This window comes from Mixophyes fleayi, chromosome 7, assembly GCF_038048845.1.
Source record: "Mixophyes fleayi isolate aMixFle1 chromosome 7, aMixFle1.hap1, whole genome shotgun sequence".
NCBI lineage: Eukaryota > Metazoa > Chordata > Amphibia > Anura > Limnodynastidae > Mixophyes > Mixophyes fleayi.
In genome coordinates this window covers 132,878,535-133,022,713 of record NC_134408.1, presented here as the reverse complement: position 1 = coordinate 133,022,713, position 144,179 = coordinate 132,878,535, and the positions used below count along the sequence as shown (strand labels likewise).

The window sequence follows — 144,179 nt, the reverse complement described above, 5'->3', positions numbered from 1 at the left end:
GTTGGCTTCGCCATCTGTGGCATGAGGACACAGTTCAGAAATTATGTCCTCTGTCCATGTATTGATGCCTATGGAGGTGGCCATTTTCATGGAGACCAAGATTTAATCAAAGACTGACAGGTAAGACAACATGATTTCAGTAATGGAGACAGAAATGTAAGAGACACTTCAGTCTCTAGAGATTCATTAGCTGCTTTTCTTTAACGCATAGTTGCCTACTCTCCCGGAATGTCCGGGAGACTCCCGCATTTGAGAGAGACCTCCCGGGAGAGCAGGGCAACCTTCCGGTTCTCGCCCCCGCAAAAGACGGGGGACGGCGCTTAATGACGCAAATATTGCATCATCTTAGCCCCACCCCCTGCTGTAATTGTCCGAAATTGTGACAATTGTTTAGGGGGCGGGGCCAAATGATGTGATTCATCAAGCCCCGCCCCGCACACCCACCTCCCCCGGGATCTCCCTGAAGCCAACGAGGAAAAGTTGGCAAGTATGCAATAGCACTCTACAAACAGAGGTGGTACTAGCGAGCTGTGGGCTCCAGAGCAGGGAGGCGGGAACCTGGGCCCCGACCCTCTGCATCTGCCATGCAGCGGTCTCCAATATCTCTATGGGCCCCTGTGCATGGCACCAGCCACACCAATGGTAGTTCTGCCACTGTCTACAAACATCACAGCATTCAATTCTTGGCATTTCAACTGGGCAATGGTCGCTGAATGATGGTGTACAAACTGCATACTTACATACTCTTCAGGAATGTCTGGGGGACTCCCGAATGTCAGAAGAGTAGATCACCTTCCCTGCAATCTTTTTTGCGAAGTAGGCGGGGTGGGCCGTGATTATGCGTTACGCTGTGAAAAGGGACACAACAACGACATCAGAACGCCCCAATTATACAAATACTATTTAGCGATATTTCAATAGGCACATCAAACTAGCTTCCCAGAATGAGCAACTGTTAGAAACAATTTGTCGTACGTTGTGTACTTGCTTTGGTTTCAAAGCACAAATCATTTCTAAACACTGCAAAGAAGTATCTAGGTGGGAAAGAAATATATTCAATAAAAAGAAGGCGGGGGAATATTTCTCTCCGTAAAGTTTATACTCTCGCAGTGGTGCCTCAACTTTAGAAAAACAAGTGAGGTCTTATGAATAATAAACATCTTTCCAAGCTAAAGAAAGTTTCTTCAGGCAAAAGATATTTTCCATTTTAGCTCACAGCTGGGTAACATTAGCATGCTTTTGCATTTCCCTGTCTTTTCAACAAACATCTTCCAGTGTGCCAAAATGTGCTATTGGGATCTGAACTTTCACTGCTATGCACGGTAGGCGAGGAGGACGGAGCACAGCGGTGTGATCACAATCACTGAGGTTCCCTTTCAGAGTATGTGCCAGGTTTTCAATGATGAACTCTGAGCCATACTTGCCAACTTTGTATCTCTCCCCTTCAGGTGATGCCTTGATAGGAGGTTTAGTGGCAAATGTGGGGGAGCAATGCAGCGATCGCGTCATGACGCCGCAGGGGTCGGGGCCAAAATGAAGGGATTTATGGCGAATCGAGTCATCGAGGACACTGACCTGCCCTCTTCACTAGTGGACGAGATCCGGGAGAAAAAGCTGAAATTTGGCAGTCTAACGGACATTCTGGGAGGGTAGGCAAATATCATCATCGCCACTTATTTATATAGCGCCACTAATTCCACAGCGCTGTACAGAGAACTCATTTACATCAGTCCCTGCCCCATTGGAACTTACACTCTAAATTCCCTAACACACACAGACTAGGGTCAAATTGTTAGCAGCCAATTAACCTACCAGTATGTTTTTGGCGTGTGGGAGGAAACCGGAGCACCCGGAAGAAACCCACGCAAACACGGGGAGAACATACAAACTCCTCACAGATAAGGCCATGGTCGGGAATTGAACTCATGACCCCAGTGCTGTAAGGCAGAAGTGCCAATCACTTAGCCACTGTGCTGCCCCCAAATATGCTATTAGCTGAAGATTTAATAGAAGGTCTGATCCCCACAAATAGCATGGAACAGTGGAAGAGAACGATAAGGCCTAACTCATACTTATCTACTTTTTGTAGGTCGGGTGACAACTGAGGTGTGTGTGTTGGGGGGGGGAGGGGCGATGATTTGCATAGTTTGTCTCCGCCACCTGTGGAACAAAGCTGCAATTGCATTTCCACATAACGGGGACGGGGCAAAATTGACTTGATTCGCCGATAATCACTTTATTGAAGCCCCGCGTTCCGCCCTCTTCACTAGGACATGGCGGGACATGGGAGGGTGGCCTGGTCTCCCCGGGAGTGCGGGAGAACTATCCAAAATTCAGGAGTAGGCAACTATGACCTAACTACAGGACTCCGAACACAAAAAAGCCCAAAGCAGTCACAGACCTGCTGGGGGTACAGGTGAAGTATTATTGAACGACCGGTCATAAGTAGACGTTTAAAGTGTGTCTGTCAATCAGTATATTTTTTGCAGTGTTTTTCTAAAAAAGCTAAATGATCTGCTCAAGAGATGAATTATATCTGGAAAATTACTACAAACAAAACAGGCAATTTCAAATATTTTAAACTCTGTAGTTAGTGTGTTAACAGTTAAACATAGGTTTGTTAGTTTTACAAAATACTCCCCTATGTTCATAAAAAAGAAGGTTACCCCCTACACCTGGTTGCTTCAATTCTTCCATTACAGTCAATGTGTATATGGTTTGTTTTTTTTACATATTTTTTTCCACCAGATAAAACAGCCTCACATGAAGCTTTCCAGAATTAGCTCCATGCTTTGTAAGCATCAAACTGGTAAGTGCCAGGAGGTCTGTAATAGATTTAAAATACACTGTTTGTGTTGAGCTTTCATAAATGTGAAACACGACGATGCCATCATCTGTATGTCCTCTTGCCAAGAAAAATCTTGTTATATTACAAAGATAACATATTAAGACTCTGGTCAGTTTGCTACATTAAGAAGCATTTTTGAGATCACGGTGTTCCGAATAGAGTTGTTTAAGAATAGAACATAAAACTGTGTATATAAGCTGTTCCTAAAATCTTTATGTCAGGAAGAGGACAGGTCACTGTGAAACAGGTCTTCTTTTGAAAAGTAAAGTTTATTTAAAGCCTAAAAGGTCTTTTAAAAAACAGAACAAAAACTACCCCCCCCCCCCCACTCACACCTATGCTAAATCGGGCAACCTTAAATGCAAATCTAGCCAACTAGCATTTCTAATTGCACAGTAGGCAGCGCTCTGCCGCTCCACAGACGGGCTGTAGACCAGTAAGGAGTGTTGACCTGGAAGAGTGTCAGCGGGGGAGGAATAGTGTAAAATTTACATACAAGGAAGCCTCTTACCCATCCCTGTCTCACAGGGAGATTTTCTCTATCTTAGGCTTTGAACAGTCTTTATTTAATAAATGAGCACCAGTCTAAGCACTGACGAGTCCTTTAGAACTCTTTTCATCCCAAAGATGTTCGATGGAGTTGACATCAGGACTCTGTGCAAGACAGTCTAGTTCTTCCACACCAGAAACCATTTTTTGTAAACCTTCACTTTCATTACAAAAGACCGTTTTCTGTGACAAACATTCCCTTAATCAGGCGGAATATGACATTCCCTTATTTGACATACAAAGGATCTTGATATTACACTCGTTCCATTATAGTTTGGGAAAACTGGACACCCATACAGTAGAGGTTACCCGGTTATTTAAAGCCTTGTTTGCTTCATTTGTTTGTGCCAAACACATTAAAACAACCATAGTAATATATTTCCAATAATGCTACTAGTCTAAGATCTTCAGGAGTTTTATTTCTCGGAAAATAGGCATTCAAGGGCAATACAGTTCAAGAGGTAGAAGGGGCGTAACCCCCCCTCCCCCCACCACCACCCCTCTCGTATTGTTTGTAGCGCTCCAAATTATTTGTGATGGCACCAAAATGTTGTTCTGTTATCCTTGGCTATCACAATAGCTGGAAAGGGAGTCCGGGAGGGAGTGCCATTCAGACAGCCATTCCAAGTGTTTGCCCTACCAACCAAATTACTTGCCTTTACCTCCCTATAAAGGTTGTTTGCAACGGTGTCTGCTTTGTGAGCTGGGCACAAGGTCCACTCACTGTCAGTTAGAGAAATGTTTGTTTTATGTATTGTTTTAATTATCCCATGTGAGAGAATATATGTACATATATCCTGCTACCATCTATTAATAAAACAGCTGCCAGCTAGTTAAACATACCCACTGAAGGAACTACTATTGCCCAGTCTACACCAAGAGATGGGGATCCTGTTGGACTTCTCCCTCCAAATCTCACTGGAATAAAATTGGACACATTGTCCAGGAAAATAGGATAGGAGATTCCTAGTCATGCTGGTCTATAGTTCTCAACTGAGCCCCCACAACCTATAGATCGCCAAGATCATTATACGTAAAGTCCATTGTTCTGCTAAACAGGTCGGGATATATTTTGAACAGATGAATAACCTAAACTTCTGAGCATGGAACACGAACACACAGGATTGCCAGTGAGAAGCCATACATCCAGTGCTTCTATTTTACCATGGGGTCGCTTGTAATTTCACAAGAGACTCGTACCTCTCAAAGCATGAAAGAAAAGTAAATCACTACTGGGAATGTTTGCTGACTTTAGCAACTTCATAATCAACGGTTTACCACAAAAACAAGAATTAATGTCTGCCTACCTGCCACGGCATAAACCAGTGTAATGAGCGCAGTTAATGGCCTGTGGTGTTTATCACTGATGAAAATCTTTCCAACAAATATTAATGCTGTTGGCATTTCGTTAGTGCTGAAAAGAATATTGCACATTGTAACAATGTATTACCAGTATATTATGGAGTTTTTTTTTCTCCACAGAAAAAAAAATTATCAGATAGTGTGGCATTCAAATAGGTTTGTTCCAGACTAATAAACATGTAAAAGAACTAATATTAATACTAATAATAATAATAATAATAATAATAATAACACCTCAATTCACAAAATATTAATAACAGTAATAAAATCAACAGAGGGACACAGTATCAGTATTAAAAGCATCACAAAGTGTATTCTAGAGGAAGCCACAAGACAGCAGTTCTTTGTGACTTATGACAAGGTTAATTACCAGGTAGGTGCACTTTGGTTCTCGAGCTGTTATAGAGAACCTGTCACCATTGGGACATGTGCTATATAATTCACTATATAGTAACAGAAACCAATGAAGGGTTCACCCAGGAAAAGCCCAGCCCAGTTTGATAATCACGCACTGGGCGGGGCTTTGTCTAAACACTGCTGGCCAATCTCTTAATACATTTAGAAAGGAAAAAAGGTTGAACCTAACAGCACTCCGGTCCTTTATTAAAAAGAGTAGAGATAAAATTATTCTTTATTAATAACTTCTTAAAAGGCACTCATAAGTGTATTGTAGATAGGTGAATTATCTTAAAAACAGTGTAAGTGAAAAAGAAAAAAAAAATGAATTGTGTAAGTAAAAATCTAGACCCAGGGGAGGGACTGTTCTTCTTTGGTCAAATTCTACTGGTATATGGGAGAGACAACTAATCCATACCATTAAGGCTTTGGAATACTTAGTTGGTACAAAAGTTATTATTAGGACTCCTAGGGGGGTATTCAATTAGGTTTCCGGTCCGCGGTTGAACCTGCGTAGTATTGCTGGTAATACGTTACTGCAATAACGCAGAATTTTCCTACGCAACCCTGTGGGGTGCGTACGAAAATCCACGTTATTGTGGTACCGTGAATTGACTTTGCGGCCCGTTCCGGCGGACTGGAAACCTAATTGAATATTAGTATCTCAATATGAGAGCCGTTCTTCTAATTGGAATTTTTTATATAAGGTCATGGACTTCTTGGGGTAAATGTATCAATATGCGGGTCCTTCAACACCCGCGTGTTCAGCCTCTTCCGCGATTAAATTTCAAGCGGCGCTGCATTGTAAAGGGTTAACTTCCCTTTACAATGCAGCGCCGCTAGAAATTTAATCGCGGAAGAGGCTGAACACGCGGGTGTTGAAGAACCCGCATATTGATACATTTACCCCCTAATCTTAATATTGGATATAATTTTGCCTCATTCCAATTACCTATAGTGGTATTGTGTGTGTGTGATGGGCATTAAGTGTGCAACACATGTAAAAGACACTTATAATTTTCATGCATGTGAAATAGTTTGGATAATATTTGTTTGGATTATAATAAATTATCCATCAATTTGTCCTATATTAATAGGGTATATCCACGTTATTCCATAATACTTTCAAGTGTACGTATATTAATAATGTGCTTAGTTTGCCCACTATCAATAATGTCAAAATTATTATCCCTCTCCCTCTCTCTGTGTGTTAAAGTAAATATCCAGGGATACCATACGTCCTCTGTATAAATCAGATTACTGGATTTAGTTGTTACATATTACATTCATGTAGAAATAGTCCCAGACCAATATTACGTGCTCCTAATCCTTATATTAGAAATGCTGGGTTTGAGGTCTATTGTCTCTATCTGGGATACAAACTTATGTAAGATCACTTATCCAACAACAGAGCGTACACACATACACACATTAATAAGTCGGAGGCTATCTTAATTTACTTTGTTTGTTTCCCATTTTGAGCGGCGATACACCGCAAACAGCCCCCCCCTCACACATATCTGTTGAATGAAGCACCCCCTCATAATTAGTACACGTTATTTTAGTAATGCGACCAGTGAGGATGGTCAATGGCCTGGTGCGGCACCACTTTTCACTGGTCTAGAGGGCTGCAGTGGAGACACAAAGCACCGCCCAGCAGATATATTATCATGCAAGCCAAAGTTCATTAGCATGACAAACACTCTCCCACATGGTTGGTTTCTGTTGCTACTGGCTTAATTCAATAAATCTTCTGGATCAACATTGTTTTTAGAAAACTTTGAACCACAATAATGTGCATGGCTTCATTCCGCACCCATGAGACACCAGGAGAAATGGGCCTATGTTTGTGGGGAGGTAGAAAAATCTGAAATGGTCTAAAGGTCACATATAAAAACCAAATTCTTACCACCTTTCATTAAATGGATAAGACCTGACCTCCCACAGTTCTGAGTTGGTGCAAAATGTAAGACCTTCTGTGGATTGGAAAATTAAACCTTGGCACACAGCTGCTCATACTGAATATTTAGCAAGGCAAACCATCATTAGCAGCAGCTATTTATATAGCACCACCAATTCCGTAGTGCTGTACAGAGAACTCACATCAGTCCCTGCCCCATTGGAGCTTACAGTCTATATTCCCTAACATACACACACACACAGAGAAAGAGACTAGGATCAATTTGATAGCAGCCAATTAACCTACTAGTATGTTTTTTGGAGTGTGGGAGGAAACCTGAGCACTCGGAGGAAACCCACGCAAACCCCGGGAGAACATACAAACTCCACACAGATAAGGCCCTGGTTGGGAATCGAACTCATGACCCCAGCGCTGTGAGGCAGAAGTGCTAACCACTGAGCCACCGTGTTGCCCATCACTTGCAAATTAAGGGACGGAATAAGCCCCATTACGCCACAGTCAGCAGTTTCACAGACAGAACACTGCATTCACCCAGCCTCCCAAAGGTGGCAGTGTTACAGTAAATTGCTAGATACACTATTAGTGACTGTATCTAGCCATTACACATAAGATAAGGGCTATATCTGCAAAACATGTTTTTTAAGACTGTTTTGCACTTTCCCTCACCCTTCTCCCCCCAAACAATAAAACAAGCAAAGTCCACTTATCCTTTAACAGTTAAGGCTAACAATTATCAAGCTTTGCTTTTCTCTGCAACAGAAGTTGCCTTTAAAGAGCAAGAAGAGGAGAATTATACGAGTTGAAAATGATCTAGGAATAAAAGAAAGCAAATAATACACTGTTCATTATGACGCCATGAAATAAAGAATATTTGCCATTTATTATCCTTATTTTTGACACTCCAATTGATATATGGACAAGCAACAGCCACATGAGTCTGGTTGTGACTTATCAAGAAACTATACAACAATTGTGTCATAGATTAGAGCTGTATAAATGAAATAGGTAGACAGAAATTAGCTCAGAATTTACCAAATCTGATCTGGTCATGAGTAAATTATATTGTGAGTCAAAAATACTGAGCATCTGAAAACAAAGGATTAGATGCAAAAGGTAATTAATGGTCTGTCTTTGCACTGACGTACATTATATATTGCTCAAACTTTAAAGACTAAAAAGAAATTATATGGCGGGAATTCTAGCATCTGGTATGCACAAAACTGTCCACATCTGCTGTAAACTACCCGACACATTGATTGGTTTAAAGGTATTTAGCACCAAACACAAGTTAACCCTTCATGAACAGTTTTTGACATACAGAATGCAAATATACAGGGTCAGTGTTAAGATAGTTACCTGCTAGCATTTAAAAAGAACATTATTTTATTTGTGTTTAACGGCACAAAATGCATGCAAACGGATATGGGAATAGAACCTATTGGTCCAATAACCCCATAGGTGCTTTTGCTTATGCCAGCAGTGTATTTTGTACGCTGCCTGCTCTATTTACCTGTGTTCACTCCAAGTGAATGCAAGAGGGCTCAATGGAGTGCCCTTTATTATTATTACCCCTACCAACCGCAGGCGCCAAAACACCAGTAACACACCATGTAGTGATCGTGCTTGACATGCAATAACACAGGTTTTCTAGACGCCAGTGGTTAACTGGCATTAGTAACAAAAACACATACAGCATAACAGAATAAGGTACCAGCTAACCATATAGCCTTCACATCCATACTACATGCAGTAACAACAATATGGTACATACACTGCAACTGGGGTTAGGATACGAGCCTGTGCTCCTGCAGGCAATTATTAAATTACTGTGCCTTATATTTTAAACTTGCTTGTTTACAATCTGCATTGGATAAGGGGTAATTGGCACAGACAGCCCCTCCACAAAGAAAACAACAACTTTCCAAAGATGCAATTCTACGGACATTATGGATGCAAAGACTTTTTCCCAACATGTTGACGAAAATAAGCACCAAATATACTTTTCTAAAGAGATTTAAATATATATTTGTGTGTGAACAAGAAGATGCAATGTCACAATGATATATTTGCAACAAGGGCTGGAGTAAGGTCATATACACAATTACCGTTGATCCAAAGCAGATTCTACAGACCAGTGATATTTGGATTAAGCCCCTCCAGAACTAAGGTAGATCAACCTCTGTCTAACCAGCTGTTTCGAGACTCTAAATCCAAATGATTGTGAGTGGAATGTCAGTTTGTCTGCCAAGCTCTAGAAAGCCATGTCAACTGATGGACAGGAGAGGCAAACATGTTTATTCATGGGTGGCAGTAAATGTAGCTGTCGTTTGTTTGTTTGTTTTTAATCAAAAGGATGGAATTATGAAAAACACATAACAAAACATTCCAGCAAGTGCAATAACATCTACTCCATAAAAAAGCATTGAAAACAATCAGTGCAATCAAATAACTGAAAAAAAAATCCTTTTTTTTGGCATTTTTTTAAAAAAAAAATAAGTCAGCTATCACTTAACATGCAAAATATCATGAACACTAAATGGGAAAAGATGATACATGTGAAAAACGGTAATATATGATTTTCTTAAATGAGATTTCAAAAAACAGAACAGAGCCAAATAAAAAGTCCAAGTACAAAGACAGCGGACAGCACAAAGGTTCTTAAAATGTAGACGGCTTGCCATATTCAGTTTCTTTTCCACTAGAGATTAATGTGTCACGGTGACCTTTACATTTCACTCCTTCAAAGCCTTTATCATTTGGCGCAGCATTTAGTCAAAATTAAATATTTAAAATTAGAGCGGTATGTTGCAAACACAGCTAAAATGAAAAGACCTCTGTTGCAGCAGTGACCAGACTTTAAATGCAGGTAGATCAATATAAAAAAAAAAAAAGAAAAACCTCTGGGTATGTGTGAGTGGAATGGTTTATAATAGCTTGCAAATCGCTATGTGCTAGCTGTAACCAGCTGTTCTTAAATTATGAATATGCAACCAATTCATGTAAAGAGCCAAATCCCAGTACTATCTTCCCACACTGGTCCCAGTGGCTTTTGTTTGTTCTAGCCGTTATCTCGGTTAAAGATACGAATAGTCAGAAGCTTTAGAACAAACAGAAGTAGAGTATTGGCATTTCTTGTGCAAGGCCCATTATCACAGCGGGGATTGTCAATCACTGCAACATCTCTGGCAATGACAATGATCTTCCAGACACACACAAAAAAAAAAATCTAAATCTCTGCAGTAGACTTCCAGCCTCTGCTGCCAACCTAATGCTTTTCCGCTTTAGCCAATGAGATTCTGTCAGCCCTGACCCAGCTGAAAGACTTGCATGGAGCTTCAAACGTTTAAAAACATCAATCATAAAAACAAAGACAGGACATTGAATTATACAGTATTAACCTCCAGGGTTTGCATACAAAGACCTTAGATTTATTTATGTCCCAGTGCGTTAAGAGCTTCAGTACACCGTTCTTTACACCAAACCGGCTGCCAATTTGATGAACCTCTTTGCCCTCAGCAGGAGTGCAGCGTCTTTGATTAATGAGTGCATGCTGGTGGAAAAGTGTAAGGACGGAAAACATGGGGAGGGGGGCACAATTATTTCTCTACATACTCATTGGACCAATGCAATATTTTATTTTCATTTTTTTTTTTATATAATTTTCTCTATTTAAATAAGTACAGCGCAGTTGTTTAACTCCTGGTTACCTGCACATGCCTTTATTTCATCAAGAGGGTCTTGGAACAATATAGCTGGGCAAGTGCCAGATTTAAACAAGGGGATTCCAAGTACATGCATTGTCTTCAACATTATATAATATCCAGCACTAGAAGAGTCTGCAAATCACAATGACCTGCAGAAAGAAGCCAGTGCAGGTAATTTAGCAGTGCTAGAAAAGTACAACTTTTCTTCATATTTTAAATAATTCTAGAGGTATATTTACTAAAACTTCTAAAATAGAAAAGTGGAGGTATTGCCCATAGCAACCAATTAGATTCTAGCTATCATTTATCTAGTACAGTCTAAAAAATGATAGCTGGAATCTGATTGGAAGTGTTAACCATGGCAACCAATCAGATTCTAGCTATCATTTATCTAGTACAGTTTAAAAAATGATAGCTAGAATCTGATTGGTTGCTATGGGCAATACCTCCTCTTTTGCTTTTAGAAGTTTTAGTAATTCTACCCTAAGTGTGATTCCAGACACCTGTCCTTTGACTAGGATATAGGCCACCAGGTTTATTGATATGGAATGATATAGAAAACAATACATTTAAGAAAATCTGATATATAGGCATATATTGCTTTCTAAACACAGATATATATTTATTAGATATATCTATTAGAATTATAATATATAGTGATGTAGCAAAACGGTATCACTGTAAGGAAACAGAGAAATAGGTACACAGCTATGTAGTACTAACTGACAGGTGTATTCGTATTTAAACTGAATCTACCAAGCTCAAATAAAACTGCTCTGGTGTGTTTCAAACTTCAAATAAGTTTATCTGTACAAGTGTCAGGATTTGCAATGTAGAACCTAGAGTTATATTTCTGTCAAATCAATTCAGAAATATTTTCTTAATGTTTGAGAGAAGAAAACAAAGTTGTATTGTTGTTGTTTTTTTAATGAGTCCAAAAAGTAATTTATAAAGTACATTTGATCAGTTTGTTAACTTTGTCATGTTTTTGTAGTTCACATCCCTCATGTCATCTCATTATGTGATACTTCTGTACACTACATTGATTCACAAACCATAATATTTTTAAATCACTTCTTGACCACAGTGAATGCAAAACCCATGAGAGAGTTTTATACAGGTATTCCTAAAAGATTGTATACATCCCCTAGAAAATTAAGATTAGTACAATTTGACTGCAATGTATTATGTATCTCAGTGACGAGACCTATTTGAAAATATATTATGTACGTGTTTGTGTAGGTATTATATTATATAGATTTCATACATACAACATTCAGGCCAAAAATAGTAAAAGCCCATTACTTCACATTAACGTTTAATTATCGACTTTATGCAAGCACAAAGAAACCAAATACGTATATTTGTAGGGGATCTGACACGGTTATAGGGCCAGAAACAAGGCTCGGATTTTATTAATGGGAACATTAATGGGAAGCTGCAACTAATAAAATCTGACAGGTCGTCCTGCTGTCAGATCCAGTGTATCTGGATCTATTAGTGCTGCCTGGCACAGACGATACAATACTACACAAATACAAAATTAATTTCATGGACACATACACATAAAAACAACATATTATAAGTACTGATAACTAATACTAGATCACAGGAAATACCATTTTGGTACCTGATAAAGAAGGGCAACAACCAGTCTGTCGAGATTAAGGGGAAATAGAACATTAACCTTGATTCAGCTGTCACTGTGATGGACAGGTTCAAATGAGCTGGCAAAATAGCAGAGAAGTCCAATATTTCTGCAAGTGTATGCAAAACACACACACACACACTAATATATATATATATATATATATATATATATATATATATATATATATACACACATACATACATATACACACACACACACAGGAGTGTTACAATATCTTCAAATATATATACACAAGTTAACCCGTGCATGATACTCATGCATTCTAGTCAAATCAAGCTACTTAAGGTGTTAAAAAGGTTCTTGTCATGCATTTGGGCCTAGCCCAGGCCTCCTCAGGGGAAGAGCGTTACTTCCCGACGCAATCGCCCTTTTTTAAAGTGGTTTTGTCCACATGTCACCACCTCATCATTTTTCTCCATCACCTCATCCTTCATCTTCATCGCTACATCCTTCATCAAGCTACTTAAGGTGTTAAAAACTCCCCACTGTCACCCCCGGCAACCACCAACCACTCCCAACTGTCACTTCTCCTTCAAGAAATATATAGGTCAGTGTATAACTCTGCCCAGCAGGTGGCGCTGCAGCTTGTTTTGGGGTTTTTTCACACACACACACACAGACAGACTAGCACACGCCACTAGACATTTATATTATAGATAATTAAAACACCTTAACATAAGGATCTTTCTCCAAATCATAATAGGAACTCTTCAGCTCCATTCCAGTCTTCTTTCCTGGCCTTGCGTAATGTAATGCTGGCCGTAGGACTTCAGTATATAGACTAGGAATGATAATTCAAATTCAGTATTACCTCTAAAATTCTGTCTTATAGACTAAGGTATAAGTTATCCTCTGAAGTGAATATCAGCAATTTTATGGATCATGTATAGAGCTAAACAGAAATCTTAGATTTGCTTGTTCGTTAGACACAATATTTAGGAAGAAGTGATATCCTTAATACCTAGAAGACAAACCTATCAATGTAGGATCAGTGCTAGTAGTATTCTGTCACTTTCCTAAGTTATCCGGCTTCTTTTTCTAAAAATAAAATGCTTGTCTAATTAGATAGATAAAATTGAACCTTTAGATAAACACAGTAAAGTAAGAGACGTCCACAGACCTATTATAAATCAATAAGCAGCCCACCAACCTCCATTTAGCGAGGTGCAATCTTTATAGATTGTGCATCTAAATGTCAGGTGGGACACGGAGGTGTCTGCTGTGAAGCAGGCATAGGAGAAGTGTATATTAGGGACAGCAGTGTGGCACAGTGGTTAGCACTGCTCGCTCACAGAGCTCGGGTAATGTGTTTGATTCCAACCAGGGCTCTGTGTGAAGTTTGCATGTTCTGTTTGTGTGGGTTTCCTCCCGCCAACAAAACACTGGTAGTTTAATTGGTTTCTTTTTTATAACATAAATAAAAATAAAAAAATGATGTGTGTACGTATGTGTCTGATTTAGATTGTAAGCTCCAATGGGAGGGAATGACTACATATCTTCTGTACAGTGCTGTGCAACATGGTTGGTGCTTATATATACACACACACACACACACACACAAACTATAAATATACTGGTACTATTGCCATAAAGGTCTCAGTAACCTGTGCTGATGGGATTGTGGGTTCTTACATACCAACCAACTACCTGGACACAGCTGCAATGGAAATTGCCCTTGTAAGAGTTATTGTTTTGTCAAGTAAACAGGGATTTTATCTGCTCTTTATCTTGCCAAGACATCACACCATGAGGTATATTTACTAAATTGCGGGTTTGAAAAAGTGGAGATGCTGCTTATAGCAACCAATCAGATTCTAACTGTCATTTTGTAGAATGCAATAAATAAATGAAAGCTAGAATCTGATTGGTTGCTATAGACAACACCTCCATTTTTTCAATCCTGCAGTTTAGTAAATCTAGCCCCATGTGTGGGCTCAAAATATAAGTGATCCAAAACAAAACCTATTAGCAATCTACCAGATTTCAACTGGTAACGATGGAAAATGCAGTTGGCCGATGACTGCAATTATTTTTAGGTTAGCCGTCATTGGTGAAACACATCAATCCCTGTAATCCTGAAGTTCAGCACCCCCACCGAACGTCCAGACCTAACCAATTCTAGCTGTGGCTAACCTGGCCACGCACAGGAAGGCCAATGTTGCCCAGATCTGCTCGTTTAGTAGACAGCTGGAGAACGGACACTTTCATCCTTGTAGTCCCCTATCTGTAAAATCCAATCACAATCTCGTTGGGCATTTCAGATCATTTGAAGCTCACAATATTGGACCAACATGGTCAAAAAAACGCCAAAGAATTGAAGCACGTTGTTAATCTGCTTCACCTCATTTCTGGTCTCATGAAGATGAAAACTAAGTGGGGATGGAGCTTACTTTTTCAACCTTGAGGAAGACAAGAACATTGATACATTTGTTGTTGATTACTTCTCTGTGTCACTACATCTGGTAATCTTTGTCTAGAATCTAGTTTCAGCAGTAAAACAAGCAAGAGGCGCACATTATTAATGGAGAATTCTCATGCAAGTAGCACTACAGCTGAACTCCTCTATATCAGGATAGGCACGCTTTTTGTACAAAAAAAAATAATCTGGTTTATTCACAAGATTTTATTTAAATGTTTGTGCTTTTTTTCCCCTCTCATATGACATTCTTGGTCTCTTATACAATCCTCTGTTTAATTATTTCCATCCTTCTATTTTTACAACAAACTGGGTCAGTGTGCCAACATTGCACAAAGATTAATGGCTCCACAGTGACTATATTGTAGCACTCCTGCTATGCCCATGTATAATGCAGAAACACCCAGGCTAGCACACTAGTCTTGACATATGTTTAAAAATAATCCAACTCACACTCCGCACTTCAAGCCAATGGTGATTGGTTGCAGTAACCAACAGGATCATGGAACATGATTCAAACCAATGCCCTTCCCATATTTCCAATGGATGCCACAAAATCAGAAACATGGGAAATGTCGAGGACGAACGTGAACCATTTCCTGTGTTCCTGATTGGTTGGTTACTACACATACACACAATCAAAAGGGAGACTGGTCATTTATTTTGCTTTAGCTTAGCTGGACATTAAATGCTCACCCTGTGAAAAGCAAGAGATGACAGAAGTGGCAAAGATATTATTATCCTGGTCACCAAAGTCGTAGGGTGGTCAGGAAAAGCCTCTGTGCTAATCAGCACAAGGTGGCGAATATATTTAAGAGAGGCCACGTTGTTTTGGCCCCAGCTAATTATATTATCTAGGCCGTGCTGACCATCCCAGGTGCAGCTTAAGATGATTAGAGTAATATGTAGTTTTGGATATGTGAAATAATAATAATAATATGTTAAGGATGTCTTGCAAATACTGTTAGTAAGAATAAGGACACTAGCAACCATTTGAGCTTTGTTAAACACAGGAATAAACAAAGGCTGGCCTCAAAAATTGCAGTGGTACTAGTACAATTATTTACTAGAGCAATTAGTTACTAGTACAGTTATTTACTAGAGCAATTAGTTACTACTAGAGTTAGTTACCAGCTCTAGTACAGTTAGTTACTAGTAGAGTGAGTTACTACTCTGGTTTGTTACACATTCTATTACAGTTAGTTACTGATTCTAGTACAGTTAGTTACTAGTACAGTTTGTTACACGTTATATTACAGTTAGTTACAAGCACAGTTCGTTACTACTATGGTTTGTTACACGTTCTATTACAGTTAGTTACTGATTCTAGTACAGTTAGTTACTAGTACAGTTTGTTACACGTTATATTACAGTTAGTTACAAGCACAGTTCGTTACTACTATGGTTTGTTACACGTTCTATTACAGTTAGTTACTGATTCTAGTACAGTTAGTTACTAGTACAGTTTGTTACACGTTATATTGCAGTTAGTTACCGTTTCTACTACAGTTAGTTACACGTTCTATTACAGTTAGTTACTAGAACATTTAGATACCGGCTTTAGTACAGTTAGTTACAAGTACAGTTCGTTACTACTACGGTTTGTAACATATTATAATACAGTTAGTTACCGTTTCTAGTACAGTTAGTTGCACGTTCTATTACAGTTAGTTACCAGTTCTGGTACAGTTGTTAGTATGCTTAGTTTTGCATATTGTTGGATGCTCTGAAAAATGTGCAGGGTGGAAACAGTAGAAACGTCACATCAAAGTCTAACCTACTACCGCTTTAATATCACAACCTATATTCAGTAAAACATTTTTCTCCCATAATATTGCTTGGCCTTATACCTGCAATTGATCATGAGGTGATATGTTTTTATTAAATGTGTCACTTTTGAGAGCTGTTTATTACATACACAGAAGTGCACCTATAAATACTCCTTTCCCCAAAGTGCAACTGGAGGTGCAAAGTATATCCCATAATAAGTATACATAAGGTATTCGGCCAAGCCGGCATTCCTTAGGTCAACTTGTACAGGTGTCTGGTCCACCACAGCTCCTATTTTATACCTTTAAAAAAGGACATTAAACGTCCTGAAATTCTTGGGGTACCTCTCGGTAAGTTAGCTCTCAATTTAAAAACACATATAAATGGTCCAAAAATAGGAACTCATTATTTAGAGTTAGTACCACCCTATTAGCAGAAGCACCTTGACTAGGCGGGTGGCTTATCATGCATTTGCAAATGTGTGCAACATTGAATTCTGCATGTTATGTACAAGAAGAATAACAGCTTCTTTGCTGGTTATAGCAGTGTGCTGGGGGATTTTTCTCTGTGTTTGTTCCTTTTTGGATAACCCCAACCTTCCAAGCACCTGCTATGAACCTATAAATTGATTGAGCAACGTCCACTTCTGTATTAAACGTCCTGAAATGTCACATTACATTACTGACATGAAACTTGCTGCACTTGTGACGGTGTGTTACTTCTCCATTTCCATTTCTCCATTATAAGTACAGGCTTGAGACCCGATCTCTGGGACCTCTGAGGTGGAGAATTCAAGGCTTTTTTTTGTGGGGATTCAAATTTCTGTGCAACAACTGGTGCATTTGTTTGTCTAAATCACTCTTAGCCATAGTTGCCTACTTTCCTGGAATGTCCAGGAGAATCCAGAAATATCGGTAGACCTCTGGGACTCCCGGGTGGGTAGACTAAACTCCCAGATCTGTGCAGCGACTCCCGGATTGACGAGCTACGCGTGCGCAGGATGACGTGGCGGATACAGTGCCATGACGCTCAAGCAGAGAACCCTCTGAGCTGTAATGATTGTGGGATCTGGAACGCTGCACACAGCTGGCTTTGCATCACTGCTGTCAGAACGTCACCACACTACTAGACCACGTAGCGGCTTGTTCTGGCAGACATAACAATAAGGTCTGTTAAATTCTAAAGCTTATTCCCCAGTAAGTTCTATTTAAAATACTTAATGTTTTATTCTTGTTGAATTTTAGAGACTAAAGTTAGCTATATGGACAGTTTCTGATTTGTGCCACAGCTGCTTATACAAAAAAACATGTTTGAGATACTACATGAAGTTGAATTGTTGGTTTTACCTGGAGATCCACAGGGGGTGGACAGAGTTTATAAGAGCTACTTATATTTCTTCTGGCCCAATAAATCACATTAGATGGCAAACCTAGCACATGATTCATTTTTCCCCAAGTTTAAAAAGTATCTGTGGTCTTACAGGGATTAAACCAGATTGGATCACTGATTGGATAGTGTAAATCCACGGTGGTCCTTTTATAAAATGATGTTTTTGACTACACTAGTGGAATATTGGGAAACCTCCTAGACTCCTGGTAGGGAAGACTAAGCTCCTGGATTTGCGCAGTCTTCCGAATTGCTGGCCTGCGCATTACAATAATGAGAAATGATAGATAAGAAATAAATAGATTCGTCTAAAAAAAAAATTTCAGTATTACACAACATCTTGGTGTTCCAAGTATCACAGCAAAAAAAATTTTTTCAGCTTAATAAAATAGTACAATAGTGTGTAATTCAACAAACGTGAATTTAAGTAGCCCAATGTCTGAATGACAAATATAAAGTGAAGGTCATAATTTAGTACTATAGGCAGGGCCGCCATCAGGGGGGTACAGGGGATACTCTTGTAACGGGCCCGGGCTCACGTGGGGGCCCGGCGGCACACTCTTACCAGGGGGCCCGCTATCTTCAGCCTGGCTATAATATATATATATATATATATATATATATATATATATATATATATATATATATATATATATATATATATATATATATATATATATATATATATATATATATTAGGGCCCCCCTTAACTTACCTTTCAATCGCCTAAGTCTGACCCCCTTCATGGAAGAGAGGACCAGTGATGGAGCCGGATCGTGACCACAATAGGCAAGTTTTTTTTTTACGTTTTTTTTTTTCTACAGGATTTTTTTTTCCATTGCCTTGGGCCCCCTTTCCCCCTGGGTCCCCAGGCACCTGCCCATCGTGTCCAATCGGAAAGATGGCCCTGGTTCATGGGGGGGGGGGGGGGGAGCCTGCCTGCTTCATTGTACTGAGCCCCACAATTTCTGATGGCGGCCCTGACTATAGGTGTCACCTGGTGGTGTTGGACACGCCCCAGGACAGCATTAGGTACACCCATTGGTGGAGCAGGACACGCCCCCTTCAGCAGGGTGCTCTTTGCTTAATCTCGCTGAAATAATTTTTCAAAAGTAGCAAGTATGCCGTTAGCAAGAAATGCCCTTGATCTGCCTAATCTCTTCCAGACGTCTGTGTAAACTTTTCATCCCTGCAGATGCAGCTATCATGGCCCCCAAATGTATACACTAGTCAGTAAAACTAAAAAGTCAGCACCACGTAGACAGTATATACGGGTACATGGTAAAAGCAGATGCCGCCAACCCGTTATTATATTTTCCAAGTAACAAGTCCACTGTTAGAAATTATTTTCCTATATTTATTCCATGTAATTGGAGGATGACTGCACTAGTCTCATTTTTATTTAGCTAAGCATGATGTAAGGTAGGTACGTGATGTTACAAAACAGCATTTGCATGTATTGTATTCTTGTAGGTTGTAACCTTAACCTTTCCATCCCACCAGGGGGTAGAATTATCAATACTTCGAAAAAGGAAAAGTGTATATGTTGCCCATAGCAACCAATCAGTTTGTAGCTATCATTTATCTAGTACAGTGATGGGTAACCTGATACACTTTGGGGGCCGCTCAGTGCGGCCCTCCAAACTTCAAAAGGGGCCACACATTACCCTTAATCTCAGTAAAAAGTTAAAACAAAACATTAAATCATATAAAGATACAACTATCTGGAATAACATAACAAGCAGACATTTCAAATAAGTGTTACAAGCTATAACAAACAAATTAGACAATAAAGCGAGTAGGATCTGGGGGCCACAGGAGAAGGGCCACATGAGGCCCATCACTGTTGTACTTTTAGGTTCTTTGCAATATTTGATTACTCAAGTGGTAATTGTAGAGTTGCTTATACATTTTAATGTAGCTTTTCTCTAAGTTTTAGACATTAGTCATCACACATTTCAGAACCTGATCACGGTTGCAGGAATTTTGTGCTGAGACAAAGCTCTGACATTTGCTCTGGCGCTATTACTTCCCTTAACAGTGTTTTCCATTTGTTTCAGATAAATTTCGGCTTATATTTCCTGTGCAATAAACACAGACAATTTGCTGGGTCCATGAATAAATATGCAGGACTGCACTGCGCCGTCTGCCTCTCCTGTAATAAAGAGATTTGCAGATTTCTAAGCCATTTAACAAACAAAACACCATTTCGGCCCAGTTGTGTGCCAAATTACTTGGAAACAACAGCACTTACTGAAAATGTACTTTTATGCATTGATCCCACCTACCCTCGCTGACTTCAGCAAAACACCAGGAAAGACAAATTACTTACAAAGCAGCCATTCTGGAGAGGTCATTCTTTTAAAACATGACTCATTCCTCTAATCTGTAAATATTGGTTATAATGATCTGCGCTAAATAGATCAACATTTTGCAATCCACAGGAAGGAATCTAAAATAGTGTTGTGTCTTAAAGTGTACCCAAGACCTACGCACACTAGAGGCGCTTCCTCCTTATTCACCGCTATTCTCTCAGTTGAAAAATAACTGTACAAAAGTAATGTTTTAAATTACAAGCTAAGGAAATACCTCCCAATGATTGGGTGTTTTAACGGGAGGGCAGGAGTTAAGAAGCTGTTTAGCCACGCCCCCATGTAGTCTTGCCACGCCCCCATCATGATCTTTTGCCTGGGTTCAACACTTCAGTCCCATACAGGTAAATGAAGCTTCTAAAGTTTGCCACAACTGCCCCAAAACATACATGTGTATAGCTTATAGCTATATATAAACATGGGATCAATTATTTTATATGGCACCATATTCATCCATTTTCTATAACTATAATTTTGCACAAAAATATTCCTATGGAGTTGGCGCTATATTACATTTATCCCTCAGATTCATGGGTTTCTCACTTCACTGTGCTGCAAAACTATCTATAGCTCAGTCAAAGTCTAGTGTTAATAAACTTATATAGGTTTAGTGCAAGTTAGGTGTTAACAGCAAGTGTTTGGTTATCGTGGTTTAGGGCAGATTTTGCTCCTTACTTCAATCCACATCGTCATTTAATTATATGGCGCTACTAATTCCGCAGCGCTGTACAGAGAACTCACTCACATCAGTCCCTGCCCCATTGGAGCTTACAGTCTAAATTCCCCAAAACAGACAGACTAGGGTTAATTTAATAGCAGCCAATTAACCAACCAGTATGTTTTTGGAGTGTGAGAGGAAACCGGAGCACCCGGAGAAAACCCACGCAAACACGGGGAGAACATACATCATCATCATCATCATGATGTACAGCAGCGCTGTACAGAAAACTCATTCACATCAGTCCCTGCCCCATTGGAGCTTACAGTCTAAATTCCCTAATACAGACACACACTCACACACACACAGACAGACAGACACTAGGGTAAATTTTTGATAGCAGCCAATTAACCTACCAGTATGTTTTTGGAGTGTAGGAGAAAACCGGAGCACCCGGAGGAAACCCACGCACACACAGGGAGAACATACAAACTCCACACAGATAAGGCCATGGTCGGGAATCAAACTCATGACCCCAATGCTGTGAGGCAGAAGTACTAACCACTGAGCCACCGTGCTGCTTCAATGTTAATAAATGAGTCCATTTGGATACATGGACATTACCATGGAACGCTGCTGTGCAAAGCTCTTGTAGATACACTGAAGGTCTGCAGAGATACCAACCCCGTTATCATTGTAGACTCCCCCTACAGGGAGGTACAGGGGCCCCATGACAATATAAGGGAAAAAGGCCGTACCTAAAGTGCTTTTTATGGGTCACGGAAATCCAGGGTAACTTCTAATAACCAAAATAAATTATAGTAGGCTTCACATTATACCTTTAAATAAGCAAGTTCTCCTTATGAACACGGACTTGATGACATTAGAAATCACCAATTATAAGCAACAACAACAGAACTCACCATCTATACAGATACTAATTACAGGAATATATTCATTAGTATTACTTGGGTATTCAAAATCTATAATTAGTATCTGAATTTCATACTAGTTGTCCTTTGAGAATTCCACTGCAAATAATGTTATTACAACAAAAAATAAGTATATCTATTCTATATACACATAGGGTCAGTTATTTGAATAAAAGTCCAATCTGTTTTCTTTGGTTAGATAAATGCTGTAGCAGTGGTAACGCAGCAATTTCAATACCGCTCCTGTTGTGCAGATGATGCGGCTTAGGGGGGCCTGCCGTATGCGGAGGACAGCATGCAGCCCCCTAACATTCAAGAGAAAAGTGGTCATTTTGGCCTCACCCCAGTGACGTAATGCCTGTTTTGGGTCTTTTTAAGACCCAAAGCAGGCATTAAGTCACTGGGGGCGTGGGCCAAAATGCCACGTTTCATGAAGCCCCGCCCCCTCCTCCCATACACATTTCCATGCCGACTCTGATGCGGGAGAAATGCCAGCTCTCCCTACCCTGAATTCGGTAGTCTCCAGGACATTCCGGGAGAGTTGGCATGTATGCAAACCTGGTAAGTGCATGCTTTGTACTTCAATTCCAATATCATCATCATTTATTTATATAGCGCCAGCAAATTCCGTAGCGCTTTACAATTGGGAACAAACATTAATAAAACAGTACTGGGTAATACATACAGACAGAGAGGTAAGAGAACCCTGCTCGCAAGCTTACAATCTATGGGACAATGGGAGTTTGAAACACAAGGGCATGTGCTACATCATATTGCACACTGGACCAGCTAGAATGCAAAGGTAAAAGTACTGAATGGGCGGTGTGTGTTGCAATGTTGGTCAGAGGGTTGTTGTCTTGTGTTAGCTGTGTAGAGGGTGGTAATACGGGAGATTAAGATGGTGGTTGAGGAATATCATAAGCTTGTCTGAAGAGGTGAATTGTCAGAGAACGCTTGAAGGTTTGGAGACTAGAGCAAAGTCTTACTGTGCGAGGGCGGGAATTTCACAAAGTGGGTGCAGCCCCAAAAAAGTCCTGTAACCGAGAATGGGAGGATGTGATGAGAGTGGAAGAGAGACGTAGATCTTGTGCAGAACGGAGGTGTCGAGTAGGGATATATTTTGAGACAAGTGAGGAAATGTATGTCGGTGCAATTTTGTTGACGGCCTTGTATGTTAGTAGAAGAATCTTACATTGGATGCGTTGAAATACAGGCAACCAATGTAGAGACTGACAGAGTGGCTCAGCAGAGGAAGAACGGTTTACAAGGAAAATCAATCTAGCCGCTGCGTGCATAATAGATTGTAGGGGTTCAAGTCTGACTTTGGGAAGACCAGTAAGGAGGGAATTGCAATAGTCAATGCGGGAGATGATGAGTACATGAATTAAGGTTTTTGCGGTGTCTTGTGTGAGATATGTGCGTATTCTGGAAATGTTCTTTAGATGTATGTAGATCAACCAGACTACACGAGATGCTGACGCTATACAATAATACACACACCTTATGATACATATATAACATAAGCTCATAGTTCCCTCACAGGCACCCCTGCTGTATATAATCTCACAGTGCCTTCATTTAAAAGAAAGTCACGCAAGGTGTGTAAAAAAGAAAAGAAAATGAAAGAGATAGTTTCCCACAGTCAGTAAACAAGAATCCTAACAAGTCCTAACACCTCTTTGTTCTAAGCAGGGCCATCGGCCGGAAAGAATGATCATTACTTCAGAGTGTGATCTTCCAGGCCTTGTGTTGCAACAGAAAAAATAAATAAAAATAGCAACAAGATATTAACAATTGCAGCTCAAGCTGGGAGTGACTGTTCTGTTTCAATTCAATGACACCACTAATGGCTTCTAAGCAGCTCCCTGAAATCTAGCAGCTGTCAAGTCAATGCATCACGCGAAACGGTTATATGCACTCCCATAAGAAAAAGCAACACATGAGGATGTTTGGCAAAACATCTGCTCCTCTCTACTGCAGAGTCGCCATGCACAGGATAAACAAAGACAGCAATCACATGAAAACTTATACATATATGCACACATACAAATGTTCATATATATATTGTATATGTAATAAAAGTTGTATTTCATTTAATGCCACAAACCACTGTCTGTATATTACAATAGATTTGAACACATTTTACTGCATACCGTAATTTCATTAAAATTTGCACATATACTCGGATTAGTTATTATTGCAGATTAGCAAATTATCAGCTGGCAGGCTTGTTACCAGAGGCTGGGGAGCATGTGCCCCCCAGGCCAGCCCCATAGTGGGCCACCTTGGGCTGCTCCGATTGTGTTATGCTGCCGGCGGCTGCACACTGCTAGGAGGGACGATTACCTGCCCCCCCCCTTGGATCCACCACTGATCCCGGAAGAGCTGGAGATTCTCCCGCATCTGCCAACTTCACTAAATTAGAGCCGGCATGTACAAGTGGAGGGGACGGGGCTTCGTGATTCGCATAATTTTGGCCCCACCCCCAGTGACGTAATGCTTGTTTGGGGTCTTTTTACAACTGTAAAAAGACCCAAAACAGGCATTACGTTCCCGGGGGCGGGACCAAAATGATGCAATTCACGAAGCCCCGCCTCCTCCGCCCGTACACCCCTCGTTCCCTCCATTATCTCCCGGACCTGGCCCACATAAGGTTGGCAAGTATGATTAAGATCCCAAATTAGAGTACGCACAGGTTTATGGGAACCAGAGACCCTTCAATTCTCAGAGGGATAATAGGACTTTAAGTTATCGACTCTATTGCAGCTTAAAAATAAAAGTCTTCCGCATTCAAAGCAATTTGAAGGTGAAAACGCCTTTGATGTTGGCAAAGATCCTGCTGAACTGTATCAGACTTTGTCTCCTAAATCTACCTCACCATGAATTTGAGTTCTGTGACAAATAAAGAGACATAGAGAATCTGTTTTACTGCTCTGACCAGAAGCCTGGGCTATCATACACTGCACTGTATCCTCAGTGTATATTCTAATTCACCATCTGCATTCAGCACCAAGGATGTACAGCTATCGGGGACACCTGTAGAACCAGTCAAACATCCCTTGTCTCTTTAGACATTCTTTGGGTATAGAATCAACATTGTGGGCTCAGTCTTACACCCTTCTGTGATTCGTTGAGATTAAAAGTCACCGGAGGTGAAAAGAAGGATTACATCATATAACAGCACAGAGTACTGGCAGTCGCCCATAGATATCAGAGTATTGTAGGTTTGTGATAAGATATGTGGGTTAAAGCTTCAATACAGAGCTCCAAACTAGTTCAAGAATCAAATTCCTTTGCTAGTTTTTTTTTAATGTTATGACACAACTACTGTCACTCCTTCCATGAAATTGTTGTGTTTCTGACACCAAAGCATTAAATTACAGTAATAAGTAAAAACGTAATTGTTAAGAAACGAGTACACAGGATCAGAGGAGGAAGAGGTTTCCCAAATGTGAAATTATATTATCTAGCATCCCATATAAGTCAAATAGCCGCTACATTCACCCCCTTTAATATCATTGCTTGGATAGACTTAGAAACTAACTACACAAAAGTGATCACCCTAGAATCCATCTGGGGCTTATCTAAACCAACAGCCCAACCTTGCTTAAGTCAGTCCCCTCTATCAAATTCTGCTTGAACATATGGGATTATTGGCGAACGAAACTCACTTTATCTCCCATTGTCTCCCTAGTCCCATTGTGGGACAAATCAGATTTTAAAATGTGATCTAAGCTTCCTCATGTCCCTTCCCCCTGCTGATAGTCTTTCAGAGGGAGTATGGTCTCTCAGGGTATGTCTGCAGACACTGCTTTCCAAAGGCACAATTTCCTCAATTTAAAACTTGTTAATTGATATTGGTCTTGGCTCTTGGGGCCCCTTCAGAAGAATTGTGCTGGGAAGAAGTGATAGAACTGCTGACAGTCCCTTCTATTTCTACTAGAATTAAGGAAACATCATACAAGAGTGGATATACAGGTGGTTATTATACACCTGATAAACTCTTCAAAATGTTCCCTAATTACAATCCAAGCTGCCGGCAGAATTGTGACCAAATAGGCACATCCTTCCATATTTGGTGGACTTGTCCCCGCATTGTCCCCTTTTGAGATAAAGGTCTTATCCATTCTTAACTCTCTGTCTAAACACCCAATCTCCAAATACCTTCCTCCACTCCTACCCCCCACAAGGTGAGGTGAGAGCACCCAGACTAACAACTTAATTTCCCATATGCTAGCAGCCGCTAAATCCCCAATTGCCAAAATCTGGGGAAACCCTGAGTCTCCTACCACTCCAGCTCTGAAAAACATTACTTGGCATATTGCAAGCATGGAGCATATTACATTACCTGCACAATAAACAACACAAATTTAATGACATATAGGCCCCCTGGTATATAAAGGAAAACCGCAACCTTCCATCCTCCTCTTCATTTTAACAATTCAGGCCTTTTATGGTGCATATTTGGAGCAGTCTCCAGGTCCTCCATGGAATTGAATATAATGAATGATTCTCTGAGTTTTATTATACTACCAATATTCTAAGTGTATGTCATTAGTGTATTGATATCATTAGTGTATTGAGTACACTTGCTGTGTACCTGCAGGTTTGAAAAAGTGGAGATGTTGCCTATAGCAACAAATCAGATTCTAGCGGTCATTTTGTAGAATGTACTAAATAAATGATAACTAGAATCTGATTGGTTGCTATATGCAACATTTCCAGTTTTTCAAACATGCAGTTTAGTAAATATACCCCAATGCGTCTAACCAAACATTATGAGGTGCCAAGTGAATATTTTATTGAACGCTCCCATACGGTGTAAAATGTATATAAAATCTGTTATTTATCAAATAATGGCAAACGGCTGTGGATTACTGAACTGAATAATGTACCTGTAATAAATGGCATGTTTCTTAACCTAAGATGTCCACTATGCTCTCTTTCATTCGCAATTCCATGTTAGGAGGGTGTAGCTTCTAACTAAATAAGTAATAGAGACTGGCAGATTTGCAGACTTGCTGTGCACAAATACAATGTGTGGATTCTTGTTCAAGTATGGGTACAGTGGCCTAGTGGTTAGCACTTCTGCCTCACATCACCGGGGTCATGAGTTTGATTCCCGACCATAGCCTCCCTGTGTTTGCCTGGATGTCCGCCGGGTGCTCCGGTTTCCTCCCACACTCCCAAAAACATACTGGTAGGTCAATTGGCTGCTATCAAAATTAACCCTAGTCTCTCTGTCTGTGTGTGTGTGAGTGTGTGTCTGTATTAGGGAATTTAGACTGTAAGCCCCAATGGGGCAGGGACTGATGTGAATGAGTTCACTGTACAGCGCTGCGGAATTAGTGGCGCTATATAAATAAATGATGATGATGTCACATCAACACAATCTCCTGCAGTCACAGCTTTTTAACCTGTATTAGATTCCCATTAGAACACAGTTCTAAAAATATGGGAAGAGCTGCCTGAGAATAAGAATTACTACTTTACTTTTTAGCAGCACTGCAGTAATGAATAATACACTGAATAATGTATTTTACCTTCATAATTCTGGACTTTAGTTGTCCTTTAACTACATTTTACCTTCATGTTATCAGTGATACCTCCTCTATTTCCATCTCTGGCTCTGCAGTTACCAGCTGTCAGCTCCACAGAAACAATTTGATGCAATAGTAATGTTCCATTCCTACCATGCTGCCTGCTTATGGCTGTGCCACCCCAATGTAGTGTGCATTATAGTGTAATTAAATAAAATGTATTATAGTGGGACAGTAACGACCGAGAAGGAAGGTGGAAACGTGATGCTGTCATTCCAACAAATGATCTTTAATGAATGGGACAGCAAGGTTTGAATGTATTTTACCTTCATGGCTGATAGCTGAAAATTTAATTCTTGAGGTTTAATCGACTTTAACTCCCAACAAAGTAAGGGCTCTACCATTATATTTTTAAGATAAGTTTATCAGTATACTTTATATTAGTTATATCTGTTACTTACTAGCTTCTGAATTTATCCACACAGAACACGTGCAACGGACGCTACTTGGTCTCCAGATGAGTCTTTTATGTGAAGAGTGCCGGGTTATAATAGGGGTATTTGAGCAATAACCCTGGGAAGTAGAGCAGCCCAGACCATTCAAACCTAGTGCAAGTGTATCCTTGAAAATACATGAAGTAATCTTGGGGTAAGGAACCTGGAGCATATTCTAGTGAACTTGAACAGATAATCTATTCTGATATTACTATTTCTTGGAGTATGAAGATTGCTGATTAGGTCATACTCGGACTTCCTCTCCAAAAGTAGGCGAGTGCAGGGAGCGCGATAACTGAGCACTGACGACAATCACATCCTCGTACAGCAGGGACGCGTCCTGATGTCGTAAAACACATCAAGGCCCGTCCACTTCATAAGTAGAAAGCGGGATCCGAGAGGGTGGCCTACTCTACCGGGAATCCAGGTGGACCCCCAAAATTTGTGAGTCTCCTGAATATTCCGGGAAAGTAGGCAAGTATGGATTAGGCTAAAAAGAGGTGTATAGTGGATGTTGAAGAATTAGGAGTGCTTCAGTAGGTGATCAGGATAGAAAAGTGAGCACCAGAGTTTTGCGTGCCTCCCAGACATAGGGGGGGAATTCAACTGGTCACGTTACTGCCGAAAGTAACGCGTCCTGCGCTCTATTACCGTTAATACAGTAATTTTAATCCGGATTTCTGCTTGCGGCTCCCTGAGCCACAAACACAAGTCAGCGTTAATAATTACCGTACTAACGGTAATAGAACACACTATTACCATGGTAACGGTAATAGTGCGCAGGCCGCGTTATTTTCGGCAGTAACGCAGCCATTTGAATTCCCCCCATAATCTTTAATTTTTCAGTGTATGTGAACGGGTCACATCTCCTTATCTACATCAAGAAAAATAGAGCTTATTGCAGATGTATTAAACAATGTACAGATTCAGAATAGAACTAATATAGAATACTTTGCATCAAGGCACAGGAAAGGTCTTCTTCATCGTCATTCATTGACACAACATAAACGTGCTGATACAGTTACACGGGGGGAAAGATTGGATAATACACATAGGTCCATCAAGTTCAACCATTCCTGCCATCCTATCCTGCTTACCCAGAGGCCACCAACCAGAAACACATGCAGTGCGTCTTTCTTCAACTTTCATTTTTTAAAATAATAAAAATCTCAATGTGTGAATAAGTGCTTTTAAATTGCAATAACCTTTTCAGGAGGATGCTGAAATTCCAGTCCTTTCCTAAAGAGAATTACATAACCTGACAATATAGACCCAGTGACGGGGATTGTGCCAAGCTTACTGCCCTTATTGGAAGAATAATTTTTTGCTGCTTGCCTTCTTCTAAGGGAGAGGTAGGCAACCTGCAACAGACGTTGTGTAACTACAAGTCCCAGCCATATCCTGACAGCGGGAGGTGCAAGTGGCCAAAGTCCACTTTAATGGATGACCATGTTTATTGATATAAATTAACACTAACTAAAACCTCATCATTCAAACAAGGGCATAGCTATAATAATCTATACAAGTGATATCGGCCGACGGGAGCATAACACATCAGAGGATCACCTGTACCCGGTATGTAGAATACACACATATTCAGCAACTACTGTGGATGAAATAATGTATACTATAAGTGCATAGTTGGCTACTCTCCTGGAATGTCCGGGAGACTCCCGAATTTTTAGGAGTTCTCCCGGACTCCCGAGAGAGCAGGCAAAAATCCCGGATCCAGATTTCGGCGTTGTTGAAGATGGTGGGGGCAGGGCTAAACGCGTCATTGTGGCCCCTGCCCCCTGCTGCGATCGGCTAAAATTGCCTGAGATTGACAGGGGCGGAGCCTCACGGTGCCCCGCCCCCCTCTACGGACCCCCTCCCGGAAAGCTGCCTGCAAAAGTAGGCAAGTATGTAAGTGATGGGAAAAAGGGGGCCTGAGGGCCCCCACTTCTTTCCTGCTTTATGACTCATAGGTCCTTCACTTTACTCACCCTTAACCCAGATCTTATGTAAAGAGCATATGGAGGTTTTGGGTGAGTGAGCATAGTGAAAGGTATGGGGTGGAAGAATTTGAGTGGCATGTGGGGTCTATTCTAAGAGAATGTGGTCTCTCCTTCTTTGATTACATGTATTATTAAAGTTTATTACTGGAAATAAAGAAGAAGGTTGGAGGGTCGCACACGCCTACAACTTCTAAAGTTTTGCTTATAAGTAAAATATTTCAACATATGGGTATTGATTTTACTGGTTAATGTGCAAATAGAATGGACATTGTTGTGTCTGTACCTTTTTAATACGGTTTCAGAGGCTCAGATGTAAATTCAGTCTTAGGTCATGTAATATTTACACCAATGAACTATCAGGAAACATATTAAGGCCTGTGTCTGCACCGCATGCAGCGTTTTGGCTGTGGAAACGCTTGCAAGACAGGGGGACAGTGTTCCCCATTCACTTTCATTTTATGACAACTCAATGTATCCTCACTGTAGAACACAGAAGTTTCCTCAACAGACAAACTTAAAACATACTATAATTTAATTTTAATTCTGGATGGCTGGGGGCATGGTCAGGTTTAGAAAATGACCTAATGTATACGACGGAGGAGGAAGAGTTTTGTCAGATACAACTGCCCAAGTCAGCTCATAAATTAATATAATGTACCAGGGTCTTGTAAGAGCCATTGAAAAGTATATGGCTGTGCGATATGGGCTGCCTGGTCCACAGCTGACATAAGTCTACTCACTACGTGCACGGACAAATGACCTAAAGCTTTGTCTACCATATACATTTCCCTGTGTAAGGCACTATTGAGCCCAATCACTCAGACTTCACCGTTCCAGAGTGATGGATCTCAATTTAGAACAAAGGTGGCAGAAGAGCAGAAACTGGCACAGACGGAGGGGTGGCATTGGCAAGAGTCAAAGAGTTACACTGTTGTGCTTAGTTTTGCAGAGCAGTGCAGAACTGAGATTTCTTGTTGCCATGTGAGATTTACGAGAGTCAATCTGGACACAATAGTGGAAAACCAAGGAGTTTTGGGGAGCACACTGTAAACGACCCCATGTTTTAGCTCTAACTCTTGTAGTGACCGTCACTTCGTCAACATCAAAAATTCCAGTCATCATCCTGAAACTTCGAAGCACAGCAGTGTCTGTGATCTCCAACGACAGGATGGGATCCCTAAATTGTACAGCAATAAGATCCGAGGAGATGAAAACACACACACACACACACACACACACACACACACACACACAAACACACATGCACACTTCAGGTAAGGGCAAATACTGAGGGTCAAAAAATAGTTTTTAAAAATACTATTAAATGGATGGAATTAGCCTCTAAGAAAGGATGTGGTTCTTTATGCACATACACAGGCACATGAGTCACAGCTTATCATACACAGATATGGGAAACTGAAAGCATTAGAAGATATGTCAATGTATAGGGTATATGTTATTATAAACACAGGAGGGAATCTCATATGCTGAAGAGACCAATGCGGAAGTGTATCCATAAATTAAACCAACGAGGGATTTCTGTCCAAGCAATTAACTCTCCCTACAAACAGTAATGGAACATGACAATTATTAGGAATACCAATCATATAAAAAACAGAAAGGCCAGTAGGCAAGGGACAATTTCACCCAGAGAAGGACATAAAAATAACATATGTTTGTATTCTGTAAATAATCAATAAAACATATCGTCTGTATATTAGTTTAATAATACTATAATCTTGCTCTTTGAAATTCCAGCCATAGGGGTATATTTACTAAACTGCGGGTTTGAAAAAGTGGAGATGTTGCCTATAGCAACCAATCAGATTCTAGCTATCGTTTTGTAGAATGTACTAAATAAATGATAACTAGAATCTGATTGTTCCCTATAGCCAACATCTCCACTTTTTCAAACCCACAGTTTATTAAATATATCCCATAGACTCCACTGTAATGGTGCCCCTAGTGGTCGACTTTTAAATAAATAGGTTAGAACAATTCCTTCTTTTTTTTTACCAGGCAGTAAAGTTTAAATAGAAATTCATCTCCCAAATATGGGATATATGTGATCATTGTAGTTTTTTAGAATAGTGTTCATTTGCAGGGAAACCATACCATAACTTATTACACTTCCCTCTGGAATATTTTCGAGCTAACTACCTATTTCTAATTAAATATATACTTAAAGAACAAGTAACTTTTGAATATTGCTATATAAGAAAGCCTGGTATTACTGATCTAAGAGGCATATTCAATTAGCTTTCCCGTTCACGGTAACGTGCGTTACCGTGAAAAGTGCGCAGTATTGACTGTAATACTGTACCGCAATAACAGAGATTTTCCTTCGCAACCCTATGGGGTGCGCAGGAAAATCCACTTTATAGTGGTACCTTGGATTGCCTTCGCGGCCCGTTTCAGCGCGTTACTGCGGACCGGAAACCTAATTGAATACCCCTCTAAATGTTAAAATCTGAAATAAGCCATGTATGAACTTCACTTAATCTGTCCAGCATATCGTCTCTCCTATTTACAAAGACACAGGCAATTTCAAACAGTTACTTAGGTGGGTGGTGCTTCTTTAACTTGCATCAGACTGGATTCATTTTTAGAAGCCAGGCCTTGAGAAATTGGCTTGTAGCGCCCCAGATAAAAGAAATGCTCTGTCTGATTGCAAATTTGTATTTTTGCACACAGTAGCATATTTATAGATCTCACACCAAGCATAACTGACAGGCTATGCTTTTATCATTTCTGCTTTTTGTCCTATGTCAGCACTCGTTTAATCACTGTCCAGGGGCTGGCTATAATGGTTTACAACAACCATGAGTGAAGAAATATTTAATCAATCCTTATTATTTTTCTTATAATTTATTGATTTTTGCAAAAACCAAAGTACAACTAAATTAGTGACCAGGTGGACAGATCAGATTGTAAATACAGAGAAAAGGGGGGTGTTATTTAAAATAAAATATATAATATATATATACAAAAACAGACATAGATCCTCTGTACTCACCATGTACAGACTGGGGTGCAAGAGGGGGAGTCCACTTTGTATAGACAAGAAAACAGGGATACTCTGCACTCTCCAAACACATATTTAATGCTATACCAAGTACTGTTCTACATTAAAAACAGGGAATGTTAGTTCCACATATTGCAATATATGTTAAGCTGACCAACTCATGCCAAAGTCTTCCCATTCATATATATATATATATATATATATATATATATATATATATATATATATATATATATATATATATATATATATATATATATATATATACACACATACACACACAAAAATTAATAGAGCTCCAGAAATTATTATTTCATTTGTCAAAAACTGTACAATAGGAGATCACAGATAACTGGGTTAGGGGCAAAATCTAAAATTTCATTTTGAGTCTAGTTACAACCGTCATTATTGATAAGCCACGGAGTGTTTTATAAAGTACTACCATGTGACCGGTAGAAGTTTTTATAAGACAAAAAGTAGCTATTGTTCAGCAAACAATTTTAAGAACACTGAAGTTGATTGTCTTCTCTTCCCACATCGGCTGACAAGTCTGATGTAGCCTGAGGTAAGTCTGTGGTTTGTTTAAAAAAATCTTGCATACAACACCCTGCTTTAAATTCTGATTTCCCAACCACACATCAGATTAACCACTGCATTGCAAGCGACTAAAATAAGATGGGGACAAAAAGTAAATACCTATAGGTCAGAATAAAATTAAACACTTCCGGGGTTGTAGGTGGAAAAACTGGGTTAATTATTTCACTACCGGCGGACTAGAATATAAATATTGGACAAGTTAACTCCAGCAGGATTAATACAAAAAAATATATACCTATAATACATTCCCTAAAACTTCACCGAAAACTTCACTACTAATAAAATAACACGACAGACATGAATTAACTGAAGCCATGCATTATACATTAAATAATTCTAGGTCAGAAGCAAAAAATGAAATAAGTTATGTGCAGCCATCTGTAACGCGCAAGCGAATACAAAGCATTTGCATAAAAATGAAATCAAACTAATTACAAAATCTTATTGCATCCACAAGTCATAAAAAGTGACTGGCTTGCAAAAGCACATATATAATAAATGCGCAATTTCATTCCACATATGGCATACTATTTATACACCTGTTGTTAAGGATTTAGGACACCAGCAAAAAAAATAAAAAAAAATTAAAAAGGTTATTTTCTGGAAGCTTTGTTTCTTAATAAAAGAAAAAGCAAGAACAGTGAAGTTATAGGAAAACAGAAGGACTAGGAAAACTCCTATCTAAACTTTAAGTAACGTCAGTCTGCTGTAGCGCATTCTAAACTTTAAGCAGTGGTGAATTTTAGGCACTAATCTGGCAAAAGACTGAACAAAAAATTAATAAAATAATGTATGCTGATAATAATAATAATAAAAAAATTATACAAGATGGCGAGTAGCTTGTTGTTTAGAGGGCAAGGGAAATAGAAGGAAAATGGAGGATATTGTTATATACACAAAGGGATAAATTTCAACAACTCGACCAGTCGGCAGCTGCTGTTCTGCTCAAGGAAGGAACACAAAAGAGTAGGAGAGATGAGGAGGGCAGTGCTGTTAGACAGCAGTGATCAGATGCTCCATATACAGGTCCCCCCCATCCACCCCCAACCCAGAATACTTCCTATCAATTCACATTACCCTACTGGCATCAAGCCTGGGATTTGTATGGTGCTGTTTGCAGTTATTTTGGCAAAAGACCACTTTATAGGTTAGGCTTACCTCACTTAACCCCTGAGATACTAACTATGTGTGCTGGGTTATGCAAAAAAAAAAACCAGAAGGTGGGGTTATATCCTAGTCAACACCCCCTTTAACCCTAGGATGTGTAGCTTTAAAAAAAGATAGGTATGAATGGGACATTGAAGGGGGGGGGCTGGACAAGCCCATCAACAGCATTACCAGTTTACGGTTACTGGCAGATGTTACTGGCATTGAGTTTCAAGACATATGGGATTTCTAAAAACTGAATTACACTTAAATACAGGACTTGTTCTCTTAACAAAAAAATGACCCCTTGATACCATGTAATTTGTTAGTACACTGTGGACATTCATGTGGATATATATATATATATATATATATATATATATATATATATTATATATATATATAATTGATCTATGGTAATAGCTATTCTGCAAAGGGTTAAAGTGTCCCGGATTTTTGGAAACTGAAAGGGAAACCACATGAAAAAAAAATAAATATATAAATATATATATATATATATATAATTGATCTACGGTGATAGCTATTTGCAAAGGGTTAAAGTGTCCCAGATTTTTGGGAAACTGAAAGGGAAACCTATCTCCTGCCCTGAAAAGGGTTAAACTCCCAAACTCCCCAGTGTAACCCAACCCCTGGCCGGGGAGGGAATGGTTAAGCGTCTGTGTTGCCAGCAGAGGACGGAGACATGTTTTTGGGAGCCGGGTTCCCCTTACCTTCCTGACAGGCACCTCTGGGAGGGGCAGCAAGGGCCCCCAGTAGGGTATTTATGGGGACACTGTGCGGAGGGGGGGTGTCAGCAAAAGCCGTCGGGACGAAATGTAAAAATAACACAGGAGAGAGAGAGAGAGAGAGGGGGGGTATAAGAGACAGAGGGTCCCATAGATGAGAGGTAGACAGTGCTTAGGAGGTGAGAGGCACAGGGAGCCGTGTAGATGAGGTACAGAGGGAGGGGGTAGAGGAAGAGGCTGCCCCCCTCCCCAATCTAGCAAACTTTGATCGACATCAGTGAGGGTTACCCGACCTAACTGCCCCTATTACAGCCCCAACCCCTTTACTGCACTGCCCTATTTACCCTCCGCCTTCACGTGTACCTCCCTATCCCAAAAAAAGGAGGGGTCACTGACTCCCCCTCTCTAGACTAAGAGAACCCCCTACTGATGCCACAGAGAACTGTGCAACACAAGGAAACCCCCTTTTAGCAAAAACAACCCCCTCCCCTGCTTGTTGGGACCCCCACAGAAGTACCCCCTGCTTGTAAATTCAGGTCAGCAAGCCCCCCTTGCCCTGCTGCATCCTAGTGAGCACTCACCTTCTGCCCAGCAGTGCCTCGGGGGGTCTCCTCCTTGCCAGGAATTCAGGGGGGGTGACTATTTAGGGAGAGGTGATGGAAGGTTATCTGCTTTTTCTTCCCAGTCTCTTTTTGTGTGGTGTGTGTGTCTCTCCAGGAGCGGTGGGAAAGGACATAAAGGAAGAGGGTGTAATTGTGCCTCCTCTATGTGTGTGTGTCTGTTTAGTTCCTTGCAGCAGATTGAAGGAGATTCTTCTCAAGGTTTTTTATCCAGCTTCACTTCAAGGCAAAGCTTCATGAACCAAAAGTGACGTCAGGCAACAACCCTCTAACAATGAAACTTGCTGTTAACCAGGGAGCCTGGAAAGAGGGCGAAAAGATGTTTAATTTCTGGCTTTTCCAAGTTTTATCTGTCATTTTTTTATTTCCACCACAGCATTCTGTAATGATAGAGCACAAGATATCCTGTCATGCTGATCTGTCAAACTGAATATCTGCTCAGGATATTACATAATATGTAATCATGTAGTGAATGCAACTCAGCATTACCTTTGCTCTATAACATATCTCCATCTATCCAAACGTCTTGATATTTATTTTGCACCAGTTATGATTTGTGTATGTCTTTTATACTTTACCATACTTTGTTGTAAAAGGCAGTCATGCATTTCCTAGTTTGCTGTACATCATTTTTTTTATTTTCTCATGCATAAATAAAATATTAAAACTTTTTTTGTTATTCCTACTGTCACTCATCTTCAGATAAAAAAAATATATATATATATATATTTTATGGGATTGTATAATTGGGGTGCCTAAGTGTGCTAACGTGCTCTTCATTATAAATAAGGATTGCACTGTGGCTGTTTTATGGCTGCTGTGTGTAAGTGATATTGTGGAGGAGAAAGCAATGAAGAAAATAAAATGAAAGGTCGCAGAGAGAGGAGGAAGGAAAAAAAAAACAGCCATCAGCAGAAAAAAAAAGCGGTGGTTGGTTTGAGTAATGCTTTTAAAGTTGATCACATACTGTCCTATTGTCTATATTAATGGTGTGTACCTGCCAGACTGGCTATAAATACAGTAATAACACTTTAGTTTCTACCAAAACATGAAATAAAATCCTCCTCCAGGTCTCTGTCTCTGCTAACTGGCTCTTCCCAATCTATCCCTTGTGCAATTTAGTGAAATAAGGTCACTCACAGCAGAACCTCCCATTTTAAACCTTTAAACTTCAAAAAAAAATAATCAACAACTAACCACGTGTGTTTAGTTCACACTTATGTTAGGCCAAGGGTTAAAGTGCACTAAAACCCATGCTCTTGGCTAATTTAATAACTGGGAAATAAATATCACAACAATTCAGTGTATATCAAGAACCAAATAATAAAATAAAGGAGCATAACGTGAAAAAATGTGTGTTTATTTATATGGATAAGTGTAATATAACCTTTATAAACCTCATCATGTTGTTTTCTGTTTGGCTCTGCACATTGACTGTGATTTTAATTGTACTGGAAGATCTTCATTAGTATTAACACATGGGGAGATTTTACAAAGCTCATTCATTAGAGAAAAAAAAAATGCCTAGCAGTGGAGGTCTTTTGTATGCAATGAGAATGTCAGCCTTACCTCGGTCATTTTGTAACATAAGTGTAAGCACAATGATTGCAATGCAGAAAGCGGGGGAAGGGCAAAAAAACAAATCCTGATTTAATGGGGTCGTTTGAAAAGAAAGATTCTCATTTCCTAGTCAAAACAAAAAGGAATCTCAACTTCTAGTGTATCTGGTGCACGAAGAGACCAATGTTATTTAAATATTATATATATATATATATATATATATATATATATATATATATATATATATATATATATATATTTCGTATTTATGTCCATGAAAGTGCTCACATCTTAACAGCATCTGGGCTTGCATTTATTGATTATTTTTTTTTTTTTTGCTGCCACATTCCCGGAATACAGATTTTAATCATTTCAGTACACCACACTCAGTAATTTCATTAAAAACTGGAACCTTCCAGCCCTGGAAAAGCATTTAATTTCAATGACACACAATTCCTCTCTTAGTAGCAAAACTGTCTCAGCAGTAAAAAGCTGGCCTAAGGTTCAAATGCATAATTTAATCCCGAGTTTCCATGCTTTGAATTCCTTTGAAGATATAATTTGACTAACTACCTAATAACTTTAATAGGGACAATGGTTTTGTTATAATATGTCATTAGCGTATATTTAATTAACTGCTAGGCTTGTCTCCGTATGTATTTCATTGGGTCAGTACTTTGCTAACCTCCAAATTTAGTAATAATCTTCCAGAATGAAACCTAAAGTCCAGTCATCCATTTGTCAATATAGCCAGTTAAGTCTTGTGTTCAGAATGTGACACTTTACATACTAAGGGGTTGCATCTTAATAACGGTTTTGATTAATGGATAATTTGCTCAGACCAAAATAATTATTGCCCAAGCGGTGGAATGAGAAGGGGCTATCGGGCCAATAAGCTCCGGTGACGTCTTGTAATCACTCTTTCTGATGGAGAACAGGTACCAATATGTTACAGCCCGCCCTCCACCAGTTCACTTTTGAGAAATGTTGATGTATCATGCCAAAATTGTATACAAGGAAAATAACATTTCTTTAAATATCAAGCACAAAATCGGTTTGAATTGAGTAGCAAATGTATCAAGCTGCGAGTTTCCGGTGGGTTTGAAAAGTGGAGAAGTTGCCTATAGCAACGAATCAGACTCTAGTTATCATTTATTTAATACATTCTACAAAATGATAGCTAGAATCTGATTGGTTGCTAAAGGCAACATCTCCACTTTTCAAACTTGCCGGAAACTCGCAGCTTGATACATTTATTCCTGGGTCTCTTGAACCAATCAACATGACATTCCTTGGGCTCTAAATTCAGGGAATGTTGCAACCTCTCAGTTAGTCAATGGTAAACCTCTATCTTCTTCTTTAATCTTAACTAAATCCAGTTTATTTGGCTGAGGTTGGAAAAGGCATGATTTTTTGTTTGTTTGTCTGTAGTACCAAAATATTTAGTGAAATTAAGTGCTTTGTATAGTTAAATATATATTTATTGCAAGCTGTTTTGTACAGCAACACCTTAGTATTGATACAATTGTTCATCTCCATTCTATATTAGGTTCACAGTGGTTTTTTTTTTACATTACTAGGGCCATATATACAATAGACCTCTGTTAAAGTATTAAATCACAATATAAAAATACCTTTTTATAGGATGCAGGAGTGGGTTAAGGATTTTAGCCAGATTCGAGTTCAGCCAAATTCTTATGAATCAGCTTACAGGCTCAAAATCCTGATTTGTCTGTGATTTTAGTGCAAAGGACAGTGATCGATTCCAGGAGCTAAAATTGCAAATAAGATTTTATTATTAAGATTTCCCTTGGCAATTTTACCACGCAACTTCAGATTCAGTTTATTATTCCGCCACATTGTAAAATATAAGTGTATCTCTGATCTAAACAAAATTCTAAAATTAATATAAAAATGTAAGTAATATATATGCACAATAACAAAATACTTTTAAGTGTAACATCATCCTGAATGTTAATGGTTACAAACCCATTGAGAGGAGAAGATTACTTGTGCACATTTTACGTTGGATTGTAAAATCACTGAGGCAGAATAATTTTTGGGGGGACACAAATAAAACAATATGATAATAAATATGCTGTCAACAACCGTATTGATTTTGACCCTATTAGCAATTAAAGAAGAACCAGAATTATGGCTCTGCAAATAGAAGACTACAAAACTGTGCTAAATGTGAAAAAAAATCTATTTACTTATTATTGAAAGCCAGAAGTGTGTGCGTCAATCATCCAGTGTAATGTCCAAAACAGTGCACCAGGGACATAGGTCTGCGAGCCCTCCTCAAAACAACAAAAAAAAAGGCCTCTTTGCTCCCTAAAGCTGGGTACACACTACAGAAATTTCGACCAACTTTTTATGCCGAGTGATTTTACATATGATCGATGTTCCGATCGCTCGGTCCATGGACTGCATACACACTAGCCTTGTTTAGGACGATAAAGGGAAGAACGGACGTCCCTTTAGTGACTTTTTACAGCCATGTTGTCGTGAGCAATGACTGTAATTTCATACTCACTGTTGTGGATCGATCGGAAGTTTATACACACTACACAGCGGAAACGAGATTGGAACGAAAAAATTAAACGGTACGAACAACCAAATGAGGCGATAATCGTCCATTTGGGCAGACTTTCGACCATCGTATGACTGCACACACTGACCCGACTTTTGAACGAGCAAATGTGAAGACAAAAAGGATCAAAAGAGTAAAAAATATGTGTGCTAATACTATTTAATAAAGCCCCAAATAAAATATTATATTATTTGTATCTAGTAGATTACTGGGGAAAAAGTACCATTTGAGAAATATTTTAATAACTGGACGTGCATTTCAATCATTGCATTTTAGGTTATACTAAAACTAAACAAATGTAAGCTTCTTCTTATCAAACTACTTAATACACTTTATTTTCTAAGGGGAAAAAAAATAAAAATTTATGGTCCATACATGTAATAACAGATATATTTTACTGGTTATGCCAAATCAAGAAGCAAAGGCAGTAAATCAATTTTCTGCTCTCTTTTGCATTATTTGTCGCATATTCATTAATATAGTCATTACCATAACTAGCCTTAGCTCTGCTTGTGCATAATTTATGCAAGATTTAGGTTGTCTGCATGGAAGATTTTCGAGTTACACGGCTCAGTTCTGGAAACATGTCTAGAGCCAGCAAGGATGTTTCTATAAACACCTAGGGGGTTATGTTTTGTAGATGCAAAATCAAATATATACTACCTCTGACCTCTTGTGGCATTTTAAAGTCTCTGTAAAATGTTATAGGCTCATGCATTTGGCTGATGACAAGAGCAGTTACACAGCATTCTAAAATGTGAATTACCATATAATAGGACAAGGCCACAGCAGCTGAATCCTGTTTAAAACACAAAGCAGATGCATTACTCTATGTTTCAGTGAAATACAGGGGAATGATATGTGCATTGAATGTATTTACTGACTTTGGTGAATACCAGTCTATGCTCCCCAGCTGTTGCTGAACAAACTCTCCCATAGTCCTTTGCCATGTAAGCCCTTCTTGCCTTAAAGAGGAAACATCATTTTTAATTGTAAACCAAATTTCAGTCACCTGTTTCTCAACCCAATTGTTGAGGTGTGTTGTAGCTATGTTTCTATAAAGCAGGCAGGTCATGCTGGGATTTGCAGTCCCACAGTAGCTGTATTAGACAGCTTTGCTCTGATAGTTGCTGTATATAGTAAACTCGATTTATGATTTATATCTGCACCAGAGCGACATGTTTTTTTTTTTTTAAATGCATGAAAAATTGCAACTTTTTTATAACATCTTACTTGTGTCTTTTAAATGTTGGGAGGTATCCAATGAGTCTTTCAATGAGCAGGGGCCACCACAGCTTGTAATTATTAGGATTTGGAGTGATTCTAGTTTTGATGTTGGACTTGTATTTCTGTAGGATGAAGATTTGCTTTTTAACTGTCATAAAGACATTTCATAGACATTAATGTGATGAAAAGACATTGGTGCCAGAGGTAGGATTGTATAAACAGAGGCCAGCTGGGTTGGGTGTCAAGGTGGAATCTACCCCCCGGATCGGTACCACAGTGGGCTACCTTGGCTGAGTCACTAGGCTACCTGCATTTTTATCCTTTAAAATGTTTCTAATTGGCTGCTGAGCCTCCCGGGCTAAAATTTGCCAGCCAGCCCCTGTGTATATGTTTATACTTTCTGACATTTCTAAAGACACTTAAGTGACACTTAAGATTTGTTTAAACAGACAATCATTTTGTGGTGTCTGAGGATACATCAACACACCCTGGTTGCCTGTTGTGTACAGGTAATGTAATACACAGCATAGGATCAGTGGTGGATAGAGACAATCTGAGGCCCCTGCTGTACATACACAATGGACCCCAACCCCACAAACGTCCTGACTATATGACAAATGTACATCACGCTGCACTTTTACTCTCCCATAGTCATTCAGTTTTACTGATAATCCTACCCATCAATGGATACACTAAAAAAAAGAAAGACCCTTTGGGCATATGACCCAAAACTGCTGTGTATTTTTTAAAAACTTAGCTGCGTGGAACATGCAGGTCACGGCCTTAAATGGAAGTCACTTGCGAGGTAGCTGGAGTGACTAGTAAAGAGTAGTGGGCAAGCCCGGTCAGAACCAGGACGGGCAGTTCAGAGGAAGAATCAGAAGAGTAGTCTTTGTAGCCAAGATCAGAACCGGAAGATCCAAACTGAACCAATTCGTCAGGCAGAAGAATAGCCAGGAACATGCTGAAGTCAGAAACAGGATTTCTTAACTGGATCAGAACCAAGGAGTACTGCGGAACTGAAGCACAAAGAACCAACATCAGAACAAAGGGCAAGTGATCTCATACTGGACCAGTGCCAGAGCCTGCCTTGTATAGACAGTCCAATCTTGATACCGGCGGTCAGTGAAACTGGGAATGGGGGACAACAAGGAGAGACAAGCAATCAGGTCAAATTGTCTGATACAGGAGTTCCAGAGGAGGTATAGAGTTTCCAGGGTCACCCATATCTCTTCTAAAACTAGTGCGGCCCAAGACATACACAATGACCATACCTCTGCACTAAATGTTTGGATTTATACCCAAGGGTCGGGAAGCACATTAGGAGCTGTCTCAGGAGGGTAATAAGAGTATTCCCTAATATCTGGTGCTCTCTTTACCTCATCATTGATGGTTCTGGTCAGGATAGAGAATTTTAACCTGGGTGTTTTATGTAACAATCTCCTTTAATGGCTATAGGCTCTATTTAGTGTAACACTGTCTATATAAGTATAAAACAAAACTTAAAAAAAACTTCTGTTGAGTGTATTAATAATTGTGAAAGATATTTGTTACAAGTGTAACACAAGAAAGAAAGAAAGAAAGAGAGAAGATGTATTATAAAAATACAAGACCTGTCACCATTATTCACTACAGGGCAGCTAAAATAATGCAGTTCTCCTTTAGCACCCATCCGGACGTTCAGGTTGGACAGATCAGATTGATGTTATTCAGATGCTCTGGAGCAGTCACCAGATTGACAACATAAAGGCCAGTTGCAGAGATGGATTTTGCACTTAAGCAACATTAAAAGTAAAACATGGTCAGGTTCATTATGGGGATTTGCCAGGTCGCTGGTGCGTCCTTCATGCTTGATATTTTATTGCCTCCACACAGGGGGCTTACCCGATATTCATGGGAATGCAGGAACTAGCAGCATCACTAAGGCATAAGTGCCCCACCAAAGGTCTTCCACCACTCAGGGCAAGCCCTAGGGTGCCCCCCCCCCCATTGGTAGTGGCAGCCCCACCTCTCACGTTATCATGGCTTAGCAAGCAGTAGGTAGGGTCGGCAATTCTCTCTTCATTACTGCACTGCCAGCATAACATTGACATGAAGTATCAGCAACTAGGAACTTCACATGTAAGAAACTGCTGTCTGCATCTCCTTCATGTTAGAGGCTGTCGCTCTGTGTGGGGGTCCTACAGGAGGTATTTAAACACTGGAGGAGTTACATCATGTTAGTAATCATATACTGTTTTTGGCGCCCCTACGCATCGGTGCCCTAAGTAACCACCTAGGTTCACCTACTGGCAGTGCCGCCATGCCTCCACTGAGAATTAGTAGGTTTATTTCAAATAAGGGCTTCTAAACACACATTTGACATTCATATAGACTTTTAATTGTTCTATTCATCTGTGTTTCCTGTAAGAACTTTTAAAAGTTATATCCCCTAAAAAAAATTCAACCACCCATACCGCCTTCAGCTTTAAGGAACGGCTACAGCCACTATCTGATGTGAATGAAAGGCTGTTGTAACAGGATTGCTTTGAAAGAAGGTCTGTTGAAATAAAACACAGGTTTATATTTTCTCATCATCAACAAGCATAATCACAAAGGAGAAACAGCTTAATTTAGCAGCAAAACATTAATACAGCTTCTCTTCACCATAATAAGGATCAACATGAATACAGTTTCTGTTCATCAGCATAAACAACGACGATTAATAGGAATCATCAGCTCTGTGACACACGGAGTGTGTGCTCTATTGGTCTCTTGTTGGCAGTACAACCTCTGATGAAATCGCCGTTATTAAAACCTGGAACGGAGCAGCGTTGTCAGTGGAGTAGGAGTCATTTTACTATACAGAGCTCAAGTAACATAGTGAAGGTGGGCAGCAGAAGGTGGCCTGCTAAACTGCTCCCCAGGTGAATGGAAGCCAGAGAATCTGTAATTGTAGTAAGAAAGTGGATGGAGGGTAAGAAATCCTGGTAAAAATACCCAGTAAGAATAAGTGAGAAATAGCAAAATGCTCTATGTCAACAGAAAGGACAGTAGTCTTAAGAGATGTCTGCAAGGAATGCCCCTTTCTGCAGGGCCATCTTAACAACATTATGGGCCCCCGGGCAAAGCAGTGCATCAGGGCCCCTAGATATAGATATATAGATGTATACAGATACAGATATAGATATAGATATATAGAGAAAGAGATAGATAGATAGATGTACTTGCTCAGTGACCCTTGTAGTTTTTTTTTGCAGGTTTTTTTCTTTTGCAGGATTATTTATTCCTATTAAGAGCCGTGCCTATGGGGCCCCCTTGCCCGTGGGGCCCCCGGGCAGCTGCCCATCGTGCCCAATGGAAAAGATGGCCCTGCCTTTCTGTCTGCCATGCCTTCGGACAGGCTTCTTAAGTTTGCTGTCTGGGAACCTCTTCTGTTGATGATAAAGAACAGTTGTCTCGGTTATTTCTAAGCTTAACAGAGAAGTTTTCTCTGCTTAAAATACTGGACAAGAAAATTCAGTCAAATGTCTCATCCACATTGGATTGTAGAAACATTTGTTCTTCCTACTTGAAACCCATGGACACAGGAGTAAATGCAAACTTCTTATCCTCACTAGACTCAAATTTTGGTTATTTGAATAACTAGAATGGTAGACAAAAAATGTTGCATCTGGTCTGGGAACAGTGAATCGACAAGTCTTCTATACTTTTGGGCTTTGCAGAAACTTTTTGATCTTGTTTTAAACCCATAGACAGAGCACTAGTTGCACATTTCTTATGTGGAGTGTTAAGTAATCTGTGATATTAGGTCTAGAGATGGTCTAGATCAGGCCTGTCCAACCTGTGGCCCTCCAGGGGTTGTGAAACTACAAGCCCCAGCATGCTTTGCCGGTAGACAACCAGTTGATATCTGGAAGGGCATGCTGGGACTTGTAGTTTCACAACACCCGGAGGGCCACAGGTTGGACAGGCCTAGTCTAGATGGTCTAAAGATGAAGATCCAGTCTGTAAGAACTGAGAGCCTGGAACTGAGAGCCAGTGGGGCCAGAAAAGTCAGAGAGATTGCTGATAGGTTGGGCCAACAGGACAGTTGATGGAGTAGGTAGTTACAGAAAGTATTGATGACATTTATCCTTAAGGATTTTGGTAATTTATGGGGTGACACTCTGAATTCGGATCTTATTCCTGGGGGTAAATGTATCAAGCTGAGAGTTTTCCGGCAGGTTTGAAAAACCAATCAGATTCTAGCTATCATTTATTTAGTACATTCTGCAAAATGATAGCTAGAATCTGATTGGTTGCTATAGGCAACATCTCCACTTTTCAAACCCGCCAGAAAACTCTCAGCTTGATACATTTACCCCCTCGTGTTTCCTGCTTCAGTAACCTCTATTGGGGTCCTGGACTGATATATTTTCTTACTGCACCTACTACAGGAGACTGTGGGTTATTCCAAAAGTAAGTGTAGCATTATAGCCTTCTGTTATTACAAAGAGCTTGGTGGTATGAAATCACTATGTCTCATGTTTCCACTTCTGCTTTAAGAATGCTTTCTGGTTAAATAGCAGTGCCTTTACAATATCTGCGTGGACAAATATTTTTTTTTGCGCTAGGATCCACCTTCACTTCAGCTAAATGGACTGTAATTGTTCACACGTAATTGCACTGCAAATATCGTCATCTTCAAATAGACCCTGTGGGCCCACACAGAATAACCCTTGGATTTCCACAATAACTTGTGATGGAATTGCTGACACAATTAGTGGGTGGCTGCATATGGCTGTGGAGTTCCAAAACCACCTGTATGTTTATCAGCATTTCTTAGAAGTCCCCTTTAATTGGCGTCACACTGCTCCCAAAGATTGAGATGCCATCCTGTAGGCTGTGAGGGATGAAAGTTGAGCTTCAATTTTCAGCGTAGCAGGATTCTGCTGCAAAAACTTTTTTATGTATTTGTATTATTTAACAGGATTTTTTTTTTTTTCAGGGGCCAGTTCAAAATCCAACTTCTGACACCACATGCAATGGGAGAGGAGTCTGGATGTCTATTGAAATAAAACGGAGGCTTATTTCCACATCATCAACAAGCATAAACACAAATAAAAACAGCAGCAAAACATTAATACAGCTTCTCTTCAGCATAATAAGAATAAACATAAATACAGCTCATCTTCAGCAGCATAAACAGCGATGATTAACAGGAATCATCAACTGTGTGAGACAGGGATTGTATGCTCTCTCAGTCTCTCTGGTTGGTATTATAACTTATGTTGGGCGAGGAAACTTCCTTTCCTGTTTTTTTTACAGATCCTTATAAAAGAATTCAGAATCATAGAATAGAGTCTCCACCCAGCTCACAGGACCAGCTGCATATCCTGGGAGGGGCTGACAACCCTGCAGCTATTCAAATAACTGATACTAAAATCTGGAAGGGAGCAGCATGTCAGTGGAGTAGGAGTTTTTTTGCTACACAGAGCACCAATAACATCATAGAGGTTATGCGGCAAAAGGTGATCTTCTACAATTGTGTATTTTCAATTATAATCATAGGCAAACCGAGGGGGGGGGGGGGGGGGGTTCCTAGTGCATGGAAACCCCCCTCCAAGCCTGGGTCACTATATAATTGAGGTGTCAGGACCCTGCCCCCGCTTCACACGGCTCTGCTTGAAAAGGGAGAGCTGCGTGCACCTAACAGTAGTCCACACAGCATTGCCCATGTATATTATGGGGATAAGAAGAGTTGGAGAGCAGCCAAGCACTGTCTAAAACTATAGTCATGCCCCCATGCATGCTGGTCACGCCCACTGGCGGCGTGGTGTGGAAACTCCCCTCTACAAATCCTGCGTTTGCCCCTGATAATGGTGGTATTATCTGAAGCCCAATAGTCGAGAAGATATCCAGCGAGTAATCAGACATTTTCCGGGTCGGTACACAAGCGGTAGTCAAAAGTGTACTGGATCAATACACAAGCAGGTGGTCACAGATGCAAAAAGTGTAGCAAGTAGCAGGAGCTGAGCAGGCAGAATACTCAAGCACATGTCGGATTCAGGAAGTGCCTATTATAGGCCCAAACTGGAAACAGGATCCAAGATGGTTTCTCATTGATGTCATTCTGCAGCAGAAACAGAATGGCATCAAGCATCCATCCCTTATCCAAGATGGATAAGGATTTGCCCTTATCCATCTTGGATAAGGGCAAATCTAAGGACAAGTTTACAAATACAGATACCTCTATTGGGTGGAGGTGCATATATCAGAGTAATTCCTTCCAGTATTACTGAGCTGAGTTATACCTCCCAAATGTCCCAATTACAACCGGACAGTTCTGATTTGCTGCTCCCAAAAGGGGTGGTGCAGACGGGATTTTGTCAGGAAGTGGGCATGGCTGGTTTATTTATGACTTGTATATAGCTACAATACTCTCTGGGCTGTATAGCGGTCACTAGACTAGTCTCTGCATTGAATAGTCAGATGGGGCTTGTGGGTGTTGTATTTGATTATAGCTCTTTGACATAACAATGTTGGCTGCATAACACCACACCCACATTGCACAAGCCATGCCCACTTTTCCATTGCAGCATGTTGGTAGAAGAGCCTAGATAGTATTTGCTCACCAGACCAAACGTTTCCAGCCCTCCCTTCATCAGATCCCATTACGACACTGTCATCTAGATGTGGGAGGAGCTTCAGCTATCTTTAATGGATATGGGAGGAGCTTCAGCTATCTGTAATGGGTATGGGAAGCGCTTCAGCTATCTGTAATGGGTATGGGAGGAGCTTCAGCTACCTGTAATGGGTATGGGAGGAGCTTCAACTATCTGTAATAGATATGGGAGGAGCTTCAGTTATATGTAGTGGATATGGGAGGAGCTTAAGCTATCTGTAATGGATATGGGAGGAGCTTCAGCTGCTTGTAGTGGAGTCGGGAGTTAATACTTTACTTTTTAACACAACTGCAGTGGAGTGTCAGGTTAACAATGAACAATGTATTTTACCTTCATGGTTTTTATATCTGAATATTTCTGTTGTAGAGTTTAGTAGTCCTTTAACTACGTTTTACTTTAGTTCTATCAGTGATACCTACGTTATACACATCTCTGGCTCTGCAAACCCTGCAGTTTCCAGAAAACATTTGATGAAACAACAGTAATGTTCCATTGCTACCATGCTGCCCGATCCTGGCTGTGCCAGTACAATGCAATATGTTGTCTAATACAATTACATATAATGAATCATAATGGCACAGGGCTGACCAGGAAGCATGGTGCAGCGATATGTTGTCATTCCAACAAATGATCTCTAATGAACAGACAACAGGCAACTGCAGATCCCACAGTGATATTTTAAAATATACAGTACTCTGTTATGTGTTTAGAATCATGATAATATCCAGAAGTGTTTATTGGGGACCTGAGGATAGACAGACAGATCCGACGAATGCAAGACGAGGTTTTTCCCCGTTTCCAAAATACATGTTGAAATATTTACTGTGTATTTGACACACATTTTGATACTTCCTTATCCTAAACCTATATTTGTTGTGTCATCACTTCCTAGTTATTATATTACACAACATAGCAACATAGAAAAGTATGTTCCTCAGCAATAGGTGATATATTTTTAATTTGGACTAACAATTCATATTTAAAACCAGGCTATTGAAAGTCATCTATTTTTCAGGTCAAGCAGTACTGATTCACAAAAGCTTCTGATGTCAACAAAAATATGATACGCATCTAAAAAAGAAAAAAGTTTGAGAGGGAAATGGGGAAAATAAACAGATTCACCAATATGTATTAGTTCTTGACCTGAAAATTGGAACATCCAGTAGAGTGTTCTACAACATACCTTGTTCCTTATCATCATCATCATCAACTATTTATAAAAATAATATCTGTATAGTCCTTGGAGTACATATACATTGAAGTACATATTTTATGTGATTATCATTTATGGACTTATCTATAGAGATTTAACCACTGCTGACAACGGACATGAATAAAATGTTATTACTATCTTTGACTTATAAGGCGCCACAAAGGGTCCGCAGCGCCGTACATTACATATACAGAAAACAGAGAACCAAGACACAACATGATACAAAAATATATACAAACACAGGTAACAAGATAGAGCAAATCAGATAAACCCTGGGACAGATCGTGAAAGGGATGGTAGAAATCAGCGAGAAGAAGGCCAAAGCTTAAGAAAACAAGGCTAGGGAAGCAGGCCAAGAGGTACAGAGGGTGAAGGAACAGTAGAAGGAGCACACAAGGAAAGAGGACCCTGTTCCTGAGAGCTTACAACCTAAAATATGTTTCTTAAAAGTCGTGGCACACCTTCAGTAATTCACAATTAGCAAATATTTATAGAAACGATCTATTACACCTTATTTTGGTCAGGTTAGGTGTGGGTGTGTGTGGGGAGCGGACGGAATGAGGCTAGTAGTATGGGACTTCTACCATTCCAGAATGTTATTCCCCAATTCCACCATGAGTGGTGGAGCAGCTCATTAGGGTGCCGTGGGTGAGATCAGAGTGGGATAATCTGTCTAAAGCAGGGAGCTATCTGTGTTGAGTTTGCATGTACTCCCCGTGTTTGCATTGGTTTCCTCTGGGTGCTCCGGTTTCCTCCCATAGGCTAAAACCATACTGGAAGGTTCATTGGCTGCTGACAGAAAAAAATTCACCCTAGTGTGTGGTAAGGAATTTAGACTGTAAGCTCCTATGGAACAGGTTGTGTATGATTACATATTATCTGTGCAGCACTGTGTATTAGGATTGGCGCTAAATAAATAAATATTTATATCAATAATGAAGCTGAGTTTCTTAACTTCAGTCTTCGCGCATCCCCAATAGTTCATGTTTTCAGGATTTCTTTAATCATCCACAGGTGTCCTAGTCTACTTGGCGGGGTTAGTGATGATCCTACCTGTTTCCACAGACAGATATTCTCAAACACTAGAGTAAAGAAAGCTATGTATATAACAATGTCAGGGTACAGGACTTATACAGACAGTCAGTGTATATGGCGCCTATGTAGCTGTGTATTTAATCTTATTGGCCCACTGCATCGGTCACATGGACTTATCCGCACTGCATAGTGGCCCATTGGCCCTTTTTTCTAATGTCTAAAGTTTAAAGCACCCCTGGTGATTCTTATATCTGGACCTACTTCTGGAATGTTTGAATGTTTTTGGGTCTCGGGAGTCAGATCCATTTTCAGTATAACAGTTGCCACAATGTATTTGCACAGTATTTACTTAAAGCACACCAGACATATTTTATAGACCACAGTGGCTATACATTTCAGTTCCTAATTTCCTGTGTAAAGCAATAAAACAAAGTATATTTTTGTTAAATGTTCACTACAGCAATGGTGGACACCCAGAAATAACAACAGGATCATTTACTAATTTGCTCATAAGAAGCCATTTCTTACCATGACAGTGCATTTGCAAAGTCTATGCAGGAGGGTAATTTATGTTTAGTTCATTTGTGATTCATGTAAATTTAAACTGTGTGAAGACATTGCATTGTTTCTGTGATGTCAGAATGCTAAGGATAGCTCATAAATCTGTAGGAGTAGAGATGCCATTTGGAATTCCAGCATTTTAAATAAAATGTGAGGTCATGGACAACATGTTATATACCCCATGTGATATCCCTGAAATATGTCACGTTATCTGTCACTAATTCACAAAATTATTTCTGGTAACCTGTATTAGAGGACTACTAAACATTGGATTATTGGATTATATAACAACGTTACTAAAAGCATTCACAACTCTATATATATATATATATATACACACGCATACATATATCTAAAAAAAATAATATATATATATATATATATATATATATACATATATATATATATGTAAAAGTGTATATATATATATATATATATATATATATATATATATATATATATATATAAAAGTAAATGAGAGGAGGCGCACAATAGTGTAGTATGGCAAGTCAATGGAGCCAGGTGAACCAAACCAGAAAAGGAACTAGACCACCAGAAATGAGTGAGCCAGAGCTTCCCACCAAGTGGGTATCACCAATATCTAAGATGGATAAATAAAGCTCATAGACTAGAAAGTCACACACGGCCAAATGGCATTCATAAAGGTAGAAAAACAGGTCACACCAATAAAGATGTATGCGTACCAGAAGCCAATAGTTTAATGGCTTATCTGCAGGATGTCACGTAGGCTGTGAGGATGTATTCAATCTTCAGCCACCCTTGGCTATCCCATAGGTTACCTCAATATACAGAAGTACACAGATATAGTATCCAAAAAAATTCAAGTTTATTAAAAACAGTAGTAACTTACACATCCAGAAGCAGATGACAAGCCTATCTGATCAGAGATGGTAGTAGTAGCAGTAACTCAACGCGTTTCGTCTGTACAACAGACTTCATCAGGAGCAAACACCTGTGTTTGCTCCTGATGAAGTCTGTTGTACAGACGAAACGCGTTGAGTTACTGCTACTACTACCATCTCTGATCAGATAGGCTTGTCATCTGCTTCTGGATGTGTAAGTTACTACTGTTTTTAATAAACTTGAATTTTTTTGGATACTATATCTGTGTACTTCTGTATATTGAGGTAACCTATGGGATAGCCAAGGGTGGCTGAAGATTGAATACATCCTCACAGCCTACGTGACATCCTGCAGATAAGCCATTAAACTATTGGCTTCTGGTACGCATACATCTTTATTGGTGTGACCTGTTTTTCTACCTTTATGAATGCCATTTGGCCGTGTGTGACTTTCTAGTCTATGAGCTTTATTTATCCATCTTAGATATTGGTGATACCCACTTGGTGGGAAGCTCTGGCTCACTCATTTCTGGTGGTCTAGTTCCTTTTCTGGTTTGGTTCACCTGGCTCCATTGACTTGCCATACTACACTATTGTGCGCCTCCTCTCATTTACTTTTAGATTTTTTCCTGCTACACCGCTTGCTACGGAGGATTGGCAGCCGCCCGCACGGGGGAAGTGTTACATAAGAAGGAACAATTACAAGATTTTGGACTATAATATTCACATACTGGTGTAGTATCTTAGCACCTTCTGTATCTAATCTGTTATATATATATATATATATATATATATACATACAAATATATATATACTGTATAAGGCTCCCACTGACAGATCTTGCGATGGGACTATCAGGGTTGACCCTGGTCTAATGGGGAGACAGTCCTGCCATTGCTAAGCTTCAGTAGCTGGCCCTTCATTCCAGACCAGACAGCAATGAGTTCCCTTTAGAATGTAAGCTCCCATGGGGAGGGTCTTCTCTCCCTATTGTCTACTCTCCCTCTTCCTCAGAAGTTCTTATGTCATTGCTGCAATCTGTTTTTTACTTACACTCATTTATGTTCCTTAAGTGTAACTCTTTCCATGTATTTGTGATCTTGCTTACTGTATTCATATGTCTTATGTGTATTTTACGATTGTCCAGTGCTATGTGATCTGTGGCACCCTATAAATAAATATTAAAGATAATAAATTCCCACCAGATTCGACCTTCATCTCCTCCACTTCTCTCCACCCCTTATCTCTTACCTCTCTCCCCTTGTCTTCACTCCTCCCTTATACACTGCACTGGGGTTTCCCTGTCACAGCTTTTAACGATATGTACGGGTAATATTAATGTTATGTTGGGTGCTATTAATGTTATGTGGGAATGATTTTAATGTTATGTAGGTGCTGTTGTGGCGGTTATTTATATCATATGGTGACTTGTCTGTGGGTTATTATGTGGGGGCTGGTGTGGAATGGTATTAATGTTATGTGGGGGTGGGGTATTAATGTTATGTGTGTTGAGGGGTATTAATGGTATGTAGGGGTGGATGCGGGGGGTATTAATGTATATGGTTCTATAAAATGTGGGGGCTATTAATGTAATGTTAAGATAGTGGAGTTATTAATATATTGTAGTGGCTGCTAATACAATATGGGTTCTCTATTAGATGTGGGGGCTATTAAAAATAATGTCAGAGCATATTGGGTGAAATAGACCTATTTATTAAATGTGAGCGCTATTAATTTGCTATTGGGTCTGGGTAGGGGGAAATAGGTCTATTTATTAAATAGGAATGCTTTTAATTGTATGTTAAGAGGAAGAAGGCATAATTATTAAATTTGGTTGCTATTGATTTAATGTTGGGGCAGGTTGGGGGGGGGGGGGGAAGGAAGTCCTATAGTTTTTACTGAAAGCTCGGCTTTCCAAGAGGTGAATACCTATCCTGTTTCCAAACAGAGCCTAGGATTCGGCTAAGCAGTATCTGAGCGTTAGACAGTCCAACATGATTTGTGCGACAACTAAAGGGACAGTTAGATGGTACCTCCCACTTCATACTGCTCTGCTTGTGAAGGGAAAGCAATTTGTAGTTAGATTAATCAGGCCAGTATTGTGCTATCAGTTGTTTTTCAGTTGTTGTGTGACTACAAGTCTCAGCATGCCTGGTATGCCGGGGTTTGTAGTTGCACAACTGCTAGAGCATACTTGGGTGGGAGGAGAGTTCTCTTAGCAAGTGCAAAGATGTCTGTGTGGCAGCAAAGGATGTTTGTTCTCCAGGTGAGCGATATTGTGCCTGTGGATTGGATGAGGGGGACATAAGTGTCCTTAGTACTAGGTGCCTGGAGAACTATATATATATATATATATATATATATATATATATATATATATATAGGTATATATGTATCATAATGTTGAATACAAGTAAGATAAAGGAGAAATAATGTTGGGACGTGTATAGGGTAAATAATAAACTTTAAATAACTGAAGTGTTTATTCTTAAATACATTTGTCCACCATACGTTCTTCCATTCCTCCTCTGCAGGTTGAATTATTAACAGGGATTTAACACAGAGCATTACTGACCTCTTGACAGACTTAGGGGTAAATTTATCAGGCTGCGGGTTTGAAAAAGTGGAGATGTTGCCTGTAGCAACCAATCAGATTCTATTTGTCATTTTGTAGATTGTACTAAATAAATGAGCACTAGAATCTGATTGGTTGCTACAGGCAACATCTCCACTTTTTTTCAAACCTGCAGCTTGACAAATTTACCCCTTACTCTCCAGAAATACCCTGTTTGGATTGGTGGATTCATACACAGGGGCGGGGCCAGTGCTGCTGCTGTTAGAAGAGTTGTTTGTAATGGAGTGGGTAGGTAGAACTTTATTTTTTCAAAGGACTGCAGTTGAATGTCATGTTTTCAAGAGCAATGTATTTTACCCGGTGGTAGTCAGCATATCGATGGCGACTACCCCGAAATGATGATTCCGAAGGCCTCCTTACTGACGATCACTGGTGATGACTAATGTTGAAAGCGACTAGAACCAATCACGAAGAAGTAATATTCCAGCTTCCCTTATTGACGTCATTCACCATGGCGACGGGATTATGGCTGTTCTTAATGGGGTAATGTAAGTATGCGCCGATGTACAATGTAGTTTAGTAGTTTACAAACCTTCTACATTGTACATAGGCGCATACTTATATTACACCATTAACAGCAGCGATAATCCCGTCGCCATGGTGAATTACGTCATGGGGTGAAACTTCTACAAGTAACTGCACCATATGTGTTATTCCATTTGCTAAATGGTATTATAAACATTACAGTTCCTTTTGTTGCTATGACTAACCCTCAGCTACCTGTGGAACCGCTTCTCAAATATCCCCCATCATGTCACTTATACTTCAGTGATGTCACCAGCGGCATAATTTGACATTTGTTGGGGCGTGGTCACACCAGTGGCTCCTCCCATGACACAGGCAGTATATACTTTGCACCAGCCCCCCCCTCAAAACTCCCCCTTCACCAGATAGAACATGGAACTCCCTTGAGAATATACAACTTGTACTATGCTAAGACTTCAACAAAGACATTTATGAAAGCTAGTTTAGAGGTGCTGTAACCGATAGCAACTGGTGAGTTTTACTGTGATTTATATCACAGCAGGAATCATATTTATACCCCTCTAACCACCAATGTGGAGCTATGTATATATAAAAAAGCAACAATAATTTTGTAAAAAGTGCAGTAAGATCCAAACTAGCACATTTTCTTCACTGTCACTATAGCAACAGCATATCTTATTTCACACACAATACGCACAGCCATGTAAATACTTTTCACCTGCTGGCATTTTTTGGCTAGAGGCGCATTGCAAAATTGTAGGTTTTGTATTTTGCTGAAAGAGATCCAAAGGGGTTAAGATCAGTCGCTTCCAATGCAACTTTTGATGTTTGTAAAATGATTGCCGTTCTGGGGCACTCATCCATTTTTTTTCCGACAGAAAGCCTCAGTTTTAATGTCAATTTATTCCTAGGTCTTTCTATTAAAATCAGTAACTATGGAGACAATCTTTTTTGTGCTAATTCGTCAGAAAACTATTCATCCTGAAAGGTGCTAGATGAAAAAACCAAGTACGAGGGGCAATTTTTTTTATTATTGATTTAAAGGGACACCGCAGTCAAAACTGTGTATAATTTATGTTTATGTTTAGACCCTGCTTTAAGATGAGCAGAATTGTTGTCTATATGATGTCGGTAATATTTTGCACAAAAGTTTCAAATTGTATAAACTGCAAAAATGTCTATATATCATGAAGCTGCAGAAGTTATCATGAAGCTTTTTTTCCTGCCGTCTCATTGAATGATCACTTCCCCTGCCCCCTAATTTCCAGGGACAGTCCTATATTTCAGGCATTCATTCCTATAATTTTGTTGTGCCCTTAAATGTCCCTGTTTTTGAATACTTATCAACAGCACAGTATAATCCCTCTTATTCTGTATATTGAGTGCAATTCTCAGTGTCTGTTCTTCTTATTTTGACATTATAATTGTGTATTTGTTAAAGAAGTTAATTTAAGATGCAAAAAGTACCGTATATACTCAAGTATAAGCCGACCCGAATATAAGCCGAGGACCACAAAAAACTGGGAAAACTTACTGACTCGAGTATAAGCCGAAGGGGGGCTTTTTCAGCATAAAAAATGTGCTGAAAAACTCAGCTTATACACGAGTATATACGGTACATCAGAACATTGCTTAGTTAACATGACATGATAGAAATTGTAGTGCATTGAGGTCCATCTAGAATCTACCTCTAGACTATCTAGATTCTAGATAATACCAAGTATAATGAACTTCACTGCTCTTGCTTGTCACTATTCCCAACACAATACCTAGCAGTGACCAGTATATTATACTTCTCACTGCCCAGGATATCATACTCATCAGTAGTCAGCATGTTATACTCAGTTCTTTGTATGTTACAAATCTGATAACCATTATACAATGCAAAGCCAAAGTGACCAGTGCATAGCTCATTCTAGTGGCTAGGATTCAAACAAGCCAATTCTGGTGGCTGTTATTTACAATAGACAATAGTCTGGTGTCTAAAATTCAAACAAGCCTATTCTGGTGGTTATGATTCAAACAAGCCCATTTTTGTGGCTAGGAATCAAACAAGCCCATTATTTTGGCTAGGATTCAAACAAGCCCATTCATGTGGCTAGGATTCAAACAAGCCCATGCTTGTGACGGTTACGATTCAAGCAAACCTTTTCTGGTGGTTAGAATTCAAGCAAGCCTATTCTTGTGGCTAGGATTCTAACAAGCCTATTCTTGTGGCTAGGATTCTAACAAGCCTATTTATGTGGCTAGGATTCTAACAAGCCTATTCTTGTGGCTAGGATTCTAACAAGCCTATTCTTGTGGCTAGGATTCAAACAAGCCCTTTCCTGTGACTAGGATTCAAACAAGCCCATGCTTGTGACGGTTACGATTCAAACAAACCTTTTCTGGTGGTTAGAATTCAAGAAAGCCTATTCTTGTGGCTAGGATTTCAACAAGCCTATTCTGGTGGCTAGGATTCAAACAGGCCTATTCTGGTGGCTGTTGTTTACGATAGACTATATCCTGGTGGCATAGATATAAAGCAGAGCTTATTCTTATAATTAATAAAATGCTTCATCTGTGCAAATTTGACATCCGCAATAAAGGCAAACCCAACTTTCTATTACTTTTCTGCTACATTTAAGTCGTGCATGAGGCTAAACTAAGCAGTATTTTAGGAGAATAATGAAGGGGTGGAATTGAAGTGGTAGAAGTTTGGACATTTACACCTCTTACAGTGCGCGTCATAGGATGCTTCGCACTAGTAAATAATGTCATCTGTGAATGGTAGACTTTAAATGATTGTGTTTTCTTCTAAAGCCAGAGCTTTCTAGTCATGGTCAATGAGTGTTGTGTTACAGTTACCTTTTATACCATTCACTTATGTAATGCAATTCCAGGAATAATGCAAAAGAGTAGAAACTGAGTATTGTCAACAATGGGAAGACGTGTTTACAATATGACGGGGGGTCGTGGGGTGCAATGTGGAAAAAAGTATAAATTATATACGTAGATATAATAACGACTAAAGTTCCAATAGTTGTATTTTGCACAATACTTGCCGCCTGAGATAAAATATATACGGTTGCTCATTTGTCAGGTTATCAATATGGATTGTGTTGGGACGCACTGGCAAGGAAAGATTGAGGGGTAAGTAAACAGCACTGGTATGATATGAACATTTTGCTGAAATGGTCTTTTCATGGAGAACAAAGGATATGTAGTTTAACAATTATGAACGTTTCTTAAAACGAGCTAAATGAAAATATATCACACAGCCTGTTTAGCGGTACCCAGGCCACATCTTCACAGTAAATACTACATAACTAGGTAGTATTTACACCTCCTGACATAACGTTCAAACAGTAAACTCTCCAAAACTATGGCAAATATACCTTATTATCACCCACCTCACTGTTTTCCAACCTGACAGCAGATTCTCCTGCTCATCACACGTATTAACACTGCCGACATCATGGTGACCCCTCTGGACAAGCCATAGAAATTTTCTAAAGCTTCAATGTGGACTTGTAAAACATTAAGAACATTTTGGGAAAATACAGTGTTAAACCTGCCAGAGATTTTTTGTAGACACCTTTAGGAGTAAACTTTACCATTCATCTTAAAAAAGAGTAACACAATATTTTCAATATGCAAAAATGTCATTTTCTTACAGTTTCCCAAAATCTATAAAATAAGGTTACTTGATGATAGGGGGAATTTTTTTTTTTTTAGGATATTGGGCCTAGTGCGGAGTTGAACGTACTCAAGTTTGCGATGTGTAAATTGCGCACATCAGCACCGTGCATGCCCACAAAAAGAATGGATGCGTATGCGCCAATACACACTTGCTTGTATCTGACATTTGCACCTCCTTACAGCTGGACTTGGTGTAAAACAAACACATGGGCAGCACGGTGGCGAAGTGGTAGCACTTCTGCCTCACAGCACTGGGGTCATGAGTTCAATTCCCAACCATGGCCTTATCTGTGTGGAGTTTGTATGTTCTCCCCGTGTTTGCATGGGTTTCCTCCAGGTGCTCCAGTTTCCTCCCACACTCCAAAAACATACTAGTAAGTTAATTGGCTGCTTTCAAAAATTGACCCTAGTCTGTCTGTGTGTGTGTGTCTTAGGGAATTTAGACTGTAAGCTCCAATGGGACAGGGACTGATGTGAATGAGTTCTCTGTGCAGCGCTGCGGAATCAGTGGCGCTATATAAATAAATGGTGATGATGATGATGATGATATGCAGAGGGACACATCTCGAGAAGTACAGAGAAAGGGATGTTCACCAGTTTAACAACAACATGTAAATGCATAGTAATTACACTAAAGAGAACAGAACATCGTCTGCATGTCATTTTAAGATTTTAAAAGCATAATATAAAAATGAGGAGAAAAGGATAGGCAAAGGGGGGTAAAATGGGAGCAGAGTGTCTGCTGAACTAAAAGACAATCCAAGTGTATGATTGATAAATAGATTTGTAAGTGTTAAAATATCATGTGATTCTCATGATGTGAATATCATGTCAATATCTTGTGAAGGGTCAAGCTTATGGACAACAAGGGGTCATTATGGAGTGGGGGATGCAAACAGTGAACCAAGGTTTCCAAATGCTATCATGTTTATCCACTTTTCCCTGCAGAAGATAAGCGATTCATGCTCCATGCCTGCTCTTTTTTTAAGAGTAATTTACACCCATTTTGCCACCAATTCTGCATCAGCCTCATTTAATCCATCTAAAATCGCTCTTTTCTAATCAATACAGTTTTTACATTTTATCAAACACAGTCATTGAGAGCTAGCTAGCGATTGGTTAAGCCATTTTTGGACAATAAAACGTTTTTTTTTCCCACAGTGCATTTAACCTTCGAATCTTCTCGAGAAAAAAATAAAATAAAGGCATCTGTGTGATATTTTACATGGTTAATTGTCCAATAGGAGAGATGGGAAATCACTGTACAAGGCAGCTGTTCAAGCGGATGCTAAGTGTTCAGGCTAAATAATGGCACTGTCACTCATAGGCTTACCATTGTCCGAATTAGAAAATATATAAAATAAATGAAAATATCACAACAGGTTCCATGTTTCTTTTTTAAACTAGCTTGTAAATAAATATTTATAAATATATATGATTGTCTTAAAGTTCTTTAAAGCTGGAAGAGACTTCAGCATTGCATAGGTTAATCAGTAAAAGTTTCTGTTAGTGCTCCGTAAAGTGGGTTTGTACATTCACAAAGAGCTCAAGAATCTAAAAAAAAGGGCCCCTTTGTATCCCCCTCACTTCTCAGCTAATCCTATACAGACCTCAACTCCAGGCTCACTGTGCTACAATTTAGTTGCTAGTTTGTTTTGCACAATATCAGTCCCAGACATTTGACATGTGATTGCTTTTCTGCTTTGAATTTAAATTGTACTTTGTGGACAAGTGAACACAACCCCAAGGGGTAACTGCTGGAGGCTCCCAGGAGTACTTTCACAAAGAAAACTTAACGTGTTATGGTTCGTGTTGAAGAGCTTGAAAAGCTCTAAATAATAACAATACAGAAATAAAATAAAATCAACCACAAAAACGATTAGAATTATGGCAGACTCTGCTCCTTCTATTACTACTACTACTACTACTACTACTACTACTAATAATAATAATAAGTGTTTGTCTCCAATTGAAAATACTTTTTTTTATTGCTGTTTTACTTAGAACTTTTCCAGGAGTTTGCAAAACATATGTCCAGATGAGAAAATAAGCAAGAAATACATTTTGTTAAGTGACAAAAGTTATTTTGTAACTAGTTTTATTTTACTGTTTCCTGTTACAGGCAGGTTTGTTTTATGTACCATTAATCTATGAAAGGAACTGGTAAACAAATTCTGTGAATTCTACCAGCCCTGACAAAATGTGTATGGATTTTATAAGTAATATTTTAAATGGATAATATATCAAATAAATAAAAATGCTTATTATACATGGTTATTCTTGATAATAAAAACAATGGTAATCCCATCATTCAGATATGCAGTGAAATGAAGGGAAATGTACACTAAGTATACAAAAGGGTATATTTTCTATTTAAAGCCTTGACAGCTCGGTGGCACCATGGAGTCAGCACAGAATGCAGATGAATTGCTTCAGTAAAGCAACTTATTTGCATGTAGTGCTTATACAATGATCCTTTGGATGAATAAGAGACTCAATAAATGAATAGAAACATACAATCACAGCCAAAACGCCAACATCTCTAGATTATTTTATTCTATTGGTGGGACGCAACAGAATAACATCAACTCTTAGGGCCTGATTTTGAGTTAGGAGCAACGCAAAGAAAAAGGGGCAAATTTGCACCTTGGCAAAACCATGTTGCATTGTAGGTGGAGGTATATTTAAAATGCAGGGCCTGATTTATAGATGGGTTACCGCACGTCATTGATCAACTTTAATTTCAGTGTAAAAATAAAACTATCTAGTATTTGTGTGCTACATAAAAAAACAGACAGTATTTCCTTTGCGTGCAAAAAAATTAGTCAATTTGTACCCCTTGCATTGTAACATGGTTTGTCCAGGTCCAAAGTCGCTCCTTTTCTTTGCTTTACTCGTAACTCAAAATCAGGCTCTTAGGGAGCATGTTGGGTATACAATAAGAGTCATTTATAAACTGCAAACGTGCAGACCCGCAATGCTTGAGGGTAGTGTGCCTACTTGTGCCCTAGAGCAATTGAAGATACACATCCACAATTTGCACTTTTATTTGTGAGTGTGCAATACACCTGAAAGTACTCAGGAAAGAGTAGAACGTCACTTCAAAGTCCAACCTACTGGATACCACCCAACATTAGCCCAGGCAAAATCGGGACATAATAAACTATGCACCCGATCTGCACAAATTACGCCACCAATCCACACAAACCACAACAACAAGCCACAGAATCCATGCCTTTCTGACCAACCAATCCCACTTTCTGACCAACCACTCCCACTTTCTGACAAAGCCCCACCCACTTGCCTATAAGCCCTGCTCTTTCAAGGTACACAAACTGCGACTATCCAACTGAAGTCGGTACAGTTTGGGGCATGCTACTACCACTTTACAGCCGCCACCTACTTTATTTATTTAAACTTTTTGTTTCTCTCCTAAAATACTGCTGTGTTTAGCTTCATCTATAGCTTAAATTAATCTTAAGAGTAAGGGGACATTAGGACGGTCTTTATTTTATGTCACTTTCCTGTGTTTTATTACTTTGGTCGAAGTGAACCTAGAAATGCGTTTTCCTAAAGCAGCGCTATTAACAGGCGAAAAATTTGTCCCATTAAAAGTGTAGGGTCAGACTGCTTGTAAATTAATGAGGTTTTGTGGTAAGGAAAAGGCTGTGCGGTCACTCACAAATCAGGGATCGCTGCTGTAAATGCGAACTCTGCACTCCTATATGTTATTTAAGGGCTCAATAAGAGAAATGGTTCGGGAAAATAGGTAAAAACAAACGGCAAATAATGTGTGTTTTAGTGATGCGTTTTTCAAGTTTTGTGCTTTTACCAATAGAAGCTATTGTATTGGTAGCGCATTTTAACGCATGGCAAAATAGGTTGTGCCACATTCTAGAATTCTAAACGGAACGTTATCATTTTAGAATGCCCTGGTGGAAACAACACCATGCACCATATTTTTTTCTATGTTTAATGCACTTTTTACTTTGGTGAGTGCCGTTAAGATTGATATACACTTTGACCTATACTGATTCAGACAAAAAGAAGATACATAAGGCTAGAATTACTGGCAGGAAGTCTGTTTTGGGCAGGAAAATATCTTACCCCATAGTCACAACTGTTTTTCCAATATCGTCATTCTGACAAACGGTGTGGATAGAAGGTATTACAGCAACAAGAACTATAACAGATAAGCATATATATTATTTAAATCTGGTAAGCACATATACCTTTAGTGTATTAAAACCAATCACTCACGGTTAATTGAAAATACTGCACTATCTTTGGTATCCTCTCTTGTGTTTTCTTTTCGGCATATACGACCACAGTATATTGACACAACATTCCTTGAGGATCTTGGGACTTACCTACAGATGTGCCATATTACTATCTATATCCGGTACACATATTACCAACACCCAGCCAGCTTTAGGCCATAATTCCTAACATACTACACTATCAGGTGCACTTTTTCCTTCTCCTTCTGTCTCTCTAGATCCTATTTTACCATTGGACTAACCACCTGATGTTATGAAGGATGGGCAGCACTGTGGCTAAGTGGTTAGCACTTCTGCCTCACAGCACTGGGGTCATGAGTTCAATTCCCGACCATGGCCTTATCTGTGTGGAGTTTGTATGTTCTCCCTGTGTTTGCGTGGGTTTCCTCTGGGTGCTCTGGTTTCTCCTCCCACATTACAAAAACATACTAGTAGGTTAATTGGGTGCTATAAAAAAAAATGACCGTAGTCTCTCTCTCTCTCTGTCTGTCTGTGTTTGTATGTTAGGGAATTTAGACTGTAAGCTCCAATGGGGCAGGGACTGATGTGAGTGAGTTCTCTGTACAGCGCTGCGGAATCAGTGGCGCTATATAAATAAATGGTGATGATGATGAACTCAGTAACCAGCAGCAAGGGACACCCCTGACCCTCTAACTGCTCCCCTAAAACACCCCAGCAAGTTTGGCCATGTCGACCCGCACAGCCATGCGCTTCCCCATAAAGCCAGATGCGATTGCGCAGAAGTAGGTACGTAACGTCACTAAGGAGCACTTAGGCCATGGTTTCTGTTTGTAAATGATCCTTAATCACTAATTTAGGGTGTATTCATTTGCTTTATGCATCGCCCTCTAATTAAAAAATGTAGAACATTCCCATATACTGTAATATACTTCATAGCTTATAATGGTATAAATCTGTTTGTTTTTTTTTTTTATTAAGAAATAAGATCATTTTTATATGAATTTAATGTAGGCCAAGCTACATATTCTATTAACAATACTGCCATCTAGTGTTCTTATCATCAAACAGGTATAATGCATATAGTCTATTAAGGCAAGTATGCAAGTTTTACTACACACAAATGAAGCCGAATGATCTAATAACAACACCGGTACAACTGGCCAGTGACCTATTGTTTCACTGCACATAAACCTGTTTAATAAAGAGTCTACAGTTGCAGGCTGGTACTTGTTTGCTGTATTTGGTAAATTATGCATGGTGGTAATTAAGTCTTCACGCACATAGAGTGGATATCCTCTGGTCTAGGTACAGATTACCTGCCCCTCAGTGGGAGAGTTGATGAAAGGGCCACATAGTGCCTGACCTAGAATGTTCCCGGTCACTTTGCACAGCATTAATAATTTATTATTCATACATTATAAAGATTTATACATAGGCTGCACATACAGACATTTGCATATTAATACATGGTAGGGGTATAGAGTATTTGTGACCAGGGAATGTTACATACAATCCAGGATCCTCGGTTCCAGGTAATTTTCCTGGTGTGAAACGCGCTGTTACCCAGAAAGGTTGAAGATCTACTTATAAGTAGAGCCATAACAGTTAGATGTGGAGTCTGATTATAAACCTAATAAAAGGAATGCTTTTTCTGAGAGCAGGGGCCAATCCAGGGAGGGGAGACTGGAGTGATCACCCAGCCTAGTGCTGCACCCTGCACTTAGAACTGTGCTAGGGGGGGTTATTGCCACAAATCCCTTTCATTTTTGGGAAATCTACGTTCCCAGCAGTAAAAGGGATGTCAGCGAAACGCTCTCTGCTCTGGAATATCTTTCACTGTTGGGAAAGTAGAATCTACATTCCCAGCAATGAAAGGAATTTTGAGTGACAGGTAAACTGGGTCATGTCTAGATATAACTTTACCTGAAAGAGGTAGACTTACTGAGCCCTTTGCCACAGTGAAGGATAGCTGTGCCAAGAGAAGGGATATTATCTGTCCAGCATATTAATAGCTCTCTGACCTCTATCTTTAGGGGAGTGTTTACCCCTCTTAACCAAAAACCCTTCTGAAAAAAACAAACCCCCAAACAGTAACCTTTTTCTGCTATTGAGGATGCCTCCTTATTTCTCTACCCAGTATGGTACTTTACAGCTCTCACGGAGATGTGAGATGTGAGGAGCGGGGCGGAGGGGGAGGCCTCTGCACTGAATTAAGGGATGCAGCAAAGGGCCCCCTTGTAGGAAGTGTGTCCATTTCCACTCCAAAGATGTGGGGGCTCCACAGCTGTCGCCATTTGGTCCAGTCCCAGCGCCCCAGGTGCATATCTATCCGAGAGTGAGGCGCCCAGCTCCGGGACAGAGAGCCGCGACAAGGCAGCGAGGCTCCTGCAGTGTCACTGACGTCATGTAATTAATGATGTCACAATGTTGTCAATGGAGAGGAGCCGAAAGGAGCCAGCAATAAGAAGCAGAGAGGTCAACTACTGCAGGGGTTAGATAGAATCAGGGATGGTGGGCTATTGGAGAGGTCAACTACTGCAGGGGTTAGATAGAATCAGGGATGGTGGGCTATTGGAGAGGTAAACTACTGCAAGGGTTAGATAGAACCAGGATGGTGGGCTATTGGAGAGGTAAACTACTGCAAGGGTTAGCTAGAACCAGGGATGGTGGGCTATTGGAGAGGTAAACTACTGCAAGGGTTAGATAGAACCAGGATGGTGGGCTATTGGAGAGGTCAACTACTGCAAGGGTTAGATAGAACCAGGGATGGTGGGCTATTGGAGAGGTCAACTACTGCAAGGGTTAGATAGAACCAGGATGGTGAGCTATTGGAGAGGTCAACTACTGCAAGGGTTAGATAGAACCAGGGATGGTGGGCTATTGGAGAGGTCAGTTACTGCAGCGGTTATATAGAACCAGGGATGGTGGGCTATTGGAGAGGTCAGCTACTGCAGGTGTTAGATAGAACCAGGGATGGTGGGCTATTGGAGAGGTCAGTTACTGCAGCGGTTATATAGAACCAGGGATGGTGGGCTATTGGAGAGGTCAGCTACTGCAGGTGTTAGATAGAACCAGGGATGGTGGGCTATTGGAGAGGTCAGCTACTGCAGGTGTTAGATAGAACCAGGGATGGTGGGCTATTGGAGAGGTCAGCTACTGCAGGGGTTAGATAGAGCCAGGGATGGTGGGCTATTGGAGAGGTCAGCTACTGCAGGAGTTAGATAGAACCAGGGATGGTGGGCTAATGGAGAGGTCAGCTACTGTAAGGGTTAGATAGAACCAGGGATGGTGGGCTATTGGAGAGGTCAACTACTGCAAGGGTTAGATAGAACCAAGATGGTGGGCTATTGGAGAGGTCAGCTACTGCAAGGGTTAGATAGAACCAGGGATGGTGGGCTATTGGAGAGGTCAACTACTGCAAGGGTTAGATAGAACCAGGGATGGTGGGCTATTGGAGAGGTCAACTACTGCAAGGGTTAGATAGAACCAGGATGGTGAGCTATTGGAGAGGTCAACTACTGCAAGGGTTAGATAGAACCAGGGATGGTGGGCTATTGGAGAGGTCAGTTACTGCAGCGGTTATATAGAACCAGGGATGGTGGGCTATTGGAGAGGTCAGCTACTGCAGGTGTTAGATAGAACCAGGGATGGTGGGCTATTGGAGAGGTTAGCTATTGCAGGGGTTAGATAGAGCCAGGGATGGTGGGCTATTGGAGAGGTCAGCTACTGCAGGAGTTAGATAGAACCAGGGATGGTGGGCTATTGGAGAGGTCAGCTACTGCAAGGGTTAGATAGAACCAGGGATGGTGGGCTATTGGAGAGGTCAGCTACTGCAAGGGTTAGATAGAACCAAGATGGTGGGCTATTGGAGAGGTCAGCTACTGCAAGGGTTAGATAGAACCAGGGATGGTGGGCTATTGGAGAGAATGGGGGGAGGGTTGTTGGGTAGAGGATAATTTAAAATTGGGGGTGGAGTGAGAGGGTGGCCCTGCTTGTTATATTTGTACTGGGCCCTGCAATTTCTGATGACAGCCCTGTGGATAGTCAGTGCTGATTTTTTGCAGTATAAAGGGCACTGGGATCATGCCTGCATGCTACTCTTCTCATTCTCCTGGTAAGGTGTTTTGTGTCTCTGTTTTATAACTATACACAGTAGGAAGTAATTGAGGCATTATAACCTGATTTACCTACTGCACAAACCAGATTCCAAGGAAGGTCAGTGAAACAGATTAGTGTAGGATTGTGTGGCCTCATTTCTCAAACTGCAAGGTGTGCCATTATTGACATTAGAGTTACTAACTGCCTCCCAATGATTACTTTTGCAGAAAGTGCAGAAAAAAACCCCATGATCTGTCCCTGCTACTCCTGTTAATCTGCATAAACTAAGAGTATACATTTCAGACAATAAGGATTCAGGGATACATTTATGAAAGGCGCAATAACCCATATTTGGATTCAAACAATACTAAAAGTGGTTTCTGCTAGCAGTACAATCCTTCGGCAAAGGTTTAATTAACTACTGCGATGGTGCTTGTGTTGCTGTTATACCTGTTTTGTAATCAGGACCTTCTTTGAATAAAGTATTTTTTTTAATGCATTCAGCGAAAATAGCGGCAAACAGCGATTGCACTGTGGAACCCGTACCTTCGTGATTTTGTAACTTACCCTTAATGGTTTTAAAGAGTTTGGTGGAGCAGGAGATATTACACATCTATCCACTGCTTAGTCACGGGAATGCAGTCAACAGGAACCTGAATAAAGATCATCCAATTGAAAACAGTTTTGTCAATCTGTAGTGGAGCCAGCCCAGAATCCTGACGTACGGGCTCTATAACATAAGTAGAATCTGGTGGGCAGTTTTTTAATGAGTTGATAAAAAATCATCACGTGTGGGTGATAGTCTATGCAGCATGGTCAAATGTAGATGGCCAAACTGATTGACAATCTCTAGGGTGGAAAAATGTCATCCCAAAGTGATTGGATTGAAGATGATAAATGTGTCTGGATTACACTCATATGATCATAGATCCTACAACTGTCCTACATTACACATGTACCAAAAATGTCTGTCTGCTCTGTAGGATCAAAATTGTATCTTGTGATGAAACAATTACTTGTTTTTTGACAAACACCATCTGTCTGTTGATGCTTCGCCAGGATAGAAATGAAAGTTAAATTAGGAACAAATCATATTTTTGCGCTGTCATTCATGTTGTGTGTACCAAATCCACATATGGTCTCGGTAAGGAAGGGATGAGTCACAAGATGAAGATGCAACTCATCTGTTACTTGTAACCTGTCATGACCAGCAGTCGAATTAATGTATCTTCAAATTCCAGAGGAAACCTGAGGCATTGATACCACTTTTCCTATTGTTTTACGTGCATTATCTAATATTTGTTTATAAGATAGTAAAACAATGTCTAACTGATATAGCAGAAATAGAATATTATAACATGCATGGAGACTGGAGTTGGCTAGGAGGTTAAGTACACAGACTGATACAATGACACAGAGAATTCTATTGGACTCTGAGACTCTGTTTTGTAAGCTACCTGTGACCCTGCAAAGATAAGTTTATCTCCATAGGATTATTCTACAGACTTTGAAAGAAAAAAATGATAAATTATCATTACAAATTACATTTAATGCCAAAAATATCAATATTATTATACATAAAATCACAACATAGACAGTATTTAAGGAGATATTGTCTGTAAAAAAATACCTTGACCTCAAGCTACTCCATACAGAGGAGGAAAAGTGTCTCGATCATCAATCTGGATGACCGGGGGGTGATCATCTCACCATCCTAGGGGACAGGAGTCTTATTGGTTCTGCACTCTAAATACACTTGTACCCTTTGTCATTAAGGCAAAAAATGAGTAAATGTTCTCTGGGACAAACCATGTTACAATTCAAAGGGTGCAAATGAGTTTATTATTTTGCACATAAGTTAAATACTGGCAGTTTTTTCATCTAGCACACGAATACTTGCTAGCTTTATAATTACACTGAAATTTAAAGTTGATCTAGGACATGCCCTACCCCAACTATAAATCTGTCCCCACATTTTAAATTTACCTCCCCCTCCAATGCAACATGGTTTTGCCCATGTGCAAATATTACTCCTTTTTTATGCTTTGCTCTCCATAATGACTCAGGCCCTTTGAGTTTAATGATACTTTTGAATTTTTTTTTTAGAAATCGAATGAAACATTTTTTATGTATTTATTACATAATTCTCAGTTTTCTGATGTGTACTTTTGCAAGTTTTTTATATTTATATTTTACATTCAGATTGTAATATGTTACTTTGAAATTGGATTTCCTGCATGCACCTTACTTAAATTACCTTTGTACTACTTGGTGACTACAGAGTGTACTTCGTTTGCCTGTAGGAAGAGACCCGGTCCGAAATGTAATTCACCGCTATGGGAAAAATCTAGCAATAGCCACCAATAAAATTGTAGCTATCATTGATCTAGAAAATGATAGCTAGAATCTGATTGGTTGCTATGGGCAACACCTCCACCATTCGTTTTTAGAAGGAACTGATGCAGTTTATAAGGCGGCAGATCATTGCAGCAGGGACGCAGATTATTCCACCCTGCTGTCTTGTCATGATACATCCTATTAATCATTCCACAAATAAAAGTAGCAGGTGTGACACATCTTAAACCTAACCACAACACACATTATCAACTGTGAAAATTGGACTGCAATTTAACCAGCAACAAAATATACAGTGGTAGAGATGTCATTTTAGGACTATAAAAAGAAAATTAAAAATAAGAGTTTCAGATCACACTTTCCAGGATCGGAGAGATGTGTGAAAACTTGTCACACCTCATTTATTTGCACCTTTGTAAACAACTGTAGAGAGCAAAAGCAGCCCTGGGGTCTCTGGTAGCACTGTTAAATAGTTTTAATAAAAATAAATAAAAAAAAAAGATTAGTCTCAAATTATGGGGGAGGGGGGGTGCGCAGTAGAATACAGGTTTGCAGAAGAACTGGGGACACACAACCAAGTACAGTAACATAGGCATCGGGCTAGAGTCAAGGGATGGAACCAATGACAATGTCAACAATCACTCAGCAACGTCTGCGTTGTTTTGTTTTCTTTATTGTGACCTCAGAATTCCATTTTTAGCTGTTTTCTGGCAGCTTACAGCTATATAACATCTCTGTGTGTCAATAAATGACCTCCCATATATTGCAAGCATTACAGCAACATTAAATAGAGATCATTTAGGAAGCGCGACCAGCTTAGGTCCTGCTGCAGTTCGGACAAATGCTCCAAGATTTCTGCCAAACTACATGGTTTGCGGAATTATTATAGTATTAAAACTGCTATAGAGGGCTGGGGAGGGTGGGCACATTTTAGGTTGCTCCTGTGCAGAGGGGCACATGGGCATATTCACTCTTCAAAAGGACTTGAATTTTACAACAATTCAGAGCTGGTGGTCTTTTAGTTTTAATGGGATCAGGTTTGCGCCTCCATGTTACACTTTGACAGAGAAACACATTCCTAGGTGCGCTCTGAGCAATGTAATACAAAACTTCACTTAAGTGACAGCTAATAACAAACAAACCTGGGGTTAAATGTATGAACCTCCGGATTCTTCAACTCCGGCGAGTTCAGCGTCTTCAGCGCTTACATTTAAAGCGACGCTGCCTTGTAAAGGGAAGTCTCCCTTTACAAGGCAGCGCCGCTTTAAATTTAAACGCTGAAGACGCTGAACTCGCCGGAGTTGAAGAATCCGGAGGTTCATACATTTACCCCCTGATGTTCCCTCACTCTCCTGAATGATTTGAGCCATAAAGGAAGGTAAACCCAGCAGTATTATATCAGAAAAACTGGAAAGTTTATTTGATGAAAGAACTGGCCCTAAAGTGTGTCAAAGTCAAATAATTGGATGAAAGTATATTGATTAATATTGATTTTCCTTGCGATTGCGATCAGTGCGCCACGTGTTATGACGCAATCGCACGATAAATAACGCACGCATACACTTACACATTCACTTGTACATAGTTCATTTTATAATAGTTCCAGCCCACAGTCATTTATGAACAGATGTTATTGAGTTTATAGTTAAATATTATAATGTTATATGCACTTTAGTGAGAGCTAAGGTTCAGGTTACAGGAAACATATCATGTTTGGTATCTTGCTAATCCCCTATTTATCCTTAGTGATCCGGTTCCATCAGCTATAAGATCGCACTTCGTGTATGCTAGTTATGGACTATAGGGAATTAGTGATCAGAATGGTATTGTGTGTATAATGTAAATAGATAAGTTTGAACTAGCTTTCGGTGGGAAATCTGATTGGAGAGCTGACCCCCACCAAGGGGGGTGTTGTTTGAATTGACCTATGAACTACACTATACTGGACTGTCCTGGAGCCTGAACCTATGAAAACATGCCAAGTCATCTGTATTGTATTTACTGTAACACCAAATGTATATATATTGCTCTCAAGAATCAGCTTACAGTCTCTTTGACCTCAGTTTTCAGGATTGAATGACTGTAAGCTGGATCCAGCACAGCGCGGCGTATGTATCGGCTGTACTTATTTATTTAACTGTTATTCTTTTGCTTTTGCAAATAAATCGCTTTGTGAGTTGGAACCACACAAATCGCATAAACAATGATTATTGATAAACGATAAAATAACTTTAATAAGTGGTAGGAAGTCACACTTTGATGTGACATTTATACTTTTGCACAGTGCGATTTTCAGATGCTTCCCCACATGTCTCGGCCTCTTGTAGTTTGTAGAGCCACCTACTGCGAGCATCCGCGTTCCTCCATGTGCGCTGGCTGAGCGATGCAGATGCACTGGTGCAAAACCAAGTAGTTTTGGGTTGAGGACTCCTGTATTTTTCGGAGGGCCCACCCACACCAGAGATTTATCTTGTTGTATTTGAAAAGAAATGCACTGAGAGAGAACAAAACACTGGGAAGATGGGCAGGATCATTTGTGTTGACACTAGTGTTTTAGAATGTTTTATTAGTTACACTATGTAAGTTTCTTGTTTAACAAGCACCCGGATTGTGAATTTAAAACAAGTCAAAGTTTGTTTTAGCTATTATATAATTATGTGCATGTATCATTAGAGCCCTGTGCTGTGGCGTGTGTGTTGTCATGTCACATGGACAGCAATGAGATACATGGGGCGGTGTCTGTGAACAGCATTGCATAACAATCACTGGATGTCTATCCTGCCCTATAAATAAGTGAATGTTAAGACTATATTTATCATGCAGGCAAACTAAGCACATGCCTGTGCAACACTGTTTAGGAAGCACCAAGTAATAGTTTCAGGTTAATTCTATTTTTTATTTTCTTTAGAGTGCTTCTAGGGGGTATATTTACTAAACTGTGGGATTATAAAAGTGGAGATGTTGCCTATAGCAACCAATCAGATTCTAGCTGTCATTTATTTAGTACATTCTACAAAATGACAGCTAGAATCTGGTTGGTTGCTATAGGCAACATCTCCACTTTTTCAAACCCGCAGTTTAGTAAATATACCCCTTGGTCTTTACTAATAAGTGAGGATGAAGACAAATCAGGAAAATTTGAGTGGGCAGCGGATTTGTAGAGGATTTAACCTTTGAGCTGATTAAAAGGTATCAAAAGTTTTTATTATCCATAAAAAAGGTGATTGATTGAAGGGCTACGTCCAACAGATATTTACATTCCTCTAAGCTAAGTCTTATGTCCGAAAGTTTCCACTTTCCAATAGATTTTTATTTCTAGGGGAAAATTGCAACACCTCAACACGCAGGGGTAAATGTATCCTTCAATGATATTGTAAAATCGGCGGGTTTTGCCTTTAATAAAACTACTGTTTTCAATCCCACCTACAATTTTACAAAACCGACGCATGATACATTAACCCCACAGGGTTGATTGCTTCCAACTTTGCTGAGAAAGGAATGTTATAGAAGACATTTGAAATAAGTTGGAAATCACTGCATACAATATTTCTTATGGGCCTTTCACCTTCTTATTCCTGTCCCAAATGTAATCTCTGCCACTGTCTATGGGACTGTCCATTTGTTGGCTGAAAGTCAAGAATCAGGCACAATCTTAATTAGATAACCATGCAGCGTTCACAACAAAATGGGCAGTACTGGAAGCCTTCCCGCGGGAACAGGAAATAACAAAAAGAGGATGGAAGCTCTAACTATCTATCAGTGCAGCTGCAAAAAAACCAATCCTCTAAAATTGGATTCAGAGTAACCCCCCACATCATTTTCTCTATATAAGGAGATACTGTTTTATATTTTTCAAATGGATTGCATAGGCAAACCGAGGAAGGGGGGGATTCCTAGTGCCTGGAAACCCCCCTCCAAGCCTAGGCCACTGTATAATTGAGGTGGCTGGACCCTGCTCCAGTTTCACACAGCTCTGCTTGAAAAGGGAGAGCTGTGTACACCTAACAGTAGTGCACGCAGCATTGCCCATGTATATTATGGGGATTGGAAGAGTTAGAGAACAGCCAAGTACTGTCTAAAAATATAGCGACGCCCCCATGTATGCTGGTCACGCCCACTGGTGGCGTGGTGTGGAAACCCCCCTCTACAAATCCTGCATTTGCCTCTGGACTGGATGGAGACTATGTATCAGAAGGAGAAAATGCGCCACTCTTGTTTGATGTGTGGTAAAGTTATATCGATATCCTCCCCGTCCAATCGCATTCCCAGATCCAGAGTTGTCTCCGACATATGACCTTAGAGTGATTGCTGGAGAGCCTCCATTTCAATTATATAAATGTAATGGTTATTGTATTACTTTACCTCACTCCCTGGGCATACCTTACATCCTAAACTCTACATTTTCAGTTTTCAAAGCATATACTATGTTCTTGTTATTGTAGACCAATATTGTAACTTTATAATTGAACATTAACTTCTAATGTTGTGTTTGTATATAACTTTATTGAAGTTATACAAATGTTGTGACATGATGTATTAAGGGTCAATAATAAAAAAAAAGAGCTGAGTGGTAGTGTGTAATGTTTTTTTTTTATGATGATGTTGTGCAATCATCAATAGTCTATGCATGGCTATAAAAATTCTCAAAATAAACATCATATGCAGGTTTTCTTTGATAAAATATAACAGTGTCCAGATCTCAGGTGCAGAGGGAAGATACTCACAGGCAAAGGGGGACTGATGCCAGGAATTGTATCAATGACACAGCCATAGATTCTCTGGGGTGGTTAAGTTTCTTCCTTGCTTTACAGCACACAATAAACTGAGAGTACACAGGGAGCAAGGATGGTTCTAAGTCTGGGTATACACCTTACAGAAACTTCCTCCCGATGCCATATCGTTGACTTTACCAAACCTCCCAACATTTGAAGTTCCGAAAGAGGGACAAATAAGCCACGCCCCCATCGACCCGAATCACCGCCAAAGAACTTACTGTTTGCGCAGTCCGCAGATGTCCTGTCCCACTTCCTCCTAGACCACCGGGGAAACTGGCTGCTATGGGACAAATTATAAGTCAGGCGGGACAGTACACTGAAATTGGGACTGTCCCCATGAAATCGGGACACTTGGGAGGTATGCTTTACCAACGACTGAAAGTCCCGATCAGCAGCCGATACATGTGTACACACTATACACATTATACAAGATTTACCCTGTGATCTGTGCTCTTCATCCGTCATCACCATCGGCTGAGAAGATTGTGGCTCTGTAATCTCTATGGAGATCTGCCTACACTGCTGGTTGTGAGTGCGTACACACTGCAGAATTTTCCCAACATTGACAAAGAACCAATAGGTTTCTGAAAGTTGGGAGCCAAATGAGTAGGTACAGATTTTATGGTGCAGTCTCATTACTGTGTACTCTCTCTGGAGTGAATATAACTCTTTTTATAAAAGGTTAATTAGGTTATCATCAAGGAGACATGTGAACAGGGGTGTCTGGGGAGCATCTGCCCCCTGGAAGGTCCCATAGTGGGCTACCTTGGGCTGGGTCACCTGCATTTTTTTTTACTTTAAAATGTTCCTAACAGGCTGCTGAGCCGAGTCTCACCCCTAGACTGAAATTTGCCAACCAGAGCCCCTGCATAGGAACACCACGGCCTGCAAACTGACAGACCTTGGCAGAAGGTAGTTACCAGAGCGTCATTGTTCCACTTGAGTTCAGAGGACAGAGTGCTGTGCCCTCCGACGGACAAGGCAGACTCTTGTATTCTGAGTGGTCATTTAGATGCGGAAGTTGCTCAATCAAACTCATCAAAAAGACAGTAACACTGTGTAATAGAGGATTATTTTTCCTCCCACAGAAGGGAGACAGGGGAAGCTAATTCAGGGCCGTAACTAGGGCTGTGCGACAAGGGCGACCGCCCAGGGCGCAGCGCTGTAGGGAGGCGCAACTTAGGAATATTTTAGGTTCATTTGGTTCAAATTGAGGGCTAGAAGGACAGCATTTGTCTTTCTCGCCCCAGGCGCTAGAATTCTAAGTTACGGCTCTGAGCTAACTTGCTACTGTGGCATAGAGGTGACCAGTTTAAATAGAGTGAGTGGGTGGTATACATGCCAATGCATCACAGAATGTACCCAGATTGATGTAACTACTGTGACAGAAGCGCAGGGAAAGAGGTGAATGGCAGGTACACAAGTCCTAGATTCCTGCCATTTGTATTTTAAAACACCAGGGAGATTGTTTGTGTCTGAGGGAAAGCTTCTCAAGATGTGTTTCTCAGCTTCAGGAAAGGCTAGTAAGGGTTCCTAGTGATTTGTATGGAGAGAGTAGGGTGGGCTCCATACAAAAGGCCCAGTCCGGGTCTTCTGGTCTGCAGGCTCACAGCAGACTAATTAGAAGCTGCACCTGAGGGGTGTCTGTAAAAGGTTGCACCTCGCCCTCAATCAGTCTCTTCCTGTCTGGGGAGGAGGTCGGGTGTCTTCTGAGAGAAACTGCAATTTAGGCTTTGAGTTCCACTTGTTTGGTTTAAGTGAGGGACACTAGGCCCCACACTCTAGAGAGGATGTTCTACTGTATTAGTTAGTAGCCAGACGGCTAGAATTTTTGTTTATGTTTTTGTTCTGTTTGCAAGCTGGTGAATAAAACTAGCTGAGACTATTAACCTGAAACACTGGATTTGTGTGATTTTCTGGCTGAAGTGCTACCGTCCACCCCAGAGGACGGCATCCCCAATACAATTTTATCCCACTATAAAGAAGGTAAAAGAAGACAGACAAATACGCTGCGAAAATACAACAGAAGAGTAGTGTCTAAGACACAACAACCGCAATGAAAATTACCTTATGTGACAGCTTCATACATGAAAGTGCCAATTTTGGCAGTAAGTGGCCCTTTAGTATAACCACTGCTTACTCTGCTGAGATCAAATGTAACAATGCTCTCAATGAACGAATTATAATGAAAACAACATTAAGTAATAACTTCAGTGTGAAGCGTTTCTCCTGGATGTTTTACTCAACAAGAAGAGCGATAGAAAATATATTGTTTTCAGATTAGGTATTTCTTCTATTGCTGTCAGTCAGAGATACTAACATGGGAGAATTGGAAGTATGGAAGATTTGTGTGCCAAAAATAAAATGTGGGTATAGCCAAAACATGTGTATAGTTGCTTACTGATGTAATTATGGATTTACCAAGTAAGTGAAGTCAATGCCAAATTGCAGTTTCACAGATATAGAAAAATACAATAAAGCCCCATTTGACCAGAGTTCTATCTGATGACCAGTATACATGTTTATACTGGTGACCAGTATACAATGCAGAGGCCCATTGTTGATCATCATATAATCTATAGGCCCATTACTGGTCAATAGACAATTTCTAAGTACCTATGCTCGAAAGGGGTTATCTATTAAAGAAGCACACAAAATCCCCCAGTACACTGCTGACAGACAGAGACAAAGGGGTGGATTTACTAAAACGTATAAAAAGGAGAAGTGGAAGGTGTTGCCCATAACATCCAATCAGATTCTATCAATTTTTAGAATGTACTAGATCAATGATAGCTAGAATCTGATTGGTTGCAAAGGCAACTCCTCCTCTTTTTCTTTTTAGAAGCTTTAGTAAATCTAGCCCTAAGACTAATTAAAACCGCCTCCTATTTATAAATAAAATGTTAAAATCTTAATAACACACATTTAGTAAAATGTGAAAAGACATCCACCACTTCATGTCTCATCAGTTAATAGATTGTTTAACCCTAAACAGAGACAGTCCCCATATTTGGGCATATTTATTTGTGTTGGTTTTTTTAAAATTGAGAGCAAACATACCAAAAAGCAGGCACTATAAGGACCAGCAGTACTGCCTGTCAGCTATTGGTTTCATACAGGTCTGCAAATGTGAGTAACTCAGACTTCTGCAATTTCGTTTTAGTTTTTTTTCAATAACTTTATTTGTAAAGTAAAAAGGAAATAAAAACTACATAGGTAATATTAAAGTATACAAGTCTAGGACTGTAAGGTGGTGAAAGAGAAAGGTAAGGAGAATCTAGTTCCATTAGCGGCCTGCTGGACAGGAGAACAAGAGAAATCAGGAGGAGGGAGAAGAACACACACTTGTTGGTGTTAGGAAGAAACAATAGGTTGTTTAAAGGGACCCTGGAATGGTGGAATTGTGGAAGGAGTACCAAGGTTCACATGCTTTATGTAAGTTGTCATCGTCATCAAGTAAACCTGTGATATACTCCATGGAGACGATATACCAAATACAGTACAATACAGCTGCAAGACACTGTGAATCTCGCTTTTTACAATCTTTAGCCATCTGAAGTCTTCCCACATTACATATATGTTGGATCAACTTATCTGTTGGCTTGGTTAATGATTCCACGGTGTGAAAAGCGGGTCAGGGGCAGGGCTGGATTAACCTGAGGTCTAACTGGGGTAGAGCCCAGGGGCCTCAAGCATCTGGGGGCCCTTGAAACTACTTTTTTTTTTTTCTTTATAGCTGTAGCGCGGCCGGCGGCATTATGCATTGGGCAGGCAGCTAACAGCAAATGTTATGCCTTTAGCTGCCTGCTGTCACTGTAGTGCTTCCGCGGCGCGCAGTAATCTCCTTACTGAGATCTCATGAGAGTGAGACTATAATTTCACTCTCACAAGATCTCCTCAGTAAGGAGCTTACTGCGCACCGCGGAAGCACTACAGGGAGTGACGGAAGAATGCTGCAGACGGGAAGGACAGGGGGGACTCACAGTGGGGGATGGGGGGGGGGGGCTCACAGTATCCCTAGCCCAGGGGCCTCCGCGTTCCCTTAATCCGGCCCTGGTCAAGAGCTACGTGAAAAAACTAATATGATTCCAAAGAAATGGAGATGTGGGGACATTCTCAGCAATTATGAAAAAAGATCAGATATTCACGCATTGTCTCCAGTATAAGTTAGAAATTGTGGGATATATTTCATGGCGTTTAGAGGGGACCAAATACCATCTAGTGTAAACTTTCAAAGTATTTTCTTAGAGGTATTTATAGACATTTTAGCAATGCGTGGTTTAATGAGTGACCATCCCTCTTGATTCTAAGGGCTATATTTACTAAACTGCAGGTTTGCAAAAGTGGAGATGTTGCCTATAGCAACCAATCAGGTTCTAGTTATCATTTATTTAGTACATTCTACAAAATGACAGCTAGAATCTGATTGGTTGCTATAGGCAACATCTCCGCTTTTTCAAACCCGCACTTTATTAAATGTACCCCTATGTCTTTCCTGTGTCAGCTTTCCATGCTCTTCGATTAGTTGTAAAGGTTGTTCCACAGGGGATAAAAAGGTTTAGCAAGGAGATGAGTCCCTGTATGCCTACCTGATATATTCTACATTTTATTTTTTAATTGGAAAGCAGTTTAAATTAGTATTTTTTGCTGGCTAACAGCAGTGTGCTGGGGGATTTGGTGTTTTTTTTAATTTTACATTTTTCAGAACTGTGGTGATTTACCAGCTTATAAACCTATCTGAATAAGCAAGACAGAACATACCCAAAAAAACAATTCACTTACCATGTCTTCATCTAAATCATAAAAATAGATAAAGAGAACCCAATAAATAAAATAAAACACGAACACAAAGTGATACATTAAATTTATTTGTTGGAAAAAGTATGTGAACCGCTAGGATTATCAGTTCAGTTAAGGCAAGCATTACAGGAGTGTTAATCAAAGTGATGACAATCGGGTATGAGTTTTGGTGGCCCTACCCAATTTAAAAAAAAACATAAACCGGAGTCTGCACTTCTCTTGCCAAAGACTGGTCTTCACCACACAGGTCTGTGAACGCATACCATGCTTCGTTCAAAAGAGATTTCTGAGGACCTCAGAAAAGAGTTGTTGATGCCCATCAGGCTGGAAAAGGTAAGAAACCGATTTCTAAAGACTTTGGGCTCCACCAATCCACTGTCCAACAGTTTTAGGCTTAAATGAGAAACGTTGTTTGGAGAAACTGCATTCCAGCATAAGAACCTCATCCTAACCATGAAACACGGTGGTGGCAGTATCATGGGTTGGAACTGTTTTGCTACTATGGGACCAAGATTTCTCGCCAACATAGATGGAACTATGAATTCTGGTACCAGCAAATTCTAAAGGAGAACGTCAGGGTATCTGTCCGTTACCTGAAACTCAACAAAAAATGGGACTGGCAGCAGGAAAACACCCTAAACACACAAGTCAGTCTACAAAAAATGGTGGAGACAGAAGAAATTTTGTTTTTTGGCATCAAAGATTCAAAGCCCAGACCTTAATCCAATTGAAATTATGTGACAGGACCAGAAACGAGTTGTTCATACAAGAAAGCCCACCAACATTCAAGAATTGAAGCAGTTCTGTAAGGAGGGATTGGGAGAAATTCCTCCAGGCCAATGTTCGGTACTGATAAAAATAAATAAATAATCTGATTGAAGTAATTGCTGCTCAAGGTGGTGACGTCAGTTATCGTTTTAATCAATAAATTCATTTAAAAAAAGTATATCCTTTTGTGTGTTTTTGATTTATTGAGTTCTCTTTATCTATTTTTATGATGTAGATGAAGATCTGAACACATTTAAGATAACATTTATGCAAAGATCCATAACATTCTAAACTCTCTGGCACCACTGTAACTTTGGCTGCTTCAACTGCAGCCACATAGTTCATGGCCGTGTATGGGTGGGGGGTATCTTCTGCTTTCTTCCGGGACGCCCGCACACCCGTGAACTGTTCAGACACTGGGTATGATAGTGGTCATGCAGTAGACAGCTTCAACCATGCTGACTGGTCGATAATGCTAGCCATTCAACAATCAGTCTCGGGAGTTCCCCACCCAATGACTGGTGAATGGCCAGCTCTATACACTAATCAAGAGTGCTGGGAATGGTTTACTAGGTATGGAGGTGTCCTGCATATGCTAGCCAAGAGACAGCATGGGACCACATGAGGGGTCATTTATTTCACGTGAAATTTTAGATTTTGACCAGGAAAAAGGCAGATTTAAGACCAGGAAATCTGGAGTTTGAAACTGGTTGTGGAGTACTGAAAGAAGAGTTTTCTTGCGTTGGTCCCCCAGACTCCAAGTTACAGCCATACTTGAATACCAGTTGCAGAACTACCACCACTGTGGGGGGCGCGTAAGTAAGGCGGGTCCGGCAATGATGAATTGGTGTCTGCAACCCTCATACGCTGAGCCAGCGCATGCACTTTAGAGAGCAAAATCCAAGAGCAGGCACGTAACTAGCGCTCTGCAAAAGGGGCAACTACCCAGGGCGCAATGCTGAAGGGGGGCACAGTTTATAAATATTTTAGCTTCATTTGGTTAAAATTGAGGGCTAGAGGCGGAGGCATTTTTCTTTCTTGTCCCAGGCTCTAAAAATGTTAAGTTTATGGCTGTGCCCAAGAGGCTAGGCTGACTTCACCTGAGCCTTACAGAGATACACTGTTCCACCCCTGCTGAATACCACTTTGCTGCAAATATTTTTTTTTTACACCATATTGATAGCTGGAGATAAAACCTAGTCAATCTGTGTCTCATACTGGGACATGTAGTTCTAACAACAGCTGGAACATGCCTAAAGCTCCTGCAGACAACTCAAAAACGCGACACAAATCCACTCTTCTTTTTCCTCTCAAACCCCCGCCCGGACGTCTGCCCACAACAAAGATGGCGGCGCGGCGCGCGCGGTGCCCGGATCTCTCTCGTCATGACGTCGGGTGTGAAGAGAAGGCGGCGAGAAACCGAGCGGCAGTCAGCTGACCGGCGTGTTGGGACCCGTACACAATAAAAAGAAGACGCCATTTTTTGTACGGGTCGAGGCAGGCGGAGACATACTGCGGTCTGAAGGTGAGGTGTGGGCTGGGTGAGAGGGGGGCAGCCTAGTCCTGGCAGCTGGAGGTAGTTGTACGTGTCAGGGGTCGGTTTTAAGAAAATATATCTAGTAGTCCCCGGTCAGCTCCCTTGGTTACTCATTATATGTAACAATATAATACCTGTTCTAAATAAGGAATGGCGGCGAGAGAATGGAGCTGGCAGTCACATAGGCCACGGCGTCTTTGCCAGTGAATGTTGGGCATCGCCCTTCCCCCCCCCACTCCCCACTTCTGAGCAAGCTGGGAATTGGGAGGGACCCTGACCTCTCATGAGTCTAGTATGGGGCCACCCATGTAATGTTAGGGGTGGTGTACCTCAATCTCTAGTAGTTTTTATTTATTTTTTTAGTACTGTAAACATAGCAAGGCAGGGACTCTGTACTGTGAAGTGGGTCATGCTAACTTGGCCTGTAGGGTTTGGGGGCCCTGCTGTCCACTCATCCATAGGTTAGGATTGATGCTACTTTTTGATTTCTGGCCAACTTGAGTGACCATAGTCGCCTCAATGGGGTGAAATGTGCTAGGGCTATTGCTCTGACCTTGACCTAGCTTGTCAGGGTTAGTACCCTGCATTAGGTTTGCCACCTTTTTGCTCAGATTATTTGTAATGGGTGAAAGGGATGATGTGAAGTGCAATGTACTCCTGAGCACCATAATGCTTCAGTTTAACTACTTGGTATAGACCCTGCACACTTCATATTAATTGATGTCACCTACCTAACTTAATTTTTGGATCATTGTTTGACACTTTCAGGGCTGTATCCCTTATGTTATGGTTTTAAGGAATACTGCAAACTCCACAGGAGATCCTGAAATCTTTCAGTCCAGATGAAACTTGTATAGGTCACACACTTTCCTTCCATACTTCTTGTTATGGGGCATTGCACCCTACCCTCTCCTTGTCTTGTCACTGCAAGGGCTGTCTCTTGTATTCTTTGAACCACATATGTATGTTGCTTTTAGGCCACAGCTGCTGAAGGTTGTAGTGTTTTGTTTTTTTAAAAAAAATATTTGATATTGTGGTGTCTAGGCTTTTCAATTTATTAAAATGCATAGCAAGGAGCGTACATGTCAATGGATAGATTACTGAAATAAATCCTTTCTAGTTTCAGCCTTTTGCAAACTTTTTTTTAAAAAATCCAGTGGGTATATGGCCTTAAAGTGAACCTGTTGCCTATAAACATTGGGGTCCTACTCATGATTATGTAGCCTTCCACTTCACTAGGAGTCAGTGCATGAATATCTGATTTTATATGTATTAAACTAATGCCTCATTGATTTCAGATTCCTAGCAAATCAATAGGCTACCTGCTGATTCATCCTATAAAATGGATACTGTCATGCTTACTCACAGGTCTGTGCTAAAAAGTGATGCATTTATTACCTTGGAAATTCTGGCTTTTAAAATGATTCTGTGATCTTTTGTCTGACAGCTTCTAATGTGAAAAGCTTTCATCTGAGAGCATGTTAAGGTTTCGTTTCTTGCATAGGCTAGGTGTCTCTGCATGACATGTACAATGCCTTCACCCCTGTGCTGACACTGGCACCTAAGCATATGTAGGCTAGTTCCCTTTTTGTCTGTACTCTATGTGAAAGCAGCAAGTGTGCCTTTCCTATTTCCAGATGTCACTGCTTGGGTGTACTGTGATTATTGCTTTAGTCGGTTGTGTTCTTCCTGAGGGCACAGAGCATGGTTAGTTTTGCCTTGTTTTGAGTTTGCCAAGGATATTGTCTTCATTACCTTTTATGAGCATACAAGTATGTTAGTCTTTCCGCTCTCCCCCCTACTTTAGGAATAGCAGGACTCATGCCCCCCATTATACCCATGGGCTCTGACGGAGGAGAAAGGGCTGGTTTGTTTTTGTGCTAAAGCTTTCTGGTAAGAGATCAAATGTCCAAAAGGGAGAGTCTTCCCCTACCCTGGAATGGAGCAAGCTCTGCGCCTGCTCAGACTTGGAAGCTGTTTATATTTAACTTGCCGCCCCATTCCTGAGAATCCTGTTGCCCTTCTCTGAGAGACTCATGAAGACATCTGTTCCTAGGACTTTGTACTGGTAATTTCCTAAACATTACAGGCTTTTCTGTGGGTTAGATCTGGAAACTTTTAATTTGTTTTTCTTAAGGCACAGGCGTGAATCTTTTAGATCACAGTGTGTTGCATTTGTTTTGTCTATGACACTGCAGAAAGAGTGATACATTTCAGTAAACACAACACTAATGTATCAAGTATGTTTGACCGTGCTTGTCACATTGCTGGCTTAACAGGAAATCGGCATTAGGCTGAATAACAGGAACATTCTGTGGCTTGTTTTTAAAGAAGTGTTTGGGCAATGTAATTAGTTCAAGTTTGACCTGGGTTCACTGCAGCAGCTGTTTGTAAACCACTGTTTGCTTTGCATTTGTAATGCAGTATTTCTTGGTTAATATCTTGTACTTTCCTAATTGTTATGGTGTCAGATGTACAGTCCAAAATTAACCCTGTTGAATATTATTGCAAGGTATTATGGGCAGTGACACATCCTTTACATTTCTGATGTGTTTAAAAACACAAGTTGACATCATTGGTTTATTTTTGTCAAACAAAGCATAACACATGTAAAAGCGTCACTGTGTACAGGGTGCTCCCATTGAGATCGATACATTTTCAACAGCACAGCTGTGTAAAACTCTGAAATGTAACAAGAAATGTTAAACGCACTTAAAAATCACTGTCCAAATGACACCATTTTTGCATTTAAACTTGCATGTGCTTATCTTGCCCTAAAAGCACATTTTAAAACTGCAGTACAACCTAGTAAAATATGGTAGTGCAGGGGTCTATCCTTCTCCAGCCAAATCCTAGCTTACATGCAGCCATTTTTCCTAGGACTCAGTACCAAAACCAGCAAATTAATTTTAACCACCTTTAAATAGTGCAGGGGAGGGTGGCTGATTGCAAGACAGTCTCTTGATTGTGACTCGTGATTGGTCTTCCAGCTTACACCCTCATAGCCCTCAGCTGAGGCCATCTTTTGCTAGATGATATTTCATCTTAAAAGGCATACTTGTGATGCACCCTAAAGGTAATTTCCACCCATATATTAAAAAGGTGAAAATAATTTCTAACCTCCGATATTTTTAAGACTGTACCATGCCCCCCCCCCCCCCCCCCAAAAAAAAACACCTCAATTTCCTCCAGGATAACTGATAAAGGAACTCCTTCCCAATGGAGTACCTGTTTTGCGAAGTAGGCTGCAGTGGAGGCATTTGTCTGTGTGATAACTGTTGGCGGCCTATACTGTATATCTAGACCTTATTTTTGGGGGAATGACTTAAGGGGAGAACAGTGCAGACGTCCCAGCACCTTAATGATTCTGTTACTGAGGTGCAATATTAATTTTACATATATTTGAGGAGATGGCATTTAAGCATAAAATACACATGTTTGCATTCTCAAAGGACCCTCAGTTCACTTGGTGGGTGCTGTAACCCACAATGTGGCACTGTCCACATGTGGAGAAGTGATGGCTGGTTCTATAACTAAACTCAAATATTTCTTAATTCTGTCCCTTTGGATTAAATACATAAGTGGCTGTAATTTGGTCTGGAAAGTACTTAAGTACACAAGTAAGCTTCTGTTGGCAAGGGTTATACTTGATGGGGATGGGCAACCTCCTGTAATTCCTGAATATAATCCAGGAATCCAGATCAGGGTTTTCTCAATATTTGCTTTTTGGCTGAAATATTTAAACTAGTAGTTTCTCTGTGCTAACGTTATCCACAAAACATCTGCTATGGGCCTGTAAGATGTACTGTCAGAATGCTTCCTCTGGTAGTGATTACAGCATGGTAGCATACTGTGCTGATTACTGCTTGACCCATATGAGAAAGCTACAAATGGCTGATGCAGTGTGTTCTGTACAGAGCAACCTGAAACTTACACGTCTTCTCAGTATCAGCTGGTGCCCTAGATACGTTTGCCTAAGTTTAGTCCTTGGTTATTTTTATTTTATCTTTCTGTAAAATGTTCTTTTATTATTGCTTATAGGGAGAGTTAAAGGCACTAACTAAAGAAAGTGGAAATCATATTGGGAGGGAATAAAGTGTCTTCAGTGGCTTACCTCCGTTGTTCCCCAGCATGTCCAAAATCTAGGAATCAGCAATTTTGTAAGGAAGAATGTAACGTGCACAAAGCACCTGATACAGAAAAATTGGGTAGTGATATGAAAACGGCATGGTCCTGCCCAGTTTACAAGAGTAACATCAGTCGGTGCAGTCAACAGGAGAGCAAGCCAACTCCAATATGATGACTGCTATCAGAAAATGGCATGGGCCCTATATAGTTCTAGCTGCTTGTGAGCTTGGCTGTCATCTCCCAAGCCTCAAACTAGACCAAGCTTTTATGTGCAGTGAAACTGCCTGACAAACTCTGTACAACATTATGTGAAATTCTATGCTTTATATCAATAACATAAGCAAATTCTACATTCCCCTTCCTTTTAAAGCTCCAACCCACAAGAAAATGAGGGAGCAGGTAACCAGGCAGGATGCCAGTAACAAAATATGGGGAGCAATGCTAAATCCTGGGGCAACAAGATGCTTAGAGGTTGTCGCCTTTGAACAATCATTGCCATTTAGGACAGGATGCTACAGCTTTTGTCAGCAGCTGGAGTCACTATAAACAACCTGAGTGGATGTTTACATCCCAGATCTAGTTTTCTCTGTTCCATTAGCAATGTAGTGCTGCCAATCGGTAACATGGGGATAAATGGGACAGGTGGCTTCTATACAACAGGGTTGTCCATAAGGTGGACATATGCACCACAAGGGCGAAGCACTGGAGTAAACCTTTACTTGTATAACCTTGCAGAATATGCTCTACTTAACTAGTGAAATCAACATTCCTGATTTTGCTTTCTGAGGACACATGGCTTGTGGTGAAACCTTAGTTTACTATGACTTTTAGATCGGCAAACATGTCAAGGCTGCTGCAGCACCAAAGTCCATCTATGTAGGCTGCTTGGTGACACCCCCCCCTGCAGAAGTCTTGTTATAGCTGCTTCTTGGTTGGAGAGGGCAGTGAAGATGAGCTGTCCTTCCACAAACTCACCTGCTAGATGGCCTGTCTGGAATAGTCTTCTGAGAACAATGGACACGAATTAGTTTAGCCCTGCCAGTATCTTTCAACCTGATCCTTACCCATAACCCCCTGGCTTCACTTTAAAGACAGTGAATAACAACCTCACTGCCATGTCTTCAATATACAATACACAATATACATATTTACATTGAGCTACAATGTCCCCTTAGCCACATGTAATTGGACAATGCAGTTGTAGTCTGGTGTGCTGGGGAGCAAAAGCAAGTGCTACAAAAAGTACTTGCTATAATCCACATTATGTGAGAAACGAGAACAGGATGACCAGTGTTACACTGGGGATTCCAGTGGCGAATACCCCACCTAACTCCTGTTTAGGGTAACCATTAGCTAATGTTGTCCACTGCAGGACAGCTGCAAAGTGGGTAGTTCCAGTCTCAAGGTGAATGCATGAAAACCTTTGATCTCTATAATCACATGCCTCTGACTTTATACAAAAGGCTATTGGACCAGAAATCACACTTTGAACCAGTGACAACTCTTACTAGAGCCAATCATCCCTGAAGATGAATCAGAGGTCCTGGTTATATGCAAGTGCTGGGATCATGCACCGGTTCGGTCAGTGGTGGATGTCCCAGGGATCACTGACCAGTGCTATTGAGAGGGAATTTGATTAAGGAGAACCCCTTAATTGTGCTTTCTGTCCTTATAGTTAAATCACTGGACTTTCTTCACTCCTTATGTTTGTTTTTCAGGCTATAAAAAATGGAGCCCAAGTCATCAAGATTACCACGGCGGATAACTGTCCAACCTTGTCCGTCCACTCCCCTAAGTGCTCAGATGCTAAGAGCTGGCAGGGTAGGAGGCCACAATGAAACATATCGCACAAGAGACAGTTCATTGAGACATGATTCTGACTTTCAGGTAAGACTACACAAACACTTATATTCTTATAGCTCCTTTTTAAGAGCTTTCATATAACTTTTATTTTAGAGCTAATTTATGTGACAACTCTTGCGTTCAGGTAATTAAATGAGAAGGGGGCATGCTGAGGGTTTCAAACAAACTAGGCGCTTCGTAGCATGGCTTGGGAAAGTAAACTAGAGCTTCCCTGTTGAAGTCTCAGGGGGCTATTCAATTGTCGGCAGAAACGTCGAAAATCCCGCGGTCCACGCTCTATTAGTTATTACGGTAATAGTGCGCGGGAAAAACCGTTACTACAGTAACTTTTTCGCTGGAGACCAGCTCGCAGCTCCCTGAGCCACGAGCTGAAATCCAGCTAACTACTACCGTAATAACAGTAGTAGTTTTTACGCGGTGGGATTTCAGAACAATTGAATACCCCCCTCAATGTCTTACACACTTGCAGTAAATCTAAATTAGCTGCATGGTACAAGTGACTCTATCAAAATGTCACTTGTACAATTTATCTTCTGTTTGTGTATAATAAAAATGTATTGAATAAAGGACCTGTCACAAACTGGAAAGACTGGTTTATCGAAGTCTTGCCCACAGTTGTCAGCACGTTTTTTTTGTTTTTTTTTTTAATTTTAAAATTTATATATTTGAGCAAACCTGTACAGAAACTGCATATATATTTTTGGCTAGACACTGAATAAAAATAGACTTTGCAAACTCTTTACTTTGCAACTTTTTTTTAATAAATGCTCCCTCCAGGGATTAGTGATCAGCTGCTCTGATTTCAGTGGGTTAAAGTATATTGATGAGGGTATTTTTACTTGGTTTCTGGACAAATAAAGTTCCATGAAAGATTTATGAAGCGCTATAGTTATTGACATTTTTAGCTTGATGCAAGAATGAAGATGCTCAGGATTGGTCTTTCATACTGTAGACTTGGAAAAACAGGTCAGGTAACAAATTTTTTTTTGTTTGAATTGGTAAAGTAATACAGTGCTAAGTTTGTGAACCCTTCACAGGCTCCAAAGGATGAATTGGTTTCTCCATCAGTGTGGATCATTTAAAACAAACGGCTGTACTGAAAGATACCAATTCATGCCATATAGGCATAATTTGGATCAACACTCATGTCTTCAGTTTTACATAAACGGTAAGTCATGTACAAGCCCCATTATGCCCACTTTGGTTATAATTGAAATTCCCAACTTGGTTTTTCCTCTTCTGATTGTTTGTGAATGAGTGCCCCTCACACCCATCTCTAAAGCTGAATACTCAAGTCTTTAAGCCAAATTGAGATCCTGCAGTGTGGCACACCTAATGACCGATATCCAGTAATGTGGTAGGATGGCAGATAGTGACAACCTGTAGTTTGCCTTGGGTAACACAAAGATGAGTAATTTGGAATGATATTATGTGATTGAACTTGTTCAGCACACATTGTCCACCTTGGTCCTCATTTTGTGACCATATTGGCTAAAAGACTAATTCACCATCTCAGCCTGGTGACTATTGTGCATAGTAGGGTCAGTATAGGGGTTTATTCAGACACTTATGCTAGGTTGTGGTATTTGCAATGCTTTAGTCTCATTGTTCATGGAATGTATGGTGTGTGAATGGAAGATTTTGGGAGCATAGATCCCTGTGGTATGTTTTTGGTGACCCGCACAAAGCAGTTATTTACTTATTGTAAATACAGCTTGGCAGCTTTTTCAGTATATTTTTGTATTGATCATTGACCAAGAATTCTTGAATCAATCATGTGATTGGTTGTTAATGTATTTTGTTGGAGATACTTTAAATGGGTAGGGTGTACACGTAAGGGTAGAAGCTTCTAATATCATGCATTGCTATGTGGTGCATCATTGCAGAAAAAATGGTCCCTCCCCCAAACTTTAGACATCGAAAGTGTTCATTTTGCCTAAAAAGTAGAAAAACCTCACAAGCCAGTGGGGTCTGTCTAATCAGCTCGACATCTTACCTAGTCTGAGTAGGAGTAGTGCTTGCTCTCTGTGGATGAGTGCCTAGTAGTTGTATTATAGCAAGTAGACGTGTCGCTCACAGAGTTGTGCTACCCATTCTGCAGGCTGTACCAGTATGCAGTCATCATGCTTGCTGGAAGCCAGTGACATCACCATGATGCTGCCTGACTAATATTCATTGTGAAACCCAAGATATGCTTGTGTTGTACTTGTTCATTGCAATTTGATGGACTATATTTTATTATATTGAGGTTTACTCCAGTAATGTCTGTCTAAGTAGTTGCATAACCACCTGTAGGGACAAGAGCTGACAGTCCTGCTTATAGTTCCTCTGACAAGAACATTTTATTTCAGGTCTACTAATAGCTGAAATCATGCAATGAATAGTTCTGTAGATCAAGTTTACCTTTTGTACCTTCAACAAAATTTTCCAGGTCTTGTCCTTCTGTGTCCAGGCTTGTACACTGGGGGGAGTGGCACAAGTTACCAGCTTCTGTTTCACTGTAAGAGTTGTGGTTCTTGTTACCTAGGACTCCAGCCCATTGCGGCCTTCAGGTAGAGATTGGACTCTTAGAGACAGAGATGGCCTTGAGCGTTCCTGGAAGACGCCTTCACCCACTTATCAGCGCAGCTCAGGAACATATGAGCGCCCTATATCTGGGAGCTTCTTGGCAAACAGGAGCAGGGTTGTAAGTATTCTATTAGGATCGCTTCAATTCTAATGAATCCTGTAAATGCTAAACATGAATTAAACAAACTTAACATTATTAAATAGTTTAATAATCACTGTAAAATGTTTGGAATCCACACAAGAAATGTTTATTTAAAAAATAGTGCAGCGCTTACTGGCTATCTGTGTTTTCTCTAGTGTATTTTATATACCCATTTATCGTCCATTTGTTGTCTCTTGTCATGTTTCCTGGCCCTGCAAGTGACCTGATGTAACCTCACATTCAGGAGCACACTTGGGGCTAGATTTGCTAAACTGCGGGTTTGAAAAATTTAAGATGTTGCCTATACCAACCAATCAGATTATAGCCGCTTAGTGCACTCTACAAAATGACAGCTAGAATCTGGTTGCTATAAGAAACATCTCCACTTTTTCAAACCCACTGTTTAGTAAATATACCCCTTGACATCGCAATGCACTGAAGTTGTCTACACCAATGTTGGCTGGGCTAGCTGCTTGGTCATAGTCCACACAGCTTGAGGTGTTCATGCAGCAGGTTTTTTTTCTGTGTCAAATCTGCCTTTTTCTAAAGGCACATGTTTACAGTTTATCTATCTCTTCTCTAGTCCACCACATCATCGTCCTCTCAACCATCTTGGTATGATCCATTGGAGAGATCTCAAAGCACTTATTCTGGATTGCAGAGTCAGCAACAAGATTGGGATTCCAAGAGGCCAAAGCTGTCTTATTCTGGTTGTACTCCTCTGCCTGGTGTAAAAAGTACCAGTTCCAGCTACAGTGCTACTACAGGTATGCTGACCCCTTCCTGCTAGTTCCTCCCTAGATCTAAAATCACTTCTGGTCTGGTGTAGAGTCCTTTGGACTTGGTTGTGATGGAAGGTACATCTTCCCTATTGCTAGTTCACTTGACCAGGTCAATGGAGTAATGTTTGGCTATAACTCCGTTACTTAAAATACTACTAACCCCAATGTGCAGAAGATGTTTGTGTAGCCTTTAAATAAGAATAAACACCATGTTCCAGATCATGCGGTGGAACCTAGGATGACCCTACCAAATTATGCCAATGTTTGGAAAGTCCCTGGTTAGGTATGTGTAGGTATTACTGTGCTTGACCAGACTACAAGAATAAATGTTAATAAGAGCTTTATGTATCTTGACAAGGGGCCTGGAAGTATGTGGGTCAGCCCAAACATCCAATCCTATGTTCCAGTGAAATGTGGTGAACGTGTTCTAGGATTTTTTTCACTTCTGTCCTGTTATGGAAAAATACAAGGACAGTCTTATTAGAATATGCTGATTTATTTTATACACTCTACAGACCATTAAAATAAAAATGAAATGGCTATTAATTATATACCTTTTATAGCCTAAAACTACAATATAATTATGTTAACTGCATCATATAGGCTTTTTCTACCAATCAAACCACCCCATTTACAGGCCCATCCAACAATTTTGATAAGTTGAGATATAATACCATATAATATGTCAGCATATTAAGTATTGAGTAACTTCTGCAAAAAAAGATTTATTAATGAATATACTAATAACCCTTATGTATCAAGGATAACCTGCTTTAACTTCCATTTTATCTCCATTGATCATATTACTTCTATTAACCACTCTAGGGTCGGGAAGTAAGTTTATTACATATTTCCCTGAGGTGGTAAACTGAACTGTTGGATTTCTCTGGATCAACACAATTAACTCTAGGCCCATACGGATTAATAGAGCAGCTAGAGTATAAGATGATGTAGGTGTGATTGTATGAACTTTGAAATACACAATTCAGTTTCTAGGATGGCTGAGGGATGTCCTAAACTGGATACTGCAGGGAAATATTTTATTTTTCATTGACATCACTAGTCAAAGATGGGGATAGTTTTCAGTTTATGCAATTTTCCCATTGCTCCTGCTGCTCAGCAGGGGCATAACGAGAACTAATGTTAATGGAAACTTTTACAGGTTGCTAACTTTCTGAAGATCTAGTGTATATTTTTCATATGGACATGGAAAAGCCTGATCTCCATAATCCTTAACACTTAATTGTTGTCTCCAGATGCATCAAGCAGGTATGGGCGGTTTCCTAGGACCTCTTCAGTGATGTTTCATTCTGATCTGACAAGGGAGCGTGAGAGAGAAAGGAGAACTGACTCTTCTATACATGGAATTCTAGATTATGGACATAGAAATACTGATACTACACCTTCATGTAAGTATTTTGAATGATGTGTAATTCTCAGTTTGTGTATACATTTTAAATTGTTGTAATAAAAGTAGATCCCACCTCAACATGGCTGTGAGCCAGGCAGCGGTGACTCCTGGTCAATTGATGGGGTGTAATGACATGAATATTCAGCCCACAGAATGTGTGCACATATTTCTGTATCTTACCCCCCACCATCACACATCTTCAGTCTGTCTGCTTCCATTGCAGAAGTCTTTCACCAGGCTCTTGACTGTGGGTCAAGTGGACCTTTTGGCTATCTAGGGTGAGGAGGGGCTTCACACTGCTGTGCCCCCAGCAGGATCATTGATCCTCCTGTCAGTCATTAGTGTCCTAAGTAGGGAGGATTGGTGGCTTTGATTCGTTCCAACGCATTTCGTCACCTACAAGTGTTGTGACGAATCAAAGCAGGCCACGTATCTCTGTACGCCCCCGACGTCACGAGGTTCCCCATGTCGTTTGTTTGAAGTGAGCCACGGCCGGATCGCCGCACAGCACTAGTGCTTAGAGCGGATTGAGGATATAGAACGTGGCGGAGGGGTAAATGCAGATACCTTTTTGAGGGCTTTTAAAAAAAAAAAAAATAATCAAAAAACAAATGTGAGTGGATTTTATTATTTTTAATAAACCTTATAAAAACTATATTGCACCACAAGCTTTCCCTTTCTAGCCCCTTTCTTGTTCTAATCTGTCCACGCTGTTTGTTATTGAGGGAGAAGGAAGACACATGTGGGACTAATTGAACCATTGAAAACATGTGGAAGATCACCTGAACTGGGTCTTAATCTTGTGGACAGTTTGGACTAGATTATTGTTATATAAAGTCTGAAAGTTATGTTTATATTTCTATGGGAATATACAGAGCAAAGTACCCATGTTATATATAAGGATTTTATAAGACACATCAATGTGTGCCTAAGATTACGTTGCTTGAGAAAGAGGTATTGCATACCCATTTTCATGTTTGCTCCCTTTTATTAAGATATACATATCTCATTTCAAAGGAGCCTTCATTCTAGTTAAGCACGACAAATGGGGATACTGTATGGTTCCTTATGTGTTTATTCCATTCCCTATGTGCCCAGTCTCAAATGAATATTTATCTTGGTCTATTTGGGGAAGATCAGGCTTTTCCCTAATTGGGACATTGGCAACATTCATACCCCAACCCTCAAAGGAGCACATCAGTCACTCTTATTGGATTGTAGATTATAAAGAGGTCATCAGAGGTCCAGGACCACTGTAGCGGTTGATGGGATCAGTTTTCTTACCCATAAGTCATTGGTTCATCCTTCCTGGAAAATGCTCATCCATAGAAAATGCAGCTATTGGCTGTGCTTAAAGTGGTGACGTAGTACAAAAGTACGGCATTAGCAGTTTAAAGCTATTGAATAATTGTTTGGTTTTTTTTTTTTATCCTTGCCATGCTGCTGGTAAACTATGGGGACTATGAACAACACTTGTTCTGTGGAGTAACGCAGCATAACTGCAGCAATAACCTATATTCATGACTTGATGAAGGAAGCCATTGGGATATCGTGTCTGAAAGGTCTCTAACTGGGAAAATTGAACCAACATGCACTACTCAAAGAGAAACCTTCCTTTTGTACCAGTCCCATTGGTAACTGGTTACTATACATATTATCTCTTGGGATTTTGCAATTGTAACACTATTGTGGTGACATTGCACCTTTCATATCCTGACTCTTTGCTTTATATAAATTTCCCTTACTCTAAAAAGTGTTTAAAATAGAAGCTATTCTTGTCCTAGGACAGCAATGCATTTGTGGCCACAGTCTTACTATAGCTAGCTGGCTTTCACTAGAACAGTATCTCATGGCTCTGTGGTCGGCTTATTTCAGGGTTGCTTTTTCAGTGTAAGGTCAGGGGATGGATGTGTATGAATAGATCCTCAGAAATCTTGTAATAACCTTCTGCACATAATATAAATTCACTACATGTATGTCCTGTATCTGATTACATGCTAATGTTCCAAAATCTATTTTACTGCTCAACTTTATGTGAAGTACATAAGGTGCGATAAGTAACACGCTCCCTCGTTATACAAGCTGTGAATTTGCGCTTATTGTGACACACCTATTGTATGTATTGGTTGCTTTCTGTGCAGGTTTGTACCCTCCCAGCTGGTTTGTGAGGCTGTTAATCTATGCCTCCTGTTTGCCAGAGATATTTATTATAGCTGCCCCTCCTTCACATGATATGTAGAACTGCAAGCAGTTAATGCTGTAGTCTAGGTTAAAAAGAGCTGTCAAAATACACCCAATACATTATACACACTACTCCTTTTTGACCCAAACAAGTGTGCCCTCTGGATCACTTGCCCAGGATCAGATGAGAAGCTGGTACATACTTTACTAGGTTATCATTGCAGCACTCTTTTAAGATTCCCCTTTACCCTAAAACACAACCCTCTTATACATTCAGGAATGAAGATGGTTAGGCTAAACCCTTTGTTCTCACCGGTAGACCCAGTTGCCAATAAGGATGCCCTCTGCATTTCCTTTTGTGCCTGTCTGAGATATTTTTGGCCTGTACATTAATCAGAAACCGTTTCCTTCTGTGTCCACATCCCAGACACATGAAAGATTTTTATTTTTTTCTGCGCATCTGGGTCACCTTAATGACATGTTGCCCAAAAAGTCTAATCCAATGTGCCTGCCACTTGTTTTGTGTTTGACCAAATGTTCTTTATCGGATACGATGTGCCTGATCCAGGGCTTATTTACGAACCTCTTGTACATAAGTTATAGCTCTCCATGGTCCATGCAGCAGAGCACCTGTTATAATGAAGCCTGGACCCATTAGATCTGGTCTGAGGTATGGTACATCTGCAGAACTAGAGCCATCTGTGATATCCCAGCTCCTGGCCCCAGAATGAGCCAGGTAACTACAACCTCTTTCTTCAACATGATGTTCTGAGAAATGTTAAGTGAGCATCTTTGGGCTTAAATTCCTTCCGGCATCACTGGAGTATGTTGCAGCGTCCTGAATAACTGGATGTTTAGGCACCACTGTGGCTCAGTGGGGAGCACTGTGAGGCAGAAGTGCTAACAAGTCATGAGTTTGAATCCCGACCATGGACTTATATGTGTGGAGCTTGTGTGTATGTTCTCTCCGTGTTTGCATGGATTTCCACCAGGTGCTCTGTTTGTTCCCACCTTCCAAAAACATACACTAGTAGGCTAACTGGCTGCTGACAAAATTAACCAATAAGGCAGGGACTGATGTGACTGATATTCTCTGTACATCACTGTAGAACTGGTGGCACTATATAAATTGTGGTATCGGTTATGGCCACCTACATTTGGGGTTAAACTTGTTGGGTCCTGTGGCTTGAGTTGTGGGAACTGCCATTGTTTAGCAATGTTTTTGAGCTGGCTCACTGTCTGTACCCCAATATGTTTTGTGCTAAGTTCACCACTTGGCCAGCACAACAAATATGGCTGTAGGGTTCATTACCTGTTTACCATATACAGGAGCACTTGGAGAATTTCTTGTTTAGCATTTAAGTCTCAAGATTACCTGGTCATCTGGATCTGAACAATCTTAAACCTTCCTGTTAGCATTTATTTCAAATTTGTCTGCTAAAGTTCTGCTTGTAACTTAATATACTTATCTAAAATATTTTTTTAAAATGCAGATCTTCAGGACAGAGTTTCTTCATATGCACAGGGCGCACGACCAAAAGAAAATTCTCTAAGCACAGTTCGACTTAACACATCTATCAACCACCAGTTGCCTTCTCAGGGTTCCTCATTCAGAGATTCAAGCAGGAGTTCAAGACCATTAACTTCTAGAGATCTGCGTTCTCCACAAAGGGACAACTCATTGGACTTTCGCCGTGCTACAAGTAGAAATGAAGCGGCTACAAGGATTACATCAGGAAGAATATCGCCTGTTCAGCAAAGACCTGCTAGTGACAATACAACAGATACTGAAGGCAGACGTACAACAAGGCATTTACTGTCTCGCCTTGCATCTAGCATGTCTTCCACCTTTTTCTCCAGGCGTTCCAGCCAGGATTCCCTAAATGGAAGGTCACCAGATGCAGAAGAAGCACACTCGAGTCTACGTAATGCTTCGCCTCAACCAAGCGCTGCCACACCTGCTAACATGGATACACCAGAAAATAGGCCTTCTGAACAATCTCAGGGATTTGCATTTCTTAGGAGGCGTAGATGGGGTCTGTCAACAGTGTCTCCAAATCAAAGTTCAGATTCTGAAGCTGAAAGCTACAGGTCAGAAGACTCTGAAACAAGGACTCCAGCATCATGGTTGCCTTCATCTCTTAGGAATAGGTGCACACCTCTCTTTTCAAGGAGAAGACGGGAGGGAAGAGATGAAACTGCCAGAGCATCATCTACCTCTGATTCAAGTAGGACACACAGTCCTTTAAGAAGGACAACTCAAAACTCAACATTAGGTGAAGCACAAACTGTTCCTCAACGAGCTGCAGCTAATGCCAACTCTTCACCATTGTCTGCAGACTCCCCTAGTGGCACTGCAAATACTGCTTCTATAGCAGATGCCATCTTCAACAGAAGAAATTCAGGAATTTCAGGCATGCTTCCCAGCTCCTTCTTACACTTCTCAGTGCCGGCTGCTCTAGGGAGCTCCTTATCGGACAATGTCATGATAACTGTAGACATTGTTCCCTCAGGTAGGACAAGTGATGGACAAGAAAGTGAAAAGTCTGAAAACTCAAGGGACCCTGAAAAACTTAAGAAAATTCAAGAAAGGCAAGTTTTTATTTGTTTGCAGGGATCAAAGGACTTAAGCCAGACAGGACGAATGGGTCCTGGCCAGCACCAGGACTCGGGACACATAGTTTAAGAAAAGTTTCTCCAGGCCAGGGGCAATAACCTTTAAATGTTAACGGTGTTCTTGCACAGGGAATGTTTCCTAGTCTGTTTTATGCTATCTGCATGTGGTGGCTAGAAGCATTGTTGTCTACCTCTTTGCCCACACTTGTCATTTAGTCTTTACTGATGCCTGGCCATGTTCTCCAGTAATGGTGATCTAGGAGACTGCAAACAATTAGACTAACGTTTCCTCTTAAATTCCCAAAAGCCTCACATCTGATTTAGGCCCTGGCTTATCTATTGGTTTGCATAAATATTGTCAAGTTGTGTATTATAACATAGGATTTGATTATTTTTTTTAGCCTCCTTCTGGAGGACTCTGAAGAGGAGGAAGGTGACTTGTGTAGAATCTGCCAGACTGGATTGTCCACTCCAACAAATCCCTTTCTTGAGCCATGTAAATGCTCTGGGAGTCTGCAATATGTACACCAGGACTGTATGAAGAAATGGTTACATGCTAAGATCAGTTCTGGTAAGTGCTGGATTGTTGCCTCTAGTATGTGCAAAGCCGGAGCATACAAGTCACAGAATGGAATTGATTCCCCCCTTTCCTAAATAAAGATATTGATAGTTTTATGATCCCTGTATAATATATTCTACCCACATGTTTGTTCTTATTTAATCTAAATGTCTACTCTGAAGCAATAAATCATTCAGATTAGCATGTGCCATACTATATGCTCTATCTAATGTAAAACTGTCAGGGTAGACTTCTCAGCCAAGCTGCCTTCAACATCCATACTCCAGATGACATCCATTTATCTTAATTGATAAAAGATGAAGCCCCAACACTTGGGTCTGTAACAAATGTTAGGAAGTGGCTCTGACTGGCCATGTCTAACATAATTCAGTCCAGGACTGACCATTTGGGAGTTGAAGTACTTGGTGACTGTGGACTAGGTTTGCTAGAAGTCCTGTTTCTTACGAATGTGTCCTGCATGGATGTAAAGTGACAATTCCAGTGAAAGCAGAGGAATGAACCAATGAGCCAGTATTGAAAATTGGCAAGGAGGAAATTAGGCTGGTCAAACTGGCTTGACTGATGAGCAGTATGCTTTTTAGCCCAGGTTATTACTGGCAAATATGTGGGCGACTCTCTGGTTTTTGAGGCTCCAGCTTGCATCCAGTTTTGTTTGATCTATTTCAGGTTCTAGTCTAGAAACTATAACTACATGTGAATTGTGTAAGGAGAAGCTGGAGCTGAACCTGGAGGATTTTGACATTCAAGAACTTTATCGGGCGCACGCAAATGAGCGAGTAAGTAACTTCTGGATGCAACGTCGCCTTGTCCTCATCAGGAGCATATTCAATACACGTCACTGATCGTATCCGATAAGGAAAAAGTCCTTTTTATGTACTTAGTCTGTTGTGTTAACTTTTCATTCACCGTCCTTACACTTTTTATCCGTTAATGACTTGCCATGTTCTTACAGTGCTACATAAAATAGACTGCAAATGGTATTATGTAATGTGTTGGGGAGGAGGCTCTGCCATCTTGATCTGACAACTTATCAAACAGGCAAACAGTAGTTTACTGTAAGGGGACACCCAGGATTCCAGCCTAAATATTGCACTCACCAATCCCTTAGTTTACACTTCATTTGTGCCTTCCCCAAAACAGGTGCACACTTTCACACCTCCCCCCAACTGCCATGATCTATGTATAAGGCCCATAGGAAATCCTTGACTTGATTACCCAATTGCACACACTCTGTGCTCTGATAGGTAAGAGTTCACACACCTCTCACTGGTATATAAAGGGTTTACAAACCATCAACCTCTTCTAAACAGGCAGTGAATTCATTAGAGCAATAAGGACAGTACATAAGTTTAATATACAAAATAGGTACAATGCTTGGAGGTTATAAAAAACAGTTCATAAAAGATGACATAACCTAAGCAAAACATGTCAAATAGGACAGTTTGAGTATAAACTTGCATATGAGTTGTACAATCTGCACCAAAGGAAATTGGTTTGATCATATCTTGTAAGTGGTTTTCTCTTTTAAAGACACTTTCCCCTCCTACTGGGATGTTGTCTCTAGGGGAGGCCTGCGACAGTTTTACAACCACAATTTACATCGTCCCTGTTTAATCTCCAATGCTAAAATGCAACACTTAACTTTCGTGGGGAGTGTCAGACCCATTTTTGATTGGTAATTTTGTATTGGATTTATTAATCTACAGATACCAAGCAAAGGTCAAGTGTATTTGTTCAGTTGATGCTCCTTTCCTCATTCTTTTCAAGACACAGCATTATTCAACATATTGTATGCCCTTCCTCATCCTATTTATGAATGTTTGATCACTAATTATATTGTAAGTGGTATTTTGGAAATTTAATTTTATTTGCCTACATAATATATAGCAAGCCATCATGTGTAGCAACCATTTTCCTGGTGAGACCCCCTGCAAGGTTGATTCTTTAGGTGCCAAAACCCACTTCAGTTCCAAGGCATAGCTCACTACATGAGGTTTCAGAAGCTGTTCAGTTCCCCCTAAAGGTGACAATGTTATCTTGTAGTTTGTCAGTCTGCAGAGTCACAGAATAAACACAGCCCAGCTTTTCTGCCCTCACATTTTAAACATTGAGTTAAGTCATTAACCCTGTGAGTGCAGGCTTTGCTTTGAAGTCATTTGCATTACCCTTTATCTTACACTGAAAATAAATGATCAGTGATTCACCTGATCAGTATATATGAATATACTTTATCCACCAGTTATGGGATAACCCTTAGAACTGTAATTCCTTTCCACTAAATGTGTTTTGTTTTTTTTTTGTTTTTTTATATTTAGAAGCATAAGACACTGTTGGTAGATGGTTGTGTACTTGTTGCACTTTTTAATCTGTCTCTGTATTTTTCTGTATTTTTGGCAACTGGCTTCTTTCCAGTTGACCGCATCAGTGTTCCAGTTCTGTGAGAGCTGTTCTCTTGGTTTACATTACTCAATGTTCTGTTTCTCATTTGCTAATGAAAGTTGTCATGTATGCCTTAGGCAGGCCTTATTTCTAACCTGGTTTAATCATTTTGCACTATAGCCTATTGTTTAAATGACATTTTTGGCTCCTAAACTTCGTTCTCTTTGCAGGCTGAATATGAATTTATAAGCTCCGGCCTGTACCTGGTTGTCTTACTGCACCTGTGTGAGCAGCGCTTCTCTGACATGTTGGGAGCAACTAATGAAGCAAACACTCGGGTTAGAGTGAGTTAATGCACTAATTAAACATTACCTCAGTCACACTAAACTGTTTGGCTGTAGGTTTTCCTTTTTCAGTGTCCCCCTCCCCCCCCTCTTTACTTTTTAGGCTTTTGTTAACATTGCATTTAGGTTCAAACTGCGTTTGATTGCTCTGGTTTAGTGCAAGCGTTCACACCTAAATGCAGTGCCTGGAAACGATCCCTTATGGGCTCTGTTTAAACACATTATGTTACATTGTATTTACAAGGTAAACCTCATGGAAGCCATACACTGTATTACATGTATGCCTCGGCATATCCACCCACTTTGAGGCAGCAGTGGATCTACACCCACTCCCAAAATTTCTATAATAAAAAATATACCCCAGATCTCTAATGGCATAATACAGTAGCCACCCACACCCCTTAATTTCTATTGGTGTGAAAATCGGGCCCCAGATCTGTGGTGGTGATCCACTTAAATGTCTTACCACTTCTACAGTCATGTGACCTAATTACACTCTGGATAGTTGCAGCCATTTATATTAATGTGGAGACCTCCCACTACTGACTGGATGGTGCTGGCCAGCCACCAATCAGTGTGCACACTGCATGCCTGCACCTAGAGGCTGAGAAGCACAGATGTGGCTTGGCAGGCTCCTCTACCACTGCTTTGAGGGTTGTCATGTCTGTACTAAGGGGTCCCAGCTTACATATGTGTCTTTCTTTCTAGTTCATAAACCTCGCTAGGACTCTCCAAGCACACATGGAAGACCTTGAAAGTAAGTTGACCTTCTAGGAATAGATCAACTCGACATGTTTGTCCCTATAAGAGAATGTTCCACAAACTTCAGTGGAACTGACACAGTAGGTGTTGGGTGTCGTCTGAACAGTGCATTGTGCTTATTGTAATCGTAGCTTTACTGTAGGCAATTGGGAAGCCTTTTGAAGAAACCTTTTTATTTTTTTTCCCCAGGAAACTATTTTAATCAAAGGTTTTGTCCTTCTCATCCAAATTGCATGACTTTAAGTTCATCTGTGGTACACTCCGTCTTCATGGAGCCTGATTACAGGATTCTCCACAAAATCTATAGAAATAGCTCAAACTCTGCACCATAGTAAAACCTGCACTAGAATCTGTTTAATCTGTAATGTGTTTTCTGTTTTTCCGCTTAGCTTCAGAAGACGATTCAGAGGATGAAAGGGTGTGAAGAGTTGAGTGCACCTATTTTTGGGATTTAATGTGACCCCTGCAGATATAAAACTGATCCATCTGCAGATGTGCTGCTTTTTTCTTTTATTCAGAATCCTCTGCTTGTCATGTCTATTAAATCACTCGCCATCTCGCCCTCTATTCACTTGTTGCACTTGCTGGTGAGCAATCTTCTAATACAGAATTTGTAAAAAGAAAAGTTTCCCTCTTAAGTTTAAAAAAAACAAACAAAACCAACTAGTCTGGCATTTAACCTGTATTGCCTGCCTTTTTTTCTGTTCAATCTGTCTGTTGCAATATCTTTGTTTTTCTATGTGTCGTTAAACTGAACATATGCACGGTCCATCTTAATCCTGCCACGTTGCCTACACACAATTGAGGCAGCCATTGTGTGCACTAAACGATATATTCATGAAACTGCAGGCCTTTCAATTCACTAGGAGCTAGTGATGTAATTGAGGCATGAGGCTTATGTTGTACCTTGGTGATGGTACTTGCTCCGAGTGAGAATTTGGTTGGATTAGTCCATATTCAGCCTACATAGTGCAGGCAGAGGCTATTACTGTTTTGTGAGTGGGGGAGCTGGGTTGAATATGCTAAATTGTTTTCTTAAAATAATAATGGAATAAAACTACACCTTCTATTGCAGGCTCTTATTTTATATAACATTTTGCCTCCAGTCTGCTTTAATAAGAGGGATTTTGTATACCTGTATTTGTTTTTCTGTTTTTGTTTACCACCTCCCCTCCTTTCATATCTGCCTTGTACTAATTTAGTAAGGGGCAATACCAATTTGAAGTGATGACTTGATGATCTGACTTTCTTATTCCAAATTCGGTTAATAGCACATTTTACAATCAAAATAGAACCTAGTAAAAGCTTCCAGAAATGGAACTTGGATGCTACAAATTTTAATCACTTGTAATTGCTAAAATTGTAGACCCCTGTATATTCACTTTAAATACACATTGATGTTTTAGTTGTATGATAGAAATAATAAAGATATGTATGTATTTTGGTTTTCAATGTTGTGGTTTTTTTTTTTTTTTACTTAAAATGCCTAATTTGGCCACTCATTGGTGAGTGAATTGGATGAGTTTGGGTTGTGTAGGATGGATTCCAACATAATAGGGGCCTGTTGGTGCAGGCAGACTGCCAAGTGTTCAGATTAGGCCAGGGGTGTCAAACTCATGGGCTGCAGGCAGCCAAAACGCATAGGCATTGTGGCCCGCTAGGGCCCAGAACTAAATACTTATCTGATAACACCCTGCCACATATCTGATCCTCCCTTCACACTGATGTCATGACATCTGCAGTGAGGAGCAACGAGAGGAAGAAACAAGGCAGTAGAAAGGTAAGTGAATGGGAGTAAAAGCAGCATGGAGGGCAGTGTCAAGCATCAGTAGGAAACCATTAAACTTTATTCTTGAGGGGTTTATTTTCTTGATAAACCTTACAACAGGCCTGTCCAACCTGCGGCCCTCCAGGTGTTGTGAAACTACAAGTCCCAGCATGCCCTTCCAGCTACCAACAGGTTGTCTACTGGCAAAGCATGCTGGGGCTTGTAGTTTCACAACATCTGGAGGGCCGCAGGTTGGACAGGCCTGCCTTACAAGATTGCATATGAGATTTTTTTTCATGCAGCCCACACAAGCTTAGACTTTGATTATTTGGCCCAATTGAGGTTTTGAATTTGACATGCCTTGATTAGGCACCATCACAGCATGTTGACTAAACGATCAATGTTCTGGACAATCTTGTAGGTCACAACAGATTGTTTACATATGAACAATTAACAAGTATTTGAAGTATTTAACTTCAAGCTACAATATTGACACTAACCACCTGGATCTAACTTTTACATGTTCTAATCCAGGATTTGTTACATATTCTTTGTCCAGATTTAAAAAAAACAAAACAAAAAAACATTTTAACAGACCTCCAATCCAGTATTTGATGCAATTCATATGTCAAATAGCTGTCACTGCCCAACAAACAGACCACTGATCTATACGGAAGAGCCCAGGCGGATGCTGATGCAAAAATGCAACATTTATTAAAGAATACCTTTTTAAACAGCCTGTGTTACAATTAACGAAGCAGTCTTCAGCAGTGTGATATTAAGCGGACAGGTCTGTTATACAGGTGTCTGCAGTGAAACACACTATTTCCAGTCTGCTTCCTTAATGCAAAAGCCTCTGAGTGGCCAAAGCCATACACCCTAAAAATGTATTTGATTAAGACATGCAAAACCTAAGTGAAATGTCTCTGCCTTTTGCCAAAAAACCGTTGGGGCAATCAGTAACTGGGGAGACTTGGGAAGGTTGGTGGTGCTGTGCTAAGAAAGACCTAGGTATTGCACTCCACCCATGTGCCAATTACATGCAGTGAATAAACCAGTTGTGTTGTAGCGAAGTGGTTTGTGCCATACTGAAAATAAAACTCGCGCAATGCACAAGAGAATCTTCCAAGATGACACAGCATCAGAGCTGCTGTGTAATAAGTAGTGTGGCCTGGCACCGTCTAAACCTCCTCCCAGTACTGTGTATGCACAGCCCAAGGGCTCTCTGCATTTACCATCACCAGGTCTTAACACAGGGCATATGGGTGTACAGCTGGAAATGATATTGGGCTCCTATGAATGAGTCTGAGGAGTGGTTTTCAGAATCCAAGAACAGATAAACACAGGATCACTTTAAAATTTTATAGTTAACCCAATTCTGTGCCAAGAAAGTAATTAAGATTATTAGCAGCGCAAACAACATATGCACACAACCAACTTGTGCCCAGTGGGGCTAATATTAAGAATGCACGGACTGTGGTACCCATGCATGAGGGTTTTAAGGTCATACCTCTCAACATTCACGACAGTGGGACAAAGCAAACACCCAACACTCACATTGCCATATTTGGTTAAAAATGCACCCACGTTTCCATTAAGTTCTGTCCTTTTTTTTTTTGGGCTCTGAATCTATGTCCTGCCCAAATTAGGACAGTGGGGATGTATGTAAGGTTGAGTGCCCAGCTGGCACCATGCTCTGCCTACTATACATCTCTTTTGCTATCTTTATTCTAGGACCAACATTTGTGCAGCTTTCTTCCATGTGCTGCTGGCTCGAGATATGTGAGCCCCAGAGGATGATGCAGAAGGAGCACTCTCTGTGTGCGTGGTGCCGCTGCAGGATCCAGACTATGCTCCCTGCTTCTCTGAGGCTGTCTTCTTGGTGGTTGGGGGTGGATTCAGTAGCATCAGGCCTGGGCAGAGAGACACCAGCACCCACTGTGTCTAAGTCAGGCTGGCACAGTGTGCAGGTGGTGAATGGGCAGTGCTGGTTACTATTACACAGCAGAGATTAGTATCCTGTGATACAAACGCTTATTACTGTCCCTGTTCCTCTTCAAAGGTGGGAGGGGTGCAACTTGGAAACTAGTTGTGCAATCAGTTTACAGATGGCGATAAACGGGCAGATTGCAATCCACTGTTCGGCCACGTCTGGGTTAATGCACTGAGCAAGGGCCTTGTGAATGTCGTTTTGTTTAAAATTTGCCATATCCAAATGGATTAGAAACGATTGCATTGACTGGCAGCTTGTATGAGTAATACAGCAAAGTACTTGCAAAGGATACATCTTTCAGTATTGCAGAGCAAGAAGTACTGATTGATGGGGTGGGTGTATTGTTAGATCAGGAAGTCCAATGTTACAAATAACCTGTATATGGGAGCTGTTTCAGAGTGGAAAGCAAGTGCAAGCTTAAGTTGCATCTGAAAAAGTCTCACGTATTTATGACGTATTCAGAGTTGAAGATATGTCCACTTGACAAGACACGACCCTCAGATACTTATGTTCAACTTGCTAATATCTACAAAAAAACTTTTATTGTATATGTTGTGAGCACATATGTACGTACTATGAGGCATTTAAACTTGAATAACCTGATCTATACAGCAATCTAATAAGCAGAGAGACGGATAGGCACATAGGCCTTACCACAAATTTTCCCGGAAGTCGTCTGAATCAGAGTAGGAAGGAATAGGAACAGGCGAGTGGGGGTGGAGGCAGGAACGGGAACGGGTGATTGTGAAAGCAGGGTGGAATAGTAACAGGTGAATCGGAGTTTAGGAAGGAGTAGAAACTAGGTGTGCACCGGGCACTTTTAGTGTTTTGGGTTCTGATTTGTTTTGCCAAAACACCTGACGAAAGGTTCTGGTTTTGGGTTCTGATTTATTTTTTAAAAAGCGCTAAAATCCTGTTCTTTTGGTTGTTTTCCACTCCTACGCTATTCTTAACCTCAATAACAATCATTTCCACTAATTTCCAGTCTATTCTGAACACCTCACAATATTGTTTTTAGTCCAAAACGTTGCACTGAGGTAGCTTTCTGGACTGCGTAGTGGAGTGGGCCCGGTACCCAATTTGGTACCTGGGCCACAATACCTCCGCCTTCAACTGTTCTAAATTCCACTGCACATATGGCTGCTCCTACATCCTCTGCCGCATATACAGGGTGTAGTTTGAGTGCGTCAATACCTCTTGTTTTTGACGATGACAGGTCATTTTCATTTGGATTTGGCCCCAACACTGAATGTAGTTTAATATCTGATACGCATCTATCTGGACTGCGTAGTGGAGTGGCCCCGGTACCCAATTTAGTACCAGGGCCACAATATATCACCCTCAACTGGTCTGAATTCCACTACACACATAAAAACAAAGAACATAGTATTAGAACTGGCAGTTCCTATGTTTTGGAACTACACAAACAATGACCGTAGTAATAGAACTGGTAGTTCCTATTTTTTGGAACTACAGAAATAATGACCGTAGTAATAGAAATGGCAGTTCCTCTTTTTGGGAACTACAGAAACAATGAATGTAGTAATAGAACTGGCAGTTCCTATTTTTTGGGAACAACAGAAACAATGAACGTAGTAATAGAACTGCCAGTTCCTATTTTTTGGAACTACAGATAGAATGAACGTAGTAATAGAACTGGCAGTTCCTATTTTTTGGAACTACACAAACAATGACCGTAGTAATAGAACTGGCAGTTCCTATTTTTTGGAACTACACAAACAATGACCGTAGTAATAGAACTGGCAGTTCCTATTTTTTGGAACTACACAAACAATGACCGTAGTAATAGAACTGGCAGTTCCTATTTTTTGGAACTATACAAACAATGACCGTAGTAATAGAACTGGCAGTTCCTATTTTTTGGAACTACACAAACAATGAACGTAGTAATAGAAATGGCAGTTCCTCTTTTTTGGAACTACAGAAATAATGAACAGTATATAAATAAATAAATAGTAAATAGCAGTACCTATTATTTTTTGGTACAGCAGCAACAGTGAACGTAGTTTGACTTTGAAATAGCAGTACCTAGTATTTTTTAACTAATTTTTTTATCTTTTTTTTCAATTATTTTTTTATAATTTTTTTATAATTTTTTTATAATTTTTTATAACTTTTGAATAATTTATAAATGACAATGCCCTTAGCAGAACAGAGCACAGGACACATGCAGCACCACTGCACTCAGCAGGACAGAGCACTGGAAAAAATAACCACTGGACTGATCAGCAGGACAGAGCACAGGACCACGTAACCACTGCATATTAAGCAGGACAGAGTGACAGGACACAGGACGGAGCACCACTAAACCTATAACTTCCCTCTTCAGTGATCTGAGCCCGACTGAAGATGCCGGGCGCGAGCGGGGAATTTATGCAATCCGAGTCTCGCGAGATCCGACGCGAGACTCGGACGTCAGAGCCTCAGTTTCATTTCTTTTTGGTGCCGGAAATACCCGTACAGTGCTCGGATCCCGTCGGATCCGCACTGTTCGGGTGGGCTCGGATTAGAGAAATCCGAGCCCACTCATCCTTCTAATGAATCCAGTAAATCCTAAACATGGATTAAAAACAAACTTAACATTATAAAATAGTTTAATAATCACTGTGAAATGTTTGAAATCCACACAAGAAATGTTTATATAAAAAATAGTGCAGCGCTTACTGGCTGTCTAATGTGTTTTCTCTAGTGTGTTTTATATACCCATTTATCATCTATTTGTTGTCTCTTGTCCTGTGTCCTGCCCCTGCAAGTGAACTGATGTAACCTTACATTCAGGAGCACACTGGATGATGTCACAATGCTCTGACTACAACAATGCTGGCTGGGCTAGCTGCTCGGTCATAGTTCACACAGCTAGAGGTGTTCATGCAGCAGCCATTTATTTTCTGTGTAAAATTTAACTTTTTCTAAAGACACATATTCACAGTTTATCTTCTCTAGTCCACCACATCATCGTCTTCTCAACCATCTTGGTAAGATCCATTGGAGAGATCTCAAAGCACTTATTCTGGATTGCAGAGTCAGCAACAAGATTGGGATTCCAAGAGGCCAAAGCTGTCTTATTCTGGTTGTACTCCTCTGCCTGGTGTAAAAAAATACCAGTTCCAGCTACAGTACTACTACAGGTATGCTGACCCCTTCCTGCTAGTTCCTCCTTAGATCTAAAATTCACTTCTGGTCTGGTGTAGAGTCCTTTGGACTTGGTTGTGATGGAAGGTACATCTTCCCTAGCCAAACATTAGTCCATTGACTAATGTTTGGCTAGAACTCCCTATTTCTTGACTACTACTCCTAACCCCAATGTGCAGAAGATGTTTGTGTAGCCTTTAAATAAGAATAAACGCCATGTTCCGGATCATGCCACTGTTTGGAAAGTCCCTGGTTAGGTATGTGTAGATATTACTGTGCTTGACGAGACTACTAGAATATATGTTAATGAGAGCTTTATGTATCTTGACAAGGGGCCTGGAAGTATGTGGGTCAGCCCAAAGCTCCAATCCTTTTTTTTCTATATGTTCCAGTGAAATGTGGGGAACTTGTTCAAGGATTTCTCTTCCACTTCTGTTATGGAAAAATACAAGGATATACTGATTTATTTTATACACACAGTACAGACCATTAAAATAAAAATGAGCAATGGCTATTAATTATACACCTTTTATAGCCTAAAACTACAATATAATTATGTTGATAACTGCGTCATATAGGCTTTTTTTTTTACCAATAATATCACCCCATCGCCTATAGGAAAATAGGCCTTACCACAACCTCACTTTTCTCCCATCATGGGGGATACATTTTATTAGATAAGTTGAGATATAATACCATATCATATGTCAGCATATTAAGTATTGAGTAACTTCTGCCAAATAAAAAATTTGATTTATTAACTAATATACTATTAACCCTTATGTATCTTAAGTATAACATGTTTTAACTTCCATTTTTATCTGCATTGTTAAACAATGACTCTAGGGTCAGGAAGTAAGTTTATTATATATTTCCATGAAGTGGTTAATTGTTAACTGTTGGATTTCTCTTGATCAACACAAGTAATAACTCTAGGCCCATAAGGATTGATAGAGCAGCTAGAGTATAATATTTGGCTAAGATAGAGGTGTGATTGTATGAACTGTGAAATGCACAATTCCGTTTCTAGGATGGCTGAGGGATGTCCTAAACTGGACACTGCAGGGAAATATTTTATTTTCCTTTCACTGACATCACTAGTCAAAGATAGCGATAGTTTTCAGTTTAAGCTACTCGGCAGGGGCATAACTGGAGAACTAATATGTTAATGGAACTTTTACAGGTTTCTAACATTCTGGAGATCTAGTGTGTACTTTACATATTGACATGGAAAAGCCTGATCTCCATAATCTGCTAACACTTAATTGTTGTCTCCAGATGCATCAAGCAGGTATGGGCGGCTTCCTAGGACCTCTTCAGTGATGTTTCATTCTGATCTGACAATGGAGCATGAGAGAGAGAGGAGAACTGACTCCTCTATACATGGAATTCTAGATCATGAACATGGAAATAGTGATAATACACCTTCATGTAAGTATTTTGAATGATATGTAATATATTCTTGCAAAGTTTGTATACACGTCCATTTATGTTTTTGTTTTAAATTGTTGTAATAAAAATAGATCCCGCATCATTCTTGATTTCTATCTCACAGATTAGATTTTCTTTCACTCAACAATTCCCCTTCAAATGGCACCAAAATAAGATAAAATATTTAGGTATTTACATATCTAAACAATATAGTCAGCTTTTCCAAGCTAACTACCCAATACTACTATCTCAAATTAAATCTGATTTAGAGACCTGGAGTAAAAATCTCATCTCCTGGATAGGACGTATTAATTCAGTTAAAATGAACATTTTGCCCAGATTACTATATCGTTTTCAAGCCCTTCCCATACGCATCCCCCCCTTATGTTCTCAAATTTTTGCAACATTATACCTCACAATTTATATGGGGCAGAAACCGTCCAAGAGTCCGGCTCCTCGTCCTACAGAGATCAACGCGGGATGGTAGTTTGGGGGTCCCCAATTTTAAAAACTATTTCTTGGCAGCGCAACTTGCCCAATAGATCCTCAGAAATCTTGTAATAACCTTCTGCACATAATATAAATTCACTGCATGTATGTCCTGTATCTGATTACATGCTAATGTTCCCAAATCTATTTTACTGCTCAACTTCATGTGAAGTACACAAGGTGCGATAAGTAACACGCTCCCTCGTTATACAAGCTGTGAATTTGCACTTATTGTGACACACCCATTGTATGTATCACTTTCTGTGCAGGTTTATACCTCCTGTTTGCCAGAGATATTTAATATAGTTGCCCTTTCGTTTCATAAATGACATGTAGAACTGCAAGCATTTAATGCTGTAGCCTAGGTGATAAGGAGTTGAGCCAAAATACACCCCAGTATATTGCTCACACTACTCCTTTTTGACCCAAACAAGTGTGTCCTCTGGCTTGCCTTGTTTATTACTTGCCAGGGATCAGATGAGAAGCTGGTACATATTTTACTAGGTTATCATTGCAGCAATTCTTTGAGGTTCTCCTTTACCCTAAAACACAACCCTCTTATGTAGTCGGGAATGAAGGTGGTTAGGCTAAACCCTTTGTTCTCATGGGTAGACTCAGTTGCCAATAAGGATGCCCTCTGCAATTCCTTTTGTCTAAGGTATTTTTGGCCTGTACCTTAATCAGAAACTGTTTCCTTCTGTGTCCGCATCCCAGACACACAGGATTCGAGAGCTTTGTGTTTTTTTGTGCATCTGTTTCACCTTAATGAGTCGTTGCCCAAAAAGTGTAATCCAATGTACCTGCCACTTGTTTTGAGTTTAACCAAATGATTTTTGTCATATGCGATGTGGATGATCCAGGGATTATTTACACCGGGTGCTCTGTTTCTTCCCACTTCCAAAAACATACTAGTAGGCTAATTGGCTGCTGACAAAATTAACCCAATGAGGCGGAGGCTGATGTGGTACAAATATTTTCTGTATAGCGCTGTGGAATTGGTGTCGCTATATAAATGATGATGAAATGTTGATATCAGTTGTGGCCACCTACATTTGAGGCTAAACTTGATGGGTCCTGTTGTTTGTGTTGAGTTGTAGGAACTGTCAGTGTTTAGCAATGTTTTTGAGCTGGCACACGGTCTGTACCCCAATATGTTTTGTGCTATGTTCACCACTTGGCCAGCACAACAAGCATGGTCGTAGGATTCATTACCTTTTTACCATATACATTTTGTATGTGTTTAGCATTTAAGTTTCTAGTTTACCTGGTCATCTGGACCTGAACAATCTTAAACCTTCCTGTTGTTAGCATTTGTTTCAAATTTGTCTGCTAAAGTTCTGCTTGTAACTTAATATACTTAACTGTAAAATATTTTTTTAAAATGCAGATCTTCAGGACAGAGTTTCTTCATATGCACAGGGCGCACGACCAAAAGAAAACTCTCTAAGCACAGTTCAACTTAACACATCTATCAACCACCAGTTGCCTTCTCAGGGTTCCTCATTCACAGAATCAAGCAGGAGTTTAGGACCAGTAGCTTCTACAGATCTGCCTTCTCCACAAAGGGACAACTCATTAGACTTTGGCAGTGCTACAAGTAGAAATGAAGCGGCTACAAGGATTACATCGGGAAGAATATCGCCTGTTCAGCAAAGACCTGCTAGTGACAATACAACAGATACTGCAGGCAGACGTACAACAAGGCATTTACTGTCTCGCCTTGCATCTAGCATGTCTTCAGCCTGTTTCTCCAGGCAATCCAGCCAGGATTCCATAAACAGAAGGTCACCAGATGCAGAAGAAGCACACTCAAGTCTATGTAATGCTTCTCCTCAGCCAAGCCCTGCCACACCTGGTAACATGGATACACCAGAAAATAGGCCTTCTGAGCAATCTCGGGCATTTACATTTTTTAGGAGGCGGAGAAGGGGTCTGTCAACGGTGTCTCCAAATCAAAGTTCTGAATCAGAAGCTGAAAGCTACAGATCAGGAGACTCTGAAAGAAGGACTCCGGCATCATGGTTGCCTTTATCTCTCAGGAATAGGTGCGCACCTCTCTTTTCTAGGAGAAGACGGGAGGGAAGACATGAAACTGCCAGAGCATCATCTACCTCTGACTCAGGTAGGATACACAGTCCTTTAAGGAGGACAACTCAAAACTCAACATTAGGTGAAGCACAAACTGTTCCTCAACTAGCTGCAGCTGATGCCAACTTTACACCATTGTCTGCAGACTCCCCTAGTGGCACTGCAAATACTGCTTCTATAGCAAATGCCATCTTTAGCAGGAGAAATTCAGGAATTTCAGACATGCTTCCCAGCTCCTTCTTACACTACTCAGTGCCGGCTGCTCTAGGGAACTCCTTATCGGATAATGTCATGATAACTGTAGACCTTGTTCCCTCAGGTAGGACAAGTGATGGACAAGAAAGTGAAAAGTCTGAAAACTCAAGGGACCCTGAAAAACTTAAGAAAATTCAAGAAAGGCAAGTTTTTATTTGTCGTTGCGGTGATTAAAGGACTTTCTCTTAAGCTAGACAGGACGAATAGGTCCTGGCCAGCACCATACAGTTTAAGAAAAGTTTCTCCAGGCCATGGCCTATGGGCCTGATTCATTAAGGATCTTAAATGAAGAGGATTCTTATTTCAGTCTCCTGGACAAAACCATGTTACATTGCAAGGGGTGCAAATGAGTGTTCTGTTTTGCACATAAGTTAAATACTGACTGTTTTTTCATGTAGCACACAAATACTTGATAGCTTATTTGTACACTGAAATTTAAAGTTGATATGTGTGTGCTACATGAAAAAACAGTCAGTATTTAACTTATGTGCAAAACAGAATACTAATTTGCACCCCTTGCAATGTAACATGATTTTGTCCAGGAGACTGAAATAAGAATCCTCTCCATTTAAGATCCTTAATGAATCAGGCCCTATAACCTTAAATGTTCTTATCTGTGTTCTTGCACAGGGGAATGTATCTGCATGTGGTGGCTATAATCATAGTTGTCTACCTCTTTGCCCACACTTGTCATTTAGTCTTTATGATGCCTGGCCATGTTCTCCAGTAATGGTGATCTAGTAGACTGCAAATAATTAGACTAATGTTTACTCTTAAATTCCAAAAAGCCTCACATGTTAAACCCTGACTATATACTAATCTAAGAGGATATTTGAGCTTTGTTTCCTATAAAAATGTTGCATGCCTCTGTTGCCCTTTTTAGACATTTGTTCCCAACTCTGTATGGTCCTTTGTCCATGTGCTGCTCAAAAGCCACCAGACTAAAAGCAAGAGCCTAACACACTAGTGTAAAATGTCAAAAACACTATTTGAGAGCTTAATGTATTTCTCTGATTAGGTCCTGGTGGTGGGGTGGTTTATGTATGTGTTTGTATAAATATTGGCAAGTTGTGTATTACAACATAGATAGATTTTAATTTTTTTTTTTAGCCTCCATCTGAAGGACTGGGAAGAGGAGGAAGGTGACTTGTGTAAATTCTGCCTGACTGGAATGTCCACTCCAACAGATCCCTTTCTTGAGCCATGTAAATGCTCTGGGAGTCTGCAATATATACACCAAGACTGTATGAAGAAATGGTTACATACTAAGATCAATTCTGGTAAGTGCTGGATTGTTGCCTCTGACTTGCTTGCATACACTAAAATCTGGAATTGATCCCCCCCCAGAATAAAGATATTGATAGTTTTATGTCTTCTGTATCGTCCAAAATATATTCTACCCATATGCCCCTTTCTTAAGTAAGACACTGAACAATTGTCAGATGTGGTTTCTAAATGGCTTGGAAAAACTAAACTGTTTCTTCTGATTTAATCTAAATGTCTACTTCTGAGCAATAAATCATTTAGATTAGCATGTGCCATACTATACCATATGTTCTATCTAATGTAAAACTGTCAGGGCCGACTTCTCAGTCAAGATCCAGACTCCAGATGACATCTATTTATCTTAAATGATAAAAGCTTAAGCCCCAATGTTGGGTCTGTCACAAATGTTAGACATTGCCAGTTCCTAACACAAGCCAGTCCAGGGCTGAGAGTGTGGGAGTTGAAAGACTTGGTGGCTGTGGACTAGGTTTGCTAGAAGTCCTGTGTTTCTTACAAATGTGTCCTGCTTGGATGTAAAGTGTAAATCTGGTTCATTCCTCTGCATTCACTGAAATTGCCAACTTAGTATAGAATATTGGAAGGAGGAAATAAGCCTGGTCAAAATGGCTTGACTAATGAGCAGTATGCTCTTTAGCCCAGGTTATTACTGACAAATAACGTGTGAGTGACTGTCTGGTTTTTGTTTGATCTATTTCAGGTTCTAGTCTAGAAACTATAACTACATGCGAATTGTGTAACGAGAAGCTGGAGCTGAACCTGGAGGATTTTGACATTAAAAAACTTTACCGGGCGCCCGCAAATGAGAGAGTAAGAAACTCCTGGATGCAACGCTTCCTTGCCCTGATCAGGAGAATGTTCAATAGACGTCATTGAACGTATTAGATAAGGAAAAAATAAAAGTTCTTTTTATGCTCTTAATTAGTCAGTTTTGTTTGTTTTTTTTAAACTTTTCATTCACCTCCTTTAAATTTTTGTCTGGTAATGACTTTCCATGTTCTCAGAGTGATACATAAAATAGGCTGCAAATGGTATTATGTAATGTGTCGGAGAGCAGCCTCTGCTATCTTCCAGATCTGACAACTTATCAAATAATCAAACCGGCAAACAGTAGTTTACTGTAATGGACACCCAGGATTCCAGCCTAAATCTTGCGCTCACCGATCCCTTAGTTTAAAATTAACTCGAGCCTTCCCCAAAACAGGCGCACACTTCCACACCTCTTCCCAACTGCCACCATGTATGTATAAGGCTCATAACAAACCTCTGACTTAATTACCCAATTGCACACACTCTGCGCTCTGATAGGTAAGAGTTTACATTCCCCACATTGGAATTTAAAGGGTTAACACAGCCATGCAGTCAACCTCTTCTAAACAGGCAGGGAATTTGTTTAGAGCAATAAGGACAGTACTTAAATTTAACATATAAAATAGGTACAATGCTTACAGGTTATAAAAACAATTAATAAAAGATTATATAACATAAGTAAAACATGTAAAATAAAAGGATAGTTTGAGTATAAACTTGCATACGAGTTGTATAATCTGCCCCAAGGGAAATTGGTTTGGAAAATGGACAGCTTGTCAATGTTGATTTCCCAAAAGTTTGACCATATCTTCTAAGTGGTTTCCTTTTTTTTTTTATAACTCAAATTTTTATTCAAACAAACTGGGTGACAGCCAGCATACAAATAGATAACAGAGACATAATACAAGAAAAAAACTAAATAGAAAAAAAAAGGCAATCACTGTCACAGTAAATATTAGTAATTGCTGTTCCTAGCAACATGTGGCACAAAAACTGAAAACCGTAATGACACAGTCAATGTCCTTATTATTATAAAGGGAAGTGGGTGGGCGGGAGGGAGGGGGGGGGGGGGTCGTCTGTGCTAGTAAGAAAAAACAGGACGGTGTCTCAGACCTCAGGAGGAGTAGCTTTATCAAAGGGATTATCATAAACAGAAGTATCTGATACGAACGAGTCAACCTACAGGAGGGGGAAGTATTGGGGACATCAATGGTGTAACCAAGGGGCCCAGATTTGATAAAACTTATCGTCTTTATCGCGGAGGTGGAAAGTGATTTTTTCCATGCTAGCAATGAACCAGACATAGGACTTTAGAGAAGAGACGCGGGGAGGTGCTGCACTTTTCCAGGATTTGGCTATCAGGCACCTAGCGGCCGCCAAAACGTGCGAAGCCAATTTTGCAGAGGGGACATCAGCATCTTGTATAGGGTAGCAAAGGAGGAAGGACCAAGGATCCTTCTGGATAGGGAATTGAAGAAGGGAGGAAAGGAGAGAAGCTACTCTATCCCAGAAGGAGGAGATGACAGGGCAAGATCCCTAGATGTGAAAGAAGGTACCTCTATGGCCGCAATCCCGCCAACAGGCCAGGGAGGTAGTTGGGTACATTTTAACTAGTCTGTCGGGCGTAAGGTACCATCTGTAGAGAATCTTGTATGCATTCTCCTTAATTAGACTGGAGATGAACCTAGAGGCTACATTCGATCTGATGGTCTCCCAGCAGTCCTCCTCCAGGGGGGGACCCAAATCTCTCTCCCACTCTCTCTTGTGGCTACTCCCGGAGACCAACAATTTGTCTAGAAGCAGATTATAGATTGAGGAGATCACGCCTCTCCGAAGCGGTGAGGAGAGACAGAGGGACTCAAAGGAGGATATCAATGGAGGTGAGTTGTCCAACAGGAGAGAGAGAACGAAATGCCTGATTTGAAAGTATTGGTAGATTGGCGGGTTTAGTGTGGGAAATTTAGAGCGGAGAGCATCAAAGGTTATAATACCTCCTTGATCTAGGAGTTCCCCGGCAAATCGAATACCCGCGCCGGTCCATGATAGAAAGAAGGACCGAATTCCACCTGGGGGGAAGGCAGGGTTGAGCCATAAGGGCATGATATTCAATGAAGTTGAGGACACAGAGAGATGGCTTTTACAGGTCTCCCAGATCCGGGCAGCAAATAGAAGGGTAGGGAATCTCTTGATCCGTGCAAGCCTAGACTGCTTAGGCAGGCCCCAGATACTAGATAGGTTTGGTAGGGAGAGGTAAACTGCTTCTATATCCGCCCATGCGTGAAAGGCCGGAGGAGCAAAGGAGGTGACAATGGAACTGAGGTGGGCTGCCCAGCAATATGCTTTCAGATCCGGAAAGCCCCTACCTCCGCATTTTGTAGGTTTCTTAAGCTGGGTTAGTCGGACCCTGGGAGCCCTACCCCGCCAGACAAATTCAACTAAGTGTCGCTGCATAGCAATTAATTCAGATGGGGACCCTAACGGAGAGTGTCTGGAATAGATAGAGGACTGGGGGGAGAACAGACATTTTAACGGCGATGATCCTGCCCAGCCACGAGATAATTAAGGGTCTCCAGGAGAAGATGTCAGATTTAAGTTTGAGGAATAGAGCCGGGTAATTCTCCTGGTAGAGGGACTCATAGGTGGTATGGTTTCCTTTTTTAAAGACACTTTCCACCTTTTCCCTTCTACTGGGATGTTGTCTCTAGGGGAGGACTGTGACAGTTTTGCAACCACAATTTATATCTTCCCTGTTTAATCTCGAATGCTAAAATGTAACACTTATCTTTCCTGGGGAGTGTCACACAGACCCATTCTTATGATTGGTAAATTTGTATTGGATTTATTAATCTACGGATACCAAACAAAGGTTAAGTGTATTAGTTGAGTTGATACTCATTTTCTGTCATTCCCTGCAAGACATAGCATTATTACGTATGGTATGCCCTTCCTCATCCTATTGTCACATTTCAATGCAGAAAATCACAGCTTAGAAGCCCGGAATATGGTGAAATACACAATATTTCTCTTGCACATACAGTTAGGGGACACTGCTCACCATGGGGTATAGAGGGAGCTGTGTGGAGTTAGGCACTAAAAAGACCTCTTTGGCCTGCTCCTTTCCCCTTTATGCCCCCTCTCACCAGAGATATCCGTTTTTATTTTAGTGCCACTGGAGTAGGCATGTATTGCTTTCACTTAGATTTTATTTTATTTTATTTTTTTTTTTCTGACTGCAGTGTTCGTGAACACTGCAGCAGGGAGGGAGAGCGCAGACAGAGCTTAAAGCCATAGTTTCCCCTCCAATTTACGCTGAACACTAAAATAGGCTGCCGGGCAGAAGTGATCACTCGGTCACTTAGACAGTGACCAGGGACACAAACGCTGGACCAGGACAGCATGTCAGACCGCACCAGGAGCCTCGGCAGCAGCTCCAGTCTCCCATTTCCAGGTGGGTTGAGATGGAGCTGACGGCAGACTCTGCCTACACCTGCGCACCACAGCAATGTTGAGGACAGACAGCAGGGGATGCCAGGTACCAAGTTGTGGGGAGTTCACTGGCAGGGAGCTCTGGGCATACAGCTCCAACCAGTTTTTCTGTGACTGATACAGGAGCCGTTTTGTGAACGGGAGGAGGTGTTTTTAGTGAGGGGTGACACTCCTTCCTGGACTTTTCTCACAGCAGCAGCCATTTCACACTGCTCACAGCCACTGCGGTACCTGTCACAGTTGTCCTGAGGGAAATCTTTTCAATTCTTAGGCTGAGTGAATTTCTATATCATACTTTTTGCCTGCAATTGATTGTATGTTATATTTTCCAATATAGGTATAGTATTTATATAGCGGGCACTACCTCATACGCACACACAGAATCGCATGTAGTACTGCCATATATATATACATATATATAGATAGATAGATATATAGATATTGGGATATGTACTAATACACAATTACCTTGTGGACAGCCATACCCAGGTACTCTATGTGTGACTTGCGAGGCTGAGGACCTGGGCCAGCGCTCATCTGGGGAGGAAACTGGCATTCTCCATTGCGGAGCTAAAGAGAGACACCATATGTTCTGGGATGGTAGGTGTTGACAATCCTAACTCTCTTGTCCTAGGGACTCAGTCTGCGGACACACTTCCCTTGGGACAGGTCGTCTGAGCAACTCCAGGAAATATCAGCGATGGCCATTGCACCTTCCTGGATGCAAAACCTGGAAAGATCTATACAAGGTCTGGTCAGAGTTTCTTCATCCCTGGAATTAGAGTCTTCAGACACTGACCTCCCTCTTATGGAGGATAGTGAACTTATTGAAGACTCAGACACTGAGGAGTTTTCTGCATTGGAGGATGATACCACCAACAGGCAAGGAGTGGAGGACCTCATTCTAGCGGTAAGACAGGTGCTAGACATCTCTAAGAAAAAACAGGTGACCTCTCAGGTATCCATGTTTAAAAGAAAAAGAAACTATTTTTTTTCCATCCTCCCCACAATTGTCAGAGATTTGGCAAGAGGCCAGAATGAAACCTGATAGTAGATATCTATCAACTGATCTACTGTGTACCGACCCAGCTTATCAGTTAACCCTTCTCCTGCCGAATCCTTGGCTTATCTGCACCAACTGATCTATTGTGTACCGACCCGGCTTGTCAGTTAGCCCTTCTCCTGCTGAATCCCTGGCTTATCTGCATCAACTGATCTACTGTGTACCGACCCGGCTTGTCAATTAACCCTTCTGCTGAATCCCTGGCTTATCTGCACCAACTGATCTACTGTGTACCGACCCGGCTTGTCAATTAACCCTTCTCCTGCTGAATCCCTGGCTTATCTACATCAATTGATCTACTGTATACCGACCCGGCTTGTCAATTAACCCTTCTCCTGCTGAGTCCCTGGCTTATCTACATCAACTGATCTACTGTGTACCGACACGGCTTGTCAGTTAACCCTTCTCCTGCTGAATCCCTGGCTTATCTGCACCAACTGATCTACTGTGTACCGACACGGCTTGTCAGTTAACCCTTCTCCTGCTGAATCCCTGGCTTATCTGCACCAACTGATCTACTGTGTACCGACCCGGCTTGTCAATTAACCCTTCTCCTGCTGAATCCCTGGCTTATCTACATCAATTGATCTACTGTATACCGACCCGGCTTGTCAATTAACCCTTCTCCTGCTGAATCCCTGGCTTATCTGCATCAACTGATCTACTGTGTACCGACCCGGCTTGTCAGTTAACCCTTCTCCTGCTGAATCCCTGGCTTATCTGCACCAACTGATCTACTGTGTACCGACACGGCTTGTCAATTAACCCTTCTCCTGCTGAATCCCTGGCTTATCTGCATCAACTGATCTACTGTGTACCGACCCGGCTTGTCAGTTAACCCTTCTCCTGCTGAATCCCTGGCTTATCTGCACCAACTGATCTACTGTGTACCGACCCGGCTTGTCAATTAACCCTTCTCCTGCTGAATCCCTGGCTTATCTGCATCAACTGATCTACTGTGTACCGACCCGGCTTGTCAATTAACCCTTCTCCTGCTGAATCCCTGGCTTATCTGAATCAACTGATCTACTGTGTACCGACCCGGCTTGTCAGTTAACCCTTCTCCTGCTGAATCCCTGGCTTATCTGCACCAACTGATCTACTGTGTACCGACCCGGCTTGTCAATTAACCCTTCTCCTGCTGAATCCCTGGCTTATCTGCATCAACTGATCTACTGTGTACCGACCCGGCTTGTCAATTAACCCTTCTCCTGCTGAATCCCTGGCTTATCTGCATCAACTGATCTACTGTGTACCGACCCGGCTTGTCAGTTAGCCCTTCTCCTGCTGAATCCCTGGCTTATCTGCACCAACTGATCTACTGTGTACCGACATGGCTTGTCAATTAACCCTTCTCCTGCTGAATCCCTGGCTTATCTACATCAACTGATCTACTGTGTACCGACCCGGCTTGTCAGTTAACCCTTCTCCTGCTGAATCCCTGGCTTAACTGCATATAAAACATTATTTTATATGCCATTATTTTGTTTTTCCTGATTGTACATTTACAAGTAACTACTTTTTACCTGTTATTATTCTACTATTTATATTCCTTTATCTTGTTTTTCCTGATTTTATATTTACCAGCAACTACTTTTACCTGTTATTATTCTTGCCTATTTCCATTGTCCTTATTACCTCTCCTTCTATTATTCCTTGCCTTCCACGCCCTAATTGGTTATTGTCCTCCATCTTGCTATTGTCTCCCTGCTTATTCTTACCTGTTATCCGCTGTCCTTATTATCTTACTGTTCTGCTATCATTCTTACCTGTTTTCATTGTCTTTATTATCTCACTGTACTGTTGTTCCATGCCCTCCACGCCCTAATTCGTTATTATCTTCCACCTTTTCACTGTCTTCCTGCCATTGTTCTTACCTGTTTTTCCCTGTCCCCACTATCTCACTGTTCTGTTACTCTCTCTCCCTACTATGCCTCCCCGCTCTCACTCCATACCCATACTCTCCCCCCGCCCTACCTCTCCCGTTCCTCCCCGCCATCCCCCGCGCGCTGCTCATCTTGCTAACCTCATCCCCATTTCCCCCCTCTCCTCTCCCCCTTTCTTCTGTGCCCTCTGGAATGCCAGATCCGTCCGCAACAAGCTGACTGCTATCCACGACCTCTTTCTATCCAACTCCTTTAACCTTCTTGCCGTTACTGAAACCTGGCTCTCTGATTCTGATACTACTTCCCCCGCTGCCCTCTCCTATGGTGGCCTCTCCTTCACCCACTCCGCCAGGCCTGGTGCCCGCCCAGGCGGTGGAGTTGGCCTCCTCCTCTCCTCCACCTGTACTTTTCGTGTCATTCCCCCTAAACCCTCCCTCTCCTTCTCCTCTTTTGAAGCTCACTCCATCCGCCTCTTCTACCCCATCCACCTCCGCGTCACTGTCATCTACCGCCCCCCTGGCCCCACCTCCCTATTCCTTGACAACTTTGCTAGCTGGCTTCCTCACTACCTCTCCTCCGATCTCCCCTCGATCATTCTCGGGGACTTTAACATCCCCATCGACAACCCCACCTACCCTGCTTCCAGCAAACTGCTCACCCTCTCTTCCTCCCTTGGTCTCACCCAATGGACCTCCTCCTCTACCCACTGCCTTGGTCACTCCCTTGATCTTGTCTTCTCCTACCTATGTAATCTCTCCGACTTCTCCATCTCTCCCTTTCCTCTATCCGACCACCATCTCCTCTCCTTCTCTCTCTCCTCTTCTCCTGCTCCCCTCCCCCTGCCCAAACCTACTCTGTCCATACGCAACCTCGACGCTCTTGACCCTGCCTCTCTGTCCTCCTCTCTCGATAACCTCCTTTCTCCCCTTTCCTCCCAGGCCTGCCCCAACCAGGCGGTCTCCCTCTACAATCACACTCTGTCCACCCCCGCTGCTCCAAACCCCAACCCTGGCACTCCAAATTTACCCGCTTCCTCCAAAAATGTTCCCGTTCCGCCGAACGTCACTGGAGAAAATCCCGCTCCCTGGCTGACTTCCTCCACTTTAAATTCATCCTTTCATCCTACAGCTCTGCCCTCTCACTCGCTAAACAATCTTTCTTTAAATCCCTCATCTCTTCCCAGTCCTCTAACCCCCGCTGCCTCTTTGCCACCTTCAGCACTCTCCTGGCCCCCTCCCCTCTCCCCCTCCCTCCTCCCTGACTGCCTCCGATTTCGCCTCCTTCTTCTCCTCTAAAATCGAGGCCATCCGACTTGAAATCTCCTCCTCCACTCTCTCTTCCACCCCTCCCACTCTTCTGTCCTCCCCCCCAACCACCTTCCCCTCCACTCCTTCCGTCCCACCACCGGCGAGGAAGTCCACTCTCTCATTTCATCCTCCCCCCCCACTACCTGTCCCCTGGATCCCATCCCCTCCCACCTTCTTCGCTCCCTTTCCCCCACCACCTGCTCCCACCTCGCTCACCTCTTTAATCTCTCCCTCTCCACTGGCATCTTCCCCTCCTCCTTTAAACATGCTCTCGTATCCCCCATTCTTAAGAAACCTAATCTCGACCCCACTTCTCTCTCGAACTATCGCCCCATATCTCTTCTCCCTTTTGCCTCCAAAATTCTCGAGAGGCTCGTCTGCAGCCGTCTCACCTCCTACCTTTCTGAATACTCCCTCCTTGATCCTCTCCAGTCTGGTTTCCGCCCCCTCCACTCCACTGAAACTGCCCTGGCTAAAGTCACCAATGACCTCCTCTCTGCTAAAGCCAGGGGCCACTTCTCCCTTCTCATCCTCCTTGACCTCTCTGCAGCCTTTGACACCGTTGACCACCCCCTCCTCCTTCACACCCTCCAGTCTTTCGGCCTCTCCGGCCCAGTCCTGTCCTGGTTCACCTCTTACCTTACTCACCGATCCTTCTCTGTCACCACCTCTGGGTCTCTCTCCCCACCATCCATCCTTCCACTCGGGGTCCCTCAGGGCTCTGTTCTGGGACCCTTACTCTTCTCTCTATACACCTCCTCCCTAGGTGAACTCATCAGCTCCTTCGGCTTCAGCTACCACCTTTACGCTGACGACACTCAACTATACTTCTCCTCTCCTGATCTCTCTCCATCCCTCCTCTCTAGGGTGTCCGCCTGCCTCTCTGCCATCTCCTTCTGGATGTCCTCTCGATTCCTCAAACTTAACCTTGCCAAAACTGAGCTCATAGTTTTTCCTCCCTCTCATACCCCATCCCCTTCTGACCTCTCTATCACTGTCGACAACACCTCTATCTCCCCTGTCCCCCAACTTCACTGCCTTGGTGTCATCCTAGACTCCTCTTTCTCCTTTGGCCCCACATCCTCTCTCTTGCCGCTTCCAGCTGCGCAACATCGCTCGCATCCGGCCCTTCCTCTCCCAAGATGCCACCAAATGCCTTATCCACTCTATGATCATCTCCCGCCTGGACTACTGCAACCTCCTCCTCACTGGCCTCCCCCACTCTCATCTCGATCCCCTTCGATCCGTCCTTAACGCTGCAGCTAGGCTTATTTTCCTCTCTCGCCGCTCCTCTTTTGTCTCCCCCCTCTACCTAGCCCTTCACTGGCTCCCATTCCCCTTCAGAATCCTCTTTAAGCTCCTCACACTCACCTACAAGGCCCTCGCCAACTCCACTGCGTCCTACATCTCCACCCTCCTCTCTATTCATGCTCCATCCCGCTCTCTCCGTTCTGCCTCTGACCGTCGCCTCTCTTCCCCCCTTATAACCTCCTCCCACGCGCGTATCCAAGACTTCGCCCGCGCTGCCCCCCTCCACTGGAACAAGCTCCCTCCCTCCATCAGAACTTCCCCTAATCTGTCCAGTTTCAAATGGGCCCTAAAAACCCACCTTTTTCTTAAAGCCTTTCTGTCTCCCACTTAACTTCCTACCTTATCTTCTGCCTCTGTCCCCCTACTCTCCCTCTCTCCCCTGCGTCTCTCTGTCTGTCCACCCCTCCCCTTAGATTGTACGCTCCTCTGAGCAGGGCCATCTCTCCTCCTGTTTCCACCACTTCTAACTCTGCTCTCCAGCTACTTAGCCCTCCTCCTCGAGGGTCCTCCACCCCACGTCCACTCTCGCTCCCTCCTCCCCCCTGGGGGTCTCCCTGTCTTCTGCGCCCTCCTTCTTGGGCCCCGTCGTTTGCGGATCCTCCCTCCCCCTTCCCCGCCCTCTCTAGCTGTGCATTGCGCTTACTGAGTTGCTGTGTTTACTGTATTATGCTGTCTCCCATTGTATTGTAATTTTGTTTGTCTCTGTACGGCGCTGCGGACGCCTTGTGGCGCCTTATAAATAAATATTAATAATAATAATAATAATAATATCTGATTCCCAGAAGGATTCACTTCAATTATCCGTTTCCAGACTCTAAAGTGGTGTCATGGGAAAATCACAATCACACCAGCGTGTATGCTCCCATTGCGCATTTAGCAAAATCCACCATTATTCCATTACCCAGTGCTACTAACTTAAAAGATGTCACTGATAGAAAATGTGAGGGCATTCTGAAATCCATATATTTAGCTTCAGGGTCTTCCCTCCATCCCGTGATGGCAGCAGCATGGGTGATTAAAGCAGTGGAAAAGTGGGCCTCTTCCCTCAGTGATGGCCTACAGTCGGGAGTTCCTAGAGCTGAACTGTCATCCTTGGCCGACCACATTAAGGAGGCGGCCGAATATTTGTGAGACGCCGTACTTGTCGCAGGTCAGGGATTTTCCTGGACTTCCTCCCTGGCAGTGGGGCTAGACACACACTGTGGTTGAGATCCTGGGAGGTGGATGCCGAATCCAAAAAGGCTTTGGAGGCATTATCATATGATGGCTCAGCATTATTCGGTCCACCCTTAGAAAATGTAATCTCTCAGGCCACTGGGGGACGAAGTGCGTTTCTGCCAAAGGTTGCTCCCAAAACAAAAGGTAGGCATTTTCACTCCTTTTGTTTTGCAGGCAGATCCAGAGGCACCCCCACCAGAGGTCATTCCTCAGCACCTCGAAGAGAGGCGCAGCAAGGTAGGCAGGCTTGAACAGGGTGGCGCCCAAAGCCAACAGGCAAGCAATCTGCATGACTCCTCCCCCCTCTTCCGGAAGTACGGTGGTGAAGCCTGTCGGCTGATGTCCGGGACCAATGGTACAGTTCTACCACAGACGCCTGGGTAAAAGGAATAGTTCGCAGGGGTTATATCATAGATTTTTTGGAATCCCCCTCCACAAGAATGAGCCAGGAGGGTGGCCTTTCTAAAAGCTAATCTCTCCCTGTTGGGATTAGGGGTGATTGTACAGGTCCCAAAAGAACAATGGAGGTTGGTGTTTTACTTACATCTCTTCCTGGTACAAAAACCAGAACTATTATAACTTCCCATTCTAAACATAAAGACCCTCAATGCTCCCTTGAGGGTTCCCAGTTTCCACATGGAATCAATTTGTTTGGTAATAAAGGAACCAAACAAGTTTTTAGCATCCTTGGACTTTAAGGAAGCTTACTTTCATATACCAATATGGCAGGGACATCATAAGCTCCTCAGGTTTGCGGTGGACCAATCTCACTTTCAATTCCAGGCTCTGCCCTTTGTTCCGGCTAAGGTGCCAAGATGTTTATGAAAGTCAAGGCAGTGATGGCTGCAGTCTTACATCAGCAAGGAGTAACGGTCCTTCCGTACTTGGACGATCTCCTGATCAATACAGATTTGGTGTCTCGGCTAAGTTCCCATCTGCATCTGACTGCACAGACCTTGCAGTCTCACTGCTGTATTGTAAACTTCAAAAAATCCAGTCCAGTGCACACTCAGCGCATGAATTTCCTGGGCCCGTTGTTCGACACCAGTTGCCAGAGGAAAAAAAATCCGAACCATGCAACAACAGGTAAAAGCTCTGTTGTCCCCGAAGCGTGTATCCATTTTTCAGTGTATAAAGATGATGGGACGCATGGTGTTGAGCTTTGAGGTGGTGCAATTTGCGAGATTCCATTCCCGCCTCTTACAGCAAGAGTTCTTTTCCAAGTGGAACAGGTCGAATCCCCATTTAGAAGCCCAGTTTCTTCACCTATCACCGAGAACCCGCCTTTCCTTGTTGCGATGGACGCGAGCAGGAAATCTCAATTAGGAAAGACCGTTTTCAGTATGGGATTGGACAAATGTCACTACGGATGCCAACCTGTCAAATTGGGGAGCGGTGACTTTGAATCTCCGACTGCAGGGCCTCTGGTCCACAGAGGAGAAGAAGTTGCCCATCAATGTACTAGAGTTAAGGGTGGTCTTCAAAGCGGTGGTCCAAGCACAGTCCTGATTGAAAAACAGATCCATTCGGATTCAATCTGACAATGTCACGGTGGTGGAATATATCAACCACCAAGGGGGAACCAGAAGTCTTCTGGCCATGAAGGAGGCGACCAAGATCATTGTGTGGGCGGAACAGTGGGTTCCTGCCATCTCAGCGGTATTCATACCAGGAGTGAACAACTGGGAAGCAGATTACCCGAGTAGCCTTGCCATTCCTCTGGAGAGTGGTCCCTCCACCCGGAGGTTTTCTCACTGATTGTGCAAAGGTGGGGTCAACCGGAAGCCTCTTGGTTGAATTGGAAGGTCACCAAGTATTGTGCCAGGTCACAAGATCCCCAAGCGTACCTAGTGGATGCCATGGCCGTTCCTTGGAGGTTCTGGTTGGTTTACATTTTCCCCCCAATTTCGATGTTAACCCGGTATTGAAGAAGATCAGACACGAAGGAGTCAAGGTCATTCTTCTGGTACCCGATTTGCCAAGAAGACCATGGTACACGGATATTCTCGCCATGACAAAGGACTTATTTTGGAAGCTTCCTCTCAGGAAAGATCTGCTCAGTCAGGGTTTGTTTTTTCATCAGGACCTAGCACAGTTGGCTTTGATGGTGTGGAGGTTGAAACCTTAATTCTCTGACTTAACGGTCTCTCAGATAGGGTCATTCAAACAATGATAAAGACTAGAAAACCAACATCTTCCAGAAATAACCATTGTGTCTGAAAGACATATATAGGTTGCTGTGAGCAGAAAAGTGTGTCAACCTCTTCCTTCCGTTTAACCACAGTATTAGCATTCCTTCAAGACGGGCTGGATAAGGGCTTGCGGCTGGCATCCCTTTAGGTACAGTTGTCGGCCCTGTCAGTTTATTTTCAAAGGCATCTGGCTCTGCTACCAGAGGTACAGACTTTTCTCCAGGGGGTCTTACATTTTCAGCTACCCTTTGTTCCTCTGTTGGCTCCTTAGGACTTAAACTTGATCCTACTGCGTTACAGAAACCACAGTTTATGAACCGCTGGAATTTATTTCCTTCAAGCTTCTCACTTGGAAAGTTGCTTTTTTGTTGGTAATTTCTTCAGCAAGACGTGTTTCAGAGTTGGCAGCACTCTCCTGCAGAGCTCCCTTCTTTCATGACGACAGGGCTGACTTGAGGACTCTGCCTTCCTTTCAACCAAAAGCTATATCCAAATTTCATATAAACCAGGATATAGTTAGCCCGACGTTGTCTAGAGTTCCTTCATCCAACAGTCAGTGCTCTCTGACGGAATTGGATGTGGTCAGAGCCTTACGGATCTATGTGGATCGCTCATCTTCAGTTCGCAAGACAGACAGTCTCTTGATCCTGTATGATGCTCAAAAACGTGGCTGGCCAGACAAAGCAAACTATAGCCAGATGGATAACAGCTATTATTAGGCAGGCCTATGTTTCTCAGGGGTCTCCAGTTCCTGGGGCATCACGGTTCACTTTACTAGGTTGGTTGGTACTTCCTGGGTGGTGGGGCACGGGGGCTCAGTCAAACAATTGCAAAGCCTTTGCTTTGAGCTGTAAACCCCCTTCTCTCTGCCTTCATCACAGTCTGTGTCACTGCCAGACCAACTTCTTTGTTCAGATTTAAAAAAACACAACAAAAAAACAAATTTTAACAGACCTCCAATCCAGTATTTGATGCAATATGTCAAATAGCTGTCACTGCCCAACAAACAGCCCACTCATCTATATGAAAATGTCCAGGCAGATGCTGATACATAACATGCAACATTTATTAAATAATACCTTTTAAACAGCCTGTGTTACACTTAACGTGGCAGTCTTCAGCAGTGTGATATTAAGCGGACAGGTCCATCATACAGGTGTCTGTAGTGCAATGCATAAACCACTCGTGCTGTAGCCAAGTGTTTATTTTGTGCCCTCGTACTGAATATAAAACTCGATCAAGGCACAAGAGAATCTTCCAAGATGACACAGCATCAGAGATGCTGTGTAATAAATAGTGCTAGGCCACACTGTCTAAACCTCTCAGTGCTGTGTATGCGCAGCCCAGGGACTCCCTGCATTTAGCATCACCAGGTCTTAATAACACCTTGCATGCGGGTGCACATCTTGGTATGGCATTGGGCTTTTATGAATGGGGCTGAGGAGTGGGTTTCAGATACCAAGAACACAGATAAAAACACAGGATCACCTTATTTTATAGTTAATCTTTTTAATGACTTTTCTGGCACGGAAATGGGTTATGTATGGGCAAACAACGTATGCACACAACCAACTTGTGCCCAGTGGGGCTAATATTAGGAATGCATGGACTGTGGTACCCATGCATGAGGGTTTTAAGGGCATACCTCTCAACATTCACAATCCTGAAAGCGGGACAAAGCAAACACCCAAGCCGCGAGTCGGGGGGGGGGGGGGGGGGGGTCGGGTGCTGTGAATCGGGTCCCGGCAGCCTCTTCTCCTCTCAGTGTCTCAGTGATAGAGAGAGAGAGGAGGAGAGGCTGCCGGGACCCGACGAGCGATCACGTGACTCTTTTTTTTTTTTTAAACCTGTTTGGACTGACCGAGGAGGAGGAGCAGCGCGCCGGAGAAGAAAGGCAATAGAAAGGTAAGTAAAACAACGGAGGGACAGAGGTGGTGATGGTGAAGGGGCACATAATTAGTGATGGTGAAGGGCACAGAAGTGGTGATGGTGAAGGGGCACAGAATTGGTGATAGTGATTGGCACAGAGGTGGTGATGGTGAAGGGGCACAGAATTGGTGATGGTGATTGCAGAGCCGGATTTAGACCTCATAGGGCCCTAGGCAGGATACTGTATTTGGGCCCCCTGCCTGAAACAATCCATAGCACTATATTTTTGCAGCCTACCATATACCCCTATAGTTACGTAGAAGTGAAAGCATGTGCCGCCGCATGCCTACCATATACCCCTATAGTTACGTAGATATAAAAGCATGTGCCGCCGCGGCGTGGCTTGCATCTTTGGGGACGTACCTAACATGTGAAAAGAGCAAGACCACCCTGCTGCAGAAAAAGGCACCCCTAAATAATTACCAAGCAGTCCCGTTTTTTTAAGTAGTTGGGTCAAAACAACTTAATAAATATTGAAGTCAGGGCAGAAATACTTACTTAAGTTGTTTGCAAAAATAATACGCATAAATCCAAGTATGTGCTCTTGTCACTTTTGTCCCTCTATCATCCCACTGTGCCCCTTCATTGTCACTTTTGCCCCTTCACAATATCACATGTGCCCTTTCACCATCACCTCTGTGCCAATCACCATCACCACCTCTGTGCCAATCACCATCACACCTATGTGCCCATCACCACCTCTGTGCCAATCACCATCACCACCTCTGTGCCTCTTCACCATCACCACCTCTGTGCCCTTCACCATCACCAACTCTGTGCCCATCACCACCTCTGTGCCCATTACTACCTCTGTGCCAATCACCATCACCAATTCTGTGCCCCTTCACCATCACCACCTCTGTGCCCTTTACCATCACCACCTCTGTGCCAATCACTATCACCAATTCTGTGCCCCTTCACCATCACCACCTCTGTGCCCTTCACCATCACCACCTCTGTGCATTTCACCATCACCACCTCTGTGCCAATCACTATCACCAATTCTGTGCCCCTTCACCATCACCACTTCTGTGCCCTTCACCATCACCACTTCTGTGCCCCTTCACCATCACCACCTCTGTCCCTCCGTTGTTTTACTTACCTTTCTATTGCCTTTCTTCTCCGGCGCGCTGCTCCTCCTCGGTCAGTCCAAACAGATTTATAAAAAAAAAAAAAAAAAAAAAGAGTCACGTGATCGCTCGTCGGGTCCCGGCAGCCTCTCCTCCTCTCTCTCTCTATCACTGAGACACTGAGAGGAGAAGAGGCTGCCGGGACCCGATTCGCGGCACCCGACCCCCCTCCCCCGATTTGCGGCACATCACAAAGATATGTCCACTTGACAAGACACGACCCTCAGATACGTATGTCCAACTTGCTAACATGTATAAAACCCTTTTTATTTTGTATGTTGTGAACACAGTTACTATGAAGCATTTAAACTTGAATAAACTGAACTATACAGCAATCTAATAAGCAGAGAGGCGGATAGGCACGTACGCCTTACCACAAATTTTCCCGGTAGACCGGTGCCCTAATAAGGCCGCCTGAATCTAAGTTTAAGAAGGAACAGGAACTGGCGAGTGGGGGTGGAGGCAGGAACGGGAACAGGTGATTGTGGGAACATGGAGGGATAGGAACAGGTGAGTGGGAGAGTGGGGAGGAATAGGAACAGGTGAGTGGGAGAGCGGGGAGGATTAGGACCAGGTGAGTGGGAGAGCGGGGAGGAATAAGAACAGGTGAGTGGGAGAGCGGGGAGGAATAGGAATAGGTGAGTGGGGAGGAATAGGAACAGGTGAGTGGGAGAGCGGGGAGGAATAGGAATAGGTGAGTGGGGAGGAATAGGAACAGGTGAGTGGGAGAGCGGGGAGGAATAGGACCAGGTGAGTGGATGAGCCGTGAGGAATAGTAACAGGTGAGTGGGAGAGCGGGGAGGAATAGGACCAGGTGAGTGGGAGAGCGGGGAGGAATAGGAATAGGTGAGTGGGGAGGAATAGGAACAGGTGAGTGGGAGAGCGGGGAGGAATAGGACCAGGTGAGTGGATGAGCCGTGAGGAATAGTAACAGGTGAGTGGGAGAGCGGGGAGGAATAGTAACAGGTGAGTGGGAGAGCGGGGAGGAATAGTAACAGGCGAGTGGGAGAGCGGGGAGGAATAGGAACTGGTGAGTGGGAGAGTGGGGAGGAATAGGAACTGGTGAGTGGGAGAGCGGGGAGGAATAGGAACTGGTGAGTGGGAGAGTGGGGAGGAATAGGACCAGGTGAGTGGATGAGCCGTGAGGAATAGTAACAGGCGAGTGGGAGAGCGGGGAGGAATAGTAACAGGTGAGTGGGAGAGCGGGGAGGAATAGTAACAGGCGAGTGGGAGAGCGGGGAGGAATAGGAACTGGTGAGTGGGAGAGTGGGGAGGAATAGGAACTGGCGAGTGGGAGAGTGGGGAGGAATAGGAACTGGTGAGTGGGAGAGTGGGGAGGAATAGGAACTGGTGAGTGGGAGAGTGGGGAGGAACAGGTAAATCAAAGTAAATCGTTTACCAGATAATTAAATTGTGTTTTAAAATCCCATAATGAACCACTCCATTCTGGGTTTACATAAAATACTGAATTGTTTGATTTATCAGACTTTTTCTTCAACAATGGAATATTTTCTCTGCCAACTGTCCCTAATTTCCAGTCCCAGGTTTTAAATATCTGTCCCTGAAAATGTCCTTGTTTTTTAATATTAATCATTTGCACAATAACATCCCTATTCTCTGCATGTTGCATGATAGGAATTGTCTCATTTTTCATTATCTTGGTTTAGAAGTTAATATGGATGGATATTAGTAATATGTTAGCAGATTCAGTGACATTGAGGAGATTGTACAGCTTTAAGGTCCACCAAGACACTTGTACAGGACGTGCCCCTGCAAACTATTCTAAAATGTTTTCAACTAGGACTGTATGTATGCAGATCTCCAACATTTTTTAAATGTAAAATTTAGATCAAAATAGGCCCATCCCTAACAATGATTGATATGTCTGAATCACACCTGCATAACAAACCACACCCCATTTCTGATAGGCCACACCCTAACAATGATTGCCATGCCTGAACCACACCTGCATAACAAACCACACCCCATGCTGTTTTATCCTCTCTGTGTCTCATTGATTATTGTGGGGGCTGTGGAATAGAAAGGTGCTGTGTGGAATTACTGAAGAATCTAGAAAATAGGGGAGGGCTATGTGTGGGGTATAAGCAGGGTCGGTGCTAGGGTCCATGGCGCCCTAGGCATTTTTACAAAATCGCCCCCCCCCCCGCAAAAATTGGCGCCCCCCCGCAAAAATCGGCTCCCTCCTCCCTCCTCCCCCCGTCTTTCCTTACCTTGTCTCACCACCGCCGCCTCTCTGCTCCGTCTCCTCCCCTCCACTCACTGACACTAGTGAGTGGAGGGGAGGAGACGGAGCAGAGAGGCGGCGGTGGTGAGCAATAGCCTCTTCCCCCCCCTCCCCATGCATCTGAATGCTGTGCGGCGGCCGTGACAGGTATGGTCAGCGGTCGCCGCACAGTTTTAAAGTCATTTACCATTCTGTGGTGCCCTCCAGAGCCCGGCGCCCTAGGCAAGTGCCTAACCTTGCCTAATGGGAGCGCCGGGCCTGGGTATGAGGAATGTTGTCACACTGTTTAGCAGTCTGTGCAGGGGTTGTGTTGTGGACAGGATGTTGCTCCTTTGCAGTACAGCTCTAGCATTTCTACTGGTGTTCAGAAGACATATACTTATATTGATCTAAACCTTAATATAGAGTTAAAAAATATATATTTTTTATTGTCCAAATACCAAAGATATGACAGTCCCCACAGTCATTGCTATTGGTTGTTTTTCAGGATGAATTGCAGGTCTGTTCAGTGCATCCAAGATGAAATGATGGTCAATGTCCTACACTTTTCTTTTTCTTTCATATCCGGTGTGTTCACCTGTGCACTAATTATCCACTTTACGCATAGTCCTCTCTCTCCATTGTGTCCACCAGTATAGCATCGTCGCTGTATGGACGGATCTGTGCTGCCCCCTGCAGGTGTCTTGATGTAAATCCGTAGGGCAACATGTTCCTCTTGTGTAGTACTAATAAGACTATGGGTAGTGCTAGTACAATTACAGTCAATGCAGTGATCAATGTAATCATTATGGCTTTCTGATCTGAAAGAGAACATTTTAATAGTCAGTAATAACATTTACATCAACCCCACCCCATGAAAATACATTTATCAGGATGTCATTAATGTCTACTGTACACAAAATAAATTTTTACTTTACTCTGTAGCTGGTGCAAATGATATGGCAGAAAATCGTGTACCTTAGAGATGCCCAAAACTTAAATTGGATGCTGCTGCGTGTGCTCGAGCTTGGCACGCCCTTACTGTACATTGACTACAGGCATACGCCCATTCCACTCCCCATTCCACCAATTAAATCATATGCTGACAGAAGTGTCCTATGCGCTCGAAGATAAATTGCATACGCTTGTGTTCAATGGCATATAGTCCGTGTCTGGACATGCTCAGTGCAATTTAACACAAAATACAGCATGTATCGGCATTTAGGTTCCTTAGTGCACCAGGCCATGTGTGTGTAAACAAACTTAGTGTCTGCCACAGAGTTGTCTTTACACAAAGATCTATAAGAACATACTGCATGCCTTTATATCCTACTTCCCTGCATACACAAAGTGAAACATTGGAAGGTTGTCTATACCTATAGATCACACAGGTGCTAGATTCTAGCGCCAGTAAGGTGCCAATAGGATACGATGTATGTCGGCTTGTGGGGGGTCATTATATTTGTGGCCAGGATCTATTACTGTACCACTGTCAGCCACCCGCTGACAAGGAACTTTCTCCTTCTCAGACAGACTATAAACTACAAAAAAGTAATTAACAAATCATGTCTGTCATCTAAGCACAAGACCAACGGTAAACTTACCATTTTGCCTATTTTTCTTTGGAATATCTGAAATAAAAAAAAATATATCAAAGTTAATTTATTTCATCACAATTTATCAATTTCAGGAGGAATTATCACTTCCTTAAGTGAAGATTTAAAAACAAACAAAAAAAAACCCCACCCCAACACAATTGTTTAGCAGCCCTCCAAATATCTAAAGTAAAGATATAAAACCACATACAGGACTCTGCTGGGTCACATTAGAATTGTAATTGACACATTGTGTACAGAACATTCTATACAACCATTAAGCACTGCACCAACCACATATGACCCCTGGATAGAACAGCAGGAGATGGGGAATTTTCAAATGCTAAAGTTCTGCAAGATAACAGCAGCAGTCCAGCAATGTTCTATAATGTGTCTCTCTGTCTGTCTACCCCGCCCCTTAGATTGTACGCTCCTTTGAGCAGGGTCATCTCTCCTCCTGTCTCCACCACTTTTAACTCTGCTCTCCAGCTATCAGCCCTCCTCCTCGAGGACCCTCTCCCTCCCCTCCCACTCTCCCTCTGGGAGTTTCCCTGTCACCCGTGCCCTCCCTCCTGGGCTCCGTCGTATGCGGACTCTCCCCTCCCCCTACCCTAGCGTTGAGCTCATTGAGTTACTGTGATTATTGTTTACCGTACTGTGCTGTCTCACCTTGTAGTGTAATTTTGTTTGTCCCTGTACGGCGCCACGGACACCTAGTGGCGCCCTATAAATAAAAATTAATAATAAAAATAATAATAATAATGTAATCTCCACGCTCACCATCCCTACACTTCACACACTATGGGCTCATGTAGGAAAGACATACATAAGAAAACGCACTTATGTCTGTAGAGTCGGCATTTTGTGAACAACTCCAGGAGAGTACTATGCACGCCTGATGGAGGAGTATGATATGCAAGTGTCAGTGTAATGCCACGTCTGCATTGCATACTATTTGTTCACAACCTAAAACTCTAATAAAAACATGTTTTAATACATAATTATATCGTATATAAATTGGATGATGTGGTCAGATACAGAGAATGTCTTTTTAATAAAAGCAAAAGTCGCATTAATCATATTTAAAAAAAAACAAAAACGTTAAATACATCATTTTAATATACCTTTTAAAATTAATGGGAATATTCTTTCCTGCAGCAGTCCACATGGTAATGTTAACAGGTGGCTGTGACTTTATATAAAGTAGCCGCAACACTGTTTTCATTGGTATCAGCTGGAGAGGTCAATTAGAAATTTGTTGATAGTCATCATTATCACCATACCTCCAACTCCCAATCCTATCTGCGTCTATGTCTAATTGAGTCGCGATTACATGTACGCATCCTTAGTGTACTCTACCTACCCTTTGCCTGGCCCATCTCTCCACTGTACTGCCTTTTCGGTCATAAGGTGTTGTAAATCGAAGCTAAGCAAACATCTTCGTATGGATGTATGCATACGTTGTTGTTTTCTTAGTGTGAAAATGCGCATCTTAATAAAAAATAAAAACGAACATATGTCCAACTCTAACTGAGCCCCAATGTCTGTTGGGAACACTGTGCTAAATGGCCAGGGACCAATTAGTGATACATTACTAACGGCTGTCAATGGTGCAGGTGGGAGCGCTATAGTGCACAGCTGATATGAATATCATATGGAACACTAAATACACCAAGGTTGTGACCTTTTTTGAGGGCAGTAGTTAGGTCACAGTTGCTGCCTATTCCATATTTAAATCCTTCCACATACACCTTTAAAATTGTCTGGCATAGCACATAATTGATCATATTGTGTATGTCTCATGCAAAATGACACTTTCCAAGGATATCACTGAAATCATTATCTGTCATATTATACATGGTTTATTAACATTATTATATTTCCTTTAAAAGAAATGAAAGTTTAATTGTTTTTGTGATGTGTCCAGGCTGACCTGAACGATATTACCTTTCCAAGATGGCCAGAATAACCCTGTGTAGTCACAAAATCATACTGTACTTTTCTGTCCTTGCAATTTTTCTGAGAAAGCCTCTCCAGCTAAAAGTGTGTGTCCAGACATACACTGTGTTTCAAGCGCACCACAAACGTTTTGAACCTTCTAAAGCGTCCTTTCATTAATTTGAATAGAATTTTAAAAAGCGCTTATAAAGATTTTTTTTCAGAACACGCCAGGTACAGTCAGGAGAAATGGTGACAGTTTAATTTTTATAATGCCATCGTATGGCATTGAAAAAACTACATATAAGCCCTGTGTACCTTAAAAGTCGGAGGTTTGGGTCGGTTTGGGCTAAATTTATGCCATCAAAACATGTTCAGGAATCAAATCACATTAAAGCCTATCCATCACCTACACACGCGTAGGCGATGGATTTGTTTTAAGTAAATATGTCCACAAGAAAATCTGTACAACTGCAACTAGTCATGCAAGAATGATTCTCATACACATGTACAAATATCCATCCATACATATATACATACATAATGTTTTACACAATACTGCGGATTCTGCAAAGTTATCACAGTCGGTGATGTCCCACAGTCCACTCAGCGTATTCATTTTCACGCAGGTATTTAAGTTCTCATTGGCAATTTGCCCCGGTCTCCAGTTTGAGAATGTCACTTCAGACTTGTCGAACCATTTGAGAGAATCATCTGTCAGTGAAGATACATTGTGGTTTTATTCCATGTAGTTTATATCTTTTCCAGGTTATGCTGGAACCATAACTAGATTACAATAACATAAGAGATTTGTTTGCAGAATTCAAAACACCAATATAAAAGGATTGAAAATAAATAATAAAATAATTTGAATATTTTTTAATAAAATGTTTTAGGAGTATATTGGTCATAAATACCAATGTTTTGTGTGAATATAATCTTACCATCGCTATCATAGAACATGCCCAGCAAGATCTCTTTGGGGCCTTTCCATTGTGTTTGAAACATTTTCAGCAGGAATGCGTTCTCCTCCTGGGTATTGATGCTTATAATGTCTGTGCCAATATCTAAGAGACAAGAATGCATCAGGTCAATAAGTATATATAATAAAAGCAATAGCTCAACGCCAAGAGAAACATTCACAGTGAGCCCAGACCTGAGCAAAGATCTCTAATGTAATTATGTTACCATTTGTGGTCCATGAGCTGGATTTCTAAAAGGATAAAGTAGATACATTTCTATTGCTATTCTTAATATTATATTTAGATATTTATTTACAATGCTCTGTGGTTCAGGCGCTGTTCAGTGGACAGCATAGGAATGGATTGAGGTTTTTATAATTTTTTTAAATTTATTATAGTCTTTATCAGTCACTTATTGTATCCAGTAATGGTGGAAGGGTTCTGGATAGTGGTGCATGAGTACGGATAGGCATCACTGATCATCAACATTTATTTATATAGCCCCAGCAAATTCTGTAGCGCTTTACAATTGGAAATAAACACAGTAATAAAGCAATACTGGGTAATACAGACAGAGAGGTACGAGGGCCCTGCTCGCAAGCTTACAATCCGTGGATTGCACTAATCGCTACATTGTAAAAAGGCACAGACTGAGACGGACACGATGATTGGGAGACAAGACGTATAAGGGTGGGAGGGGCTTAGAGTGGCGCATGACGTGTGGTGCAATAATTTTGTTTGAGAGAATAAACATTTAGCATGCACAGTATAGAAAAATACTCTACATACAATCCCAATGCTCGCCATATTCAGTTCTGTGCCAACAATAATAGCTCCATACCGCCATAGCCCAGTAATATTATTACTTGATCCATTCCATTTTGTTAGTAATAATTACCACATTATTTAATATTAGTATGCCAAGTAATTAGCCAAACAACGTCCAACATGTAAAATAATATGTATGAGATATAATATGCCAAGCAATATACACATGATATAATATACTCAATAAAATGTAAGATGCCCAGTACTGTGCCCAGAAAGAAGCCTCGGATGTGCCCAAGAGGATGCCCCATGGTGTCCGCAGCTGTCACCTCAGCTAAGACCTGCCTCTTTCTTCTGCTCAGTATCTCTGGTTCAGGTCAACCCAGCGCAACACAGGGAAGCTATTCCACCATGGCCTCTATCACAAACTAGTCCATTCTGGTGGCTAGTGTAGAGCAAATCTGAACCCTATCATGTACTGTGCAGGTAACAGAGTAGGGAATGGTGAGCAGCACTGGCTGTTCCCTGCTCTGTTTATTGCTAGATGGAAAGAGCCAGTGGCAGCTGTGTGACACTGGTTTCCTATCACATGAGCCATATACAAGGGCGATGTCATCTTCTATTTGGACAGTATCTATCTGTGACTTTCTGTTGCTTACCTCCAGTTCCCGCCATCAGTAATTAGCCTTCATTAATCTTGGGCACTGTACACAACAATAGCTAATGTATGAGTGCGTACTGTGGATTACTGCACATTTGTGAGATCTCAGAGTGAATTAAAGAAACTAGTACATTACTGAACACCTTCATAAACTAAGTTGGAAGAGGACTGTATATGGACTGGATTGGCCTGAGGGTGGTTATTTTCCAACCCCACTAACGGGCCCAGATGACACCTGAAGTCATCTGACTCCATGGCCAAACCAGATCTCATCCAATTAGGCCCCCTCTGTATAAAGTCAATCTGAACATTAATCCCATCACCCATTTGTGCAGAGCAGCAGGTACAGCCCAAGATTGGCAGCTTAAATCACCCCAAAAGATCATAGAAGGACATTTATGAAAGCTGTTCCACGGTTAACCGAGCAGAAGGCATTGTCACCTATAGAGTAACGTTTCCAACCAGTAGGAACAACCCACATCGGCCATATGAAACCCATATTCTTTGCATATGTGCACCAATGTGATAAGATTTGTCCACTCTGTATTTAACCGACATGTGTAAGTTTGAATGCATAGACTACAAGGAGACATATTTACAGTCAGGGAACATTGCATATTGCTCTAAACTAATGGAAAAGGATCACTTTTTTTTTATTGTCCAATATATTTTATTTGGGCTGCGAACTACAACAATGTAAAAGATATGTGTGGGCTTCCTGCGGGTGCTCCGGTTTCCTCCCACACTCCAAAAACATGTTGGAAGCTTAACTGGATGCTAATAGGGCCATCTTAACAACATTATGAGCCCCCAGGCAAAGCAGTGCACCTAGGCCCATATATATCTAATATATAAATATCTAGTGGCGTGTGTTAGTCTGTCTGTGTGTGTGTGTGTGTGTGTGTGTGTGTGTGTGTGTGTAAAAAATAAAACCAAGCTGCAGCGCTACCTGCTGGGCGGAGTTATACACTGACCTACTAAATTCTTAGTGTGTGTGGAAAAAAAAATTCAGAAAGGGCTGAAATTTGGTACACTAAGATGTTTTTAATTTGTTAATTTAATTTGTTAATTGTTAAAAGTGTTTATAAAGATTTTAAAAAAATATATATATATTTCTTGAAAGGAGAAGTGACAGTTGGGAGTGGTTGGTGGCTGTCGGGGTTGACAGTGGGGAGTGGTTGGTGGTTGAGTCCTGGGCTATGGCCCAAATGCATGACAAGAACCTTTTTAACACCTTTTTAACACCTTCAGCAGCTTGATTTGACTAGAATGCATGAGTATCATGCACGGGTTAACATATATATATATATATATATATATATATATATATATATATATATATATATACACACTCACAGTGTGAGTGTGCTCGCAGTGAATGTCTGTAATCAAGCCCGACACTATGAGCACAGCACGGAAGAGGGGACCAGGGAGGGAGCCGGATCGCCACCTGACCTGACCACCTGATCTGAACGGTCTGGTGACCGCAAAAAGTAAGTTGTTTTATTTTGTTTTGTTTGTTTTACAGGATTTTTGTTTACAGGAGTCCTGCCTTGGGCCCCCTTTCCCCCTGGGCCCCCAGGCACCTGCCCACCGTGCCCCGTCAGAAAGATGGCCCTGGATGCTAACTAACATGAACCCTAATCTGTGTGTGTGTGTGTGTGTGTTATGGAATTTAGACTGTAAGCTCCATTGCATTATATGGTGGCACTAAATAATTATAACAATAATAATATATGAGTTTAAAACAGTTTTGCACTGCGCCTCACCTGACCGAGTGGTTTAATGAGCGCTATCAGAATGGGGTGGTTGCCTATTTGTGTGTGTGTGATATGTGAATAAACAAAGAAGGTCAAATAAAAAAAGGATGCCGTTTGCCTTGTGGCTAGGATAGACATCTATTCGGTCCTTGCCAGGTGTCTTTAAAAGCAATCCTCTTTTGCCACTCCGGGGGTTAAATATAGCAAGTGAAAAGTTGAGATGTTGCCTATAACAACCAATCTGATTCTAGTTATCACTTATTTAGTACATTATACAAAATGACAGCTAGAATCATATTGGTTGCTATAGGCAACATCTCCACTTTTCAAACCCGCTCGCAGCTTCATACATTTACTGCCAGGATTGCTTTACATTTTTTCAAAAAAAAACAAACAAATTTACATAATTTGTGTTCATAATATAACACGTCTTACACTTATTTTCACCTACTACTGAAAGACAACATAAATTGATTTCACTACCTTTGCAAAGCTCACGAGCAGGCTCAATACTGAGAGAATTCTTCTGTGTTACATAAATGAACGTGTAACAACTGCTGTTAAACTGGACCCACAATGGAGCAGGGCATTCTGTGTGAAAGATAAAAACCCACTATTTGTTATTTGTTATTGAATATGACAGTGCTGTGTTATTGGCAAAAACACAACACCTAATTATTTTTAACACTCCAACAATGGTTCCTGTCCTTGTGATGGTCTTAAATATATTGAGCATGGGTCTTGTACGCACCTCCAGGTGTCATGCAACATTTGGGGGCATATTCAATTAGGTTTCCGGTCCGCGGTAACCTGTGCAGTATTGACGGTGATACGGTACCGCAGTAACGTGGATTATCCTACGCAACCCTATGGGGTGTGCACGAAAATCCACGTTATTGCGGTACTGTGGATTGACTTCGCAGCCTGTTCTGGCGCATTTCTGCCTACCGTAAACCTAATTGAATATGCCCCTGATGTGTTAGAAATGTTTGAAAATGTATGGCAGAGTTTAAAACAATTTCTGGCTGTTGGGGCCCACAGGTCAGAGCCGTAACTAGGGTGGTGCGGGCGGTGCCGTCGCCCCGAGCGCAAGCCCGAGGGGGCGCAGCAGCCGCCCGCTACCTTCCCCTCTGTGGGACAAAGTAAAAAAAAAATATCTAAAAAAAATAAAATAAAAAAATATTGCCCCCCCCCCCGCGACTCATGCAGGGGGGGGGGGGTGCCGCGAGTCGGGGGAGGGGGGGTCGGTTGCCGCGAGTCGGGGGAGGGGGGGCCGGGTGCCGCGAGTCGGGGGAGGGGCTAGTGTGGTGGCTGGTCAAAGAATGATCACACTGTCTGTCAGACAGTGTGTATAAAGTTATTTGTCAGGACCCGCCCCCTCCCCTTCTAGGATGCTGTGCTCCGTGAGGAGCGGCCATTGCTGAGCAGAGAGAGTGAGTCCCCTGCATCTACTGCTGACTGCTATGCTGACCATCCAGGAGGGAAGAAAAATAGGTAAGTAAATGTTATATTGTAATTAAAATATATATTTAAAAAAAAAAAAAATAGGAAATAGGGTGCTCCATCCAGGAGCAAAAACTGAGGGAGTGTAGTGGGGAAGCAAAAGCTATGGGGGCAGGGGACATGAAAATGTATAATGATTATTTTTTGGTATTTTGCATTTATGTATTCTCCCCTGTCCCTCTCATCTACCCCACCTGTGCCACCTTCTCCTCAGTTTCTCTCATCTACCCCACCTGTGCCACCTTCTCCTCAGTTTCTCTCATCTACCCCCTTGTGCCACCTTCTCCCCAGTCCCTCTCATCTACCCCCCTGTTCCACCTTCTCCACAGTCCCTCTCATCTACCCCCCTGTGCCACCTTCTCCCCAGTCCTACTCATCTACCCCCCTGTCCCACCTTCTCCTCAGTTTCTCTCATCTACCCCCCTGTCCCACCTTCTCCACAGTCCCTCTCATCTACCCCCCTACCCCCGTGCCACCTTCTCCCCAGTTCCTCTCATCTACTCCCCCCCCCCCATGTGCCACCTTGTCCCCAGGCCCTCTCATCTACTACCCCCTCTGTGCCACCTTGTCCCCAGGCTCTCTCATCTACTACCCCCTCTGTGCCACCTTGTCCCCAGGCCCACCTTCTCCCCTGTCCCTCTCATCTACCCCCTTGCACCATCTTCTCCCCTATTCCTCTTACTTGTCATCCTGCAGCCCACTTCCAGCACTGGGTTTATATGTATTTAAAAATCCAAATTTATATAGTGTATGTCGTGTAAAGTACAGGAAATAGAAAATTTGTCATTTTCATATTCATAATCTATGATTTCTATTTTCCTCCACATAGTGTCTATTGCAAAAAATACAGGTGTAGCCAAGGGCTCTTATATTTCTTCCCTATAGTGAGAGAAATTTGTATAGGTTACACCTGTATTTTTGAGGCTACCAACTACACAGCAATGCAAAAGAATTCATTCAGTAAAGTGCTAGCCACACCCCCACATTAGGTTGGCCACACCCACTTGGCAAATGTCACTCCCACTTAGATAGGGGGCGCCGGTGCCCTGTCTCGCCCAGGGCACTAAAATGTCTAGTTACGGCACTGCCACAGGTGTAGAGATGTCAGATCAGTTTGGTGATCTCAGAAATGCTGATCAAACGTTCATCACAACCAAACTTACATGTAAGCATGGCCAGTTTTTACCAGGGCCCAACGGGCATTTGCCCTGGGTCTCAGGTTCAGAAAGGCCTCCAGTAGCAGGATTTGTTTTGGCTCCAGTGTATCAGTGTGGAAATGTTATCATTTTACTTGTAGGTTCCCTTGAGCTCTCCAGTTTCCTCGCACTGTCCAAAGCCATAATTGTAGGTTAATTGGCTACTGACTTAACTGTCCCTGCATTGATCATATTCATGACTTGTGGTGAATAAGGTGCTGTATAGTATGTTGGCACTATATAAATAAAGGATGATAACAACACTTAGTATATAGCACTTACCAACTCCTGCTCCAGGACCAGACAGGCCAGATACACAGCAGACAGCAGAGCTCAGACATAGTAGGAGCACAACGCTTATTGGTTCCGTCCCTCTGGTCTTTTCTTGTTTTATCCTACCTGCAAGTTCCGTAAGAGACATTCTCCTGATATACACAGCAGTGATGCTGTAATCTGGAGGGTTCTGTCAGTCTTACCTCCCAGCAGAAAACAGTGAATGCAGAGCTGTATCCGCTGTAATATTCCTTTCCCCAAAAATGAGTTGCACAATAATGCTAAAAAACAACTTCTGCCACATAGTTTCTGTGTGTGAACAGGGAGGAGAAGGGGGAGGAAAAAACCCAATTGCTTGTTCATTTGTAAACATCTCTGTTTTAAAGGGGTATTACACCCCTTCACGTAAAGTACAAGATTTAGAAAGGTAAATTCCAGAAAATAGTAAAATAAAAAGGCAGCATGTCTGCAAATGTTACCCCTCCAGGGAATAATCTGAATGATCTTAAACAAATTGCCTAAATAGCAAATCACTTAAAGTGTTCCCTCCTTCAAAGTGTGTGGAGAGCTATGGTTAGATGCAGCACAGCCTCCCAGGAATCCATTCCTCACAGGACAAAGGTGGATTAATTACACAGGTCTGCAACCAAAAAGCTGTTTTCATAAGTTTATCTGGATCTTATGTTTAACGCCCCCTAGTGGCGTTTTAGTAAACCTTGCACCTCAGGGAATACAGGAGGGGTCACCTAGAGGGTAAGCTAGAAGTTTATGAAAAGTTACATAAACTGGTTACCATGGTGATAACCCAGCCCAGCCTGTGAGACTAAGTGAGAAGAAGGAGGGGCTGTCAGAAAGGGGGAAAAGAGAGAGAGAGAGACAGAGAGGAGAGATGTAGCTGGGGACCTGGGAGAGTGGGGTGGAAGCTCCAGGATCCCCCAGCATTGCCCTGGAAGTCTGAGAGCTGTGACTGCGCCAGGGCAAGGAATGTGTGCCCTGGATGAGGGGGAGAACTCCATGTCACTATAGAGAACCCAAGAGAGAGGGGGACACTTTGCATGGAAGAGACCCTGGAGTGAGGGCTGCTACAAGAGGCATGGTAGCTGTATTGTCAGATCCTGAGGCTGAGAGTACACAGAGTGACGTGTCAGAGCACAGGAGACATTATCCCCGCAGAGGAGGGATGAGCTGCAGTTGAGAGGTACACAGAGCGTGTCAGCTGCATGGAGGAGAAGCTGCCTGCCTGTAAGCATCCATGTGAGTGCCCCGCAGAGGAGGGATGAGCTGCAGTTGAGAGGTACACAGAGTGTATCAGAGCTGCAAGGAGGAGAAGCTGCCTGCCTGTTAGCATCCATGTGAGTGCCCCTGCAGAGGAGGGTGATCTGCAGTGACATATGGAGTGTAAGAGACATGTGAGTTATGTTATATAACATCTGGATAACATTAAGAACTGTGCAGGAGGAGTAATAAGATATTTGCAACCATATTCGTATTGCTCATTAAGAACTGTGCTGGAGAGAGTGAGG

General features: G+C 41.4%; 4 protein-coding genes across 27 annotated transcripts in view; 2 read left to right on the top strand and 2 right to left on the bottom strand.

Moving 5' to 3' along the window:
- BAZ2B (bromodomain adjacent to zinc finger domain 2B) overlaps positions 1-36,362 on the bottom strand; it is a 217,954-nt gene extending 181,592 nt beyond the window's left edge. For 10 of the 21 annotated variants that reach the window (XM_075180790.1, XM_075180803.1, XM_075180794.1 and 7 more), the window contains exon 1: positions 36,114-36,362. The gene's annotated coding sequence lies outside the window, so the exon portion shown is untranslated. Of the gene's footprint in view, positions 1-35,517; positions 35,537-36,113 lie in introns of those variants that run through there. The other 11 variants (XM_075180809.1, XM_075180802.1, XM_075180804.1 and 8 more) reach the window with 2 other exon arrangements.
- Positions 36,363-81,082: 44,720 nt separating this feature from the next.
- On the top strand, positions 81,083-102,435 carry LOC142098189 (E3 ubiquitin-protein ligase MARCHF7-like). 3 transcript variants are annotated; one of them, XM_075180786.1, is made up of 11 exons: positions 81,083-81,215; positions 87,074-87,242; positions 89,746-89,904; positions 90,512-90,695; positions 91,967-92,119; positions 95,796-96,894; positions 97,320-97,489; positions 98,165-98,274; positions 100,108-100,215; positions 100,930-100,978; positions 101,373-102,435. In XM_075180786.1, exons 2-11 carry the CDS (start codon positions 87,084-87,086, stop codon positions 101,405-101,407), a joined length of 2,226 nt encoding a protein of 741 aa, XP_075036887.1. In that variant the 5' UTR covers positions 81,083-81,215; positions 87,074-87,083; the 3' UTR covers positions 101,408-102,435. The 3 variants fall into 3 exon arrangements, with proteins under 3 accessions (XP_075036887.1, XP_075036885.1, XP_075036886.1); XM_075180784.1 differs by having other exon boundaries at positions 100,108-100,221; XM_075180785.1 differs by lacking the exon at positions 81,083-81,215 and adding an exon at positions 83,221-83,295 and having other exon boundaries at positions 100,108-100,221.
- Positions 102,436-106,629: 4,194 nt separating this feature from the next.
- Positions 106,630-114,365, top strand: LOC142098190 (E3 ubiquitin-protein ligase MARCHF7-like). Of its 2 annotated transcripts, XM_075180788.1 has the most exons (6): positions 106,637-107,893; positions 109,176-109,328; positions 111,205-111,939; positions 112,225-112,303; positions 113,271-113,440; positions 114,145-114,365. In XM_075180788.1, the coding sequence occupies exons 2-6, from the start codon at positions 109,220-109,222 to the stop codon at positions 114,318-114,320; spliced, it is 1,269 nt and encodes a 422-aa protein (XP_075036889.1). In that variant the 5' UTR covers positions 106,637-107,893; positions 109,176-109,219; the 3' UTR covers positions 114,321-114,365. The 2 variants fall into 2 exon arrangements, with proteins under 2 accessions (XP_075036888.1, XP_075036889.1); XM_075180787.1 differs by having other exon boundaries at positions 106,630-107,893; positions 111,205-112,303.
- An 18,058-nt stretch (positions 114,366-132,423) lies between these two features.
- CD302 (CD302 molecule) lies at positions 132,424-142,981 on the bottom strand. Its single transcript, XM_075180783.1, has 6 exons — positions 142,666-142,981; positions 140,168-140,275; positions 136,478-136,600; positions 136,074-136,247; positions 133,605-133,631; positions 132,424-132,821 (listed from the first exon to the last, which is right to left on the bottom strand). Exons 1-6 carry the CDS (start codon positions 142,802-142,804, stop codon positions 132,619-132,621), a joined length of 774 nt encoding a protein of 257 aa, XP_075036884.1. The 5' UTR covers positions 142,805-142,981; the 3' UTR covers positions 132,424-132,618.
- Between the last annotated feature and the right edge of the window lie 1,198 nt (positions 142,982-144,179).

Bases quoted from the DNA above. Each gene is read 5' to 3' on its own strand.
- LOC142098189 (XM_075180784.1), top strand. From the start codon at position 87,084: ATGGAGCCCAAGTCATCAAGATTACCACGGCGGATAACTGTCCAACCT. The intron at 96,895-97,319 runs GCAAGTTTTTAT...TATTTTTTTTAG, and splicing joins CTTAAGAAAATTCAAGAAAG to CCTCCTTCTGGAGGACTCTG. The intron at 97,490-98,164 runs GTAAGTGCTGGA...GATCTATTTCAG, and splicing joins ACATGCTAAGATCAGTTCTG to GTTCTAGTCTAGAAACTATA.
- LOC142098190 (XM_075180787.1), top strand. From the start codon at position 109,220: ATGTTTCATTCTGATCTGACAATGGAGCATGAGAGAGAGAGGAGAACT. The intron at 109,329-111,204 runs GTAAGTATTTTG...TTTAAAATGCAG, and splicing joins TAGTGATAATACACCTTCAT to ATCTTCAGGACAGAGTTTCT. The intron at 112,304-113,270 runs GCAAGTTTTTAT...TTTTTTTTTTAG, and splicing joins CTTAAGAAAATTCAAGAAAG to CCTCCATCTGAAGGACTGGG.
- CD302 (XM_075180783.1), bottom strand. From the start codon at position 142,804: ATGTCTCTTACGGAACTTGCAGGTAGGATAAAACAAGAAAAGACCAGA. The intron at 136,601-140,167 runs GTAGTGAAATCA...CTTGTCTCTTAG, and splicing joins TGCTCGTGAGCTTTGCAAAG to ATATTGGCACAGACATTATA. The intron at 136,248-136,477 runs GTAAGATTATAT...CTTCACTGACAG, and splicing joins CATGTTCTATGATAGCGATG to ATGATTCTCTCAAATGGTTC.